This window comes from Mytilus edulis, chromosome 14, assembly GCF_963676685.1.
Source record: "Mytilus edulis chromosome 14, xbMytEdul2.2, whole genome shotgun sequence".
Lineage (NCBI taxonomy): Eukaryota > Metazoa > Mollusca > Bivalvia > Mytilida > Mytilidae > Mytilus > Mytilus edulis.
The window spans coordinates 35,910,269-36,054,447 of record NC_092357.1 but is presented as its reverse complement, the minus strand read 5'-3'; the positions used below and the strand labels follow the sequence as shown (position 1 = coordinate 36,054,447).

Here is a 144,179-nt window from a genome sequence, read left to right as displayed (position 1 = left end):
TTATGGACCTTCTATTTCTGTAAACTTACCAAATTATATCACATGAATTATCCCCTACGCAAAGCTGTCTTTATCCATTTTTTTTTATTTTAAAAGACAAGCTTGATTTATGTTATCATCAATTGGTCAACGGCGGACGGTGTAAATAATCTTTAAAAATGTAATAGCTTAACAGATAACTGTAACGATACACTATTACAAAGTCCACAAGCGAATCATGTATTACTTTTTAGGCATTTGATTTTAAATAAGACTGATGGAACAAAAATACAATTATTTTGCCGTCTAAAAAATTCATCCGAAATATATTTGTATTATCTGATGAAAGTAATTACACGTTATAGTTCTCTGGATAGTTCATAATATCACATATACACGTATATACCTTCAAATTGCTGTTGTTTTTTCTTCAAAATCACGACTGGTCATACAGTCAAAAAATTTGAAATCACTTCTAGAATACAGTCAGTTCTAGACTTATCGTACAGTAATTTATTTTGGGATCATCAAGGAAAACATATTTTTTTATGGGAAATACGAATATTCTACTTAAATACGAAAAGAATATTGAAACTGTATATATTTAACTGTAAACTGATGCAAATATTTGCAATAAAAGATTATTTGCTTTGTACTACGAGAGCAAAATTGTCCATCGATTTCACTTTTTTCTACCAAGTTGATGTGATGCACACGTATATTTTATATTCTAATGCATGTTTTTGTTACAGTTACTCATATTTATGATGCTATATATACCTTGAAGATGTTCAAAGCACTTTGTAGATATAGGTGTAAACAAATGATGAGAAAAGTTACCGTAGGCAAAACCGTCCTGTTAGCCAGTTGGAAATCATCGCTTCGAAAATCGCGACTTCCGGATAGCGTACAGAATAGTATCTACACTGTGTTAACGTTGGCACCTTTTTTCTTTCAAAAACAATGAAAAAAAAACAGTCAAGGACCTTATAAGATTTTCAAATAGGGCTTCTTTTTTAAACTATATCAAATAAAATTATAAATAGAAAAGTGGGGGCTAGTTGGCCAATAAACCACCGATTTTAACTCACTGTATAATAGTAGATTGACAAGGAATATAGTTTTGCCATCGTTTGACCACAATTACTTACAGAGAATGTTAAAGACCTGATATCACACATAATCTTGTCTTTGTTTTTATTATGAACAGTTTTAAATTGTAGTAATATCGCCTATGAAGAACACAATTCTACAGATTTTCCCTATGATATTACTAGTAGAGGAAATATCTTACAAGACAACGGAGAGCTGGAATTTAAAAAAAATAAAAACAAGAAAGATTGAATTTCTAAATAAAATAAAAGAAAGAAAGAAACAGAATGCCAGAAGTTTGTAATAAGCTAGAGACATTAGTTGGTTTTTTTTCTATCTGAAATGAAATAATAAAGAAGAACAATCAGTTTGAATGAAAAGATTAAAATTATTTGTTTCTAATGCAATATTTTTTTTTGCATTAATATAAAGAAACGTTTCTAAACTAATGTAAATTGTGATTATTTTTAAATGACGAAATGTCAGTGGAAATAAAAAGATTTGTATTGTATAAAAAGTTGTCTTGATCGAATAAAAAAATTAAATAAAGTAAAAAGTTGAAAAAAAATAGAGGATCAGACTTTTTTTTAAAGGTTTTGCTAAACTCAAACCCTTATGATATTGCCGAAACTACAGTATAACAGATACATGTATGTAGAAAATGATGAATTAAACCTGGTTTCAGCATGGAACATCATCGTCATTACCAACACATACGTCTTCATCACAAATTTATATGACTTTTCAAACTTTCCTTTTCTTTTTTTCTCTCGCTCCTCTTTTTACTCATGAAAGCTAGTATTATATTCTATAAACTGTTTTCTTTATTTGCATGTCCACTATAATATACTATTGTTGTAATTTTATAATGTACAATGGAGATGACTTCATGAGTATGATTTACTTGTGTCTAATCCATTTTGCTTAAATTCAGCATATAACATTTGTTTTGAACTAAACCTGGTTTTATAGCTAGCTAAACCTCTAACTTGTAAAAAATACTATTAAATAGACAACGATGCATGAACAAAAGAAACAGACATATTAAATGTCAAACATAGGGATAAAGCAGTCAGCAAAATTCAATTTTCTAAGTGTGTGTTTATTGCGTTAAGATTGATACATCATTATCATTTGTTATAACTATTTCGATCGACATTAAACACAAAAAAATGTATTCACGTTGTAAATATAATGAAATGTTTTTTTGCGACTGTCATACAACTGAGAAGTTTAGCTATAAAACCAGGCTTAATCCACAATTTCTACATAAGAAACGCCTGTACCAAGTCAGGAATATGGCCATTCGTTTGATATGTCTGAGCATTTGATTTGTCTTTCAATTAGGAACTTTCCGTTTTGAATTTACCTCGGCGTCCGGTAATTTTGTGATTTTACTTTTTTCTATGTTGAAAGACATTTTGTTTGGACTTATGTTACAATTAGTTTAAACAGTTCCTACACGTTTGTATTAAGTTTAGTATGTCGAAATTTTTTGTCGCATCTGGTCATGATTTCACTATGATTTAGATCATGTTGGTTTAATCAGCTCTTGAATGTTTATTTTTTGTTTGGTTGTTCAGAAATTTGTCCTGAAGAGACTTTGATTGTCGACAGGCGTATCTATTGCAGAAAAACAGGATGCATTCATGTTCTTTCATCAAATAGAAAGACTGTTCAATCAAATGAACATTGTAGTACATATGTATTTCATTTCTGCATCAACATATACTGCTTCAATTTGAAACTCATTGGTGATCATAAAAAGTAAAAATCACAAAAAAACTTAACCCCGAGGACTGAACTATATCTCCATATTTTGATATCATTCCACAAAACATATTACTGAACTAAAAGCACATTACCACTCTGCCTTTACGGACCAGCGAATGCAACATGAGGTAGAAAAGCCTTAGTTTTTTTAAAATTTCAAAGTTTTGTTAATAGTTAATTTATAATTATGAACATATCAGTTATAACTCAAGTCAACACAGAATTTTGTGTAAAAAAAGGAAACTTAATCATAGAATTTTAAGAAATAATGTGAGAGGAAGAGCTCCAGTAATATTATTTAAGATAAAAAAGAATAAATGGGTCCTTTTCTTTTTCTTGTTCCATTTTAAAAAAAGGTAAATTTACTGCACATTCATTGTAAAAATTACTTTATCTGTGTTATCATCTCCCCTTATATCTGAGTTATCTCCCTTTATGTGGCAAAGTTGAATAAAAATCAATCAAACAAAGTATTCTGTAATTTCTTTTATAAAATACAGCCATATATACACCTCGCCAAAAGTTAAGCAACACCTAAATGTTTTTGCTTTTATTTTTTGTTTTAAAATTAAACTTGATACTGCTTTCTTTCCGTATGTTTCCTTGATCTATTGGCAATCGAGATTTAAGAATTCAGGTATAAATTCAATTCCTAGGTACCTTAACAAACATGTTTTCCCAAGCTAAATACAAGTTTTTTCATTGCAAGTTTCGTGAAATGAAATGTAACTATTAACCGCAGACTAAATTGTGCCAATTTACGTGCCTGTAGACCAGTCAAAAGACCATTGCTGACTCGTAGGCATCGTCAAGCTCAACATCAGTGGACTCATGGTCACCGCAATTGGACTTCCATAAAGTGGCGTCAATTCCATTGGTCAAACGAGAGCATATTTCTCATATATCTTATTGATGAGCGCATGCGCGTCTGACGTACCCCGAATACAGCATACACGAAACAGCACATCCTTGGAACTACAGCGTTTTATGGTGAGGTTTGACATAATTATGTGGGATGCCTATTCATTCGAGTGCAAAATGGACATTTATGTTCTGGATGGGACTATGACGGGTCAAAAATATCGCGATAACATCACCTGGGATATCGTTTTGCTACATTTTGACAATCACAATCTTGGAGCAAGACCAATATTCATTGACGATAATGCTAGGCCACATTGATCACGCATTGTTTGATATTATTTACGTCAGGAGGTAATTGACACTATTCCTTGGCCCCCATGTCACCGGATATGAATCCCATGAGCATGTCTGGAATGATATTGGTCGAAAAATCAAAAACAGGTTCCAGATAGTAAGAAGCAATAGGAATTACCTGCAGCCTTAATTGAAGAACGGAAAAGAACTCCTGTTTGAACATCACGACGCTTAGTTCAAAGTATGAGACGACATATGGATAAACTTTTCCTGAATCGTGGAGGTTACACTCGCTACTGACCAAAAATTGTAATTTAAAGTATTCAAAAATTGTCACTCTCGAGTTTTAAAAAGAATTTTGTGTAAAGTGCATAGCAAATTTTTCAAAAACTCTTGTATAAGATAAAACTTTATCTTGCATTTTATTTTGCCATTTTTCAACCATTTGCCAAAATTGAAATAGTCAAAAATGTAATTATGAAAACATTCCAAACTTTTACTTTTCAATTGATATTTATAAAAACACAGATTCAGTTCATTGTATCGATAGTTCGATTAGTTATGACTTCAGTAAACAAATGATTCTGGAAAATTATCAGGTGTTGCTTAACTTTTGGCGAGGTGTATATAAAATACATTTAGTTCTATATTAATATGAAAAGACTCACACATGAAATACATACTTCTCTCGAAATTTTCATATTTCAATAAAGATGTAGACCGATTGTAATCTGCTATTTCAAAATCTAAGACGAAGAAAGACACTCTTCTACATTCAGCTCAGGCGAAAAAATGAAAGCTTGAATATTCTAATCTAGTACAAAGATATTCTAATAAAAAGGTCGAGTTACAATTCACAATCATCAAAATATCAACAACAACTGTAAGAAACCTGCCTTACTATATGATCATAAGGGTAAAAACGAAACAGATCAATGCTTTTAGAAGGACAAAGGTCATTTCGGTTGTTTTCCATTGTGTTGTTATGGCTTTTGGAGAACACGTGCATTCGAGATGTTGCATCGTTTATTGGAAAATAGATATTTAATTTTGAATGCCGCGTGATTCAGTTGTCGTCCAAATTAAATGATACCAAAACAAGGAGGGATTGAAACTCACAAGTGATAACGAAAAAGTTACGGTAAAATAAAAACGAAAAATGTCAAAAAGACAAACACCAGTTTTCAAAACACTTCCTCAAAAACTGAGTAAAGAAATTATTCTATGAGTATGATACTATGTCAACTGATCGTCTATTTGAAATAATACGAAGCGCTAGTTACATAAGTACCATACACATATTCAAATTGTTCTTTTATTCATACGATACGTATTGTTTTTGCAATACAAAAAAAAAAGACATACGTGAGTAAGATTTCCTTGGTCAATGTGTTGTTAGTGTACTGTAACTAACTTCGTCAGCCGTCGCTGAAATCAATTGATGACGAAAATGAGATAATATACAGTACACAAATTTAAAAAAAAAAACGATTTGAATATTTTTGTCAATTCTAAAATTCGTTTTGTTTAAGTAACAGCTCCCATCTGCCTGAATTACAGCAATTAATTATTTAAGAATGATTTAAGTGAAATATGGATGTATCCGTTCATGCCAAAAAACACTTAACACACATGACAAAACCAATAAAAAAACACTGAGTCTTATAAATTTATAATAAATGTTCACTATGTTCATAAAATTTCGGTGACCCCTTATTTAATATGCAATGTTATCAATTATTTCCAGGATATATAGCAGTATAATATAGCTTAAAGAAAACAGTGGTTTTATTTAACCAGAAAGAAAACAGGAACATATTTGTATACAGTTCTTTTGGAATGCTAAAAAAAGACAGAAAAGAAAATGATATCAACATCTCAAGATGTACCTTCTGTAACAATAAAAATAACAGTATAGACAAGTGATATAGAATAAAAGTATCTTTCTTATCTTTCTTATCTACCTTATATAATTTCATTATTTTGATAAATAAAAACAGCTTTTCTTTTTATTTATGAGAAAAATTATTGATATTTAGATACATTACTAAATTCATGTTTGCAAATTTAATGTATTCCTATGTAAAAAAAAATACACAGTAACATTTAAAATCGATCGCTTGTATACCTTGTCCTCACACACAAATACATGCAACATATAACGCAATTCCGTTTATGAAAAGACATTTTGAAAGAAAAATCGTCCCCTTTTTGGAAAATAAAATGTCATGCTGTTCTCTCTTATTATAAAATATAAAATTCAAAACACAGAGGTCAGCGAACAATTGCATGTACACAGTTCTAAACAACTTTGTACAACGCAACCTGTCCACCCTCATTGCATATGAATAATGTATTGGTATTCATATCAAAGTCCACAGCAGATGGTCGATTCAATCCATCTGAGCCTGTGAGTAGTGCTTTACTTTCTTTTCCATCATGTTGTATAATTGTTAGATTCTTGGAATTATAACCCACAAAGTAAACGTTGTGGTAATTGTCTAATGTTATACCGGCAGGTATTGCAATGCTGTCACTTTTAAACTGCCATATTTCTTCCCCATTCAAATGGCAACAATATACCTTTTGCGAGTTGCAAGTTGTATAAAATATCTTGTTTCTGCTCGACTTGATATAACATGTATAATCTATACCATAAGATTCTTCTTTCCATGTTCTCTTTTCTTTTCCTGATAGATCAATGAGAAATACACCGTTTCCATTTGCTACGTAAAGTTTCCCATCCTCGTGAGATACTCCCAAGCATTGTTTCTTTAAACTAACTTTTTGTTCTACGTTGCAAGTATTCCCATTCATTATTTCTAAGAATTGTGCGTTCCCGTATGTCACGACAATACGATTGAGATCTATCACGGCAATATCAAACGGCTTACTAGAGACCGTAATGTCACGTATATGTTCACCTGTCTCACTATACTCTATGAGTTTTTTTTCTTCTGTGTCATTCGCCATCAACAAATTACCATTAGGCAATATGACACAACCTGTAATGTCCAATTTATCTGTATTCTTCAATTGAAATGACTTAATTAGCTGAAGCTTTATGTCGGATATATTTCTTGATGTTGGGACGTTGATTTCAATTTGAGCTTGATCAATTTTTGGGTCCTTGAAATCAAAGTTGGTGACGGATTCCGAAACCATTATTTTACCAAAATCTTCAACGTCATTGGATAATTTTTTGATTACGCTATGAATAGATACTTTCAATTCATAATCCTTGGCACCACCGATTTCCCTCTTCATGGACTCTACCTCATGTATAATCAGTTTATTGACCTGACGCGTTCCCAGAAACACTTGTATATCAGAAGAAAATTGTTTCATATAGTCTGTTTCTTTCCTCAGTTTGGTTAGCATTTGTTCTGTTGATTTTAGCTTCTGAAGGATTTTTATATATTTTGATTTACATGTGTGAGCTGTTGATGTAAATTCGTGTAACAATTTTTCTTGTAGCTTGTCCAGGTGGCCGTTTATTTTCTTTCTTGTTTCAAGAACCATGGTTTTAACTTCAAGTTCTTGTTTTTCGATTTCCTTTGTAGCAGTTTCACGACTCTTAATGCATTGATTAACGTTTCGCAGAGTTCCCTCAATTGTCTCTTCTAGGTCAGATAACGCAGTTGATTGTCTTGAATTTTCTGAGTTGACACTAATTGGTATAACATCAGAACATGCCTTGTGTTTTGATGGGACACATACAACACAGAGGACTTCGTCATGACTTTTACAGAACCACTCCAGATTTTCTCCATGATGCTCACAGACTTGGGAGATTGAAACATTTTCAATCTTGCGGTAATCCTCTATTGTAATAACTTTATGGTTTCGGGATGTTTTGCTTTTTCTGTGAAGATTTTCACAATCTTTACATAATCCCTCTTCACAATTAGTACACCATCTTCCTGCATCCTTTGTGACGTCATCAAACATACAAGGTCCACACGATATATGGTTTCCTGAAGCCATTTGCACTTTCTAAAAAACACGAAAATGTTAATTTAATCTCTTTAAAATATCATCAATATCTTGTTTTTACCTCTCAAATAGCAGAAAGTATTTTAATCAAATTAAACAGCGAATTAGAAAATGATTGAGCTGGGAGCATTCATAAATACACTATTAAGAAAAAAAAATCCTATTTGTTTAGTCTATTATACTGTAATTTTTTGAACTGCTTTCTACAGTATCTTTTCATTACAGGTTTTCACATGAAAGTCGCATAATGTGCAAGGAAAGAAATAATGAAATCATTGCAAAGTAGATTTGTTTTAGTTGATTTTGCCACCTTATTACGTTTTCATACTGGTTATGAATGTAAAGATGAATACGCAAAAGGAGGGGTATATGATATATGATATTCCAGATTGGTTAAAATTCTTTTATGATCCTATCTTATAAGTTTGTTAAAAAAATCAAAGGAAAAGAAAAAGGTTTCGCGTCACTTAGTGCAGATAAGTTATGTATAGCGGTTAAAATTTCTCATTTTCCCCATGAAACGTCCGTAAATAGCAAAATCAAAACTTTAAAGGACGGTAGGCTAACCCATGCATTTCCTGGATGACATACACTATTCGGCACCTTGCTTTTTCATTAAAATAGAAATAACGAGATTAAATAACTCAACCAAACAAGGAAGTTGAATATATCACAAAATTCCCCAGTATTTTTTTCTTTTTACCAATAACAAAGAGTTTAAAGCATTGATAAGCTGTTGACCAGTAATAAGAAAATAAAATAGTAAAACAAGTTTTGTTAAATACACTTTACCTGTATTGTATTTAACCTATTGTTTTACGAGCTATCTCCTGTATTTGTCAAGACATATCTTGTGAACGTTGATCATTGTTTGTAGTCATATGTCAAATGACTCGTTATGAATAAGATTAAAACGCGCGATTTTTCAAACCTTTCTAAATTTTGTCGGTTCAACCAAACCTGTGCGAAAATGTTACTCTTTCACCTTCTTTTATGAAATTTATTTTTATCTGAATTATTGTATTTTTATCACGTTTGATTTTGGAAAGCAGGTGTTTGTTGTGGTTATGACGTAATCACCAATTCACGATGCATATACGCACTTTTTACAGAAAAATATCTTCTTTAGAGACCTGACAACACAAAAATGAAAGCAGCGAATTAAATTCAAACTATAAATATTTGCAAGTATCTCTTGGTTTTTTTAAAATGGAAAACTAACGATGTAGTGTACTTCATTAACAAATCTATTACAACAAAACTATTGTAAAACCTACATCATAAATATAAATTATCATCACACTAGGGTTTCAAATCCTTTCTTAAAAGGCAGCTGAGATGAATGTATCTGCACTTCTCGATTTCCATTTTGGTCATAATGCTGCGAGAGTATTAGCGTATATATACATTCTCGGCTCTCTTATCTTTTTATTTGAACTTTTCTAAATCTGCAGACGGTCGAAGTAAAAGCAATTTAAAAGATAATCGAATTTTTTCACCAATTTTTGAATCTCGCTCTTCTTGAATGGCTGGTAAAATATCCCGCAATAAATTTAAAAAAAACAGATAATTAGATATTTTTTCGATATCCCCCTAAAAAATATTAGACGCAATGACGGCGATATCAAATCGAGTTATTTAATTTTAATACTAGTATAATACTAAACGATCCTTCGGCGGCTATATAATTACTAGTTAAATAATATAAGGAGAGCTGATATTAAGCAATATCATATTATCACAAGTTGTTTCAGCTATATTCTCTGATGGTCAACACTCTCATTGTGTTTGATTCAAAAACTCGCTATTGTTGATCTTGTCTTTTGCACCTTCCAGTATGACGTCATATGTCCTTTTCTGATGTCAAACTTTAGCATCAAATACTTGTCGTACGCTTCAGAATGTAATAAATTTGACAAAAAGAAGATTACCAGGTCAAAAGTACGGGTGTTTTGTATATTATTGACGAAAATTGTCCGTTGTCATGGTTGAAATGTACATCGTTGTAACCATTGAAAGTTATCAATGACGTAACGAATAGCCAATGGAAATGCTGGCATATTTTCTTATGATGCTGGATAAGCCAATCAGATTATTTCAGGTTTTCATATCTTTTTTTCGTATCACACTCCATGTAGTGTGATACGGAAATATCTATATATGTAATAAATGGATAGCAGGCCACAACCATATAAGAAACTGATGATTATTAATTTCACCCATAGACCTTTTTAGTAACTTGAAAGATCATTCCTCCATAATCCTCCTCATCTTTTTTCCCTTTAAAGATATAACAAATAAAGGCAACAATAAATATTTATGTTTCAATCTCATAAATCGATAGAAAAGAGACACGTAAAGGGAACATACAAAACTAATGGAATCTGTGAACTCAAAAAGGAACGAGCTCGGGCGCGTCGATAGGGCAAACGCTTAAAAACAAATAATATTTATAGCTTATCAATAGTGCTGTATTGTTTCTGTTTATCGATGTTTGCCTTCAAGATTATATCTGGATAAATTATCAATTCTTCAAAGTCATAATTCCGGGCAAAACAGAAACACTTTTTATAGATCATCCGTATGTTGGCCTCTCTTAAACCATCTCTTAAACAGTTTGCAAGATTTTTGACAATATCTTGAATCACTTTACTTTTAACATGTTTAAGGTACCTATGCAGTCTATGAAAAAATACCGGAAAATTTAATAAATCCACGGTAGTAGATATTGGAATTCCGATGAGGACTAGGAGGATTCTAGACCCTAACAAATGTCCATTTGTACTGCAACATAGACAAGACTTAGTCTTAGATGCATATTGTATTTTATTAGTTGAAAGTGGCTTTGAACTTGCTGTTTGTAGCTGCGAGTATTCTCAGATCAGAACTTATTGTCTATTTGTTTTTGGGATACACAAGTACCCGGCCATGTTCACTCTGTGTTTTTGTTATATGTATTTCTATTTGTATCCTTTTGATGAGTTATGCCTTTTTCAACTGATTTTATTGTTCGTTCTTTTGTTGTACTGTTACACCACTGTCCCATGTAAGAGGGGTTAGGATCTCGCTTATATATTTAACCTCGCCTCATTCTATATGTATGTACCTGTCCCAAATCAGGAGCCTGTAATTCAGTGGTTGACGTTTGTTGGTCGGCTATTAGAACATCTTATTGCAGATTCAAGTGTAGGTGTTGTTGCTTCCTTTTCGGTAACATTTTCTGTAAGTTTTTAACATGAGCTTAGCGATATTTGAAAGAGTTTCTGTTGCTGAAGTAAAGGCTGCCGCAGATTCCCTGAAGAGTACCTCACTGTTAAGATTAGGTGTGTTACCTGGCGTATGCATATGCGTATCATTAACGACAGGAAGAGTTGACGGGTGATATAATCCTACTTCTTGATCATTCAAATTCGTATTTGTAGAGTTTTGCAACTCATTAACGGGAGACTGATTAGATGTTTCAGGAATTGTTATAGACGGAATTTTTGTTTTATTAGCCAAATACAACTGGCGAAGCATTTCTACCTTCCACGTTGCATTGACCCCGATACCTATCTCTTTTAATTTTTCCAGATATGTTTCTTTTGGCCAATTTCTACTATTATCAATGTTTTGCTTACGTGGCCTCTTTCTACCACTCATATTGTTTTAGTTGATGTACTTACGTACGATTAAAAGAAATAGATGTGTAGAAATTTATCCTCTGTATCACGTTATGAATAACTATCTCAGGTTTCGAAAGTTCACCAATAGTTCATGAAATGTGTGTATTAAACTGTTTGTAATTAAAACAACACATTAATGTTCAGATAAATCCTTATTGATAAGGAATGTCACTTAGAATCGAATTTTATATCAGCTGATATATACGAATTAGTTGATTAATTGTGTTAAATATATTAACAAAAAGAATGGCGATGCCTTCAACGTAAACAAAGAAAATTTATAAATAGTTTTCACGTGCTAAAAATAATTGAATGTAGATAATGCAATGAGGAACGGTAAGGGGCAAATCGTCTTTTGTATAAACCTGAATTATATACATAATTCTCATTTTTTAAGAATAGCCCTCGTCTTTCCTAAAGATATTGGACAGCTAAAGGTAACATAACTGATTCTTACAGGTAAATGATTGTTCAATCACTGAAATAAAGAAAAATATTATAATTACCTTCATTGTGTAAAAATACATCCAAAGAACAAATGACAATTTAAAAAACACATTATTATTTAATTCACCTCCCAATACAATAATGTTGTCACTCATCAAAACGGTTTCTTGAGGAAAAATATCACTTTCAATTTGATTTTTTACACTACCAATACTTATATCACAGCAATTTTTCTCATGTTTTTTGGGTTGTCTCTTTTATCACTAAAATTAGTCATTAAGTTGACTATGCTCGTTGTAAGTCTTGTTTTTGTTGCTTTTATGAATTTCTTTTTTCAAAAGATTTATCATCGTCCGTCTTTAGGTTATCAAAATTGACCGCTGGTGTTGCTCTTACTCTTCCGAACATCATTGTAAACTACAATTAAAATGAAAATAAGAAATAAAGTAATACAATTTGATAGATCATGCCGCAAAAACAAGGGTCATGAACAACTTAAACCTTATACTGTGTATAAAATGCGAATCTAGGCCTCCATTCATGAACTAGGGGACTATAAAAGTTTTTTTTATAATTTTAAGGTTTTGTCGTTGATTTACAAGTTGTTTTTAAGTCTGATATTATTGCTTAAATATGAATATAATGCAACACTTCGCTTCAGAACGACAATGAATATGGGAAGTAGAATGAAGGAAGACATTACCGCATTTTATCTGTCAAACGAATCTATCGTGTCCGATTCGCACTTTGTTCGCAGTGATCGTTTTGTAAAAGATCTTTTTTCAGAACATCGAGACAAAATTACGTTTTGGTATCATTTAAAAACACAAAGGACTCAATACACAAATTATCGAAAAAGAAACACGACCTTGCAGAATGAAAAAAAAAACAGAAAAAAGGGGGGGGGGTGTATTCAGGTGGTACCGTTTGAGTAAACAATAACAGTCTCTTGAAAATGCCAACAAAATAATATAACTGATTGTATGTTGTTATATCTTCCATTGGTCATATTATTAATTATATATTTGAATAAAATCGACTGCGGTGCACTCGATATGACTCAACAAGAACCTGTATTTATATGATATTCTTTTTTTTTAATCCACCTAGTAAAAAATAAAACCTGAGAAGAAACAAGAAATTTATAGGAAAGGACAACATTTTGAAATATAATATTATATAAAACTTGCCTTTATTAGCTGCTTTGACTATATTCTCTTTGTAATCCACACTGAAATAATGTATCTGAATAGATTCTGAATACACATTTGATGTTAATCAAAAGCTTGAAGCAACACAATCACTAATAATGTATTTTCTTCGTTTTTGCATTAAGAATATATATATCCTCATCACTTTATCCATTTTGCAACATGAAACGCATGTAAACTCACAGTAAAGGTATTCACGGAAACTATGAGCGGAAAATATGAGTAGTCCTTGCGTATGCAAAAATCATGACATGCATACTCTGTGTCTTATACTTCATGCAGAAATACATGTTGTTTACCTTCAGTTGTACTTTCTTTTTGTCTGTTTTGTAAGTTGTGCTACTGTTTAAAGGGGCCAACATGTAGGATTTATTTTAATGTAAAGAAAGTGTATTCACAAAACAATTATCATACTTGATGAAAATAAATCTTTGCTTGCATTTTCTTTTGTTTTACCTTTTTCTGCGTGTTAAACAATGTTTTAAGTAAGATATAAGCCTCTAACAGTACATTCTGTAAAATATTGAACAGGTCTCGGCCTGCGGCCTCAGACCAGTCCAATATTTTAAGGAATGGACTGTTATCGGCTTATATCCCTTACTGAAATTCTGTGCAACTATAAGCAACTCAGCAATGAGATTGGTACAGTTTAAAACGACTTTGTACAAATCAATCTTTCCTTTTTCAGTGCATAGAAGTAATATGTCTTTCGTCTTGACATAGTAAACAGCAGTTGCCTCAATCTGTTCATCAGATTCTGTCAGTAAGGTTTTACTTGCCTTCCCATGTTGTATTATTGTGAAGGTGTTTGAAAAACAATCAACACCGTACACGTTACTGTTATTGTCTACTGCTAGATCACAGGGATAATTGATGGATTCATCTTCATACTGCCATAGCTCATCACCGTCAAACAGTCAACAATGTACTTTGTTCTTGTTGGCATCTGATTAGAATAACCTGTATCTTCTTGTTGTAATGTTGAGGACACTGTCAGAGGCTACTTTCAATTTGTTTAGTTGTCTACCTGATAGATCCATAATTTGTATATTGTTTTGTTCCCACTTACTACGTACAGTCTTTCATCTTCGAGAGATATTTCCATGCAACTATCGTTTAAACTGATTTATCTTTCAACGTTGAAAGTGTCGTAAGGCATTATTTCTATGAAATTTTCCTTTCCGTATATCACAACAAAACGGTCAAGATCTATCATTGCAATATCAAACGGCTTACCAGAGATTTCAATATCGGGGATATGTTCACATGTATCACTATACTCTATTAATTTATTTTCTTAAGTGTAATTCGTCATCAACAAATGATCACTAGGCAATATGACGCAACCGCATGTATTAGTTTCAGATTTCCGCTTCATTTTAAATTTTTTAATGAGCTGCAGTTTAATGTCTGTTACGTTTCTTGAAATTGGGACGTTGATCCTTATCTGAGCATGGTTGAAAATTTGGGTCTCCAATATCGAACATGGCTGGGCATTCCGTAACTTGTATTTCTCCAAATTCTTCAACTTCTTTCGATAATTTCTCGATAATGCTATGATCTACTACTTTCATTTCATAATCTTTAATAGGACCGATTTTATTTTTCATTGATTAATCTCACTTTCACTCAACTTATTGAACTGACGCCTTCCCAGGAACACATGAATGTCAGATGCATTTTTTTCATATGGATTTTTTTTTTACCTAAGTATGGAAAGCATTTGGTAATATTTTGATTTATAAGTGTCAGATGTGTATGTTAGTTCGTTTAACAATTTTTCCCGTAGCTTGTCTAAGTGGCCGTTCATTCTCGTTTCGAGAACCCTAGTTTTGACAGCCAGTTCTTGTTTTTTCATTTCCTTTATGGTGATTTTTAATGCATTGCTTCACGTTGCAAAGAGTTCCCTCAATCATTTCTTCAAGCTCAAATAATGCAGCAGATTGTCGTGAATTTGCTGAACCTTCGCCTATTGGTATAACACCAGAACATGCCTTGTGTTTAGACGGGACACAGACGACACAAAGAAATTCCTCGTGAGTTTTACAAAACCATTCCAGATTTTCTCCATGATGCGTAGAGACAAAAGATATGGAAACATTTTCAATCTTGTGGTAATCCTCTACTAAAATAACACGATGGTTTCTTGATATCTTGCTTTTTCACAATCTAAACATAATCTCTCTTCACAATTAGTACACCATATTCCTGCTTCTTTTGCGACGTCATATACATAGACCACAGTTTATATTTTTTTCTGAAGATATTTTGATGTTCTTAAAGGTAAGAAAAGGTTATTGAACAACAAATCTTTTTGGACATTATTTATATCTTTGCTGATGGCTTCTTTAAAAGCCCCTCCTCCATTATCAATATGTAAATGTTAGATATGTTTTCTTGGAAACGTCTGCATCATATGCAGATGATAAATAATTGATATAGACCTACATGATAATTGATAAAGCTAAAACAAACGTCAGTAATAGCAGTGGATGTACATATCACAATCGACTTTTGTATACCAAACTTTTACTGTGCTTTTTGCTGTGGGTTATTTTATGCACATTAGTTAAATATATGAAGATCCCATTTAAACTTGTTAAATCCCGCCGCATTCTTTGCATGTTCTTTGTAAGCAATATGTAGCGTTTGATTGTCTTGTGCTCTTTTAAATCATGGATGATTTGTATGTATTAGAGTTTATCATGGCGTCTTTTTTGCAATGTATTATCATTGAGGTCGCCTTCTTACTGTGTCAACGTTGAAAATTGAATTATGGCCTCGTGTTTTTTCTTTATTCCTGGTTATTTTGTTGTCTGTCGAACATATTCCCTGTTTTCTATTCTTTAGTTTATTGTGAATCTTTCCGAACGATAGCGTATTGAAAAAAAAAATTGTACAGCTTAGAAATCTTATCTGTCTATTTTTACTTCACCTGTTGCAGAAATGTGTAAACTCCATATAACTTGAAATCGAGGGGGAAGAATTATTCAACAGCATTCTGCAATACGGTATGATTTGTAATTCATTTGCATTTCTTGCGAAAAACACAGTCGTTTTAGACTAAAGTATCCTATACTGATTGGTTATGTACGTTCCTTTAACGTTATTTTAAACTACTAATCGATATTAAAATTGCGAGGCTTAATTGATCAAAATCTTATTGAAATCTACATAATTGTGCTATTATGTTCCGAAGTCAGAATACCTCGTTAGAAGTTGTCGCGTAAGTCTTTTTTCTAGTTAGGGAAATTATATGCGTGATTTGAAACCCAAACAAAATCTCACATCTGCCTTGTACAAGAGTTCATTTTAAGTTTTACTTAATATTAACAGTTAAATCTAAGCAAGTTTTTCACCGTTACACTTTAAACTGAAAATTATTTGCACTTTATTTTATCTTTAAGAAAAATAGCCTGGAATGGAAAATATCACCTACCCGGGTTTTATGAGTTCAAAATTCGAATACCAAATAATTTTTTTTTCTTTATGAAAGGTTCACAAAAACAATGAAAATTCAATGACCATCTAAATATATAGAAAAGTGGGAATCTTCGTACGTTATGCATCAATTGTAAACAGGTTTAATCAGTAAAGACTCGTGACCTGTGAAAATGTCGAAATAATTGTTTGAAGCTCATATTGAATTTTGCTGTTTTGATACTCTGTTTGACAAAGTGCTTTTAATATACCTCCAAATAAACAAATTAAATTGAAACAGTTAAGAAGTTTTCTCGATCTAAAGTATTTTTCATATAATGATTGTCAACAATTTTAACAGTGAATGAATAAGCGTCAAAGATATCAACTCTAGTTAGTTTTGGTAAAAATCAATTGAAAAAAACACGTTTTGTCGTCACCCATGTGTTTATACTTTATAACAAATCATTTTGAATTAACAAAACAATGAAACTTCAAAGAACAAGGTAGACCATTTAAACATATTGAAAGGTGAAAATCTGTATACCTCATAATACATTGTGGAGAGGCTTTAACAAGTTCGGACTCAAGACCTGTAAAATTGTGAAAACATGTAAAAAAATATACTCATTATGTGTAGATTCTATCACATTTCCCTGTGATCATATGACGCCCGTCAAGCAAAAACCAACCTTATCGCATTTGACGTCGTTATCGGTAGTCAACTTAGATAAATTGCACGTTGAAATGGAGATATTTTTTCTAAACATAGCGTTATCCATGCAAACTGAATAGTATATTCTTATATTACATTTAAATACTTCTGTAAAATAATGCCGTATTTACGATTTAAAATTTAATTTTGTGATAAATTTCTATTAAAACTTTTCAAATGTTTGTTTTGACATACGCTGTATATTCTTATTGTCTTGAGAGGAATGATTTATAAACAATATATAATAAAATCCCACACATCACCAAGTCTCATTATGACATAGTACCACGATATGTGGTGATACACGTATTAACCTTCTACAATATATAAACAATACCAATGTTGTGTAAAAAAAAAAGCCACTTAAATATTTTCTAAAAACCACTAAAAGTTTTTTTTTCTCCGCAGCTAGATTTCTTTTATACTTTTAATACGGCAAGTTATTGTATGAAGAACCTAAGAAAAAATTTAATATAAGGCGCAACATTATGCATGCCAAATGCGGAAAATCTTGCATGGTTAATCACACGAGAGAGTTTGCTTACAAGAAATTAAGTACGACAGAGAAAAAAGTCTGTCTGAAATTTTTCGTCTTTTATTTTGACACGCTTTAAGCGTTCCTGATGAAGGTAAATCCAGAAAAGCGCTTCGGACGCAATTAATTATTTAACGTGTTGTTTTATATTTTTACATCACTGGGTCGATACCTCTGCTGGTGGACTATCAGTCCCCGAGGGTATCATCAGCTCAGTAGTCAGTGCTTCGGTACTGACATGATTAAACAAACTTTACTAAAATTGTCCGTTTATAAATTTTGAAATTATTATGAAACTAAGGTTTCAACTCCCTCAGGCAAAGTTGGCTTTAGATGAATTTGGCTACTTATTTTTGGTATTTTTAACATATCGCTCTTCAACGATTTTCGGTACTTATACATCTTCGGATTTCAAATGTTTGGCTTTGAGCGTTCCTGATGAAGGTAAATCCAGAAAAGCGCTTCGGACGCAATAAATTATTAAACGTGTTGTTTTATATTTTTAATCCGCAATATTTACTACTGTATACATAAAACAATAAACCAATTTGTTCAAATGAAAACATTCTATGAGTACATTTATTTTATCAGAAAATGTATCAAACAAGAATGTGTCCCAAGTACACGGATGCCCCAGTCGAACTATCATTTTCTATGTTCAGTGGACCGTGAAAATTAGGTAAAAACTCTAATTTGTCATTGAAATTAGAAAGATCATATCATAGGGAACATGTGTACTAAGTTTCAAGTTGATTGGACGTCAACTTCATCAAACACTACCTTGACCAAAAACTTTAACCTCAAGTGGGACGAACGAACGGTACGACCAACGAACGAACGGACCCACAGACCAGAAAACATAATGCCCTCTACTATCGTAGGTGGGGCATAAAAAATTGCAATGCATTTAAAACTATTAGTATGAAACAATTATCAGTTCATAATTATATCACTCACTTTAAAAAAGTGGGGGTATACTGTTTAACCTCTCTCCGCCCGTTCGTCCCATGAATATTTCGTCGCATATCTCTTAGGAACTACATTACAAGGATTTCTGAAATTTGGTTTCAGGGTTTATATAATTCAGTTATATCGTGCAATGCGTTTTCAGATTCATCACTCAACAACTTCCTGTTTACCGAAATATTTCGGCGGGGGTATCATCAGTTAGCAGTAACTCAATGTTTCACTTGTTTTAAATGCTTTAGAAGTTAAATCTTCTACTAAAATCGCCAAAATCGGCTTTAGAGGTCCCGGCCACTCATCTTCTAAGTGGAAAGGGGATGGAATTAACTCGGCTCATACGGCACAAAAACTATAATAAACCTACAATTCGGTTATTTGGCCAGGATGTTGTCTTTTTGACAGATTCTGCATTTCCTTTCTCAATTTTGTTCAGGACAAGTTTTATCTTAATTCTTGTTTTACATTTTCTAAAAGTAAACAAAATATAGGTGTTCTGCTTCCATTCGAAAACAATTCTTTAAATCTTTTATTCTTAAATGGTATGTGTGGTAGGCCATGAAGAAACAAAACAACAAAGAAAGGAAGAAAAATCATCAGTAATCATTATAAAATAAAAAATGCTAGAGGCTTGAGCTAATTCGAAAAATGATTAACAATTTTGAATGCATACACGAGATTGTTTAAGCTGGTTAATCATTGTTACAATGTTGTCAAATATATGTATACTATATAATGGTGACAGTTCAATTTCTTTTGTATTAATTTTTTTTGATTTTGAATACAATGAGATGCAGGATATTGTTTGACTTAAATTGAGTTGTTAACTTGATTGAAATAAATATGCAACTCTAGTACGAAAGGTTATACAACGACGAGAAGACAATTTTCAAATTGATGTTTTTGACTTAATGATCAGAAGTCACTGACTGTATCACCCGTCGTGTAAATCTCTAAATTCACGGATAGATAAGGTTACCAATCCGATAATAAACTTTCAATGGAATTTTTTAACGCCATGTAAAATCAGAAACAGAAACAAATGCAATTTTGCAATGTTCCGTTAATTTTCAAAGATGATGCTGGATATATTACAATGATCTGTACACATTAGGCAAGGACTAATGGAGGCAGCACAAGCTGAAAAAAACATATAATTAGATCACATCACATCTTCATAATTTTTGAAGAATCAACAAAGACATACTTATTCTTATGACATGTTTATACACTTTATGGAGACTCATGATAAACAGAGCGATAATTATTGTATATCAGTGATTTCTTTATAGATCTTTATACACATAAGATTAAATAGTTTTGACTTTTTTTGCTGTAAAGAGTTTATTATTGAATAATTGTCATCATGTTAGGGTAGTGCAGTCTGAATGAATGTTCAATATAAATGCAAATCATCTCTATTCCTAAAATAAAAATATATTACTCATAGACTGAAAATAAATTGACACTGCCATGGCTAAAAAAGAAAAAGACAAACAGACAAATAAAATTACACAAGACACAACAAAGAAAACTTGAGACGAAACAACACGAACCCAACCGAAAGCAAGGGTGGTCTCAGGTACTCCAGAAGGGTAAACAGATCCCACTCCACATGTGGCAGCCGTCTTGTTGCTCATGTTATAAAAAAACCGGTTAATAGTCAATTTGTGAAAAGGTAACGGGGTTGTAGTTACCACTTAATAAACTTATCCGATATCGTCTGTGAAACGGATATTCCATAACGGTCAACCAACACGTGATGGCGTCCGTAGAATTTATGAAGGGATGATTTCAACTGCACCATTTGTAATATATGAAATGAATACATAATTTCATTCAATTGTCAACAGATCCGGTTGTTACTTGGCTGGAGTTTGTGCGATTCCTTGCGAATATGTAGTATTTTGGGATGCTGAATGTTTTCGTTATTCCTCTTATCGTTTTTGCATTAAAACAACTTGCCTGTTTATTTAATAAATAATGTAACGTTCTCTTGCATGTTTTAAATATGTATCAATGTATGTCAGAACTAATCATCAGGGTGATGTTGATTACTAATGACTATATAGCACTTGGTCATTACATTTTGCAAGACATTAAGTACCACATAATTGCATTATTATATGGACATATTTAAACATATCTTTCTAAATAATCTTTTATTCAGACGTTCAAAATCTAAATAATTGAATTGAATTTGTCCTTGTTTATAAATCTACTTAAAATCCGACAACGTTGTCCATGTCAACACTCAACATTTGTTTTCTGTTTAACCACAAACTAATCACCTGCATCTGAATAGATTGGTATAATATTTTCGGAAACCATTTTGCTAAAAATGTAAACTTACTTTCTGCTCAATGAGTTAAAACAAATCATCATAAGATATCAAGCTTAAAAGTGTGTACGACAGATACGTGTTTTGTCTTGAGTGACACTCGAATGAAAACATTAAATCAGCCAAATAACTTACGAACTTTAAAAACATTAAGTAAAGGAATCATAATTATAGCGTGTTTTCTAATTACAAGTGAATCTAACCATTCAAGGGAAGATAATCCTAAATATTTTGAAAAATTCAAAGTTGTAACTGATAGAACATTTAACATTTAGAAAACTTATTAGTAAAGGTTATCTGACCATTGTTGTAATTGAATCTTTGAGTATACTTTACATTGGCATTAATATCGATGTTGTCATCAGCAAATGAAAACCTAACTAAACTTGTAGTCTTTTCAAATGGGACGTATAAAGACACACCCACGTTCATTTGTATCTATAAAGGGTTTAACTACTAACTAACCTACTGCCTGTCGACATATTTTTTTTTGGCATTGCACAAGTCATATCTTCTTTAACTATTCATGACGCTAAAATAATAAATCCCTGTGATGGAGTTTAGTTAATTTTAATATCTGATACATTATTTTTTTTTATCAATTGTTTTGGCTTTTAACTAGCTGTTAGTAACTGCAAGCACTCACAAAAAGTAATTTCTTGTTCATTTGACCTGTTGATACTATTTGTAATGCTTTTTTGTTAATGTTTACATATTCAGGGTAATATCTTGTATATATGTTGTGTACAAGTTGTAATGTTGTACAAATTTTAATTATATAAGTTAAACCTGTATCACCTGTTGCAAAAAGGTAGGTGTCAAAAACTTATAACTTGTACAAAAACCCTGTACAAATTATAATTTGTACAAACTTACATCTAATACACAACATATATACCAGCTTACATAATTGTTTGGAATAAATATAAATTTTCACTTCTTCGTACTTAGGACATCAACATTGTTTTCTGTCTCCTTTTATACTGTATATACATCACACCTCCGGCATCTGTACATGAAGAACACGAAGTTTTATCGAGCACCAGTTTTATAGTTTTATTGTTAATATTCACCCCACATGTACCAAGTTTTACAATAGTTTATTGAAATTTAAAATTGAAATTTCTTGGTGTTTCTAAACTAAAGGTTTTATCTTCATATCAATAATTCTTCCTGTCAATAGAGAAATTCTCCTAAATCATTTTGTGAAACTATGTCTATCAATAGTTAATTCTGTTTTCTAAAATGTTTCTCTTTAACTTCGTACTTTATTTGGCCTTTTTAACTTTTTTGATTTGAGCGTCACTGATGAGTGTTTTGTAGACAAACCGCGCGTCTGGGGTATATACAAATTTTAGTCCTGGTATCTATGATGAGTTTATTTTCCTATTAGGTCTGTATGTTTTATTTGAAACATCTTTGTCAATGTACCAAGTCAGAAATATGACAGTTGTTATCCATTTGTTTGATATATTTCAGCTTTGAATTTTGCCATTCGATTACGGACTGTCCCTTTTGAAGTTCCATCGGAGTTATGTATTTTTATTTTATTTTCTCCTTTGTCCCTAGTTATGTTAAGAACTGTTTGGACAGAATATAAATTTAGTTTAAAAAATGATTGGTATATCATTGTTTGCTAAACGTTCCTTACCTAAATATATACACGGCCTATACAAAATACATGTAAAGACAGCAGTATGTCCATTTCCTTAGCTGATCAAACCAGGCCACAAAGATCCTATTTGTTTGCCAATTTTTTACGTTATTTGTCATTTGTACCTTCACTGGTATATCAATAAAGGTTTGTAGTAATAACATGATAACAACCTTCAATCTATAGTTCGTTTCCCTAGTAAAGTATCCCAATCACTTGGAAAGCTGTTTATGTCATTGTAATATAACTGTTACTTAGAATTTTTGATGTTTGGTAATTATAAGTTTGAAATTCTCTTTCAAGATGATATACGAGTATAAGCAAGTCTTTCACAAAGTGTACCACGCATCATTCAATTTCAAGGATTTAATGGCAATTGAATGGTGTTTACATTGTTTTCGTGGTTACATGTTATGAAAAATAATCTATGCTATTTATTCTTAAAAGCTGAGGGTCGTTACATTTTAAAATGATTAAATTAAACATTATTTATTTTTTATATCAGTGAACACAAGGACTTACATTGGAGAATAGAAAAACTAAATATTTTCATTTGAGTAAATTTATTATCCGCTACTGCATTCTGTATTCATAAATTATATTTCAAAACAAAAATATATAACGTAATTTTGAGTACGTAGCCTCAAATGATCAACATCTTCAGTTTTTCACATGCATGTTTTTATGTTAAACTTTTCTTAAGTGCAATTGTCCTAAAAATAGATTATTAAAAAGATTTGCACCGATACGATAAAGGACCAAACGTAAATGGGAAAAACATTTACGATAAATAATTTTGTTTTAAAGAGGTACATGTCTAAATGAGATGTTAACAAAGAAAGAAAAAATACATAATTTTTTTTATATATATATATTAAGCAATGCATGTAGAGGTCACAGTGTCTTTTTCCTAAGCTAACTGTTTTTAAACCTACACGGCTGATTTCTGCTCTTTGGTCGTGCAGTTTTTTCCTTGACACATTCCTTATTTCAATTCTCAATTTTAAGAATGAGAAATCAAGCAAAATGCTAAGACAAATCCTTAGTCATCTATCAGTGTAAGCTCATAATAAAACATTTCCCATATAGAAGAACCCTTGCAAAGTTCATTAGTATATTTAAAAGCAATGCAATTTTGAACCATGTTTTAATAAATGCTTATAAATGTCCAGTCTCGTTGAAAAGTCGTTCGGGAACCTGATTTGAATATATAAGATACAAGTGGAAAATATTGAAAAATAAAATAAATATCATAATCAAACTTATTTCTGTGGAAATAACTTTGTACTTACAATAAGAAGTTGTTTTTAGGTAATATACTTTTCCAATTGTACAACCTATCTGGTCTGTGTAATAAATAGCCCAAATGAAGGCATATAAAAACAGTAGTATACCGCTGTTCGAAAATCATAAATCGATTTGGAAAGAAAACCCAAATCCGAGTTATAAACTAAAACTGAGGGAAACACATCAAATATAAGAGGAAAACTACGACACAACAGAAACACATCACTAAAATGTAACACACACAACAACGAACTATATTATGACAATGGCAATTTTCCTGACTTGGTACACGAAAAAAAAAAACAATTTAGCTTGAACCTGGTTTTGTGGCTAGTCAAACCTCCCTCATTTTATGGCAATGTAAAACATAACATTAAAATGACAAAATTTCGTAAAAATTGACGAAAGTGGGAAAATTGTTGAATAGGTTACTTACAAGTGGAAGATAGCAAAAACAGAGGTGCACTACCATATAATTTTTCCTCATCATTATTTTCTTACTCCCGTATAAACCGAAACAAGGCTAAGAAAAAGAGTTAAATTCTGGAAATGGTTTGCTTATCTAAACCATTGTCCGAATAAGAAAGTTCGAATTTTAGGTTTTAAATGAAGGTGCATTTTTCAATAATCTGTTTATATAATATGAGATTTACAAAACAATTACACACATAAAAATCTTATGTAGAACTATAAGGTACTTGTAATAATCCATGTCCATACCAACATATCCCTATAAATAGGGATGCATATGTAATATTTTCCATAAAAGATAAACATGTTCAATGACGTAAGTATTTTGAATTGAATTTTCTAGATCGCAGATGACATATGCAGTATGATGAGAAACGTTTAAACGATTTTGTACAATAAAACCTTTCCATCGTCATTACATATGAGTAATGTTTTTTTTATCCGTATCAAAGAACAGAGCATTTGGACAATTCAGTCCATCCGATTCTGTCAGTAATGTCTTGCTATCATTCCCGTTCTGTTGTAAGTTCATCGGAACTAAAACACACAACATAAACGTGATGGCAATTGTCTATTGTTACACCTTGAGGAAAGCTAATGCTGTCGCTTTTGAGCTGCCATAATTCGTCCCCATTCAAATTACAACAATGCACTTTGCCGTTGTCCCAATCTGTGTAAAATATCTTGTCTCTGCTCGCATAAATGCGAGTTACATTTTCAGATGCCGTTTTCAATGTTTTCAATTGTTTTCCAGATAAATCCAGAACTTGTATACTGTCTCCTTGTACAACATAAAGTTTCCTATCAGCGTAACATACACCCCAGTAACTTTTGTGTAAACTTATCTTCTCAACATCGGAAAAATAGTTGTTCATTATTTCTATGTACGGTGTGTCTCCGTACGTCACGACAATACGATCACGATCGATCACGTTTGTAGCGTAAGGCTGGCCAGATACTCGAATATCACGAATATGTTCACCTGTATCGCTGTACTCAATAAGATAATTTTCTTTGGTGTCATTCGCTATCAATATGTGACCATTAGGCAATGTGATACAATCTGAAACAATCAATTTATGTGAACTCGTCAATCTTCACATAATCCCTCTTCACAGTTAGTACACCATTTTCTTGCATCCTTTGTGACGTCTTCAAACATACAAGGTCCACACGATATATGGTTTCCTGAAGCCATTTGTACTTACTGAAAGAGACGAAAAATTGATTTAATTTCTATTAAATATTATCAATATCTGTATGTTTACCTCACCAGAGATATTTGAATCAAAACAAAGAGTGAATGAGAAAATAGTTGGACTAGGAGCATTCTTGATGGCAATATTTGAAAAATATATTTATTTTGTCTATTATACAGTCATGTTTTTCACTAGAGAGTGTTCCCTGAACTGGTTTCTTCAGTAATTTATCATTCTTCACAGGTTTTCACATAGCAAGGTGCACGGAAAATACAATTGCATGAAAGGTACTTTTTATGAGCAAGCTTTACATTTTCTTCGTTGAAATCATTAAAAAGTGAATTTATTTATAGTTGATTTTACTAACTTGTTACGTTTGTTATTATACTGGTTATGAATGTAAAGATGAGTACGTAAAAAAACTGTTATGTGATATTCCAGATCGGTAAAAATTCTTGCGTGATCTTATTTTATTATAAGTTTGTTAAAATAAGAAAGGAATAGAAAAAGGTTTCACGTCACTTAGGGACGATAAGTTATTTATAGCGATGATTTTTTTTCATTCCCCCATGAAACGTCAGTAAATAACAGGATTAAAACTTTAAATTACGGTAGACAAAACCAAACAAAATATCTTCTGTAGAGCCATGACAACACAACACTGAAAGCAGCGAATCAAATGCAACCCATAAATATTCGCTGCGCCCTCTTCTTATATTTTTAAATGAAAATCTAACAGTGTAGTATACTTCTATTACAACAAAACTGTAATAGAAAAACCTATATCATAAATAGAAATGATTATCAAAATGGGTTTCAAATCCATCCTCAATAGGCAGCTTAAATTAATGCATCTGTACTTCTCGATACCCATTTCGGTCAAAATGCTTCGAAATATTAGCGTATTTAAACATTCTCGACTCACCATTTTTTTTTTATTTTAACTTTTCTAAATCTAAAGGCGGTCGAACGCACACAATTTAGAGAGTGCATTAATCGTTTCCCTTAAATACAATTTAAGGATTATTTTTTTTATCTTGGTCAGGCAGCTTATTAGGTGCTACTAGTCTACCATTTTCAACAAGTAATATCAATATTGACGTAAAAGGGGACTCGATTAAATATACATGTTTTTTTTCTTTCACTGCTTACTACAAGATAAAAGTACATAAAAAAATGTTATCAACGTTTTGCAAAAATGACATGCAGTTCACCAGAAATTCATGGCTGATAATTTTTATTATCAATGCATAGTACTCGTCCTGGAAATGTTTGACATGATTTCCAACGGGTTTTTGGCAAGCGACAATCAATCAATAAACCGGTTCTAATATCAATCTGTTAATCAGACAATATTCAGTCGTTGCTCTATAAAACCAGTGCGATCATGCATATTAAAGTAAAGCAATTTAAATGACCTTCGAAGTTTTTCAAAACTGTTTGAATCGCGCTCTCCTTGATTGGCTGGTAAAATATTCCGCAAAGAATTTAAAAACCAGATAATTAGATAATCATTCGATGTCCCCCTACAGAAATACTAGACGCAACGACGGCTAATAATCATAGGTTTGATAACGAGTAAGAATGGGATATCACTTGATATCGACTCAAGTTATTAAAGTTAGATATAAGTATAATTCATGTTATTCTAAACGAGACTTCGGCGGGTATATAATTATTATTTAAATCATATAACAAGAGCTGATATCAAGCAATATCGTATTCTCACAAGTAGTTTGAACTATTTATCTTACGGTCAACACCCTCATTGTGTTTGATTAAAATTCCGCTAATCTTTGATTTAGTCTTTTGCACATTCCAGTATGACGTCACATGTACTTTCCGGTGTCAAACTTTAGCATCAATTATTGTAAGAATGTTTGTACGCTACATAATGTAATAACATTTAACAAAAAGAAGATTGCCAGGTGAAAAGTGCGATTGTTTTGTATATCATTGACAAGAATTGTCCGTTGCCATGGGTGAAATGTACATCGTTAACGTTGTAACGACTGACAGTCATCAATGAATTCACGAATAGCCAACGGAAATGCTATGATATTTTCTTATGATGCTGGATAATTATATCCAATAAGATTAACGCATTTTTGTGTATCACATTTTTGTATCAAACTTCGTGAAGTGTGTTACGAGAAATAAATATCCATGCAAGAAATGGATAACAGGCCACAACTATAAGAAAATACTGATGATTATTAATTTCATCCACAGAATGTTTGAATAACTTGAAAGTTCATTCCTCCATAATCCTCCTGATCGTTTTTTTCATTAAAGATATCACAAATAAAGGCAACAATAAATATCTATGATTCAATCTCGTAAATCGATAGAAAAGAGACACATTAAGGGGACATACAAAACTGATGGAATTTGTGAACTCAAAAAGGAGCGAGCTCGGGCGCTTGGATAGGGCAAACGCTTAAATACAAACAATATTTATAGCTTATCAATTGTGCTGTATTAGGTTTTAGTTTATCAATGTTTGCCTTCAAGATTATATATGGTTACATTATCAATTCTTGAAAGCCATAATTCCGGGCAAAAACAGAAACCCTTTTTTAGATCGTCCGTTTGTTGGCATCGCTTAAACCATCTCGTTAACAGTTTGCAAGATTTTTGACAATAATTTGCATAATTTTACCTGTAAGGTACCTATGCATAACATGATTCAATCTATGGCAAAATCACGTAAAATTAAATAACCCACGGTAGGAGGTATTGGAATTTCGATGTGGACTAGGAGAATTCGAGACCCTTACGAATGTCAATTTGTACAGCAACATAGACAAGACTTTGTCTTAGATGCATAATTTATTTTTTTGTTTGTAAGTGCCTTTGAACTAGCTGTTTTTAACTGCAATTACTCTCAGATCATAACTTATTTTCTATTGGTTGTTGGGGAACACAAGTACCCGACTACGTTGCCTTTGTGTTTTTGTTGTATGCATTTCTATTTGTATCCATCTGATGAGTTAAGCCTTTTTCAACTGATTTGTATAGTACGTTCTTTTGTTTGTGTTACACCACTGCCCCATGTTAGGTGTTGGGATACCGCTAACATGTTCAACCCCGCCTCATTTTTATGTATGTACCTGTCTCAAATGAGGAGCATGTAATTCAGTGGTTGTCGTTTGTTTATATGTTACATATTGTTTTTTCGTTCGTTTTTTGTTCATAAATTAGGCCGTTAGGTTTTTCGTTTGTATTGTTTGCATTTGTCATTTCGGGGCCTTTTATAGCTGTTTATGCAGTATGGACTTTTGTAAAGTCTTTTTGGTATGTTATAGAGAGTTGTCTCGTTGGCAAACATACTTTTTTTATATTAAGTATGAAATTCTGTGCAACTATAAGCAACTCAGCAATAAGATTGGTACAGTTTTAAACGACTTTGTACAAATCAATCTTTCCTTTTTCCTTTTTCCTTGCATATAAGTAAAATGTCTTTCGTCTTGTCATAGTAAACAGCATTTGGCCCAACCAGCTCATCAGATTCTGTCAGCAAGGTCTTACTTTTCGTTCCGTCATGTTGTATTATTGTTTGTGCAGAATAACTTGTATCTACTTGTTTTTACGTTGAGGACACTGTCAGCGGCTACTTTCAATTTGTCTTGTTGTCTTCCTGATAAATCCAGAACTTGTATTGTTTTGCATCCACTTACAACGTACAGCCTCCCATGCAACTATCGTTTAAACTGATTTTTTTTTCAACATTGGAAGAGTCGTAAATCATTACTAATACGATCAAGATCTATCATTGCAATATCAAACGGCTTACCAGAAACTTCAATGTCACGGATATATTCACTTGTATTCCTGTACTCTATTAACTTATTTTTTTGTGTAATTCGTCATCAATAAATGACCATTAGGCAATATGACGCAACCTCTTATATTTGTTTTAGATTTTCGCTTTATTTCAAACGTTTTAATGAGCTGCAGCTTAATGTTTGATATGTTTCTTGATGTTGGGACGTTGATCCTCATCTGAGCATGCTCGACTTTCTGGTCTCCATTATCGAACTGGCGGGGCATTCGGTAACTTATATTTCTTCAAACTTTTCAACTTTTTTGGATAATTTCACGAAAATACTATGATTTTCTATTTTAAGTTCATACTCATTAATAGGACCAATTTTATCTTTCATGGATTTAATTTGACTTTCGATCAACTTACACCTGTATTTCCGATGAAAATTGTTTCATAAGGAGAGTTTGATCGCTAAGTTTGGTAAGCATTTCTACTGTTGACTTTTGAAGAATATTCATATATTTTGATTTATAAGTGTCAGATGTAGATGTTAGTTCGTTTAACAATTTGTCCTGTAGCTTGTCTAAGTGGCCGTTTATTATCATTCTTGTTTCGAGAACCATAGTTTTGACAGTCAGTTCTTGTTTTTCCATTTCTTTTATGGTGGATGTACGATTTTTAATGCATTTTTTTTTTCATATGGAGTTTTAGTTACCTAAGTATGGAAAGCATTTGGTAATATTTTGATTTATAAGTGTCAGATGTGGATGTTAGTTCGTTTAACAATTTTTCCCATAGCTTGTCTAAGTGGCCGTTCATTCTCGTTTCGAGAACCCTAGTTTTGACAGCCAGTTCTTGTTTTTTCATTTCTATTATGGTGATTTTTAATGCATTGCTTCACGTTGCAAAGAGTTCCCTCAATCGTTTCTTCAAGGTCAAATAATGCAGCAGATTGTCTTGAATTTAATAAACCTTCATCTATTGGTATAACATCAGAACAAGCCTTGTGTTTTGATGGGACACAAACGACACAAAGGACTTGCTCGTTAGTCTTACAGAACCACTCCAGAATTTCCCCTTGATGCGAACAGACCAAGGAGATGTAGACATTTTCAATCTTGCGGTATTCTTCTATTTTAACCCATTTCTCTGACGTCAGTCTATTGTTCTAACAGTGGATTCTTTTTCAAGAATCCACTGGCCACCATGTTAACTTAAGATAACTTATATTTTAACTTTAAACTTTTAACTTACGACATGTGATCTTCTCAAAAACGAGTGACTATTGAAAGGTTGAACTCGCGCGTATTTTCGTCAATAAAGTCTGTAGTCTTTGCATGATACCACTAGACCACGAGTGCCGATATAAAATACTTATTGAATATCACTCTTATATCGTATATCTGTCAATGCATGTCAATAAACTGTACTTCAGTCTTTTTGTTATCTAATAAAATATATACACAGGTGATTTTTAAATCAATGAATTGTTAATATTACTTATTAGTACAATTCGTTGATAAAATAAACATCCATGTACACATTACACTTATCACTTTTAATGTACAAGGCCTTTCCCTTTTCATCATGGCAAATGCTTAATTTTGGTTTTAGTATTAAAATGATATCATACCATGTTCACTTAGTTTTTCTTTGTTTGATTATATACATCAACATCTTACTGACTCTAATTTGAATAAAGAGTGATAAGCTTTGACTATTAAACTACTTCTTTGGCGGAAAAACTAGATACAAAATCGTCAACTTTATAGTAAAAATGAAATAAAGATACCCCTTAGATTAAAAACAATATTATGGACTTTCCGAATTGATTTCTCTGAGTTCAGTATTTTTGTGATTTTACTTTTTAGTAGAGAAAAATATGGCAAAAAAAAAATCATTCAGGATACTAGGCGTGAACTTGGCACTGTTAATATCACAGTTATTTTTTACCATGCCAACGACTAGACGATCACGGCTATGAACAGCTTACATGATACTTTGCAAAATTGAATACTTTATATAAAGTACATTTGTAATAAGAGAAAGTCTGCTTGGGTTTCAGAATGAGTACCACAAATAATACTAGTTCATTAACTGATTGTCGATGGATGCCAAATGTAATAATGTTACAATAATCAAAAGATAATGAAAGAGAACCAGTTTACACAAAATTTATATATAATTTTTTAAATAAGACTAATCACTTGTATCTACCTTATCATCAACTGGTGTCTAGATAAGTGATGTTACTGTGACATTTTCACTTCAATAAGATTTAAAATGTTTAAGTCATTTTTAATGTGTGTTGTAAACTTAATCCGTTGGGAGATATTGACGACATTAACTACTCATTCAGTTGCTAAATACTATATATGTAAATATTAAAGGTTTTTAAATGTTGGTAATTTTTTTTTAGCTTTCAAAAAAAAGATTTAAAAAATTACGTATATTAATTATATGTTTTTTTGAATGAATTATAAATACTAAAATCTAATCAATATCGATTATTTGTAATGATTAAACATAGAATGAAATAATTATTTACAAATATAAAATCTGGTAATAAAAAGGGAAGATAACAACACATTTAAGTTAAATTTAACTTATATTAAGTTATATAAAAATGTGAACCGTGTGGATCTAATCATTTCCAGCTATCAGAGAATAAAAAAGACAAAATACGAATTTATTTTCATGAAATTCCGTTGATTCATTGTCAGATCATGAAACAGAAAGTCGTTTTACTAGAAATGGGTTAAGCTAGAGAATTGATAAGAATTAGTGGATTCGAAAACGATAATCAACTCGCGACTAAAGTCGCTCGTTGATTATCGTTTACGAATCCACTACTTCTTATCAATTCTCTACTACTTAATTACACGATGGTTTCTTTATATCTTGCTTTTTCTGTGAACGTTTTCACAATCTAAACATCATCCCTCTTCACAATTAGTACACCATCTTCCTGCTTCATTTGTGACGTCATCAAAGCTACATGGGCCACAGTTTATATTTTTTTCTGGAGACATTTGGATGTTCTTTAAGGTAAGAAAAAGGTTATTCCACAACAATTATTTTTGACATTATTTATATCTAGCTCGTTTAAAAGCCCTGCGCCATTATCAATATGTAAATGTTAGATATATTTTCTTGGAAACGTCTGCAACATATGCAGATGATAAATAATTGATATAGACCTACATAATTAATGATCAAGCTAAAACAAACTTCTGTAATAAAAGTGGATGTGCACATCACAATCGACTTTGTATACCAAACTTTTACTGTGCGTTTTATTGTGGGTTTGTTTTTATGCAAATTGCTTAAATATATTAAGATCCCATTTAAACATTTTAAATCCCGCATCATTTTCATTGTTCCTTGTCAGCAACCTGTAGCGTTTGATTGTCTTGCGCTCTTTTAAATTATGATTGATTTGTACGTATCATAGTTTATCATGGCGGCTATTTTGCAATGTATTATTATTGAGGTCACCTTCTTTCTGTGTTGAAAACCAAATTGTGGGATCGTGCTGTTCTTTTTGCTCCTTCTCACTTTGTTATCTGTCAAACATATTCCCCGTGTTCTATTATCTATTCTATTGTGAATATATCCGAAAGATAGCGTATTAAAAAACTTTATAGCTATAGATATTTGTACTTCACCTGCTGCTGAAACATTAAGACCACATACAATTTGACATCGAGGGAGCGGATTTATTCACCAACATTCTTTAATACGGTATGATTTGTAATGTATTTTGAATTGCTTGCGAAACATACAGTCGTTTCAGACTAAAGTATCCTACACTGATTGGTTATGTACGTTCCTTTAACGTTATTTTAACCTACTAATCGATATTGAAATAGCGAGGGTTAACTAATCAAGATATTGTTAAACCCTACTACATTGTGCTATGATGTTCCGAAGTCAGAAAACCTCGTAAGTAGTTGTCGCTTAAGAGTTTTGTCTAATTAAATACATTATTCATGTTATTTGCGTTATTAAAAAAAAATAAAAAAAATACAAATAAACACGGTTGAAGAAATCATCATATCTAGCTTGTACTAGAGTTCATTAGTTTTACATCATATAAGTAGTTAATTTAAAACAATCGTTTTAATTTTAGCAGTTTAAACGATTTGCACAATTTGCACTTATGATAGTATAATATATTTAAATTTTACCATAAATATGCCTTTTATAGACAATACCACATACCTGGATGTTTTGGGTTCAAATTCGATTAACAAATCATTCGCCTATTCTTTTTTGAAGATTTAACAAAAAATGATTAGAAGACGTGACCCTAACAGACCATGTAGCTTTATTGAAAAGTGTTATGCATCCATTCTAAACTAGTTTTGATCAGTATAGACTAATGACCTGTAAAATTGTAGAAATCATTGTTTGAAGCTCATATTGAATTTCGCTGTTTTCATAAAATGTTTTTTTATATTGCTCCAAATAAACAAATTATATTGAAACTGTTATGACCTTTTTTCGATCTAAATAATTTTTCATATGACGATTGGCAACAATTTTAACAGTGAATTAATAAACTTTAGAGATATCAAGATATTTTTGTTAAAAGTTCATCGGAAAAAACATCTAAATTATTCGTCAACCATATGTTTATACTTTATAACAAATCATTTTAGTTTTTATGTTTTCTCAATTAACCAAAAAAATTAAACTTCAATGCACAAGGTTGACCATGTATACATATTGAAAAGTTATCTAAATACTACATGTATTCCTTGTGAAAAAGGCTTAAAGAACTGCGGACTCATGACCTGTGAAATTGTATAAACTTGTTAAAACATTGTGTGTAGACCCTGTCAAATTTCACTGTGATCATATTGAAGAATCAATAAAGACATACTCATTCTTTTGACATGTTTATAACTTCATGTAATTCCAAAATAGACAACACGATAATCATTATAAATTAGTGATTTCTTTATACACATCAGATTAAATAGTTTTGACCTTTTTTGCTGTAAGAGTTTATTATTGGATGATTGACATCATGTAAGGGTAGTGCAGTCTGAATGAATCTTCAATATAAAAGTAAATCAGCTCTATGACAAAAATCTTCCTTTTAAGCTCAGCTTTCCTAAAAGGAAATGTGAGCTTTTGCCATCACTTGGCGTCCGTCGTCGTCCGTCGTCGTCGTCGTCCGTCGTCGTCGTCGTCGTAAACTATTTCAAAGATCTTCTCCTCTGAAACTACTGAACCAATTCAAACCAAACTTCATCTGATTGATTCCTAGGGTATCTAGAACAAAGTTTGTGTTTTAATTCCCATTTCATCAAAAAACATGGCCGCCATGGCTAAAAATAGAACATAGGTGTAAAATGCAGTTTTTGGCTTATATCTCAAAAACTAAAGCATTAAGAGCAAATCTGATATGGGGTAAAAATGTTCAATAGGTCAAGATCTATCATCCCTGAAATTTTCAGAAGAATCAAACTACCCATTGTTGGGTTGCTGCCACTTAATTGGAAATTTTAAGGAAATTTTGCAGTTTTTGGTCATTATCTTGAATATTATTATAGATAAAGATAAACTGTTCAGCAAAGAAAGATCTACAAATAAGTTCAATGACCAAAATTGTCAATTGACCCCTTAAGGAGTTATTGTCCTTTAATGACAATTTTACACAATTTGTTCATCATATTTGCTAACTTTAAAAAATCTTCTCTGAAACTACTGAACCAATTTCCACCAAACTTAAGCTGAATTATCATTAAGGTGTCTAGAATAAAGTTTGTGTTTTATTTTCTGTTTTGTCAAAAAATATGGTTGCCATAGCTAAAAATAGAGCATATGGGTAAAATGCAGTTTTGGGCTTATATCTCAAAAACTAAAGCTTTTATAGCAAATTTGACAGGTGTGAAAATGTTTATTATGTCAAGATCCATCAGCTGACACATAAATTAACAACTATAGGTTACTGTACAGCCTTCAACAATTAGCAAAGCATAATAACCAATTTGGCTTTTGACCCCTTAGAATATTGGCCTTTTAACTCAACTTTACACAATTAGTTCATCATGTTGTTTAACTTTTAAAATATTCTCCTCTGAAACTTATAAACCAATTTGAGCCAAACTAAGGCTAAAGGATCCATATTGTGTTTAGTATATATCTAATTTTTTTTTTAAAACATGGCTAAGGAGAACATACGTATAATATATGTTGGGCTTTAAAAATCTCAAAAACTAAAGGAGTTGAAGCAAAACAGGTAAGAGTTGAAAATATTCAGCAGATCAAGATTTATCTGTCAAGTAATTTTAAGACCCATTGTATGGGCTTGTACTGCTTTGCATTGTGCTTATAAATTTTTATTTATTATTTTTTTTTGCTTTTTTGTTTTTTTATTATCTTGATTCTGAATATAAAAAGGAGACTGCAAACTTTTATTCAAATTGATACCTTGAATTGGTTGAATCAAGGACTTATATAGGTCCCTGGTTGAATATAAAAAAACCTCAAGATATAGTTTAGAATGTACTTCCATTTTATAAAACATGACCAATTGTTTCTTTATTTCCAAATCATTTAAAAAAAAAATGTCAACTGATCAATTGTTTTTAACAGTAATTGCTTTTGTAGCAGTAAAATCTTAGCAACATTAATAACTTGATTTCCATATGTAAACACATGAACAAAATGTCATGTATGGTTATCTTTTTGCCAAACTTATAAAAGCTTATCAACCATAACAACTGTGCTTATTAGTTACACACCATTCTGTTAAAAAATGACAATACTAATTACAAATTGACTTTAACTTTTATTTTTGAAGTGCATTCTGTATCCCATTAAATTGAAATGTAAATTAAACAAGTTACAAATCAGTAAATTATATCCTTGATAGACCTAGTGTTATGGTAGTTTAGTATTTTATATTTTTGTGCATTATTAAACCCTTTTTGATTTGAGACCATACACAGTTATGTTCAATAATACATGTATACACTGCTGTGATGGTGTCAGAGTTGTTGAAGACTTGCTAGACAATACCTTATATATACATGTACATATTAGTGAAAAAATCTCTTATAAAATTGTTCCACAAAATTCAAAACCACTAAAAGGAAGTTTTAACTTGTTCATCAATATTCATATTTTCTTGAAAACCAGTCCTCTTTCAATCTTGTATCTAATATTCATTGTTTAAATAATAAATATAGACTAATGTATACAAACACACTTTATTTTTGAAATACAGAATTACAATTTGTGTTGCTAATCAGCTTAAACATTTGTTACTCAATAAATAGATACACTGCTCTAGAACGAAAAAAAATCAAAACATAACTTTTAATACTGTTGTAAATATGGTACTGTGAGTGTATACATGTTCTCCATAACTGTTTAAAAATGTTTTAATAAAAATAACAATTTACACATTTGTTACTGTTTATCAAAATTATCTTATCTTATTGCTCAGGTTTCCATGCAAGTCGAATTGGTGCCACGATATCACAGTAGCATGAATTCGAATCTCGGCAAGGGAAGAACAGAAAAATTTGCTAACACAAATTTACACATCTAACATTACATATACATTATATATATATATATACGTCTAAGAAGTGTACAAAACAACACCAAATTAAAAACAAATGATCAATAATATAAATATTTCGGATAACCGATATCCTTCATCAGTATGATGTCAAATGATCTTTCAACAGGATGTGAGTAGTTGACGTAAAAACGTAAAAGAAAATCTTGAAATTTATACAAATTAAAAAAAAACGAACATCTTGTAAAATTTTATGATTGCAGATTGCGAGGATAATTTTCAAAACTGAAAGCACTGAGCGATTAAATTACATCTTTTCATTGATACCCAACAGTATCGATGAAAAGATGTAATTTAATCGCGCAGTCCTTTCAGTTTTCAATATATAGAAGATGTGGTGTAATTGCCTTGACACACTTCTTCACAAGAGACCAATTAACACAAAAATTAACAACTATAACTTACATGTACCTCACATCCTTCAACAAAGAGCATACCACATAGCTATAAAAGGCCCCAAAAGACACATGTAAAACAATTCAAACAAGAAAATTAACAAACTATTTAATGTACAAAAAAAAAATTATAAATTATTTCATCCTTTCATTTTGCAAAAAAAAAACCAAAGAAATTGTTCCAGACCAATATTTATGATTTATAATTTAAACCTCCCACCCCCATAAAACCAAAGGATTTATTTTTGGGTGTAGGGGGTATATAAGAATTTCTCTGTCTATCTGTCCATATTTTTTGTAAGAACAACTCCTTTATGTATGTGTAATGAGACAACTCTTCACAAGAAACCAAATGACATAGAAATCAACAATTATAGGTTGCCATACGGCCTTCATCAATGAACAAAGATCAAACAGCATTTTCGGCTATATGTTGGCTTACTTTTAGAAAGTCTTCCTTTGAAACTGCTGTATCAATTTCAGCCAAACTTAGGCTTAATGAGTTTCAGAGTATCTAGTATACATTTTATATTTTATTTCCTTGTACGTCAAGAAACATCTGCTAGGGCTAAAACAGAACATAGGGAAAAAAGGCTTTTTTTTGTCTCGCCTGCGACTTTTGTCGCAAAAAGCCGAGACTTAGGGATAGTGATCCGGTGGCGGCGTTAACTCTTGACTTAAAAGCTTAGGTAGACGACTTGGATACTTCATACTTTGTATATAGATCTCTTATGTTACGACTGTCCATCTGTCATATGACCATTGGCCTTGATCTCATTTTCATGGTTCAGTGACCACTTGAAAAAAAAGTTCAAATATTTTGCAATGTTAATTTCTCACTTAGTATAAGTATAAATAGGTAATAATAAGTAACTATATTTGGTATGTGCGTACCTTGCAAGGTCCTCGTGTCTGTCAGTCAGTTTTCACATGACCTTGACCTCATTCCATGGATCAGTGAACAAAGTTAAGTTTTCAGGGTTAAGTCCATATCACAGAAACTATAAGCAATAGGTCTTCTATATTTGGTGTGTGGAATCATTGTAAGGTGTACATGTTCAACTGGCAGGTGTCATCTGACCTTGACCTAATTGTCATGGTTCAGTGGTCAAAGTTAAATTTTGGTGTTTTGGTCTATTTTGCAGATACTATTAGCATTCAGTCAATTATATTTGGTGTATGGAATGATTGTAAGGTGTACATGTCCAACTGACAGGTGTCATCTGACCTTGACCTCATTTTCATGGTTCAGTGGTCAAAATTATTTTTTTTGTTTTTTGGCCTATTTCTCAGATACTATTAGCATCCAGTCAATTATATTTGGTGTATATAATGTGTATAAGGTGTACATGTCTGTCTAGCAATAATCATCTGACCTTGACCTCATTTTATGGTTCATTGGTCAATGTTAAATCATCAATGATTTGGTCTTTTTATCAGATACTATAGCGATAGTAGAACTATATTTGGTGTAGGGAATAATTGTAAGGTGTGTTTGTCTGTTTAGTAAGTGTAAGTTGATCTTGACCTAATTTTCATGGTTCATTGGTCAAAGTTATTTTTTATGAGGTTATTTCTGAGATACTTTTAGCAATAGGTAAACTCGATTTGTTGTATGGAATGAGTGTATGAACTACATTTATGTCTGAAAGGGTTTATCTCGCCTTCATCTCAAATACAGTTAATTTAATGTAATGCTTGGGGAATACAATGTTTTTTTATACTTTCATCATAAATTATATTATGAACACGAGACAAACGAGACATTTCAGTGTGTCCACTCTTGTTTTTGCTTTTGAAGAAGATATGACAGAATCGAAGAACCATTTATATAAATTGAAAACCCAAAATAATCATTGATGGAAGATTTAAGCAAAAAATTTAAGGTGAGCGAATCAGGCTCTTTAGAGCCTCTTGTTGTATTTAGGATGTACATGTACTTAGTCGAGATTTTGGAATTTGCATCAAATGTTCGGACTGCTTGTTTTTTTTTCCATACAATACAATGTAACATTTTTTGCCATATAACACCCATTTATATTTTTATATTAAACTTAAAGGGCCACTTGCCAAAATTTAAGCAGAATTTTTCCTTTGATTTGAGACCCAAATAAGACCAATGCAAATGTTGTCAACGTATATTTGTTCCGTCTAACAGAAGTTCGAATAAAAACTTTAATATAAACATGGTCAACACATCTATTTCTGTTGGGAAAATATTCTATATTTATTCTGTTAGGAACATATACTATAATATTTATTCCTGTGGAAATAATATTCCAGAATATATTTTCCTTTTGGAACTTATGTTATGAAGGAACTTCTATTCCGTGACAATATAAGGTATAAGTCCGAGTCAGCTTTCCCCGCTATAATTAAAAAATCAAATATCTGGAAAAGGAGCTCCATAACCTATTAATATTTTAGCTTATTTTGTTCCTTAACTAATGCTCTTCTGACTTATAGTATTAGTTCTAAGTTCTTGATTTTTTTTAATTTCATAAATCCTCACCTTAGTTCATCCTTAACATGTTAAGTCAATTATCAAACAGCCGTTTAAACGTCGTCCACTATATCTTTATCAGCTTATCTCCAATCCTGGAAGTAAAATAAAATTTTTTGTTGATATTCCTACAGGAAACCAATCTTAAAACGAAAGAACTTAGTCTTTTAATTTGATGTTAAGTTATGTTACAACATTTGAATATTAAACTGTGCCAACAATTACGTTTTTTTGTTCGTAAAAGAACAAGAAAGTGCCTTAAAAATTTTTTCAAATAAATTTGTAACAAATCCCTGTTATTAAATATTTTTACACTATATAACTGCCAATACGTCTTCTGTTGCATACATAGAAGAACATGCTTAACCTGTAATACAACCAGTAACACTGTTTTTGAAGTTGAATCGAATACCTCAATTTTGGTTAGTAACTGTAGCATGTCCTGAAAAACCCTGCATCAACAGAATTCCAAGAAAAAGAATCTGACAATTCACTCGTTGTACGGTCACCATCATGATTTCCTGACTAATACAAGGTGTCGGTGTCTCAATCCACTAGCGACATGTTTTCCCCCGTCTTTAGATCTTTTTACTAGTAACTAGTATATTTGTCTAACTTTATTTCTTTAACCGTTTGTGATATATTTCCGATTGTAGCATTTGAATGAATGTGAATTCGGATGGCGTGTGACACAATCATGACAATAAAGGTTCACTCTTTCGGCGTTCAAGATATATGGCAATGAAAAAAATACGTGACAGGATTACAGTACAAATAAACGCACGAACACTTAGGACAGAGACATACATAAATTAATAACATAAAAGTACTGTGGATTCATTTATTTTCGTAGATAACAATTTCCGTGGATTGCTATAAACTTGCATATGTTTTGTAGTACTATAAGAACCATCTTTCCATAAAACCCCCATGGGCATTTTTGAAAAGTTGGCAGGTATGAATACTGTAAATTCTGAAATTATTGCGTGCATTTATTTGCGATTTTTGAAGAATGAACAAGACGAGAGATAAATTATTTATTTCGATTTCAAGAAGATGTGACTAAAGACATTTGTACCAGATATTAAAATGCGAGTTATTATTATTGCGATTCTCACCCAGTCGCATTATTCTCATTTATATAATAAAAACCACACATTAATTTCTGAATTTACAGTACATTTTTTTTTATATTTCGCCTTTTTATAAGTTATAATAAAACTTACAAGTCCCAATAAGAATAACTATGCCAATTTTATTCCTAATGGTGACCACATTTGCAAAAGTCAGTTGCCTTTCCTTCTTCCTAGTATTCTTGGACCTGAACTTGGTGATATCTGATGTTGTGGTGTCTGGGTGAGTACTGGCTAGTGGTGGAATTTCACAGTACACCCGCTTTCTTCTGTTTGCATTTCTCTCAAGGAGATGGCAAAAGTGCCGGGAACATATATCATAGACAGTGTTGCTGATATGGTTGGGGAAAATACCGCATTCAGTCAGAACTATTATTATATCATTTTCACTGCAATTACTCAAAGAAACTGTGTCATCTGAGCACTCAACCTGGCTTACTACATTACTGAACTTGCAAGTCATATTAAAATCTCTTCAATCCATCATAAAAAAATGTGTCAATGTATAATAATATCTATCAAAACTCGTCAGCTATCAATATTGTATGTCCTTCACCTACCTCCTTTTTAGGAGAACTACATCCTTGGTAAAAAGAGAAATAATCCTTGTCTAAAAAGGAAAATTCAAAGCTATCAAGTGCTAACTTTTTGTTTATTTCAACTATTTTGATATATAACAAGATGATGAAACTGACTGCAATGTGTAGTTTAGGAAAATACCTGTCAAATATGGGTTTCCCGTTTTCTAAAAATAGATTCCTATCAGCCATATTGACAGAATTTATATTTCAAATATCTTTGTTGTATCAAAAATACCCATCCCGACTTTTTGGTGAAAAAAAGAAATGCATTTCAAATAAAATTATATTAAAATTTCTGAAAAATTGTACACTGCGTTTTGAAAATATTAAATGGTGAAATTGGTGAGCATTTGGTTTATCATTGTTTATTTACACCTGTTTAGCTATAAAAACAAGCTAAAACACAATTAATTTGACCAAAATTTTGAACATGAAATTGAAATCAGATATCTTTATATGTATACATCAATGTTTGATATAAACAAAATAAAAAGTAATTCAAGTTAAAAGGCAAAAAGAGCAAAATTGGTAAAAAAGGTGATTTTTTAATAAAAATCACATGTTTTTAATAACAAGGCCGTTGTCATGGAAACAAACAAAAAATTTTGCAAAATAATGATTTTTTTTTTACTTTGTTAGGGTGGACCTTTAATGTGACCAAATATTTTTAAAATCCATGGTACACCATTTCCAGACAACTTTGATGCTTACAGAGAATAGATAAAAAACTAAACAAAACAAAACAGACCGGAACTGTCTATATAACTAAGGTTCCATTATGCCTGTCATCGATATTCATATTTTTTTAATATAACAAGTGTGCCTTTGGTTCGAATTCTCGGGTTAATGCATTACTTTGTTTTTACAAATATGACATATTGCTTTATTTAACAACAAATGTAGCGTATATAATGTGTACATTTTTTTTTGCGAAAAGAGATATTGCTCTATTGTAAATTTAATGTCCCTTTTTCAAGAAGATTCTGACTTTTCAAATTAAAAAATCTTTAAGGACCGATTTTAACATGCAGGATTCCCCCCTCTAGAGTGGCCAAAGACTTTGTTTTATACTTTAAATCATCAGGTTGATACAAATATCATAGTTTTAGAAAACATGTCATATCTTTATATTGATCAGATTGGTGTCTCTTTGACATAGTCCCCATTTCCATTCTCAATTTTATATCTTATTTTTGCCAAAAAAACCTAAAGAATTCGTAATAAAACAAAAGCTATAATTTAAATATATATTTATAATTTATAATTTAAATTTCAGTTTTCAATGACAATTATCTTTAGAATCCACTGCGATGATTTCTTATATATTTTGTTACGTATAAGTAAGAAGACCAGTGTTCGTTACTCACAGTAGGAGCGTTGTCATTTATCTAGTTACATATAAATTTATTCTTAGGTTCTCTGGAAATGTTATTTTAACCATAATTGATTGAACGTTGACAAATTATGACTGCCAGTACAACACTTGAAATAATAAGTTTATTAAAATAGATGTTTACAAATTCCCTCTTTGATTTGAATTATAATAGATATTTACTAATGTATCAAGATAAAAATTTCCGCCATTTTTCATTTCAAATATATATATATAACATCTTATACTAAACATCACGTACCTTGTTTAACAAATATTGTTAGGCACGGATTTGTGACGTTATTTTTATGCACAAACTTATGGCGTTTAGTTTTAAGACATGTGGCAATCTTATATTGTTTTTCTTTCTATACTATTAACAAAACAATTTGAATTCAATAAACAAAGTTAACCAATTAAAGATATGGAAAGGTGGTAATCGTCATACCTCATGTATCCAGAGTATATTAGCTGTAGCCATTGGGAACTCATGGCCTATGACAAAGTCGAAATAATTGTTTGGCTTATATAAAATGTCCGTTTTTATATTGCACTAGTCGAAGGATATAATCATTCTTTTTGACAAAGTAATGCACTTTTGTGGTGCTCACAATTGACAACAAAATGGAAATATGTGATTTGGTTCAACAATTTGTTTATGTTAACATTTTGTTATTAATTAACTCATCATAAATACCAGGATTGACATTTTATATTGAAGACACGCACGTTTTGTCTACAAAAGACTCACCAGTGACGCTCGAATTCAAAACTGTTAAAAAAAAGCAAAATAAAGTACGAAGAGCATATCACTTTTTTAACACCTTTTTTATAAATGTTTAGTACAATATCAGTTGTATCCGCTATCAGATAAAGTCATCATACATTATTATAAAAGAAGTTAACTGACAAAGACGCTTCCAAAAATTACGAAATCGCTGTTTTGGCGTCATTCACTAGAACCTTATAAACATATCTTCAATTCTTTTTTTTTTTTATATATATAAAACGAACAGTCAGGTAGGAAACTAAGTACAAACAATATGTCCTAAAATGAATAGTTGTCTTAAAAAAACAAATTTTAGATTAAGTAATATGATAGCAAAACGTTTATCTTCTTTATAAAACAGAAGAGAACCATGTTCAACGTAATATGACTAAAAAGTACAATTAACTAATGTGCGACAAAACCTAGATACCAATTACTGTTTTTAATGTTATAGTGCTGTGAAATAGTTTAACACACTAATATGAAATACAATGACACACAAATATCAACCATCAGTCTACATGTATACACTGAACCTGCTAATATGTCTTCGATCTATGATTTTGAATGTCCCTCTTGTATATTTTGCCCCTCTTTTCTAGTGCATGCATAGAAGTAGACACTGATACTGTTGACACAACTAACTATATAAAGTCTCGCTTTTTTATGTTCCTGAGATTCCCGCAGTTTTTTATTTCATACCTTAATTTGTCTTTTTTGCATCGATTTACGAGATTTGAACATCGTCAACTGTTCTCTTCTTATAGCTGTTCAAACCTTAGTCACAGAAAAAAGTAAAATCACAAAATTACAGAACTCCGTGGAAAATTCATAACGGAAAGACCCCAATCAAACGGCAAAATCAAAAATTAAAACACATCAAACGAATGGATAACAACTGTCATATTGGTACAGGCATTTTCGTATGTAGAAAATGGCGAATTGAACCTGGTATAGCTAGGTTAACCAATCACTTGTATGACAGTCGCATAAGTGTCCATAGTAGTTGTTAGTTCAATAGGCGTTTATAAGATTCTTGTTATTAAATTTCATTTAAAACATGTTGATCTATTGATTTCAGTTTGAATTTTTTTGTTAAAAAAAAGAAGCAAAAAATAAATCTTAATTGGTATGACTCACATGTCGAAGAGATTATGACAAAGTAACGGCAAAATAAAAACGAACAAGAGGATCTCAAGAGCCTGAATCGATTACCTGTAATTTTTTGCTTTAATTTTTCATCAATGATTATTTTTGCTTTTCAATATATATCAATGAATGGCTTTAAACTTCCATTGAAATGTTCTTTGTATCTGTCATATTTTATTCAAAATCAAAGAAATGCATTTTACCCCTATGTTCCATTTTAGCCATAGTGGCTATGTTTCTTGACATACAAGAAAATAGAATATAACATTTACACTAGATACTCTGAAACTCTGAAACTCATTCAGCCCAAGTTTGGTTGAAATTGATTCAGCAGTTTCAAAGGATAATATTTCTTAAAGTAAGCAAACTGAATGAACGAATTGTGAAAAAATGATTTTAAGCTGCAATTACTCCTAAAGGGGACAATTGACAATTTTGGTCATATAAACTTTTTTGTAGATCTTATTTTCCTAAACAATTTTACTGTTATCTGTTTATCTTATATCATTAATAATATTCAAGATAATAACCAAATTTGCAAAATTTCCTTAAAATTACAAATTAAGTGGCAGCAATCAACAGGGCTGACAGACCTTGGCCTATCAAACATTTTTACCTCTCATCAGATTAGCTCTTTATGCTTTGGTATTTGAGATATAAGCCAAAAATTGTATTTTACCCTTACGTTTTTTTATTTAGCCATGGCGGCCATGTTTTTTTACGAAACAGAAAATAAAACACAAAAATCATTTTAAATATCCCTAGAATCATTCAGCTTAAGTTTGGTTGGAATTAGTTCAGTAGTTTGAGAGAAGAAGATTTTTTTAAATTAGAAAATATGATAAACAAATTGTGTAAAATTGTCCTTAAAGGGCAATAACTTCTTTGATCATATGAACATATTTGTAGATCTTATCTTGCAGAACATTTTTGCTGTTCACAGTTTATCTTTATCATTAATAATATTCAAGATAATAACCAAAAACTGCAAAATGTCCTTAAAAGTACCAATTTAGTGGCAGCAACCCAACAATGGGTCATCAAATTCAACTGAATATTTCAGGGCTGATAGAACTTCACATAATTAATACTTTTACACCATGTCAGATGTGCTCTAAATGCTTTGGTTTTTGAGATATAAGCCAAAAACTGCATTTTACCCCTATGTTCTCGTTTTAGCCATAATGGCCATGTTTTTTGACAAAACAGTAAATAAAACACAAACTGTATTGTAGATACCCTGAGGACCATTCAGCTTAAGTTTGGTTGGTATTGGTTAAGTAGTTTCAGAGAAAAAGATGTTTAAAATAGGTTACACTAGACGGACGACGACGACGGACGACGACGGACGCAAAGGGATGGCAAGAATTTCGAAAAGACAAACAGCAGTTTTCAAAACATCTCGTCAAAAACTGAGTAATACGAAAAACCAAATAATATTAGGCTATTATTTCCTCATTTCAATTATTCTTTGATTATGATTTATATATTACTATGTCGACCGGTCGGTCAAGTCAAATTATACGAAGAGCTAAATAACCAAAACATCTTCCAAATATTGTTCTACTAATACGATACGTGATGTTTTTTGCAATGATAAAATAAAAGACATGGATGAATAAGTTTTTCTAGGTCAGTTTGTGGTTGGTGTACTGTAAACCAACTTCACAAAGAGTCGCAAAAATCAATTGATGAAGAAAACATGGAAAATGAAATGCTTTACAGAATACAAATTTATATATATAAAAAAACACCGTTTGTAGAATTTTGTCATGATATTAAAATATCTTGGATCTTCTATCTGAAATTCGTTTTGTTATAAGTTAGAACTCCAATCTGCCTGAAGTTACAGTTATCAATTATTTAGGAATGATGAAAGTGAAATACTAATGTATTAATTCATGCCGCAAAACACTACACAGAAAAAAACAATATAAAAAAAACCAACAGAATCTTTATAAATGTTCATTTGTGTTCAGAGAACTGCGGTGAAACCATTATTCATGCAGGATGTGCAATATTTTCAATTATTCCATGGAAAGCATTATAATATGGCTATAAGAACTTTTATTTGACCAGAAAGTAAACGGGAAAATATTTGTTAAAAAAAACAAAACAAAAAAAGTTCTTTTGGAATACTAAAAAAAAATATTTTAAAAATGGTATCTACATTTTAATATATACCTTTCGTAACAATTCAAATACAAAATGTAACAGCACGTACAGCCAAGCTGATAGTTAAGGATAACATAACAGCCAATTGAAAGTGACATAGAACAAAAATATCTGTCTTATCTACCTTTTTGAAAACTACATCATGTTGATAAATTAAAACTTTTTTTTTCATTTTTGTGAACAATTATTGATATCTAGATACCTTACTCAATACATGTCTATACATTAAATGATTTCCTATATAACATATCTTATAGTAATTCCAGTAAAATTGATCGCTTGTAAACAAATCTGATATACCCGGTCCTTACACTCAAAGTAATGCAAAATATAACGAAATTTTGTTTATGAAAACTCATTTTGAAAGCAAAATTGCCCCTTTTTTGGAAAATAAATTATTATACTGTTTTCTGCAAATATATAATAAGATTTCTATAACACAGAGGTCAGATCAATTGCATGTCAAAAGTTCTAAACAACTTTGTACAACGCAACATTTCCTCCTTGATTACATATGAGTAATGTTTTGGTATCCTTATCAAAGTCCACAGTGTTTGGATATTTCAATCCATCTGATTCTGTCAGTAATATCTTACTGTCTTTACCGTCCTGTTGTATTATTGTTAGATTATTTGATATAAAACCTACAACGTAAACATTATTGTAATTGTCTACTGTTACGCCGAAAGGAAATGCGATGCTTTTGGTTTGCCATAATTGTTTTCCATTGACGTGACAACAATGTACTTTGTTCGTCTTGCAATCAGTGTAAACTATCTTGTCTCTGATCGACTGGATGTAAACTATACCACTAGATACTTCTTTTAATGTTACTAGTTGTTTTCCTGATAGATCCAGTACTAATATGTCGTCTCCACTTACAACGAAAAGTTTCTCATCCTCGTAAGACACTCCCAAACAACTATTTTGGAAACAGATTTTCTTCTCAATATTGAAAGTATTGTATTTCATTATTTCTAGGTATAATGCGTCTCCGTACGTCACAACAATACGATCACGATCTATCACAGCAATATCGTGCTAGAAACTGGAATGTCACGGACATGTTCACCTGTGCCACTGTACTCTATTAAAGGATTTTGCTTGTAACTTGCCATCAATAAATGACCATTAGGCAATATGACGCAGCCTGTAATATCAATTTCATTGTCCATCTTCATTTGAAATGATTGAGTTAATTGAAGTTTTATGTCGGATATGTTTCTTGATGTTGATACGTTGATCCTATTCTGAGCTTGGTCAATTTTGGGGTCTCTAAAAGCAAACTTGATGGACCTTTCAGAAACCCTTATTTGTCCAAACTCTGCAACTTCCTTTGATAATTGTTTGACTATACTATGAACAGTTACTTTCAATTCATAATCCTTGGCAGCAGCTATTACATCCTTGATTGATTCTATCTCGTTTTCAATCTGTTTATTGACCTCACGCGTTCCAAGAAACACTTGTATGTCAGACGAAAATTGTTTCATGTGAAGTGTTTGTTCTCCTAGTTTTGTAAGCATTTCTTCTGTTGATTTTAGTTTCCGAAGGATTTTTATATATTTTGATTTACAATTGTGAGATGTTGATCTTAGTTCTAGTAACAATTTCTCCTGTAGCCTGTCTAGTTGGCCGTTTATTTTCGTTCTTGTTTCAAGAACCATGGTTTTTACAGCCTGTTCTTGCTTTTCGATTTCCTTTGTAGCAGATTCACGATTCTTGATGCATTGTTTAACCTTTCGCAGACTGCCCTCAATCGTCTCTTCTAGGTCAGATAATGCAGTTGATTGTCTTGAATTTGCTGAGTTAGCACTTATTGGTATAACATCAGAACATGCCTTGTGTTTTGACGGGACACAAACAATACAAAGGACTTCGTCGTGACTTTTACAGAACCACTCCAGGTTTTCTCCATGATGCACACAAGTTTGGGAGATTGAAACATGTTCAATCTTATGATAATCGTTTATTGAAATAACCTTATGGTTTCTTGTGGTTTTGCCTTTTCTGTGAACGTTTTCACAATCTTCACATAATCCTTCTTCACAATTTGTGCACCATTTCCCTGCATCCTTCGTAACGTCATCAAACAGACACGGACCACATAATATATGTTTTTCTAAAGCCATTCGAACTTACTGAAAGAAAAAAAAATATGATTAAGTTTCTTAAAATCATTTTCACCATCTTTGTCGTTGGTTCATTTATAAGCCTATCGCCACTTTTAGTGATATGTAAATGTTAAATATATCTTTCAAAGTAATCAGATAAATTGTATGCATTCAATACTATTGATAAAATTTAATAAATTTTAACACATTTGCTCTGCTAGTTAGGAAAATCGTGTCAATCCAATGATCAATTTACATACTATGAAAACTTCTCGAAAATTTCTAAATCCATACCTGTTTTAGTAGAGATTGAAATTTAGCAATTGAAAAAAATATAGAGCTGGCAGGGACATTGTAATCCAATCATATTTAAGAGCGAGGGAGCAAAAAAGTTTAAATTGGAGTATTCCTCAATACAATATTACAAGTATTAGAGGGTTGAGATAAAAAAAAAAACAAAAAAAAAACTAGTTTCACCACAAAACATGCAGGTCTCAGAGTTCAAGAGAGGCGAAAGATACAAAACAGATATTAAAAATCATAAATCGAAATCAATCTGACAATTTCATGGCACAAAATGAAAAATGACCAAAAGACAGTCACTATACTAAACACAACACATGCTCTCTGGAAAATTAGGCATATCCTGCTCAAACTTGGCCCCCGTCGCGTTCCCCATTAAACTACAAACCCGGGCAATAGTCTGAATTCGGTAGGTGGTCCGGGAACACAGTTATCGTCCCTTGATTTTCGTTGTCTACACATATAGTCCCTAGTGTGGAAAGTGAGTTACTTGCCTTTTTTTTAAACCCTTTTTCCAAATTTATTTTTTTATGTTTAATGCCTTAAATAGCAAGTAAGAGGAATGCAACTACACTAAAAAATTAAGGTCATCAATTTTAATGCAAAGCAGTGATTTGGGCAAGCTAAAAAAGGTTAAAAATTAGTATTTCAGAGGCTGTCAAAAGAATTCAAGACCCCCTTTACATAAATTGTCCATATCTTGAGTTAGAGCTGATGATGTTTTCTATAATTTTGATATAATTTGTCCCAAAAGTAGTAAACCACACTGTAAAAATATTATTATTGAGAAAGCGCAGAAGGGATTTTATCAATTTCCATTTATTGTCTAAAAGAAATGCACTACAAAATAACTCGGGCCAGATCATATTCGATGAAAGGTGAACGGGATTAGGGTTACGACAACTTGAACTTATCCGTCGTCATCTGAAACAGATATTCTATACTGACCAACAGCTTGTGATAGCGTCAGCCGCATATGAATATTATAAAGGAATAATTCGGGAAAAGAGGGGCATAGTTGGTTCCCATGGAAATGCCGATTGTTTGTTTGAAAGCACGTCCTCTATTTGTTACACATAGGTTGTCAATCAAGAAATCAAGCATCTTGATTATGTCAGTTTGAATCAGATTGATTTTTCACAAAGTACGACTGATTCCTCAATAAATCAAGATAATAATATTTACGTCGGTCAGTCTATTTATGAAACAAAGCCGAACAATTTTTTTCGGCTTGTCTTATATTTTGGAATACTTGTGTAAAAGATAGACAAGTCAAATGTTTAATACTACTGCAAGAGAGACTTTATTGAAAGAGATCTTTGGATATCATAAGTATCCATATTTTATTCACGCTGGTCCTAAAATAGGTAGTTACACAATAACTTGAAAACCGACTTTGATGTGTGATCCAATTAATGTTATTAATCTAGACAGAGGTTTAACTGAGCACTAAAAAGACCCACCATACAATTGTTTGGTAAGATTCATATGGTATTTAAGCATCCACTACAGTGACTGAAAATCAAGTTCTTTGTCTTTGGTTAAAATTTTAAAGGCACATTGATTGAACAGACCTATGATTTTTCAAGATTTCGTCCTTGGTCAGTTTCGTTGGAGGTATATTATGATTAATCAAGTGAATTGCAAATACCCCAATCCCTTGTCAGTATTTAATGTAATTTGACTTCCACTTTTATTAACAATGTAATAAAAGCCAACCAGATTATAAATGAATAGGGATCTCGCACAGGAGATTTATATGTCAGAAACAATGTTAGAGGTTGTCACATGAGAGTTCCAAAATGGGATAAGAAATAACCCTTGTATGACAGGTTACATTCTATGTACACGTTCTATACTTTTTCTTTGATTTAATGAGATCATTTCAAGTAGAATTCATCTTCTAAAATGATGTAGTCTGTTTTTTCACATTGTTACTTTTGTTGCATTGATTGGTATTCATTTAAATAAACGGAAAGCATGTGTACACAGAAGGAGGAAGTTATGAAGTCACCATTTCGCTCCAGAAATGATAGTTAGAATCCTTACAAAATCAGGTTACTCTTTTTTAATAAAAAAAGGACGAAAAAGTCAATAGTCACTTAGTGTCGATATATTGTTAATAGCGGTAGCGAAATTTGTTCTAGGGGACATACATGCTATGTCCTCAGCGCCTGTAAATAACAAAATCAATTACACCATACTTTTATTTCTCAAAAGTGCACGAATTACAATAATACAAAAGAAATATACGAATTCGAAAAAAAAAATTGTACAAATTTGTCTCGATTAGTTATAGTTAAACTATGATTGAAAGAAATTACGAAATCATGCGAACAACAATATATGTTGAACAAGGAAGTTGAATATACCAATAAATGCGCAGTTTCGCTATTCCTTTTCTTCTTCAAATACAAAGAATTTAAAGTAAAATGAGGTTTTTCGGAAATCAAAACAGTAACGAGGATTGTGTTTAATAAATTTAACCTGTTATACGATATGTCGTGTATCTGTCAAGACATATCTTCCTTACGTTGATCAATATAAAACAGTGTTTGTAGTCATAGGAAAAATGACTTGATATGGAATAAGATTTAAGCGCACGATATTTCAAATCGTTTAAATCGTACCAGACGAACTATGTCATATTGTAACGATTCAAATCTTATTTGAAATTTCTTTTCCTGGTAAATGTTGAATTATTTATCCCTGTTGATATGAAAAGAGGGGGTATTTTCTAGTTATGACGTAATTATTTTTATTCCGATACAGATACACTCTTTGATAATGTATTCTCTTCCGTGATAACCAGATAACATACTTGTTAAACTTAATTAAAGAAATAATTTTCCTTGATACTATCGATGCGACTTTTTTTGGAAGAAAAAATTCCACATGTTTGTTTTTTCTCTAAAAGAATTATAGGAAATACTTACAGCCACATTTAGAACTTGTTGGGAAAATAAGGTTTCAAAAGTGTCATACAAATTGGATATAAATAATTTTGGCTGTTATTTTCTAGTATTTTTTTTGTCATACATGTATTTACATTTCCTGTTGTATTGCAGTATTTATATATTCTTGTCTCTCAAATTGTAGGATTTGAGCTTTCCTACTAAAGGTAAAGGTAATCGAACCCAATAGATTTATCAAATTCTATTTTCTCTCTTTCTATCAATTAAATTTGAGTTTGTTTTTTATTATTTCGGGTTGGCTATATAAAATGAATAAGGGAGGTGTAATTTAAAAAAGATATCGAAAGAGACAAACAGTACTCCTGAACTCAAGGGGCGATATTCCGGATACATGTCGGTGCATTATAACAGTTCTTAATATGTATGAATTAATTGTCATGGAATATTAAGCAATCAACAATCAATCAATCATTCGGTGCAGTATATCAATCTGTAAAACGTGAATAATCAGTCTTAAACTCTAAAATACCAGTAAATACATAAATACATCTAAAGTCGCTGTTTCTACATATCTCCCTTTAGTTAATTTAGCCTCAAATAATTGTTTCGCAATTTGTGAATGGAAACTTGTTAAAGATTTATAAAGTGAACACCATTGACATGTTTAATTAAGATAAGAGTGGGACGGAGCAAATTGAATGTCCCCTCTTTAGAAATGACAGAAAGACTACCGGTTTCCATATCAGGTTCAACACCCAATCTCAATCTGTCACTCACTTTTATCCCCTAATGAACCGAAAAAAAAACTCAATATATATGGGATAGAAAATCTGACATTTATTGAATTTCGGAACAATGAACATAAGCAAATTGAACCAAACAATTATATTATAAGTGATTTAATAAAAATACTAGACGTAAGGAGTACAAATAAGCATCACCATATTTATGATAACAATATAATTTTGTAAACGAACCAACTAGAAAAATAGAACGCACTTAGACACAAATTAAAGGATGCAGACACGAATCTTATTTGTGGGTATTTCATGCACTCATTAGAAAAAAGTCTTGCTTTAAGTATAAAAGAGATATCCGTTACAAATTTTAGTCGGGAAATATTTTCTTAAATAACCTGAAAATTAAGTGAAGACAAATCTAAAATAAAATAAATGATATGTGGTGGTCAGAACAAATATATGTTTAAGATTGTTAGAAATGTTCAATAAATTGTTATAAGTTGTTGTATCACCCCAAAAAGCAATAGCAAAGTCCATGCTTCGGTAAGAGAAACTCCAATTATTATTCGGATAAAAAAATAAGGTGTGCATCAACATAGTACTGTTAGGATTATGAGAAAGTTTCAATAAATTTTAATAAGGGGTTTAAAACATTTGTAAAAGGATTGCAGATATGAAATGGTCAGCCAAAAATGTGCACCAAAGAGTGCAGATCCATTTCCTTCGAAAGTTAACCCAAACAATCATGCAAATGAAAAAAAAGTGAAATAATAGGTGCAAAAGTATATAATATGATTGGAAGTTTAAAATTTTTTGTCCTGCAGTTTAAATGCAGTTACCAATAGAAATGTGAGACACAAGGATAAACGAACGGACGGACTCATCCATAACAATAAACCACCCCTTTAGAAACCACGGACATCAAAATATATATCAATATAAACTTTATAAAATATATTGACAGTACTAGTTTTCATGCGAATACGCTTATGTGTCCGTGAACAAAAAAATCATCATGTTGGCAAAGAGCCTTCACTACTTTGAGTAAATCAGTCGACCATATCCATCACGTCCATTTTGAAAAAAAAAATTGATTTGGTGGGTTTTTTTTATTAAAAGAGGGTAACACAGCTAGAGGCTATGTGTGGGTCTCCTTTACATAAATATATACAGATTCACAATTAATAAAGTTTATTTTTTCTAAATTTTAACACAAGACAACAATACTTTATCTGTTTATTTGTATTTATTTTAAGAGGGCTACACAGTTAGCCATATAACTAATCTTCCCTGAGACCCTCATCATAAAAAATCATAAACAAAATGCAAAAATATACATTGCATACATTAGTATAAAAATCAAGTATGATAATAATGTTCAATACAACTTGATAAAAAAATTTGAAAAAATAAAAGTGATAACAAAATCAGTTTTCAATATTTTTTCAACAGGTTGATTTCAATAAATGATATGTTATTTTGTATTTGAAAGAATTAACATTTGTAATATTTCTTAACGATATTGGCAAATTATTCCAGAAGAATGGTCCAGAATACATAAAAGATTTTTTGAACAATTCGATTGTTGGTTTAGAGAGTATGAGGTTTCCTTGAACAGCATTTTTTAGAGCTATGGATTTCTGTCTGAAACATAATGAAACTTGTTAGTAAGATATGATGGGGCATCATTTTTGATGCACTTAAATGTCATCACAAACTTGTTATATTTTATTCTCTGTTCAACTGTCATCCAGTTTTAGTGTTTGAATAAGGGTTCGGAAGGACAGGACAGTCTGCACAAACAAGACATAAAGATGTTAAGTTCACATCCATCCAACATGTCCAACTACTAACTCATTTTAACTTATGGAACAATATGTGGGACATATTCATACAAACGAAATTCGTACAAGGAAGTTCATTATTATACAAAATTTGACAATATTACTTTCAAATTTAAATAAAACACAGTGCTTCCAGTGAGATAAATCTTTTGACAGTTATAGGATATTAATAACAGTAACAAAGAATTTGTGATACGAAGTTAAAGATTACCTGCTATGTTGTTACCACCTAATTACCAGTTATTTGTCGAGACACAGTTTTTAACCTTGTTTATTGACACACATAGTTCGTCATACATTTGTCATAGGTATGTGCAGTGACTCGACTTGAATAATATTTAAGAGCGCGATATTTTGAATCGTTTAAAAGTGTCGATTTAACACAAAGTATATTACAATATGATTTTTATTAAAAATTACGTTACCATCTTTTCAATAGACATAATCTTTTCATCATATACAATCTCTTCCGTCATTGCACAAAAGCAGATAACAAAATTATTAAAGGAGTGCATTTTTATAACAATTTATGAAAAACCCAAACTTAGCAAGTATAACGTACTATTTTAGAGAAACTTTATTAATTTGATTTGACATCAGACGTAATCATCTTTCACCTTTTGTAACTGATCTGATAACTATTAATCAGACAAAAACGAACTATTATTTGCTCTTTTTTTATCAAGTTACATGCAAGGAAATGCATAACAGAAATTGGAGAGGTATGTTAAAAGTAATAAAATCAAAAACACTTACTTGCACAATTACAAGGAGATTATTGGGTTTATCTGTATAAAACAATAATCTCTAAATTCTTAATCTAAATAGTAAAATATTAATCAATTCAGAAGAATCCAGTGTACATTATCAGCATGGTAGACTACAAAAATACACAATCAAGTAAAGCAGTACGAAGTAATACCGTTTTTTTTTTAAGTTTGAATATCGTTATGAAAAGCAATTTCCTGGTCATAACTAACTGGACTTCATATGAAAAAAATCTCTCAGGCTAAAGGTTATTCTCTTGAGTCTATCTTCAGATAGTCTTGCATGAAAATAGAGTTAAAGGTAAGTGTTGTTTTAGTTTCTATTCTATTGAGTTATTCGCACATTTATGAATTTCTGAAAGTCAACATGGTGGCTCACTTATAACTACAACATGTCAACTGTGGATTTGACGGTAAAAAGAAGCCAACGAAAATGTTTGGAGCAAGAAATATAAGCATTAAGCAATTTTTCCAGAGATTATTTAAGAAATACATAGGAAAATGAAATAGATTAGTTGGAAATGATTTGCTTCATCTTACAGGGGGTAAAATATAACAGCCACACAATGGTACATTTGTCTTTGCCTCAGTTTTATCTATCACTGTATTCTTTTTCATCATTTTCAAATTCAAAATTAAAAGTTTGTCAAGATGTGTGAAGAAGATGTCTTTTAGAATTTCTTAAAAAGATTAGTATATTATTGCTATTAAAAACATTTTCGAGTGTCTAAAAATCAATTATACATTGTGAATCAAAACCAAATAATCTTTATAGGCTTAATGATAAAAAAAATCAATTGTCATATTTCGTATTGAGAACATGTGCGATCATCTATTATACAATCAAGTAAGCCCATTGATCGTCGTCGTAAAAAATCTTGACACAGTGATCATGAAACAACAACTTTTTATTATCATAATTGTTATCTATTCAAGTTCTAAGCCAGTGGAAATAATGTGAAAGATAATTCCTACTCTTGTTTCCTTTGTAAATGATATCACCAAGGCTGGCGATAAACAAACAAGTACTGTAAAATATTTTCTCAAGATACAACAGACACATAGAATATTGGTCCTCAATTCATTTAACTTCATATTTCATTTGGCCATTTTAACTTGGCCATATGAATCGAGTCGAGTGTTTTAAATACGAAATGTGCGTCTGACGTATACAATTGTGATGCTGTTATCTATGATGGGTTTATAGTAGACCTACTTTATTTATTTCGGCAAACTAAATTTGCTAATTATGAAGATCTTCTCTGAATGTGTTTGCAAATCCAAAACACAACTTAAAACATTAAAGATTAAACAACAACAACGCAAATAATCTTAAAGGGAACCCGGCTACTCCAGAAGGTTAACCACTTTCTATTCTACTAGTTATACTCGTCATCAAGCAAATACGTTTTATTTTAAATCTGGTTTACTGTAGTTCAATGCAATCAACTTTAAAAATGAAACGATGCAGGTTGATTGCAAATAAGACAACTATAAAACTCAGACTAAATACGTGGATGCTAGTATCTATGGGTCATCGTGCGACCTTCAACAATAATCAAAATCTAAACAACAAAGTCATCTATGAAAGTTCCCATTAAAACAAAACGAAAAAAAAACCCAAGAAAACAAAAGGCCTAATTTATGATAAATTGTTAAACTAAAAGCTTAAATACCAGATAAGAACATCGAAAATCACCAGAATTACAGGTTCTGATCAGGAACAGGCACAAACACAATGCGGCTGTGTAAAACAAGTTTCCTATTAATGAAACCTCTCGCTATCCTTTGATACATTTGTAACGTCACAACATAGAAACAAACTGTAAAATCCGAAAGAAACGATATTACACAAAAATCAAAGGTTATCAAAAAAATCAAACTATTGACTTCAAAGGTTGTTCCTAAAGTTACAATGCAGGTTTTTTACAGTATGTTTCCAACTTTTTAATGTAATTTTTTAATTCCTTGTCTTTGTTTACATACTAATGAATTTTCAATGCTGAATCAACACACAATTTTATAAATTAGACACACAGTGATAAACTAGTAATAGAGACATGATAGAAAATATTGTGAACAAAGATAACAAACGAAAAAGTGTGTGCACTCTCCGATTTCATGTTGAAATAAATTTACACAGATATTGACATCATAGATATGATGCATAATAGCATGCCCAACAGCAGGGGATTCAGTCTACCAGGTTATTTTATTATTTCGGCCTCAATCACAGTTATAAAATATGAATTAAAATCCAGTACAAATCAGTATTTTAAAACTTCTGTTTGTATGTACATGATGTATGTATGTATCAAGATGTGTTCTAGGAGGAACATAGATTGTAATGAGTATTAAAAGGGCACAATAAAGAAATATTTTGTTTATGAATAATGAATTGATAATAAAAGAAATACACAAGAATCAAGAATCATTTTACCTATCCTTTTAAGGAATATCATAGAGTCATCTTTAAATTTAGTACAACCCAGAATCATCCTAAAACAGATCTTGATATCACAATTTCTACCAATGAATTTTGTTATTCTAAATTTTATTCGGATTTTGTTTAGTAGAAATCAGAATTACAAATATACTAGTAGGTATTGGAATTACAACGTGTGCTAAAAGGATTATTGATTCTACTGAATTCCAATTTGTACTGTATCATAGACAAGGCTTAGTATAGAATTTTCTGCAACTATAAGGAACTCTGCGAGAAGATTTGTACAGTTTTAAAAGACTTTGTACAAATCAACCTTTCCTTTTTGAGTGCACAGAAGTAATATGTCTTTTTCTTGTCATGGTACACAGCATTTAGCTCAACCAGTTCATCAAACTTTGCCAGTAAGGTCTTACTTTCCTTCCCGTCATGTTGTATTATTGTGAGATTATTGAAAAAATAACCAACAAGGTAAACGTTACTGTTATTGTCTACTGTAAGAGCACAGGGATACTTGATGGACTCATTTACATTCTGCCATAACTCTTCATCGTCAAAACGACAACAATGTACTATATTATTGTTGACATCTGTGTAGAATAACTTGTATTTGCTTGTTGTAATGTTGAGTACACTGTCAGATGATATTTTCAGATTTCCAGTTGTCTACCTGATAGATCCAGAACTTGTATTGTTTTGTATCCACTTACTATGTATTGTCTCCAATCTTCTTGAGACACTCAAATGCAACTATTGTATAGACTGATTTTTCTTTCAACGTTGAAAGTATTGTAATGCATTATTTCTATAAAATTGTCCTTCCCGTATGTCACAACAATACGATCAAGATCTATCTTTGCAATACCAAACGGCTTACAAGAGCCTTGAATGTCACGGATATGCTCACCTGTATCACTATACTCTATTAATTTATTTTCTTTAGTGTAATTCGTCATCAATAAATGACAATTAGGCAATATGACGCAGCCCCTAATATTTGTCTCAGTTTCCCTCTTTATTTTAAATGTTTTAATAAGTTGCAGATTTATGTCTGATATGTTCTGGAAATCGGGACGTTGATCCTTATCTGAGCATGGTCGATTTTTTGGTCTCCGATATCGAACATGGCGGGGCATACCGAAACTTGTATTTGTCCAAACTCTTCAAGTTCATTCGAAAATTTCTCGATCAAACTATGATTTTTTACTTTTAGTTCATAATCTTTAAAAAGACCGAATTCATCTTTCATGGATTTAATCTCACTTTCGATCAACGTATTGAACTGACGCGTTCCCAGAAACACTTGTATTTCAGATGAAATTTTTTTCCATGGAGTGTTTGTCCCCTTAGTTTGGTAAGCATTTCTGCTGTTGAGTTTAGTTTTTGGAAGAATTTTGATATAAAATATATATTTTGATTTACAAGTGTCAGATGTTGATGTTATTTCGTTTAGCAATTTGTCCTGTAGCTTATCTAAGTGGCCGTTTGTTATCATTCTTGTTTTAAAAACCATCGTCTTAACAGCCAGTCTTGTTTTTCCATTTCCTTTGTAGCGGATTCTCGATTTTTTATGCATTGTTACACATTGCAGAGAGTTACCTCAATCATTTCTTCAAGGTCAAATAATGCAGCAGATTGTCTTGAATTTGCTGAACTTTCACTTATTGGTATAACATCAGAACATGCCTTATGTTTTGACGGGACACAAACGATACAAAGGACGTCCTCGTTAGTTTTACAGAACCATCTCAGATTTTCTCGATGATGCTTACAGACCAAAGAGATGGAAACATTTTAAATTTTGCGGTAATCTTCTATTGAAATAACACGATGGTTTCTTGATATTTTGCTTTTTCTGTGAACGTTTTTACAATCTTCACATAATCCCTCGTCACAATTAGTACACCATCTTCCTGCATCTTTTGTGACGTAATCAAAGCTATATGGACCATACGGTAAAACAATTCTGAAGCCCTTTGAATTTCCTAAAAGGTAAGAAAAAGGTAATTTAACAACTATTCTTTTGGACATTATCAATATAAAGATGTTAGATATTTTTTTGGAAACGTCTGCATCGTCTACAGATGATAAATTATTGATATAGACCTACATTAAAATTGACTTGTATATATCGGACTTCTTTTGAACTGAGTTTTACTGTGCGTTTTGTTGTGCTTTTATGCACATTGGCTAAATATACTCAGGGGGAGTTAAGATCTCATAAAACATCTTAAATCCCGCCGCATTTTTGCGCCTGTCCAATGTCAGGAACCTGTAGCCTTTGTTTGTCTTGTGCTTTTCTAAATAATGGTTTACTTGTATGTTTTGGAGTTTAGCATGGCATCCATTTAGCTGCACTGCTATGCATTATTACTAAAGGCCGCCTTATAGCTATTTTGAAAATTTAATGGTGGCCTTGTGCTGGGTTTTTTTGGTCACTTTGTTGTCTCTTAGACATATTTCTCTATTCTATTATGAATCTTCCCGAAAGATCGCTTAATCCATTGGCATTGCAGTAGATAAATGATTTTAGCAATTGAAAAACTCAATTTTACAGCTTTGAAGTCTTGTCTGTCTATTTGTACTTCACCTGTTGTTGGAATATATAAACCCTATACAATTTGAAATCGAGGGAGGGGAACTATTTAACAAGGAGCATTTTTCAATACGGTATGATTTGTTATTTATTTTGTATTTTTTTGCGAATCATAAAGTCGTTTTAGACTTAAGTATTCTCCTGTACTGGTTGGTTATGTACGGTTTTTTTTATATACGTTATTTTAACCCACTAATCGATATTTAAAAGGGCGAGGGTTAATATCTCAAAAGCTAGTTGAACCCACTACTTTTTCTTATGCCGGTCTGAAGTCAGAAACCTCGTTAGTAGTTGTTGCATGAAAGTTTTGTCTAGTTGTAGAAGTTACATGCATGATTTGAAAAAAATACAAGACAAAAGTACAAAGAAACGCGGCTTAAGAAATCAGAACATCTACCTTGTAAATATACCTTTATATCATTTGAAGTTTTACATGATATAAACAGTTAATTTAAAACAAGCGTTTTCACTTTCGCACTTTAAACTGTAATTAATTTGCACTTACGTATAATAATATAAAATGTCTACATTTTATTATTAAGAAAATATATAGCCTCTAAAATCCTACCTGGATTTTAAATAACATTAATGTTATTCACGAAATACTGTGATTTGAGTTCAAAATTCGTATCACAAATCGTTTTGTTTTTTCTTTATAAAAACAATAAAAATTCAATGACCAGAGCAGACCATGTAGATATATTAAAAAGTCGTAGTCTTTATACTTTATGCATCCATTGTAAACTAGATTTAATCAGAAAGAAGCCCATTACCTGGCATAATCCTGGACTGGATCCATCAGTATTTTGAAGCTGTGTTTCCATTGGATATATAGATTAAGGCTCTTGATATTTCGAATCTTTATATAACACATCTTGCAGAGAAGTGTTATTAACAATGCTCAATCCACTAACAATAACAGTGCCATTCAGATATTTTTGAATTGGAAACTATTACAGGTGTATTTAGGAGGTTCAGACTTCAGGAAACCTTGTTAGAGGTTGTCACATGAGAGTGGCACAAAGGGGGTAAGAAAATGCCATTGGAAGGCAGGTTACATCCTTTGTACATGTTATATATTTTTTACTTTGTAAATTAATGGGATCAATTTTACGTAGAATTCTTCTTCTAAAACAGTAAAAAAAATATTCCACCGAGTAACGTTTTTTTTTTTTGTTAGTTACTGATATGTACTAAACTATACGGAGATAATATGTACGTAAAAGGAGGAGGATATGTCAAAAGTCACCATTTAGACACTGAAATTTCAATGATATTATAAATCCTTTTTAAATTATGTTACCTTTGTTGAAAAATCAATAGGACGAAAAGGCCACACAAGTCACTTAGTCATGTTAGTGCAGATATGTTATTAATAACGGTAGAAAATAACTCAAATTTCATACGGTGCCAATACGCATTTTTTTACAGATATAATCTCTTCCATGATAACCAAATAACAATTATTATTGGTAACTGGTGCATCTTTACTTTGATGTGTACTCGCTGATAATGTCAGTATCAGTGGACTGGTCGTGATAATAAAATTATTGGGTCAGTTCGCAATTGACATGCGCGGGTGAACCGTGTAAGGATCTACCTTCCCTTTTATGTACAAAATTGCGCGTGATTTTTTCCCCATAAACGCACGAGCTTTTTGGTGTATGAAACACTTGTCATTGTTTGAAATTTTTGGTAAAGTTTGTTAAGCCTGTTTGAAATATTGTGTGAAAATTTGAACAGAAAATGTCCGAAAAACCTGTCAATCTTATTTTCCACAAAATGCATATGGAAATAAAAAAAATAAAAAAAATGTTTCGTATAATGTTTGAAAATGACAAACACATTTAAGCTTAGTAAACACATGAGTCTTGTTGATTATCGTTAACATGTCGAAATCACATATACTGTAACTGATTCGTTCTAAAGGTTTTGCAGTGTGTGTCCCCTCCCCCTTTTCACAATTTGATCAACAGTTCGACGTCCGTGTAACAGCATTGGATACTAGATGAAATTGTCAGACATGTTTCTTTTTATTAAAATAAGTTTTCAGACTCAAGTATTTGGTATTTATTTACATTTTATAGACAGTTTCTTGATCAAAGATGAAAATACCGTTAGGTCCCATATTAAACTGAGTCGTTTTTACATTTATTTTTTTGTTTAGTGTAAATACGGGATTTCCTTATTCTTTAATTTGGTAATAAAGCTACAGATAGTGCTTTGTCCTACGTTTTCTAACTCGTCGCTTAATTTCCTGTTTACCGAATACTAACAGGAGGCACACTTCTAAATAGACATCCCGTTTAGTTTAATGTTGAATATGCGAATTTTTAAAACTTATCAAAAATAAAAACTTTATTTCTTTGTAATGTCATGATACTCATAGTATTAAACATTAAATACTTTACAATCGAATTTTTAAAAATCTGTAGCTTTATTACCAAATTAGAAAAGTAATCACTTTCAAAAATTGCCTCCAAAAAGTTACCATATTATAACTTTTCAAAATTGTCCTATCTTGATGAGTCTCAAGTTGAAACACATGATTTTTATGATCTGTTAGCAGTCGCTTCTTATTTGGGAATCCGTCTTATCGAATAAACTTATCATAGGAATAAGGATTGAAATTTTGTAAATCAAAGCTCGTTTTGTCTACGAACTGTGAGACGTTTTGACAATAAGGTGGTTGATTAATTGTTCTTCTACACATTATATAGCCTATAATCTTAACGTTACTTTCGAAATTCAGTCTAGGTAACTAGAGGGGTAACCCTTGAAGGGGTCTCTTGTTTTGCAGATGAAACCATTTGAACCCAGATCCTGAATTATGTTTTAATTCTCACTTCGTTCGTTTCAAGGAACAAGGAAGTTGAAACAAATAAAATAAACTTTCAACTATTGATTTTTTAGTTTTTCAATAACAAATAGTTTAATATATTTAAAGTTAAATTGTTTGTAGATCTGTTTTAGAAAATAAAAAGAGTAACGATGAAGTTATCGTTAAACTTTACCTGTTATGTGTTTCCTGCCATTTCGTGTATTTGTCAAGCCATCTTCTTCACGTTGACCGTTTCAACAAAGTTTGTAGTCATAGGTACAATGACTCGATGTGAATAAGAATTAAAAGCGCGATATTTCAAACTATTTAAATCGTGTCGGTTCGATAAAAAAAAAATTGGAATATTTGTTTTAGTAAATGATTGAGTCTTATCCCTGTTTATACATGTTATATAGAAATTGAAGTTTGTTTTTGTTAACGTAATCACCATGATCACCTTTTTACGATGCAGATACGGACTTTGTAGCAATATGATTTCTTCGGAATCCTTTATGAGCAGTCTTTTTAAAGTATGGAATATCTCTATAACTATCAATGCAATATTCAAAAAAAAAACTCTAGCTTTTTCTAAACAGAACATTTACAGTATTTTGAAATTATTTCATTGGAATTTATATGAAAATCTATTAGCCAAAATCAGAAGTCATTATGCAACTTAGGTTTCAAACTCTTTTTGCAGATCTATTTGGCTATCAGATTGTAGCATATGCTTTTTTCTGGTGAAGGTAAAGGTGAACGCACAAAATTTATGAAATGATATTTTCTTTTTCATGTAATGTTTTATCAAATGTTTCTATATTTCTGTTTTGACATTTTCTGACGTGGTCATTTTTCTTAATTTTTAACTCGTAAGAAGTCTAACAAAAATATTAATCTCTAAAAAAAATCAAAAAAGGCGAAGTCAATTAAAACCGACAAAATCGTATACTATAAACAAACCGAACAAGTGAAAAACAACTGCCATTTTCCTGACTTGATATAGGCATTTCCCAAAAAACAAATGGTGGTTTATACCTTGTTGTAAAGCTAGTTAAACCTCCTCCTTGCAAGACAGTTGTTCATAGGTCTATATAAAATTACTATGAAACTTAAACATGGACTGAATGTTTACATTATTTTTATCTCACAAAATCAAAGAGCGATTATTGTTATAGTCAATATTTTATGTGCGTCCTGAATATGCATAAAATGATGAGCAACCAACAATCAACCAAGAAATCGGTGCATTCTCTTATGGTTGTGGCCTGAATAGATATTTCTCGTATCACACTCCATGCAGTGTGATACGAGAAATATACTGCACGGAGTGTGATTCGAAAAGGTGATACGAAAATCTGCATTAATTTGATTGGCTTATCCAGCATCACAAGACGATATTACGACATATCCATTGGTTATTCGTTAGGTCAATGATAACTTTCAAAGGTTAAGACGACGTACATTTCGTTCATGGCAACGGCCATTGTGATTACTTCAATAATATACAAAACACTCACATATTTCACCTGACAATCTTCTTTTTGTCAAATCTTATTACATTCTGAAGCGTACAAAATGTCTGATGTTAAAGTTTGACACCTGAAAAGGACCATATGACGTCATACTGGAAAGTGCAAAAGACTAGATCAACATTTCACGGATTTTTTTATTTTACACATTGAGAGTGTTGACCATAAGAGAAATAGGTTTAACAACTTGTGAAAATTGGATATCGCTTGATATCAACTCTCGTTATTTTATTTTATTTTTTTTAAATTGGAATCTCTCTCATTAGACTATTACTCTTGAATGATTAGTTTAATCTCAATTATTGGATATAAAATATCCAATAATGTACAAACAATTTCGTGGTACTTCTTTTTTTGTCATTTATTTAATTATAATTGTAAATATTTGTCCTGTCAGAAGTGGCAATAGTTTGGGAAATATTATTTGATACAAAATACAAGGGTAATGCAATCTGACGTATAACTTAAACATGTTGATAAGTACAGGCTATGTTACATTTATAGAACAATAATTGTAAAGTAATTAAACGATTTTTTATTGATTTAGTAAAACTAAATATAGTGAAAACAACAAGAAGTCGGATTTTGAGGTCCTCTAAAAGAGTTTTTCCCAATTTGTAAATTAAAAAACTTGTCAGATTTGTAAAGTGGACGCCTCGAAAATTTTCAATAAAAAAAACAGCGAAGCTGAAGCATATCAAATTTATTTAGAAATAACAGAAGGACTACGCATTTCTGTATCAGATCAAACGCAATCTCAATCTGTAACCGAATTTTCACACTAATAAATCAAACTTAATTGGTTGGTATAACAATGGAAAGTCTGAAAATTGTCGAAAATCGGAATGATGGACAAGAGCGAAACTTATCAAACAATTAAATAAGTTATTTGATGTTCATCATCAGAATACTAGACGCAATGAGTGCAAATCAACTAATGTATAAAAACAAATTTTAGTCGTACGATTTGTTAGCCAGGAAAAATATCCCGAAATATCATTCCTACATTTGTTTAACTTATGAAAAATGTTGTCATGGCCTGTGATAAAACAATAACTACTGAGAAAATGATAGACTCAGGATAAACCATTTTACCATCAGAAACCAACTGTATCGGAGTCGACAATACTTAACCTTCTCAACGTGAATGGCTTCTCTAGATTAATCCACGGAAAACTACATAGAAAACTAGAGATTTCACATACTCACACCATCACAAAACAGGTTATGACCCTGAAGAACAAGCAGTTCCTCTTTTGAAGATGGTTTCTTTTCAGTTGCTAATGACAAGTGAATGCTTCATCCAGTAATAAGTCTCAAACCATGTAAATTTCTATCAGATTAACTTGCGTGACATCACAAATACAAGACACACCACAACATCAATGAAAATGTTTTCATATCAGCACAAAGTGTTAGAATACGGTGATCAATAGTTAAATACTAAATCGTTGAAATTATGTATATTTTCTTCGCAGTAAACTAAAATATGTTTTTCTATTTTAGTGAACTGTCGAGCATGATGTTTCGGAATCTGTACTTTGAATTACTAGTAAAAGTGTATAGTAGTAATAGCTGACCAATAGAATATTGCCATAACGATATTTTTTTTAATTTTTTTTTAACTTTTTCAAAATATGTATTTTTTTTTAAAGATATGCAGCTTTTATCAATGTGCATCTTTTTTAGTTTGACCTCACGATCAAGTGAAATCAAGGCCACACTTTACGTTTTATTTATTGTCAGAGTAACATTTTCTAATTTTTGTAAGGAATAAGATGAAAAATGAACTACTAAATATTTCAATCCATAGAAAAATAAAAGCCTTCTCCCTTACAAGATATAACAAATAAACAGTAGTTTACCGATTTTCAAATCGATTAAGAAGAGTCAAATCGAAAACACAGTATGGCAGGGCCGGCGATTAAACACATGTTTTTTTTATATATATTCATTTTAATCCACCATAAGGAAATGCCTCTACCAAGTCTCAGGAATATGACAGTTGTTGTCCATTCGATCGATGTGTTTGAGCTTTTGATTTTGCCTTTTTGATAAGGGACTTTCCGTTTTGAATTTTCCTACGAGTTTGGTATTTTTGTTATTTTAGCTTTCTAATGTATTGATTTTTCTGCTTGCAGTTTCTGTATGTCGATGTTTGTTTTCAAGACAGTATCCGAAAAGTTATATATTTATGAAATAAATGCAATAATTCAGGGCAATAAATCCAACAAAAATAGTTTTTTTGAGAATTTTAGACCATTACTTTTTGGGCAATTATGCTTTTGACAGTATTAACATGCTTTGTATTGTTTCCAAACTATTTGAAAATTATTACCACTTGGTTACATGTTATGATATTCCATTCATTTTGGTTGATGCACTAATATTTCCTCTTCAACTTTGTACTTTATTTGGTCTTAATAACGTTTTTGATACTAGCGTCACTGAATCTTTTGTGGAGGAATGCATGTCTGGCGTACTAACCTGCCGGCCTGGAATATTTTATGAGTTTATTTGATTAAGAAGTGAATTGATTCATCTGTACAATAAATGGCAATATGACATTAGAAAGTAAAATTGTTTCAAATTAGAATTTCTTTGAAAAACAAAAATGCAAGTAAAGAGTACAATCATTATGGTAATTTGAAGGCAAAAACTGAAATTAACTATATATATGTTCCAAATCCAGACTACCTACGATTTTTATTGTTATAAGTGTTGCCAAATGATTCAAACAAAAGAAGAAAAACAATTCTATCTATGCACGTTGACTTTCCATTTCATATGTTATTGTGAACTAATGACCATAATGTGTGATATTTGTATTTTTTGGAGGGCGAAGTATTCCAAATGAGTTTTACTGTGCGTATTGCTGTGTGTTTTTTTTTTCTACATTGGCTAGAGGTATAGGGGGAAGGTTGAGATCTCACAAAACATGTTTAATCCCACCGCATTTTTGCGCCTGTCCCAAGTAAGGAGCATCTGGCCTTTGTTAGTGGTGTATGTTTTTTTAATTTTAGTTCATTTAATATATGTTTTGGAGTTAGTATGACGTCCATTTTCACTAAGCCAGTACACATTTTGTTTAGGGGCTAGCTGAAGTCCGCCTCCGGGTGCGGAATTGTCTTGCTGTTTTGAAGACCCATTGGTGGCCTTCGGCTGTTTTTTACTCTTCGGTCAGGTTGTTGTCTCTTTTACACAACCCCCATTTCCATTCTCAATTTTATTCAAACTCTTAAATCTAAGACAAATTGGCCTTGGACTGTTTTATGCTCTTTGGTCGTATTGTTGTCTTTTTGACACATTTCACATTTCCATTCTCAATTTTATTTATTGCCATTGCAAGAAATCATTATACATATGATATAGCTGATACTTGACGTGTCTCTGTATTTATACATCCCGCCATTGTGTTATTGTGCTATATTTGGTGGGTTTTTTTTGGTATTCTTGTCTTTCATATTTGCTTATGTACTTTGTCTATAGAATGTCTATATGCAATTTTGTTTTTCTTAGTTGACATAGTTGTTTGTTTTTATAGTAATTAAGATTTTAACACAATGTTGACTGCTGTACCTCTATTTTTGACATTTTGACCTATTATGTATGTTTATTTTGCTCGCACATTGTTGTCAATATAATTGAATTCTATGCGACTGTCATACAAAGTGAGAGGTTTAGCTAGCTATAAAACGAGGTTTAATCCACCATTTTCTTTATAAAGAAATGTCGGTACAAAGTCAAGAATATGACAGTTGTTTTCCATATGTTTTGCATTCGGCTGAAGCGTTTGAGCTTTTTGACTTTCCGTTTTGAATTTTCCTTGGACTTCTATATTTTTTGTTATTTTACTTAATTGGGAAATAATTTAAATGTTATCTTTTAAGGTTTAAAAAAGAATTTTATAAATTGTACTTTACATTATATTATTTAAATGTTTGTAATTTAACGTGTTTGACATCGATATTTTTTTTCATGATAAAGGACGTGAACAATTTTTTAATTATTTAAAGAAAAGCATCATAATATGACCTGAAGAGAATATCGCTATTATGTTACCAGAAGGAAAAGAGAATGTAACTTTGTGTATAAAGATAAGAAGTAATTTTTGCAATCTGATTAAAATACAGATCCTGTGGCCAAGCTTTCCTGAGAAGGATCTAAAACACTCCGTTTTATTTTCTGTTTTTATGTTCTGGTAACTATTACATAAGCCTTCATTTTCTGGAAGATGTGTATTAATACGATAAAACCAGAAAATCCCGAATTGTTTTTTTAAATCAGAAAGTAAAATGGACCGTGTTCAGATCTTTGTGTGCAAAGCTTTGACACAGGATCTGTATTTTCATCAGATTGTTTTTATTGTGAAATTTTTTTTTTTTTTAAACGAATTAAAAAAAAAATGTCAACATTCTTAATTATACCTTTCGAAACAATAAGGATAATATAACAGCCGATCTGATATAATTAGAATAGCATTACAGCTAATCTGATATAAAATAAAAGTATATGTGTCATCTAACTTTTTGAAAATTACTGTAATTACATCTTTTGATAAATCATGAACATTTCGTTTTATTTGTGGAACAATTATTGACATTTAGATAAATTATTGAGTACATGTCATCATGTGCATTTAAAGTTCAGTTAATTTTTGAATGAAAAAAGCTTATACTAGTTACAGGAAAAACTTTATTTAATTTTTCGTAATCAAAATTAAGGAATGCTGTCCTTTCGCATCAAGTTGTGCAACATAATATTCAATGTTTTTAAATTGTACTTGGAAATCTACAACTTAAAAATAAAAGGTCCTTGGAGTTTGGTATTGTTGTTATTTTACTTTTTACTACAACTTGAAAATAAAAGATCATCCCTAATTATATGACATTTCATCATAAAGGCAAAATTCATCTTCTTCTTAAAGAAAACAAATGTCATTGTTTTCAGTAGGAAGTATATTTTAAAATGTTCTGGAACACAGAGTTCTCATGTGTGTGCGATGTGAGAAAATCTATACAACTTTGTTCAACAAAACCTTTCCTCTCTCGTTGCATGTCACCAATATTCTTTAAACCTTGTCATAATACACAGTTTGTGGCTGCAAAAGTCCATCCGATTTTGTCAGTAATGTCTTAATGTTTTTCCCGTCATTTGGACGATTGTTAGATTATTGGATTGAAAACCTACAACGAAAACGTTATTGTTATTATCTGCTGTTATATCTCTAGGAAATTTGATGTTGTCATTTTCTAACTGCCATAATTCGTTACCATTCAAAAGACAACAATATATATTGTCCTAATCTGAGTAAACTATCTTTTCTCTGCTTGCATAAATACGACTTACACGCATAGATGCTGTTTTTATTATTCTCATTTGTCTTCCAGATAAATCCAGGACTTGTACACTGTCTCCGTGTACAACGTAAAGTTTCCCATCCGAGTGAGATACTCTCCAGCAACTCTTTTGTAAACAGAATTTCTTTTCAACGTTGAAAGTATTGTTATTCATTATTTCTATGAATAATGCATCCCCGTACGTAACAGCAATCCGTTCAAGATCTATCACGGCTATATCGTATGGCCTGCCAGATATTGGGATGTCACGGATATATTCACCTGCATGACTGTATTCTTCTAAATGATTTTCTTCTGTGGCATTCGCCATCAGCAAATTACCATTAGGTAAAATGACGCCACCCAACATATTCAGTTTATATTTACTCTTGATTTGAAATGTTTTAATTAGCTCAAGCTCTATATTGGCTATGTTTCTTGACGTTGCGACATTGCTTTTAGTTTGAGCTTGATCGATTTTTGAATCTCTGAAATCAAGGTTGATGGCGGATTCAGAAACCATTACTTTGCCAAAGTCTTCAACTTCGTTGGATAATTTCTCGATTAAGCTATGGATAGATACTTTTAATTCATAGTCCGTGGTAGCATTAATTTCGCTTTTGATGGATTCTACCTCGCGTACGATCCGATTATTGACCTGACGCGTTCCCAGAAACACTTGCGTTTCAGAAGAGAACTTTTTCATATGTATTGTTTGTTCCCTTAGTTTTGTAAGCATTTCTTCTGTTGATTTTAGTTTCTGAAGGATTTTGATATATTTGGATGTACAAGTCTGAGATGTTGATCTTAGTTCGTGTAACAATTTTTCTTGTAGCTTGTCTAGGTGATCATTTATTTTCATTCTCATTTCAAGAATCATGGTTTTGACAGCCAGTTCTTGTTTTTCTATTTCCTTTGTAGCGGATTTACGATTCCTGATGCATTGTCTTACGTCGTTTAGAGTTCCCTCAATTGTCTTTTCCAAGTCAAATAACGCAGTTGATTGTCTTGAATTTACTGAATTAACACAAATTGGTATAACATCAGAACATACCTTGTGTTTTGACGGGACACAAACAACACAGAGGACTTCGTCGTGACTTTTACAGAACCATTCTAGGTTTTCTCCACGAAGTTCACAGACCTGAGAGATAGAAACATTTTCAATCTTGCGGTAATCTTCAATTGAAATAACCTTATGGTTTCTTGAAGTTTTACTTTTTCTATGAACGTTTTCACAATCTTCACATATTCCTTCTTCACAGTTAGTGCACCACTTTCCTGCATCCTTTGTGACATCATCAAAACAGACATGGACCACATGGGATATTTTTTCTGAGGTCATTCGAAATCCTGTAAAATAATTTAATAACTTAAATTCAGTATCAATGAATTTGTTGTTGTCCATCGACCATCCCCAATTTTCTTTTGCATTCGATTTGATTGATAATTGGTTGGTAAAGGGATCTTCTTTAAACTCTTATTTAAATACTTAAGGACATTTTGTTCACAGTGAACATTTGATTACCCACAACCCATTGATCAATTAACCAGACAAAAAAGTCATTAAAAAATCTTAATTTAGTGTTTTCATTAGAGAACACAATTTAGAAATAAAACCACCTGATAAGCTGAAAAATCTGGACTAGCATTTGTCATTTTAGTTATAGAAGAGAAATTCTAATTTGATAGTAATTAGATCAGAGCTAGGAAGAAAAAAGATGGAAGTGACAGCATTTCCCCATACAGTGGAATTAGTCATTTGTTTCTTATTTCTTTTGCTACATTCACAGTCATTTTAGAATTAAGACTGTTTCTTGAACTAGTTAATACTGTATAATTTTTCAGTTATCTAATCGATATCTGAAATTCTATCTTTTGCGTTTGCCCATTACTGGCATTCATGACATACATGTAATACACCAATTTGTTAAAGTTTTTTTAATCGATCTAAATTAAACCAGTAACCGTGCATATAACCTTTAATTCTTAAGATGGTATCGGTCTAACAGTACACATGTGATCGGTTTGTCCTGATAACCCACGAAGATAAACTCATCATAGATACCAGGATTAAATTTTGAAAATTTAAGCGTTGTTTATCATGAGAAATATTTAATCATCGAAATGATACATGAGCTTAACAAGATAATTGATGATATCCTTCTTTCACTTAAATTAGTTAAGATGTAAATACTACTGTTTGTACAGTTTTATTAAATTTTTCGCCTTTTTTAAATAAGTTGGCGTGGTTTTGTTTCGCCACGCATGAGCACAAACTAGTTTTTGTTTAGTCGTACTTGCGTATGTTAATCTCTGCGTTCACATTTATAGTTTCATCGGTTTATTTTAAATGGAATCAAATCAACTATCCTCATTTGTTGCATTATTGTACAACGTTTCAATATCGAGTAAACATTGAATTCATATCGATCTAATATAAACAGATTTAAATTTTTAATCGTAAACAAGGTATTTTTTTTCTTTCCAAGACGAATCGGCCTGCTTAAATAATATATAAAATTGAGAATGGAAATGGGAAATGTGTCAAAGAGACAATCCGACCATATAGCAGACAACCTATATAGTCTGTTTTTCAACCTTGTAACGGTTTTTTTTTCATTGTTATTGATATGGATTTTACCATATGTAGAAAATATGTGGAAAGTGGAAGTTTGTGTTGAAAAATGCATTATCTACAATTCTGTTGTTGATGAAATTTTTATAACATCAACAGAATCTGGAAGAAAAAGTCTTATAAATGCTGCAGAAAAGAGGCGTGATGATTTGTTCAGTTATTTAAATGAATTCTGCAATGAAACAACGATATTTAGATATCATAGGTCATGTTATAAAAGCTACACAAGTAAGCAGAATATAAAATCAGTATCATGTTATTCAGCTGTAAAGGAAACACCAGATATAAATTCCGTTTTATCAAATTGTTTGGTGCCTGAAAATATGACCACAATACATCAAAGTGTATTATTTGCCAAAAAAAATGTCTCATAAAACGGTGAAAACATTACATACAATTTAATCTGCTGGAAGGTTAGTCAATCTTAAAGATGCTCCTTTGAGAGTAGCGACGATGAAATGATTAATCGAATAGAGCAAGAGAATTTGCTCAACAATGCAGTGTATCACGAAGCATGTCTAACCACATACTTGGCATATAGACCAAAATCCACTCATCAATCTGCCTATGATTTGGCATTTAGGAGTTGTTGAAATTATAGACAGAAAAAAAGTCATCACTTTTGACAATGTATTAGTCTTTTTTACCTGATAAAATAAGTAAGACATACTGTAATTCCTCTAAACTTAAGGCTAAACTAGAGAGGCACTACAGGGATGCCATTTTTTTTGTATTTTTTGCTCAACAAGGACAAGGTAAATCTATCATTGCATTTGCTAGCCATATTTCCATTGGAGACGCTGTTAAGACAGCGAATAACATCAAAGCAGAATTAGAAATGCTTGAGATAAAAGCCGATTTAAGTTCATGTAGCTCCACCAAAACCAACACGCAAACCGATATGAATGTACTTTATGAAGCAGCCTCAATATTAAAACAAAAAAATGTCAAATGTTTACATATCTGGAGATTATTATCCTGTAAATAACCAAGTATCGTTGGAAATATCAGAAGCAATGTTGACAACCTGTTTGATAAGTTTTGTTACTTGGCTCCTTGACAAAAAGTCTTTTGTTACATTTTCTTCAGTATCAATGAATGTTTGCCTTATGAGAAAATGTGCTGCTCTCGCAGAGTGCCTGGTGTCAAATTGTAATAAGATAATAAATCCATTTAGTCTGATTAGGGCGTTCGGTTATGCTATGGGTCGATGTGACCCCACTTCAAGTTTTTTTGAAATCGGTTAAAAGTCGGTATTCAACCTCCTTATGACAAAACCAAGGCGTTTCGGTAATCTTGTACCCTTAACTTACAATGATATTGATAGTGCTGTAGTTGCTGCAAGGGTGTTTGTTGCTGCTTTATACGACTTGAAATACAAATTTAAGAAATATCACAACGATTTAAATTTGCTGAGACATCAGTTGGCTATTAATAAAGATAACAGTCTTATAAAGCTTCCGCCACGTGTATCCGTATTTTAGCAACACTTACTACGTACAATGTGGCAAAGCAAAGTTTTGGTGTTTGCAAATCTAGCCAACCCAAATAATGACTCCCCGTGTGCCTTTGTTGGAAAACTTCGCAAAATGACAAGTCAGGGCCAGTTTTTTTAAGGACAAATGGCATCAGACGTTCTACAAAATCTAATTTGTTCATGTAAGTGAGAAAAAAAAATATGCCAGACAGCGTCTTCACAATGAGCAGGGTCTTCCTTGCACTGATTTTTGTCAAAATGTAGATAGTTGTTACAATGTCCAGGCAGTATCAGCCGACATAGCTGATGACACAGATGAAATATCATGAAAATAGTTCTTGTTGTACTATTTGGCAACATTTTTTTTAATTTGCTATAATTTTTTCGACGTTTCATTTAGTATGGAAATAAACTCTTCATATGAACCAAAACGGTCATGTCTCAATTTTTGAATTTGTTCTACAACACGCGTGCACTAATTGAGTAATATATCACACATCAATAACTATATTATATAAAAAGGTATCTTGTTTTGAGATAGTTTTAATACATTTTAGAAAACTCAGTGACACGTCGAATCCTTGACAAATGAAACCATATTTTACATGACTGCACATTTTGTTTGATTTATTAACTATGCAGATTCAGATTCAGATTCAATAGTTTATTAAAGTCTCACCACATACATACAAGTATAAACACAATATAATATCAAGTACACAATATAAAATTTAGAATGTATGTGCCATTCTTAAAAGAACTATGAGAGACTGTTATATACAATTTTAAAACAACAGAATTAAAACATAAGTTTTGTTATTTATACAAAACATAAAAGTGCAATATCACCATGCACATCCAAGGATAAAACCTGATACATTTTGTACATGTACATAATAAAAATAACTGAAACAGTTTGATTTTTAACAGTATAAGATACTGTTTCGTCGTAATAAAATATTATTGCAGGTTTTGGCAACAGAACTACAAACATTTTCATTTTTGAACAAAAATATAAATTTTTCATCATCTGACAAAGTTAAAAACATATCATTATGTTGAATTATATCAATAAATAAAGACTGCCTTAAATCTTCATATAATGGACATGTTAACAATACATGTTTTTCATCTTCTATATTATCACAATTGAAACATAATCTTTTATCTAAATCTAATCTTTCGTAACGACCAGTTTCAATTTTTAGAGGTGCTACTCCACATCTAAATTTCGCAAATGCACTGCGATAACGAATAGGTATATTTTGCAACAAATATTGTTCAGTAGAGTATGAAAATTTAAACAATTTATAAGTTCTTAACTTATTTCCTTGACCATAAGAATCAAGCCTTGTACTCCATTCAGTTTTATAATTATCAAAAATATTAACTTCTAACTGATGAATTATATTTTTATCCAGTATATAATCATCTACATTACAAAATCTGTCCATATTGTAAAGTTTCAACATTTCTATCACTTTATAACTCCAATTTTTAATTTTATAACTACTTTTTCTAATTGACCATATAAATACTTTATAATTTATCCTGTCTTTATCCATTTTTGTACATCTTGCCCAGTGTCTAAAAATGTTTGACCACTGTTTAACATATGGAGGCTTCCAACCCATGTCACCTGAAACAGCATCATTGGGAGTATACTTTCCAACTCCCATATAAAATCTCATGGCTCGGTTCTGAACTGCTGAGATGCAGGAGAACTCACTTGTACCCCAAATAGCTGAGCCGTAATTGATGACTGACCAAACTAAAGTGTCAAACAATTTGGTGAAAATATTGTGTTGGAAGCCACCATGTGCTTTACATTTTACTATAAGAAGGCCTAATGCCCGACTTGCTGACTTTGCAACTGCCTTTGCCATAACTTTATAATCTAAAAATTCATTTAATACTAATCCTAAATATTGATAGCTAGAAACATAATCAATGACTTCACCATTTATATTAAAGACAAAATTTGATCTTAACACAGAGGGATTTCTAAAATGCATGATTTTTGATTTATTTAAATTAACTTTTAAACAATAATCATTACACCATACACCTAATACATTAATCAATTTCTGCATATCTTCTGTATTTTCAGACAATAAAACAAGATCATCTGCATATAATAAAATAGCAACCTTTTCGCCGTCAATGTCTATACCAATATTTAATGCTTTTATATCATCAATTAGGTTATTAATAAAAATATTAAACATGACTGTGGATAAAACACACCCTTGTTTCAAACCAGTATTTACACTGAACCAATCAGTAGTATTTCCGTTCACACGAACACAGCATTCTATATTTGAATAAATGGCTTGCAAAGCACACATAAACTTTGTACTTATACCTAAATCTGTTAATTTATTAAACAATAGTGACCTGTCAATTGTATCATATGCCTTCTTAAAATCTACAAAAGAGACAAAAGTTGACAATTTGCATTTTTTCCTTGTTTCAATTATTGACGTTAAAGTAGAGACATGGTCAATAGTACTCCTGCCTTTGATAAAACCATTTTGTTCATCATTTATTACCTCCCTTTCATCTAACCATTCTGTTAATCTATTATTTAAAACACTACAATAAAGTTTGTATGCACATGGTGCTAAAGTAATACCTCTGTATGACAATGGATCTCTAGGATCAGAAGTTGAACATTTTGGTATTGGATTAATTATACCTTTATTCCAAGTATTTGGAATTTTACCAGATTTAAAACATAAATTAAATAATTTTGTTAAAGTACAAATAACTAAGAAATTTTTACATAATTCAGATTGAATTAAATCTACACCTGGACTTTTATTATTCTTTTCAGATACTCTCTTCGAAAAACTTTTTAACTCTTAAAGAATTCAAGAAATGCTATTTGTCGAGGTCAAATATCAAGGTTATTCTGTTACTGTTTTTCATCAGGCTTTAACATTTGTATACCACAGACTACCTTTAAAAAGTTAAACAAAACGTTGTTCTGAAGTCATGTGCAAATATGAATTAGATTGGGTATGAACTAACGAAGTTCTACATAATACTACTCATATAATTTATTGAATAGATTATTAATTTTGAAAAGTATCAATGGTATTGTTTCTCTAGCTGAAAATAGGATTTTTTTAAGTGACAATCTTTGACCTTGATTTTCGGTATAATTGTACCAGATTTTATATTTACGACACATATTTTCAAAAAGGACAGGATTTCAGCTTACCAATGAGCTATTAAAAACTCATGAGGTATTTAAGGCGAGCGCCGATTTGAGAAAAAGCCTCTCGTTGAGGTTCTTAATGCACATATCTAACACACAACTAATTTTGGTATCAATTGAAAGAAAAACTTCTAGAGCATACGATTTGGTTGGTCGTCAAAGTTCCCTATGGTCACGTTTCTTGCAAATCTCACGAGAACACAGACATGTCGAAATATTTTGGATTATACGGTGACATTAAACATTGAATATATAGGCATTATTGTAAATATATTATTCAATTGTATCGAAAATAGTTTTGACTACATTCTTAAAAGACATCGAATCAAAAAAAATATGAAAAATTTGTTAATTCAGAGACGTCTGTCAGACCAACCCTAAAACATAGATAAATACCATATTTTTTAAGATTGTCAGTGTCAATGACTTATTAAAACTCTCAAATGTTTTGTTTTTATACATTCCATATACCTTGAAAAGATTGCGACACACATCGAGCTCAATGATGGATAGTAAATGTTTGACGACTTCTCCAAAATCTGCATTATTAAACGGTATTCCGGATCTGTATCGTGTTTATCCCAGACGATCAAAATTTTACTAAATAAATATTCGTACATGCGTTAACAAAAGACCATTTTAAGCATTACTAACGATATTGGCATGTGATATGTAAGCAGCAGACCGCATTTGTAGAATAGTATATTCATAAATATTATCATAATTACTCATCATGGATCAGTGTCCAAGTCCTGTGAAATGTGCGCCACCTCCATTGAAGCGAGATCGCAGGCTACGCTGTATAATATGTAAAAATATTACACAAGAGACTCTCAGTATGACAACTGATAGAGGTTTTACAACCATTATGAATGCTGTAAGGCAAAGACAAGATGATGTGTTTAGGTTGTTTTTGAGTGAGGTTGATACATTAGATGACATAATTATGAACAACATAAAATATCCCAAAACTTGTTACAGGACATTTGCAAGCAAACACAACCTAGCGTCTCCATCAAGTCGTTTATCTGCTGCAGGAACAGGAGTCTCAAGCAAAAACTACAAGTTCATGTTCATCTTCAAATATCCTTACTAGATCTAGGCTAAGATTTTTTGTGTTGTATCTTTTGTAAACACAAGACCTTTAAAAAAGATCGAAAACTTCATCGTGTTTCCTCGTCTATGAGTGTTCAAAGTCTTTTTGAAACAGCAACTAAATATGCTGACAATGAAATGCTTTTTTAAATTGCAGATAAAGATTTCACATCAAATGCTTTATATCACTCTGGTTGCATAACAAAATAACTTTTGCGAGAAGAAGAAATTAAAGCAGAAACCAATTAAAATAATACTGGTACCATGTACGATAAAGCATTTACCTCATTTTTTTAGTCTATAAGCGAAGAATTATTCATTAACAATAATGTTCTCCTTGTCTTATCTCCTTTCTAAATATAACTCATTTCTGCCAGAAAACGTCTAATCTAAATACACTTCTTCAAGACTTCAACTCAGATTAATAAATCACTTTCGAGAATATTTTGTGGTTGATGTAAATCACGGTCAAGGGGAGTATATAGTAGTTCTCTCACATTGCCCGAGGCAGTTAGAACTGCTATTCAATTCTCAGACGTGAGATTAAAAATGCCGTTTTTCCTATGGATACTTATCCTTCAGTTGATGCAATGTCTTTATCAAAATCTCTAGAGACCGTGCTTTCAGTTTTGACTTGCTTTATAAATTGGCTTATCGATAACTCTCACAGTAAAGTAGATATTAAAAACCATTTGTCTGGCATTCCATTTGAAAGTATAAGGAAAAGCTTAGCTTTATCTGAATGCATAGTTGCATTGCACAAAAAACTTTATTACCTCTTTACATTGGCCTTTCATTACAGTTACATCATATGCATGGTTCGAAAGCTTTGATCGAGACATTTACATTCGCATGGATTTTGTGCATCATATCATGAGGTAAAGCGATACCTTACAAGCCTTGCGTGCTCTGAATTATCTCTAGTTCAGAGCAATACATACACTCCCAGTGGAATTCGCCAATAAAAATAATTCTAATTAACTAACTAATTATCTTAGGGACTGGAGAAGGTACATACCAATCCATGAGTTAAGTATATCTATTTCACCTTTACTAGCTAACATTCTCCCTGCAGTTCATGCTTTAACTGGTTGTGATACCACTTCCGAAATATATTTGGGTTTGGCAAAAAAGACTGTATTCAAGTTGTTAAGAAAATCTCCGAGTAAGTTTACAAATCTCCACAACTTTGACAAGATTGATTTTTCCACATCGTTGTCAGCAACCAGAGAGCTTATTTCAAGCTTGTATGACCCAAAAGACAAATTTGCTTCATCACAGGGTGATCCATGGCGTTGTATTTAATATAAGATTTCGCTTATTTTTTTTGTATAATTGAACTTTATCTTATACCTGATGGGTAAAAAAAGATTTTTCAATTTTAATGCCAAAAAATAGCATTGTTGCACAAAAGGGAGATAATTTGGAGCTTCTGCAATGATATAAACATCTTAAAAGTCATCTGGGGCCAAATCGAATCAATTTTTTGGTTAATTTTTGTATCATATCATAAAATAATAACTAATAGTGCAATAAATAAAATTTGTTATGAAAAAACAAATGTTTAATTTTTTGCTGAAATTTTTGTACCCGCGAGCCTCGTTAAACAAGTTACGTGTTAAACTTGCATCATGCAAAGACACAAGTTTGTTTGCGATTGCCACCAAGCGAACCTGCATTTAAAGAAATTGTTTTGCGGTCATGTCTTCAAACGAAAATTCGGATGTCGTCACATCTCGATCACCGAAATCCTTTGTCATCTTAATAGTGATCTTTGACCTTTGACGTGGTTGGCAAGCTTAAGACAATTAAATCATAATGTATTGATAACTTTCAATTTAACATGTGACCAAAATAACATATACTTTTAACTGTGCTGTAAACATGGTAAATATGCGCTTTAAAGCAGTTTTACGATATGTTTTAATATAGTTTTATCAATATTTTCTCGGAATATAAGCATGCTAGGTGAGACATTAGAACTTAAAATACAAGTTATATATGTTGCGTCATTACCCGTAAAAATTATGATTTTCACAAAAATACGAGTTTTTTTCATTTCAAACACTTTTTTGTAAAATTTTATATCAGAAACAAAACTAAGATAGACTATAGTTTATCAAATGATATATTTCATATTATATTGCAGATGATTTTTTTTAAAACTGCATTTTTGGAACAATATCGTCAAATTATGACTAATATTTTTTTCCCCTTTTTTGTCGGATTTAGTAAAATGTGACCATTTCCCAATTTGACGACTAGGCAACTCTGAATGTACGTTAAAAGACCTTTCAAATGATATATCATATAGCCGTGTGTTAGGTAGGTGCATTAAAAAACTCCAAATCCTAATTTTGGCGCTCGCCTATTTAGGTAATTTAAATTACTAAAATTGTCCTCTCCGCCGCTCCACTATTGCGTATATGTGTCGAGATAAAGACATGTATTCCTATTGTTGATCATAGTCAAAAGATAATGTGTAGTAAAATGTTATAAATTTTTACCTTGTTGAAAGAAAATGATCGGATATTTTCTGGTATTGACAAATATTCACTATGCAGATTCACCGTCAGAAAATGTATCTTCTTTCGTGGTAACAATATAACATAATTATTAAAGAAATGATTTTCCCTTTTTATACGACAATCGATGCGACGCCTCATGATTTTGTCTAAATAAAATAGTGCACTCCATTTGGAAACAATTTCACAAGAATTATAGAAAATCTTATCAGCCAAATTTGGAAACTGTTATGAAATTAAGGTTTCCAACTCTCCGTGGATAATGGCATTTAGTAAATTTGATTATTATTTTTTGGATCTTTTTAATTTATTGTTCGAAGTAGTCCGGTTTTTATACAGTATTAGTTTTCCTATTGTAGTATTTGAGTTTTCCGAACACAAAACTATTTATAGAGAGCTATTTTCTTTTACTATGAATTACAGATAAATTTTGTTTTTATTATTTCGGTTTGTCAACTACTCACGTGTTAAATTTTTCACCCTTTTCAACCAACATTGTCACTAGTCACTGAAAAAAACCAGAACCTTCCGACTATTGGTATCTAACTGTATCATACACCCATAGGAGAAATGAATACTAGTAAGAAAGAGGTAATCAATATTTATTTGAAAGAGGCGATAAATGTCGATACATTATACTCGCCCTGAAGATGCACTTGCAACAAAATGTTTAGCAATCAACAATCAATCATTCGGTTTTTTTTTTCTGTCAATTGTTTTCAAAAACGTAAATTATCAGAGCTTTACTCTTCAATATAAGTAAATACCTGGAATCAAATTCATCTGTTTTGTTCACACATCGCTGTAAATATAACGAAATCTGACGAAACTGACGTACAAGTTAGAGGTTTAGCGCTATAAAACTAGTTTCAATCCAGCGTTTTCTACATTTGAAAATGCCTGCACCAAGTCATGCAGGAATATGACAGTTGTTGTCCATTCTTTTTTATGTGTTTTGTAATTTGATTTTGACATGTGATGGAATTTTCCTCACAGAGTTCAGTATTTTTGTGATTTTACTTTATATGTGGCGTTTAATACATACATCCCTCGAATTTAACCCAAAGGAATGTTGAAAAATAGAAACTTGTAAAAGATGTGTATGCCTCTGAAATCTGATTGGATAAGAACAAATTCAATATCTACTCATATATCCGTATCAAAATAAACATGCATTCTCAATATGCAAATCACTTTCATCTACTTACAAAAAAGAGGAAAGAAACAATGAATATAACGATAGAAAGACTGACATTTATTGCATTTTGGAATAATGGACATGACCAAAACTACATCAAACAATTAGATAAGTTATTTAACATTAATCGCTAAGAAAGAGGGGCGAAAGACAGTCAAACTTAAAGATTGAAAATAAACTGACAACACTATGGCTAAAAAATAAATAGACAAACAGACATTTAATAGTACACAAGACACAACATAGAAAACCAAAGTTTAAGACTTAGCAACATGAACCAAACCAAAACCCCTGGGATGATCTCAGGTGCTCCGGAAGGGTAAGCATATCCTGCTCTTAGTGTTGCATCGTAATGTTGCTCATGTTATTACAAAGCCGGTAAATAGTCTCATCGGTAAATCACATTTGACGTGAAAAGGGAAGTGGATTGTAATACGACAAAAGGAACATAACCGATATCATCTGTGAAACAGTTATTCCATAACACTCAACCAACTCTCTGATGGCGCCCATAACAAAGGGATAATTTCAACTTTATCATTTGGGACTCTTAGTGTAATAGCTTCCTTTTGAGCAGCAACCCTCTCTCATGGAAATCATGATAGGAAATTCAAACCCGGGAATATCGTACCAATTATGAAATATATACTCCGTAAAAATCTAGTCTAGACGCAATGAGTACATATTAGCAACAGTAGAAAAATTATAATTTGAAGGATGAAAGATCATTCTTGCACTTGTTTGCCTAAATCATTATACTGCGTGCTGGTGATAAAACACTATTACCAATGTTTTTCAACGGATTGGGCGGAGCTTATGTTTCAATTTGCATAAGGACGGCCTGTTCAAAGATGTGTGTGATAAGGATGACTGTTGTTATAATTATCATCTGTATAATATGGGACCAAAATGAATTATTTCAGATTATATCACACGTATGTACTAAAGGTATCATTATTATCATGTATATAATAATGTATTATTATGTTTAAAACGGTTCAATGTGTTTGTCATTTGAATGGGAACGAAATATAGCACTTTTAAAATGACAGCATCAACTTTGAAATTATCTCCGTGCATCCTCTACTCAAAGGCAATCAGACTATAGGCAGTTGCGGTTCTAGAAATGTTCATTAAGTGGATGAATTGACTGCTTAGCGTAAGGGGCGACCTACATGCATCGACGGTACCCTAAATAATAAACCAAAATGTTCCCCAAAAAAAGAAAGGAGCAAATTAAATTCTCTCTGAAATGAACAAAAAAGTATTTTCAAAAGTTATAGAATAACGACATATGCGTATTTTACAACTGCTGTCGTGGTAGTTATACTTTCATAACCACATATTTCAAAATGTGATAATTGTATATGTGTTAAACTCGACCTTACAGAAGAATTGTCTTTGTTTAGGGACAAGCTGAGGTCCATCTTTGGTTGCGGGATTTTCTCGCTGTTTTTGATGATTCATCGTTGGTCTTCTGATGATTTTGCTCTACGATCAGGTTGTCTCCTTGACACATAACCCATTTTCATTTTCAATTTTATATATCATGTTAAGTAACAGGGACATTTAAACTCATAGATCGAAAAAAAAATGATATTGCTAAAAAGAAAAATAAACAGAAAAATAAAAGTAAACAAGACGCAACAAAGAACACTAATCCAACAAAACACTGGGAGTGAACTCAGTTGCTCCAAAAAGGGTGAGCAGATCCTGCTCCACATGTTGCATCTGTGACGGTAAATAGTATAATACACTAGCCAACACAATCTTAGAAGCTATGATTTAATACAAATTTTCTATTGCAAAATAAAGGCAACAGTAGTATACCGCTGTTCAAAACTCATAAATCCATGGACAAAAAACAAAATCGGGATAACAAACTAAAACCGAGGGAAACGCATTAAATATAAGAGGAGAACAACGACATAACACTAAAATGTAACACACATAGACAAAATCCCACGAGAATAACAAATATAACATATATATATAACATCAAAACCAAATACATGAATTTGGGATAGACAAGTACCGTGACACGTCTTATCGCAATGTGAATTTACACTTCTCTTCTGTGGCTACACAAACGTATAAACAAGAACTTTACAAAAATTACTTAACATTGAACTTTTTAGACATTTGTAATATAACGTGTTTGGCACTAGTAGTCTTTTCTTGATGGAGCATATGAAATAAATTCGATTGATTAAAAAAAAGGAGTATAAAAATGACAGAAGCTAATATTTTACCAGTAAAATTTCTAGATATGATGCTGCTCCGTACGTCACGACAACCAATACCAGTATACAATTAGTATATAACTTTTTGCATTAAAAAAAGAGAGAATATGAACATTGTTAATTTGCAATCTTCTTCAAAATACAGATCATGTGTCAAAAATTTGCTTAGTTTCACTTTCTGTTCTGTTAACTTTAACATCTTGAAGATGTGTTTTTATCCAATAAAACCAGATGATTCCGATTGTTTTTAAATCAGAAAGTAGATCGGAGCATGTTAAGATAATTGCAAACATATCTTTGACACAAAATCTGTATTTTCATCTGATTTATTGTAACTCTTGTGGATTTTGTTTTATTATGTACATATCTTAATCTGAATTAAAAATTCAGTGTATTTCTGAATGAAAAAAGGTTATTCTAACTACAGTACAAATTAATACCGATAGTTCTTAAACAAAATATATGAAATGATGTCATTACGCATTAAGTTACGCAATATAATACGCAATGTTCTAAACTTTTACTTGAAAACCCACAGCTTAACATAAGTATCCTTAGAGTCCGGTATGTTTGTTTTTTACTACTTACTACAACTGAAAAATGGAAGAAAATACCAAGTTATATATCAATTCATTATGAAGGCAAAATTCATTCTTTTCTTAATGAAAAAAAAACGTGCATTGTCTTTTGTAGGTAATAAGTATATTATGAAATGTTCTGGCACACAGAAATCTCATGTGTTGCGATGAGAGACAATTTAAACGACGTTGAACAACAAAACCTTTCCTCCATCGTTGCATATCACCAATGTTCTATTTCCCTTGTCATAATACGCAGTTCGTGGAAAGCGAAGTCCATCCGATATTGTCAGTAATGTCTTACTGTTTTTCCCGTCATGTTGAACTGCTGTTAGATTGTCGCTATTATAGTTTACAACGAAAACATTATTGTAACAATCTGCTGTGATATCTTTTAGAAAGTTGATGCTATCATGTTCAAAATGCCATAATTCGTTCCCATTCAAATTACAACAATGCACTATGTTGCTTTTCCAATCTGAGTAAACTATCTTTTCGTTACTCAAATAAATGCGTGATACTTTATCAGATGGCGTTTTCATTGTTCTCAATTGTTTTCCAGATAAATCTAGGACTTGAATACAGTCTCCTTGTGCAACATAAAGTTTCATATCCGCATGAGATACACCCCAGCAACTCTTATGTAAACTGATCTTATTATCAACGTTGACATAATTTTTATTCATTATTTCTAGGTATGATGAAGATCCGTACGTCACGACAATACGATCACGATCTATCACGTCAATAGCGTATGGTGGACCAGATACTGGTATAGCACGGATAAGTTTACCTGTATCGCTGTACTCAATTAAAAGTTTATCATTTGTGTCATTCGCAATCATTAAATGACCATTCGGCAATATTACACAATCTGAAACATTCATTTTATGACGGTAATGTGTCTTCGTCATTTCAAAAGATTTGATTAGCTGGAGTTTGATGTCGGATATGTTTCTTGACGTGGGGATGTTGATCTCCATTTGAGCCTGGTCTATTTTTGGGTCCCTAAAATCAAGGTTGGTGGCAGATTCTGAAAGAAATACTTTACCAAAGTCTTCTACTTCGTTGGATAATTTTTCGATTAAGCTATGAAAAGATACATCTAATGCATAATCCTTGGAAACACCGAGTTCAGTCTTAATGGTTTTTATCTCGTGTAAGATCTGCTTACTGATATGTCGCGTTCCAAGAAATACTTGTATGTCAGAAGAAAATTGTTTAATATGAATTGATTGTTCCCTTAACTTAGAAAGCATTTCTTCTGTTGATTTTAGTTTTTCAAGGATGTTCTTGTATTTTGATTTACAAGTGCGAGATGTTGATCTTAGTTCGTTTAACAATTTTTCTTGTAGTTTGTCCAGGTTGACGTTTATTTTCGTTCTCGTTTCAAGAATCATGGTTTTGACGTCAAGTTCTTGTTTTTCGAATTCCTTTGAAGCAGATTCACGATTCTTGATGCATTGTTTCACGTTACGTAGAGTTCCATCAATCGTCTCTTCCAGATCAGATAATGCAGTTGATTGTCTTGAATTTGCAGAGTTGGCACTAATTGGTATAACATCAGAACATGCCTTATGTTTTGACGGGACACACGTTACACAGAGGACTTCGTCGTGACTTTTACAGAACCACTCCAGGTTTTCTCCATGATGCTCACATATCTGGGAGATTGAAACATTTTCAATCCTGCGGTAATCTTCTATTGTTATAACCTTATGTTTTCTTGACGTTTTGCTTCTTCTGTGAGCCTTTTCGCAATCGTCACATAATCCTTCTTCACAACCAGTACACCATCTCCCAGCATCCTTAATGACGTCATCAAAGCCACATGGACCACATGGTATATGTTTTCCTGAAGCCATTAGAACTTCCTGAAAACAATGGGGAAAATAATTTTATATATATAAATAATTAATATAGCTTTGTTTTTTTATTCATTTAGTGGGCCCTCCCCACTAAATCTACGTTATTAATTTAATATGAAAATAAATCTTTCAAACTTTGAACAGTGTTTGTCGAGCCTACGACTTTTGTCGCAAAAAGCTCGACATAGGGAAAAAAATCTAGCTTTATATCTGAAAATGTGGAAGACCTGGACACTTCATACTTTAAATAGAGATGCCTCATGTTACAAAGTTTCCGTCGGTCACATGTCCATTGCCATTGACTATTTTCATGGTTCAGTAACTACTTGAAAAAATTCAAGATTTTTTGTTATGTTTATTTCTCTCGAGTAATATCAATTATATTACATGTATCAGTAAACAAGGCTAACTTTTGGTAGTCAAGTCCATATCTCAGATAGTATAAGCAATATGTCTGGTATATTCAGTGTATGGAAGGACTGTAGATGTACTTACCTTGACCTCATTTTCATGGTTCAGTTGTTAAAGTTACGTTTTTGAGTTTTGGTCTGTTTTTTATACTATATGCAATACTGGTAGATTTACTATATTTTGTGTCTAGAAATATTCTTTAATGTACATGACAGTCACGCAGGTTTTGTTTTACCTTGACCTTATTTTTAGGTTCATTGCTCAGTGTTATGTTTTTCTGTTTTGGCCTGTTTTTCTTAAACTATATGCAAAAGGTCAACTATAATTTCTGTATGGAAGAATTGTAAGCTGTTTATGTCTACCTGACATGGTTCATCTGACCTTGACCTCATTGTCATGGTTTTGTGGTTAATGTTTAGTTTTTTTGTTTAAGTCTGTTTTTGTAGAAACTATCAGAAATATGTCTACTATATTTAGTGTATTGAATGATGGTAAGGTGTACATATCTGCTTTGGTTTGTATGACCTTGATTTCATTTTCTTTAATCGTGTTGAATTTATGTGGTACATGTACTTGTCGGAAAGCTTTATATTTAGGACTATTGACATAATATCAATGATAAGTTAAGAAGCCAGACATTTCAGTGTGTGCACTCTTGTGTTGGAAATGTCTGAATCCTCCGATTCTAATTATTGTTAAACATCAAATGCGACTCACTACACAAGGCTTTGTCGAGTGAATCACATTTTGCTTTAAGCAGCTGATATTGTATATTATCAATATGACGAAAATCTGAATATTAATTGGGGTGAAAACGCCTATACGTGTATTTAGAATGAAATTCAAAACAGTGTGGCTGTGGCCATTGATTGACACATTAAATTCATCCATTGACTGGGACAATTTACGTGAACGTTTGTCTGTAACGACCACTGTTCACGACGTTTAAACTGTGGGGTCACCAAAGGTTTCTTAACGCCTTTAATTATAAAATAATTCGAAAAATTAATCAGGAATAACCTTTATGTTTTGATTTATATAATTGATATAAATCAAAACATCGTGTTATTTCTGATTAATTTTTCGAATTACTTTATTAAGGTGTTGAGAACCTTTGGTGACCCCATAGTTTAAGTGGCGTTAAAAAGTACATAGTGAGCAGTGGTCGTTACATACAAACGTTCACCTAAATTGTCCCAGTCAATGGATGAATTTAATGTGTCAAGCAATGGCCACAGCCACACTGTTTTGAATTTCATTCTATTTGCATGATCGAAGTAAATGTTTTCCTTTGTTTCGCCATAAAATTGGAAGATGATATGATAAGTTTAGGTCAAAAGTTTCAACGTTTGGTCAATCATTATGACATCAGTGATAGTGCCCAGATAAAAGTTACTAAGACACATTTGACGTCACAAGGCAGAAATATGCATGTTTAAGAAGAATTGAGAAGAGACGTAGACAGTTGATACACCGACAAACGCATATATTGAATTCATCAAATAAGAACAAATTTCTGCTTTTAAGTAAGGAAATTGAGAGAGAGGGGCTGACTGACCAATCACAATCTAGTTTACTTATTGAACGTCACATATTTTAGAATATTAAAAACAATTATAATTTTACAGGTGAGGTTTCTGGTCTACAAATTTACTGAAAAAGATAGGAAAATTATCTAACTGGGAACATTTTTATTAGGTTATTATTCCAGAGTATATTTTATTTCTTTCATTAAATAGTTATTTTACAATATGCGTTTTGCCTGAACTGGTTTTACTGTTCGGGCATATTCTGGTTAACTATTCTGGCTTGAAAACGTACAAGCAAAGTTTGTGATACATCAGCTAGCTTCAGATTCTCTTAGTTTTATATATTAAGGCAACGTGTGATTTAGTGACTATAAAAATTAGCAGAACTAAAAAATTAAGTTGCGGGTGTCAAGTGACAAACCTTTTCGATTATTCATAACCACAGAGTTAGTGTGTTCGATTAACAATTTTTACTTGAAGTACCTGACCACAGACTTTTCAAGTGGACCTTAAAAATGCATAACAAAAAAAATGTTTCATTTTTAATTTGTGTTATTAGGGTTATTAGTCTTTAAAATATTATTTTTTAAACCAGACCTTGAAGACCAAGTTTGTTGAAATAACTATATTCATTCAATTAAATCTCGTCAAAAAAAAACCTATACATTGCATATTCGGTAGAATGTGAATGGGATGTAATACAGCAAGGCATCAATCTAGTGTCTAGTGGAGAATATTTCTAATTCTGGGCGTAGTTAAACCCGTTCGCTATATACCAGTCCATCTATATACAGGTGTTTTGGGATAAACTGTTCAATAAAGTGTACAATTATGGTCATTGGTCTGGTTAAAATATGTAAATACTGTATGTAAAATTGAGAATGAAAACGGGAATGTGTCAACGAGGCAACAGCCCAAACAAAGAGCAAATGTGTATTCGCAAAATAAATAATGAGACAAAATTGTAGATTTTCTCGTAAAGCAAAATTTAAAACGAAATGTGTCACATTTTGGAATTCGTGGATATGAAAATAAAACTATGATGAAATCAGTTGCAAAATATTCTCGCTACATTGAAGTTGCCTTCGGCTGTTGTTTGCTCTATGGTCGGGTGGTTGTCGCTTTGACATATTCACCATTTCCTTTCTCAATTTTATATGTCGTTATTTCTACCTTACATTCCAAATGCTTCTTTTTAGGGCGGAAACACATATAAATCCTATAGATCTTAAACTATTTTATTCTTCAATATCGTACACTCAGTTCTTTTGTATATTTGTTTGATTTGGCGTAACTGATAGGTGATTAGCAATTATATCCAAAACAACAATCAGCCTTATCACACACATCTTCCAATTAACTGTTCTTTTGAAAATTGAAACGCCCGATCAGTTAAAATAACATAAGCAATATATATCTATGTATACTACAGAAAACAAATTAAGTAGTATATGCACGTCAATTTTGTCAGGAACAGATTGTGCAGATAAAAATAGTGGTGGATACTTTTCTGGGACAAAAGGGAGGACGAACGGATGGACAGACGCATGATCGAACTGGCTTCTATTCAGTATGCATACCCACTTTCGAAAGCAGGGTGTAGCATTAATTAAAAAAAATGAAGGGGCATTAGCATTGAGATAAACAAGATAAGATATGATTGTCGTTTTGATCATTCATTGATCGAGTCACAAAGTAAAATACTAATCTGCTTTTAGCAACCAGTTTGGTTCAGTTTAGCTGGATATAGGTTACATATGTTTTCATCTGATTAAGGGAAAAGAATGTCAACATTAACAGTGATACAAGAATGTAACATTTGATGTTTTGATTCGATCAACATAATATTCCTTTACAAGTAAAGACGATAATAAAACATACTTTTCACCTCCAATCTGAAACCAAACATACCAAGACAAATCCAATTGGACGTGGTCGCGATCTGTTTGAATTGATATTTATGTTCATATCGGGTTAAATTACTATCTGCAGTCTTCGGAATTCATCTCGTTGGCCAGGACATAATTAAAAACAAATTATCGATAGATATTATCGAGTCCATGCAAAGTTAGTTGTTTATTTTACATGTTTTAGACTTTTTGCAATTTGGATAGATAACGCCCCTTTAATGTCAGCAGAGAAAACTTATCAGAAATAAAGTGACATTATATATTTGATCATGTTAAGTTTCATGTGCTTATTATCAAAACAATCACCCCAATAAACATGATAAAGGCAACATACGTTTATACTTCAGTTAATCAATACATCAAATCTTGATCTAAAAATATGCGACATTCTATACACGAACGAAATCTTTTGAACAAGGAAGTTAATTGGTTTACAAATTTTCCCAATTCAACTTTCTATTTTGAATGATACACAAAATTTTAAGAAATATAACATGTATAACTTTTTCGCAATTCATATGATAATAGCAAAAATAACAAGGAATTTGAAATACAAAGTTAAAGTTTACCTGGTTTTCTGTTACCACTTGTTTTACGTTTATTTGCCGATACACAGTGTTTAGTTTAAACCTGTTAATGGATTCACATTGATAAATATACCTTGTCATCGGTAGAGTGACTTTACATAAATAAGATTTTAAAGCGGGATATTTTGAACCATTTATAAGTGTCGGTTTAAAGGGGCACTAGCTGCCAAATTCATGTTCGCCGATATAACTCAAATTCTCATATTTTATTTATAACAATGTAAAACATTTTTCAAAACTATCAAAAGTATAAAATAAACAGTTTACAGAGCATGGGGTCGATAATATGTAGCTTCGTTTCGTCTGAAATTTAGCCAAGACGCCATCTAATAAACTATCGAGTTGACCTTTTATGACCATATAAGCGATGTAAACATAAACACAGATATAAATAGATTAAGCAACTCGTGCAATTTGATTTTTATAGCCTAGGTCCGTTAAATTTTGTATTATAGATTAAAAATGTGTGTTTATCGTCGTTTTTACCAATATAATAATGATTTTTTGTTGATCGAATCAGTCAATCAAATTATTTACCTTTGTTTCACTTTCAATGTTGACATTCTTTTCCTTTAAATAACCGTACACGGACAGTGCATGCGTAATTATATCTCTTTCTACGGGGTAAATTGGAGTTACCATGAATATAGATTTAATGAGGTCGAATTATTCACTTGCAAGTGAATAACTCTTTATAAATATTTATTAGCTTAATTTGACAAAATTGAACCATTTTAGCAAAAATAAAATTGATAAAAGCAAGTTATTATTTCACTATTTCACTTTCATTTAAGAATTGAATGCTTCTTTTTGTAACTTCATTTGGGTGTAAAAGCGTTGACCGAAGTACATTTTGTATGAAGCGAGGAAGCAATGATCATGAAAACACGAACTTTATTATATTGTTCTATTTAATTGACCTGTGCACTTTACTGTGGAACCACGTGTTATCAAGAATGAAAAGTTTTATTGAGCAATGCAATTGCTTACGGAATTACACGTGATGTGCAGTTAGCCAATCGAATAAGGTATCATAATGAAACAAACATCTAATGTAATTATTAATGATTGAACAAATAAAAATCAGTAATCTCGTAGCTATTGCCCCTTTAACACGGATTATGTAACAATGTTATTATAATGTGTTATAATTTGTATTTTCATTTGGGGAATTTCGTTCTTGTAAACTCTATTAAAAACATTACTTTACCATATGTTCAATAGACACAAGCGTTTAATCAAATGAATTATCTTCCATCACGATCAGATGAAAAAAATGATTTGTATAAAAAGTCACTATTTTTTTTAAAATCCAATCAATTTAGGAAATTTTGCAGCAAATCAACAGAAAACTCTATCAGATCTTTCAAATTAGCAAAAAAGGTATACTTATTCGATTCGACAACTTCACACGTACTCATCTTTTACGTTTTGAAAAATCATGGTAGAAAAGTAATCCCCTGCCTCTATATGAATTGAAACTGACGATATTAAAGGTTTTCTTAAATCAATCTTAAATCAATCCAAATTCTATCTTATTCATTCTTTTGTGACGTCATTTTTCTGATGATCTGTTTTACAAATTCTAATGACGTCATTTTTTCGTCATTTTTCAGTTTCAAATAGGACGTCACTTGGCGTAGAGGTTTAAACTTATTCGGATGTGTCTACTTTTGTGTTTCAAATGTCTGGTTATGTAAATGTATTTCAGTTGTTTCCTGTAATTAGTTAATACTTCAGTTTTATCATGTACATCTTTTGAATATTAATTTTATAAAATTTACTGTTTGCAAAAGTATAAATTATTCTAAATTATAGAGATTTTCTGGTAACTAACAGAAAACCCTTGCCGCTTTTGGCACAATCTTTTGGATCTTTTGGTCCTCGATGCTGTTCAACTTTGTACTCGTTTCGGCTTTCAAACTTTTGTATCTAGGCGTCACACGTAGGTCTTGTGTGGACAAAATACACTTCTGGCGTATTAAAATTTTGAACTTGTTGCCTTTTGTTGGCTGTTGTTCGTGTGATTCTTTGTCAATTGTGTTCTCCAATTTATTTATATTGTAGTCCTGTGTTGTCATTTTGATGTTATATTTCACATGGCCATAAAAGTGCGAGGTTTGGCATGCCACAAAACCAGGTTCAACCCACCATTTTTTCCTTTAAAAATGCCCTGTACCAAGTCAGGAATATGGCCATTGTTATATTATAGTTCGTTTCTGTGTGTATTACATTATAACGTTGTGTCGTTTGTTTTCTCTTATTTTTGAGTGTAAATTCACATTGCGATAAGACGTGTCACGGTACTTGTCTATCCCAAATTCATGTATTTGGTTTTGATGTTATATATATATATGTTATATTTGTTATTCTCGTGGGATTTTGTCTATGTGTGTTACATTTTAGTGTTATGTCGTTGTTCTCCTCTTATATTTAATGCGTTTCCCTCGGCTTTAGTTTGTTACCCCGATTTTGTTTTTTGTCCATGGATTTATGAGTTTTGAACAGCGGTATACTACTGTTGCCTTTATTTCTCCTATGCAACTTGCAGTACATATATATTACTTTTTTTACATATAACATAATGCCATATCGATCTGACATATGACTTTAGATTATTTATATTTACAGGATTTACTTCGTTTGAATAATCGTGGTAGAAATATTTAAAAGTTTATTCTAAACGACATTCTTCTTTCGCTTTTTTTAAAACAGTATGGTCAAATTCTCGATATGGCTATACTTATATCAGATTCAGATGCCCATAGTAATTGTTGTTACAATTTCCGCAAATATGAATCCCAAATTTAACATAACCTGTATGCTCTTCAACTTTGTAATTGTTTGGCTTTATAAATATTTTGATATGAGCGTCACTGATGAGTCTTGTGTAGACGAAACGCGCGTCTGGCGTACTAAATTATAATCCTGGTACCTTTGATAACTATTTTAAAGTTAAAATTTAAAAAAATCCTACAGAACTGTAATTTTTATACTAAAAGATAGCAAAAAAATAATTAAAGTTTTAGAGGTAGGAAAAATGGACAACATCAAAATGAAATTCCTCAAATTCCATGAATTCTCTTGGTGCATTGACGTCATTTAAAAAAATTTCGTCAGACTAATTTTAAACTCTTAAGCTGAAAATTATCTCGTTACGTATACTCTCCAACCAGGAAAGTATAACATACACATAGAATTTTGATGGAGGTGCTGTTTGATTTTCTATTCTTTTACATTATTTGTACAATGATGGATTACTTAACGTCAACATGGTGGCTCACTCCTCAGTAACGACATGTCAAATAATGAAAACAACACGTTATAAATGTCATGCGTCCGAAGCGTGTTTACTGGACAACCATCATTAGGAACGCTCAAATCCGAATTTTTGAAAATCTATATGAGAACCGAAACTGTTCAAGACCTTTGTCACCAAAAAGGCCTTTATAATAGTAAAACCCATCTATTAAAGTTCAACTATGCCTGAGGGATTTGAAATCTTAGTTTTTTTTATCAACTTTAAAATTATTAACGGACAATTTCAGAATGAGTTGCTTTAAATCGTGTCAGTTTTGAAGTACTATTTGGTTTAGGATTAAACTCATTTTTCTATTATTTAAGAGACACATATACAAGCCATAGATTTATTGGGGGTATAATATAACAGCCACTCACAAGAAACACTTATCTGCGCTTCAGTTTTATAAATTACCGTATTTTTACTATTTGAATCGAAATAATTTATGCAAGTCATAGATTTGTTAACATTTTCGCGTTCTAAACTAAAAGTTGTAAAGTAAATATTTATTTGAATTTCTGAAGAATGTAGGTCAAGGATTACTATTTTAGTACATATTTACCATATAAAGATGACTTAAGTATGTACACTAAAGAGATCTGTAAAGTTGAACTTTCTTTACTTAAAGCTACTACTTACAATGTACATTGCCCTTTCCTGGATCATGATATTTGTATTTCTAACAGGGCTAAATACTGTATAGGATAATAGAGATAAATTTTCAATTCCTATTGTCAAATGTTCGATTCATATATATCTCAAATTATTTAATTCGCTCGTATATGTAAAATCTTATTGATTCTAATGGTATAAAACATATGTATTACCAAACAATTATTACGCCACGGTTTTTTGATATCACAAACTTGTCAAAACTTTACTTACTTTTATCATTTGTGCAAGGACATCATTCGAAAACATAAATCAATGCACAAACATCTCATACTTTCAGGTTATTCACATTCCATCGATCTTTTATGGAAATAATGTATACAAAGCATAAAAATACCATCATTCACCACACAACGATTTACTCATATATAAATGGAATGGCAAAGTTGGGTCAAGCAAAAAGTCAAAATTAAAAGTCAAATGTCAAGTGTGGGATATAGACTCCTTCGAGGTTGTTACCTTTAAAAGACGACAATTTACGGCGCTAATCATAATATTACAATCTAACATATACTCGGTGATGCTCGAGGAAAAAACATTTGGATACCATGTACATGAAAGCATAAAGACAAAAAAGATAAATATTTAGACGCAAACGCACTTAGCAACAAGAGAAGAAAGATGTTTTGATGATTGCGCCAATTTGTTTACTGTATTTTTTTTGTAAATTATATTTGATTAAATCATTGCTAAGGGTGTCCATAAAGCCTAAAATTAGTTAGTGTTTTTCATTATGAGGAATATGTATCCAACTAGTCACATTCGTTAGCCAATAGCAGGATGTATACATCTGTAGTCCCATCTTGTTGGAATGAGGACCTAGTAGCTGATACCTAGTTTATGGACAGTACGGCACTCTTTGCACGTTAATATATTAGGCAACATTATTTATGATTTCCTTTCAAAAAAAAGTTATGCAAACAAAATTCAGTTAGTAGGTCAAACGGATATCTATGGTATTTGGTTGCTGGAGTAAATGTGTATAATACACTAATGTACGTAAATACATCACGCGTTGAATTTGTTATACCAATATTTTTCAATACGGAATAGTATATTGCAACTGATTTTTACCGTTTCTAACCATTTTGTGTTGTACAGCGCTATGCCATGTTATATAGAGTGTTGAGCGCGCAAAAACATGTTTAACCCCGCAAAATTTTATTTGCATGTTTAAAGTTCCTTGCTTTCATTTGTTGTCGTTAGTTCATGTCTTTCATATTTGTTTTCCGTATTGTTTAGGTTAAGGCCGTTAGTTTTTCTCGTTTGTATTGTTTCACTTTTTTATGTCTTTATAGTCGACTATACGGTATGAGTTGTTGAAGGTCGTACGATGGCCTATAAATATAGATACCTATCTCATTTCCACACTTGTGGATAGTTGTCTCATTGATAATCATACCACATATCCATATTTTTATTATATTTTTTTTAGCCAGATGCAAAAGGAGTGTACAAAAAATTCCTGTCTCCAAAAAATTAATAATGTTAAAACATGTTAAAGAAAATTGAGGACCTAAAAGGTTTTGCCAAACTCAAACCCTAACGATACTACCGAAACTAAAAAAAAAGTATGTTTTCTATCGTGATCTCTCCTTGAGATTGATACTAAACAAATTTATGATAAAACTAGGATCTATTAACGTAACGACTTTAATTTTCAAGGAGTACATTCGATACATAATTGTTATGAAAAAGAACTGCTGTAATCGATACTACACAGTATTTCCTGTCAGCACACAGACCTTATTTTGTTTTTGGAAGACATTTTGTTGTGGACTTATGTTCCAATTCGTTTAATAAGTTCATCAACTTTTGTATGAATGTTTGTATGTTTAAATATTTGGATTTCTCTTGTACAGTGTAAAAAAAAGCACAAAAATACTGAACTCCGAGGAAAATTCAAAACTAAAGTCCGTAATCAAATGGCAAAATCAAATGATAAAACACATCAAACGAAAGGACATCAACTGTCATATTCCTGACTTGGTACATGCATTTTCAAATGTAGAAAATGGTGGATTGAACCTGGTTTTATAACGCTAAACTTCTCACTTTTATGACAGTCGCATCAAATTCCGTTATTTTTACAACGATACGTGAACAAAACAGACCTAATCGGTAAAATAGTCAAAATATGGTAACAGCAGTCATCACTGTGTTACAATCTGAAGACAAACAAACATATACAAAAAGCACAAAAAACATCTATCAAATTAAAAAAAAACACATTCCTTGTTTCACGTGTTGGGCGTCAGAAAATCCAAACGTCACAAAGAAATTTGTACACTCATTGCTATTACTACCTTATCATTTTTTGAAATCAAGACATATATCTCCATTACGCTAAGCTCTGATTCTTGTCCGTATTTGACTATGATTCGGGTCCTTTTTCGTTAAATCGGGTCCTCAAAGTTATATCTTTTTTAATATTCAAAGATTTTGTCCAGGAGCATTCGTGAAGAGAAATTGTTTGTCAAAATGCATTTCTGGTGCAGAAAAATTAGTACTGTTAATGCTCTGTCAGCAGATACAAATGAGATGAATGTCTTTATTCTAATGAAAAATTCTACACTTCATTACATTTCTGTATCAAAACATGCTAATTCATGTATGAACTCTGGTGGATAGTTTTCTCATTGACATTCATACCACATATCCTTATTTTTATATTATTTCACAAAGTGTAATTTCGAACCAAAAGGTGGTACAATACCATTCTGCCTTAACGGACCAGATAATGCAACCTGTCACGCAAGAAATTCACCCAATGAGACGCCAAATGCCTTGAACACAGATACGATTTAGCTCAGTGATGAAAAGCAAAATTAGAAGCTTGAATATTCTAATCTAAGACAAAGAAATCCTAATAAAAATACGAGTTACAAAACATCATAAAAGTTTCAACCAGAACTTTCCATATGATAATTTAGTTAAAATATATAACAAATCACTGTTTTGAGGAGGACACAGCTCATTTTGGTTGTTTTCTTATCAGTAAACATGCGAAGTCGCACGGAATGTTCTCATGTAATATGATGTAAAGGTGTTACACGACTTTGTACATTGAAACTTTCCCTCCTTTATTACATATGAGTAGTGTTCTTTTATCCATATCAAAGTCCACAGCTTGTGGATAAAATAGTCCATCTGATTCTGTCAGTAGTGTCTTACTGTCTTTCCCATCTTGTTGTATGATTGTAAGATTATTGGATACAAGACCGACAACATAAACGTTACGGTCATGGTCTACTGTTACACCATAAGGGTGTGAAACGGATTCCCTTTTAACCTGCCATAACTCTTCTCCATTCAAACGACAACAATGTACTATGTTCTTTTTGTAATCTGTGTAGAATATCTTGTCTCTGCTAGTTGTAATGTTTAATACACTATCAGATGATAATTTCAATGTTTCCAATTGTTTTCCGGATAAATCCATGACTTGTATTGTAGAGTTTCCACTTTTTACATAAAGTCTGCCATCCTCGTGTGATACTCCATAGCCTTTACTTGGTAATCGAATTTCTTTTTCGGCGCGAAAAGAATGTGTATTTCTTATTTCCAAGAATTTCGCGGTGTCCCCGTACGTTACAGCAATACGATTAGGATCTATAACTGCAATGAAAAATGGCAACGCCGAGACTTGAATATCACGCATGTGTTCACCGGTATATTTATACTCTACGAGCTGATTTTGTTTCGAGTAATTCGTCATCAACAAATTACCATTCGGTAATATGACACAACCTCTAACATCTATTACATAATCGGTTTCCCTCTTCATTTGAAATGTTTTAATTAACTGAAGTTTCATGTCGGAAAGGATTCCTGATGTTGGAACTTTGGTCTCAATTTTAGTTTGATCAATTTTGTAGTCTCTGAATTCTAACTCGGTACAACTTTCCAATACCTTTATTTGCCCAAAGTCCTCAACTTTTTTTGAGAAATTTTCAATTAAACTATGAATATCAACTTTTAATTCATAATCCTTAGTAGTACCTATTTCAGTCTTCAGAGATTTGATCTCGCTAACGATCCGTTTATTGACCTGGCGCGTTCCGAGAAACACTTGTATATCAGAAGACAATTGTTTCAAGTGAAGGGTCTGTTCCATTAGTTTGGTTAGCATTTCTGTCTTTGATTCTAGCTTTTGAAGGAATTCCTTGTTTTTTGATTTACAATTGTCAGATATAGATCCTAGTTTGAGCAATAGTTTTTCCTGTAGCTTGTCAAGGTAGCTGTTTATTTTTGTTCTCGTTTCAAAAACAATGTTTTTAACCATTAGTTCTTGCTTATCAATTTCCTTAGTAGCGGATTCACGATTTTTGGTGAATTCTTGCACGTTAAGAAGTGTTCCTTGGATTTCTTTTTCAAGGTCAGATAAAGCAGTTGATTGTTTTGCATTTTTTGAGGCAGCACTTATTGATATAACACCAGAACATGACTTGTGATTTGACGTGACACAAACCATACATAGGAGTTTATCGTGATTTTGGCAGAACCACTCAAAGTTTTCTCCATGATGTTCACAAATCAGGGAAATTGAAACATTTTCGATCTTACGATAATCTTCTATTGAAATAACCTTATGGTTTCGTAATAATTTGATTTTTCTGTGAACGTTTTCGCAATCTTCACATAACCCTTCTTCGCAATTTGTACACCAACTTCCTGCGTCTATCGTGAAATCATCAAACTTACACGGTCCACAAGGTACAGGTTTGTTTAAAGCCATTTGGACTTCCTGAAATGGAACGACATTTATATGTTAAAAAAAACACAAAATCGTTCTCAAAATGTGTTCTGTAGTTCGCATTTTATAACAAGTAAACTAATACTGTGGGTTCATTATTATTCGTTGGATACCAATTTTCGTGAGTTTCGTGGGAACATGTGAGCCACGAATTCAAATGTTCAACGAATAACAAATTGTCTATTTGTTGTGTATGCAGAGATGGGCAAAAAACACGAAATCAAATACCCATAAAAACGCCAAGTTATTCTTAATCCACAAAAATGGTACCAACGAAAATATGAATCCATAGTAATCAAATATAAATCTTTCAATGTGTCCAGTACTTCAGCTAGAAATTATTGCAATAGATTCTGTTGATTTTTTCGGGGTGTTCATGTATATCACAGCAATACGATAAGAATCAATCACTGTAATAAAATATGTCAAAGCCGATACTTGAATATCAGTATACAGTGAAACTTACTTTAGAGACCACTTGTATTAAGCAAAAACCTGTGTTAAAGACCACCAATTTGAGATACCTTTTGAATTTATAGACCACCTGTCTTAAGAGACCACTTGTGTGCCCTCCCTTAAGTGGTCTCTTAAAACAAGTTTGACTGTATTTGTATCGGCAATATGACGCAACCTTTAACATCTTAACTTATAACTGTTGTTAGAAGTAAAATATAAAAACTTCCAATGGCAATGCCAGCAATGGTGTTAATGCAGCAACAAAAATGCTTCAAAAAAACTACATGTAGACAGGGAGCAAAACAAGTGCGATCCACTTCAAAACTGAACAAGACTTCTAAAATGTGTGAAGTTCGTTTTAGTCCTGATGTGGTCAGGGAAACTCGTCCATAAAGAAGCAGCAACAGGGCGAAAAGATTTCATACTTAATGAAGTAGTTATTAGCAGTGTTATTTTATAAATGTTAATGTATTTAAAAGAATATTTAGTGTTTGATGTGAGGCATTTTGTTAACATAAAAGGGTCAAATTAATCAACATTTCTTACTTAAAGGGTTTTGAACCCTTACGTTCTCAAGAAGGGTTTCAGAGGATGAATCATTATATTTTTCTTCGCAATAAACTTATCATAAATACCAGGATAGACATTTTTTGGTATTTGCGCCAGACGCGCGTTTCATCTATAAAAGACTCATCAGTGACGCTCATATAAAAAAAAAGGCAAATAAAAAATGACAAAAAAAGTTCGAAGATGAAGAGCATGCTTTGTGAGGGAGATGATACATTTAATAATAATGTAAATCCTTTTCCATGGACATTCCTTTTAATCAGAAACAGCTATTATAATCAAACATGTTACAAGAAATTAAACACAAATTAAAATGAATAACATGCATACTATTGATGTAAAAACTAAGTTGTAAGTGAACACTTATATGATAAAATCAAAATGGGCAATTGTAGTTTTAAACAACATGTAAATGACAGTTCAAACATGTTTAAAAGACAGTACATACAAATGTGTATGTATTTATGTAGACCACATATTATTTGAAGATTGGAATTATAAAAATTTATCTTTGTCGTTGTCTTTGTCACAAAACATTTTAATTGTCTTTGATTGTGTCTTGTATTGTCTGGTCATAATACAAACGTGTCAGTACAGTGAAACCTGGCAAAATCGAATCCTGCATAAACCGAAAAGCTGTATTTACTAAACATGTTATTAAGCACGTCAAAAGTAAAATCACAAAAATACTGAACTACGAGGAAAATTCAAAACGGACAGTCCCTAATCAAATAGCAAAATCAAAGGATAAAACACATCAAACGAATGTACAACAACTGTCATATTTCTGACTTGGTACAGGCATTTTCAAAGGTAGAAAATGGTGCATTGCACCTGGTTTTATAGCGCAAAACCTCTCATGTTTATAACAGTCGCATCAAATTGCGTTATTTTTACAACAATGCGTGAACAAAACAGACATAATCGGTAAAATAGTCAAAATATGGTTACAGCAGTTATCACTGTGTTGCAACCTCAAATTGTAAGCGTTGTGAACCTGATAAAACCGAACATCGGCCAAAACCAAACAAAATCTTAAGTCCGGAAGAGGTTCAGTTTAAACAAGTTTCACTGCATTATTTAAATAATGTATGCTTTATTGATTGACACATCAGTTACAAGGTCAGTTTATATATTACTAAACTATCTTTCCAACTTAGTATATTTTGGTACTTTCTGCATGAACGATAAAAAATTACTATCAAAATCTAGTCCAATTTATAATACTTAAAACTGAAAATGATTAAAGGGGCACTAGCTACGATATATATAAAAAAAATAAAGTATGATTTTTTTTAGATCAATCATTAATCAAATTGGAATAATGAAATAATAATTGGCTTTTAGGAATCAATTTCCTTTAATTTTGTTGAAATAAGCGATTAAACATAATTTTTGACTGATTCACTTGCAAGTGAAAACGTCATCATCATTCTAACCGGTATTCATGTGAACTTCAAGTTAACCCCTAGCTAGAGATTGACAACGCATGCATTGTACGTGTACTGGTTATTTAAAGAAAAAGAATGTAAACAATGAAAGTGAAACTACGGTAAATCATTTGATTACTAATTCGATGCACATAAAATCATTCTTATATGGTTAAAAACAATGAGAAACATCTATTTTTAATCTATAAAATAAAATCAAACAGACCTATAAAAATGCAATTGCACGTGTTGGTTTAATCTATTCGTATCTTTATTTTTGTTTACATCGCTTATATGGTCATCTGAGGTCAAATCGATAGTTAATTAGATGGCGTCTGGACTAAAATACACACGAAACGAACCTATATATTATCTACCCCATGCTCTGTAAACTGTTTATTTTAGACTTTTGATAGTTTGGATAAATGTTTTACATTGTTATAAACCAAATATGAGAATTTGAGTCAAATCGGTTACAATGAATTTGACAGCTAGTGCCCCTTTAATAATTTATTCATCTAGGTCTAACCAGGCCTTATATAAAAAAAAACCTGGATATACAGGTTTGTTTATACTCATAGTAAAATAAGTGGTGTGAATACGTTCATATTTGAAAAAAATGATATGATTAACCATAACGTTAAAAAAAAACATTATTCATTCAGAAACCACATTATACATATTCCTACTACAAGTTATGTGGCGGATCCAAAAGGGGCTGGTAACTCCTATTTTTTATAATCAATACTTTTGAATGGGGACAAATGGATGGAGACCCCTTTTTATCCTGGGTTTGAACCACCACCCTCCATTTTTAAATGACTGGATACGCCCATGGAAGTCATGGTGTTAAAATGGAAAGGAACTTGTTAGTGAAATAATGATTTTACTAGTAATACAATTACGATGAAATAAAGTATCTAACAAACAGAATATCTAGAGATAAACTAAACAAACTGACCTGAAATAATTGCGGAATTCCTTGAAATAAAAAAAACGTACACTATGAAACAGCAAATACAACAAATCAAGAGAGAAGGAAATATCTACGTGTCTCGAGTACGGAAATTAATCAAGAATTAACTATAAAGTTCGATAGAAATACACCACCAAAAGATATATAACCAATGAAATGTGCTTAATCAAGCATGAAAACAGTGACCATCATCATAATAGAAAACGGAAGTGAGTAATAATTATGACAAAAATAGTCAATTGTCCAAGTTTGTCAATAAAAAATACATATAGGTTAGATAATGCTTGGTCATGTTGTATGAGTACTTAAAGATCTAGGCGTAGGTTAGAGTTTTGATGTACTTAAAACTTGACCATGTATTGTCTGACCAATTTAGAACATATTGACACACTCGAGTGACCTTACACAATTAACCTCTCCCATTGTTATAACAAAATCTCATTATGAGCTCACTTTAAGTCTTTACGTTGTTATTAAAAGATTTGTAAATCATATTTAATAGTCCTTTTAAACAGATGGAATGAAAAAGTCATGAGATATTTTTGTGGGGGATGTCTTCTGCAGTAGGTTCAATTTATTACTTAATATTTAATATTTCAATATTTAATTGCTGAGTATGTTCTAAAAATTATACAATTCATAATTAATCTATCTGAATATTAACACAAATATGAATTAGGATAAAAAGTCAAATAACAAAAATATCGAACTCCGATGAAAATTCAAAACGAAAAATCCCCAATCAAATGGCAAATTAAGTCAAAAGCTCAAACACATAAAACTAATTAATAAGAACTGTCATATTCCTGACTTTGTACAAGTTGTTCTTATGCAGAAAATGGTGGACTTCACCTTATTTTATCGCAAGTCAAACCTCTCACTTGTATGACAGTCGCATAAATTTCCATTGTATTGACAATGTGTGAACAAAACAAACAGACGTCCCGGTAAAAGGTAAAAATGTCAAAAATAGGGGTACAGCAGTTAACTTTATTTTATAATCCTAATCAATATAAAAACAAACAAATGTATTAACAATGAAAAACAAAAACGTACATATACAAAGCACAACAGCAAAATTGAAAGACAAAGCACAACGATTTACCATAGCACAATAACACAGATTATGACGGGATGTATAAGAACCGAGCAACGCCAAATGGACATTATCATAAAAGACTATTTATATAAATAAATGTTTTTTGATTGAGTTAAGCCTTCCAATTGATATTTTTCGTGTGTGTTTCTATGTTGTGATGTTATACTCGTGATACTATTATCTCAGAAAAAGGGAGAAAGTTTAGTACCATTTTTTAATACCACGTTTAATCCCGCTGTAAATGTGTGCACCTGTCCCAAGTCAGGAATCTGATTTACAGTAGTTGTCGTTTGTTTATGTTATATATCATGTTTATACGTGTTTTTCGTTTCTCGTTTTTTATATAGATTATACCGTTGGTTTTCCCGTTTAAATGGTTTTCCACTAGTAATTTTGGGGTCCTTTATAGCTTGTTGGTCGTGTGAGCCAAGGCTCTGTGTTGAAGGCCGTACCTTGACCTATAATGGTTTACTTTTATAAATTGTTATTTGGATGGAGAGTTGTCTCATTGGCACTCATACCACATCTTCATATCTATATAACTATTAAAAGTATTAGTTTACACAGGCAAATAAAAGAAAACTTCAACATGTTAAATGCGTAAAGGCGTATTTTTAAAAGATGTAAAACAATACCATTACCAAGAACCTATACTTCACGGCCATTGTGTATTATTTTTGAAGTTGATACGGATACATTTATCAACAAGGTCTTGGTATCTTCCGATGAACCATAGATGTAATACCCATGGATGAACTTATACAGAAAAAAAAAGAGGAAACGTTCTTTGAAATAACCAGGAGTTCGTCAACTCTCTGCTCAGACACGTAATTGTGACGTTTTTTGAATACCGAATGTGTTGGGAAATGTAAATTTCAGTAAACATGGTAAACCAGTCTCGAGAAACCAGTCGATCGAATCGTGATTTCATCAAAATGCGACAATGAGGAAAACGAAATCTGAACACAAGGAAGATAAATACATCACAAAATTTTCCACAATTTTTTTTCTTTTCTAAAAATAAAAATCAGTGTTTTAAGCAATATTATGTATGTGATCATTCGTATAAAAATTATAAGAAAAAACAGACGTAATGAGATATTGTACAAGAAAGTTTACCTGCTAAATGTTTTCAGCTATATTTTCTACGACACATCTTTATGTTTTGTAACCATTTAAAGACACAAGTTCAGTGACCTCGATAAGCATGAAAAGAATATAAATACATAACTTATCTAAGCGCGCGATATTTCAAACCAACCGGATCAATACAAACTATGATAACAGTACCGATTCCCCATTGGAATATTTTCCTGTTTAATGCTGTAGACTTACTCCTGTGGTAGATGGCATTTACTAGCCCTGATATAAAAACGGAATTATATATTGCCTTAGATAAATTAAAAAGTAAACAAGATCATGATAAAATTACATATCGATTCCCTTTTGGAATATTTTCCTGTTCATTATTGCTGTAGAGTCAGACTTATCTCTTTGGTGATAATTTTTGTATTATTGTCCTTTATTTTTGTTAATATGCCTTTTCTACATGCCTTTTTGTGTTTCTTTCTTACATAGTACATGTATGACATGGCTCTGTACTTATACATATTTTGCTATGGTTAATGTTTGTTAATCTATTTGTTTGTTTGTTTTTAGAGTGATTAAGATGATATAACACAATTTTGACTGCTGTACCCCTATTATTGACATTTTAACCTATTGGGTCTGTTGGTTTGGTTTACATTAAAGTGTGAGGTTTGGCATGCCACAAAAGCAGGTTCAATCCAACATTTTTTTCTTTAAAAATGTCCTGTACCAAGTCAGGAATATGGCCATTGTTATATTATAGTTCGTTTCTGTGTGTGTTACATTTTAAAGTTGTGTTTCGATCCGTTGTGTCGTGTATTTTTTCTTATATTTGAGTGTGAGTTAACATTACTATAAGACGTGTCACGGGACTTTTCTATACCAAATTCATGAATTTGGTTTTGATGTTATATTTGTTATTCTCATCGGATGCTTATTCCGTTTCTGTTTGTTTTACATTTTAATGTTGTGTCGTTGTTCTTCTCTTATATTTAATGCGTTTCCCTCAGTTTAAGTTTGTTATCCCGATTTTGTTGATTTACGAGTTTTGAACAGCGGTATACTACATTGCCTTTATTTACACATCGTTGTCAAATATATCGAATTTTATGGGACTGTCATATATGTGAGAGGTTTAACAAGCTATAAAAACAGTTTTAATCCATCATTTTTCTACATAAATAAAATGCCTGTACCAAGTCAGGAATATGACAGTTAATTGTTATCCATTCGTGTTATGTGTTTAAGCTTTTGGTTTTGCCATTTCATTTGGGACTTTCCTTCTTGTTTTTTTATCGGGGTTTTTGTGGTTTTACTTTTTGGTAGACTGCATTTACTACCCCTGATTCGGCAGAGGACATTTGAGTGCATTGATAGGACATTTGAGCGGGAAAAAATAGGACATTTGAGCGCCAAATTAGAACCCATTTGAGCGCCAGAATTTTAACCCATTTTAGCGAAAATGAAAATTGTCAAAGCCCATTTTATCGAAATAATTTTAACCCTTTTTAGTAAATAAATAATATATAATAAATTAAAAAATATTTAATAGACTCAAGACAGCACAATATAAAACAAATAAAACATGTCCATTAAAATTCAGCACTAATGTAAAAAGTCTGTTCTAGCCTGGAATTGTAACCTAGAGAAGGTACGTAATGGGTCTAGATATACCCCCTGTACAATACTGTTCATAGAATTGCAATAGGACCTGCTCTCTCTCTATATCTTTTCTCGATCGTGGTGCACATTCCTCTATACTTCGTATCTTTGTATATGTTGTTGTTTGTAATGGGCTATCGAAAATACAGGTGATCGGATTAATCCGGCGCTTAAATTGGCTCTAATGTTGGCGCTCAAATGTCCCCTAGCAGTTGTAATTTTTTCGTTCAAATGTCCTGCCCCCCCCCCCCCCCCCCCCCCCCCTTTTAGAAAGATATTGTTAAACCTTATATAGATTGAAATTATCTATTATTTTTTATAAGTGAACCTGATACTTGTGACAAACACAAATGATAACAACAAAAATTAAACAGATTTGAATAGTACATTGTTGTCTTATTTATATATGTTATTTCAAGTTATCTTTTTATAACTTAACTTGACTAATATGTACAAATTGTAATTTTTTCGAAAAGTGCTAGTACTCTTTTGACTAAAATTCTGAATTTCCTTGATAACTTGTACAATTATTATTGATAAAGATTGGTTCGGAGCCTGATTTTCGGTGGTTTTCATTTGTTGATCATGTTGATGTGTGACATATTTGTTTTTCGTTCATTTTTTGTACATAAATTATGTCGTTAGTTTTCTCGTTTGAATTGCTTTACATTTGTCATTTCGGGGCCTTTTGTAGCTGACTATGCGGTCAGGACGTTGCTCATTGTTGAAAGTCGTACGGTGACCTATAGTTGTTAATGTTTGTGTCATTTGGTCTCTTGTTGAGTGTTGTCTCGTAGGCAGTTATATCACATCTTCTTATTTATAAAATATATTACTGGTAAAAAAATATATTAAAGGTTATTTTTTCTTTCATCTTGAATTATTAAATATAAAGCATTTCCTGTCCTCGTCTGCATTTAGTTTATATTTGAGGAATTTATCAGGGTCACTAGTTTTTCGGTATCAAAAAGATTTGGTAACATAGGATTAACTATAATTGTAATGTGATAAAAAAAAAGTCTGATACGTAGTATTTTGTTTATTTTAACAGTAAAGGTAAAGTGTTTTATTCAACTTCTAAGGTTTTACAAGTCACTTGCTTTGGGGTAGAATGTGCATTTTCATCTAGTCTTAGACATGATAATTTATTGACACTACTTACAAAGCAATCACATTATTTCCACACCCTCCATACACCCCCTTTTAAAATAAAAGGGTATGATGTCTCTATAATGATACTCAAAGCCAATGCTTGTGAAAGAAGTAGGTCCGGTAAGGGCCGATTTTGGCCTCAAATTTTAATTTCATCTGACGAAAGATTTTAGACACTTTTTAAAAACTTTTAAAAGTGTTTATTTCCGTTGATTCAATTAGTTTATATATCATGTATATGTGAAATATTTTAACTGATTTACTCATTAAAAACACTCCGATGTCAAAAATGAATGTGGCCGCATCCGTGTTCATCCTCAAACTTTACATATGTTATGTATTATCATCAAATACAACTTGCATTTCAATATTAAGAATGAACACAAATGCAGTCACTTTCATTTAAGACGGAAACCGTCTAAAATTTAACTAAAATGCTAGAATTGTGAAGATTTCAGTAATTTAGCATGACTTAATGATGCCAGTACCCAATATATGAACACTACGCTTTTCGAGAATTAAATACGTTAATTCGTAAAAGGCGTGCTATATATATAACTTGTATTGTCAAAAATAGCCCCATATTTTTGTATCAGAAGCATTCTACTTTCCAATAAATAACCATGCAATGGTTTACATTTTAACAATTTTGTAATACTGACATGCTTTGGGGCCAAAAAGGGGTCTTACTGAATCTCCTCCTTTACGACAATTAAAACAATCAAAGAAGGCATTATGTACAACCGAAAAGACAAAACTATAGAGACAAATAATCTGAACAACCATCGATATAGAAATGTGTATGGAAGATGATAGTTAGTTCTTAGAATGCGTGGTTTTTCAATCTTTTCACGGCATTTATTCTCGTGTATGCCACGAACAGTTTCGCGTTTTTAGCACATAGACACATTATATTTTAGTAGGACTATTGCAAAGGCAAAATGTATGTTCCCCTTGATTTCATAAACATTTATTCAAGGCTGAATTTTATGTCATTTAGCCCGGTGGACCAAGTTTGCAGAGCCTACCTTTTATACCTCTTTGTATAATTTTACAATGGACTGCAACAACAACTTTCAAATTATTACAATAGACTATATATAGGTCGCATTTCTTTCTAACCAAAATTTTGTAAACGTTGTGTCGTGTTTGTTCTTCTTTTTTAAATGCTACAAAAGTAGAAACAAATACATCGTTTAATAAGTCTTTACTTTACATTCAATAATGCATGCACATGTTGTTGGTAAACAGACTTTTTACAAACGTAGAAACAAACACTCCGTTTAATCAGGTTGAAGTAAGAAACAAATGTAGCGTTTGTACTAAACTGCAGACGCATTTTTATCGTTTTCATAGTTTGTCAAAGTTTATGTAAACTTTGGAAACGTATGTTTGAAAGAAATGATCAAAACATGTGCGCGCTTAGCCGTTTTTATCTTTTGTGTTAGAAAGAAATGCACCAATAGTATGTGAATCTGAGATTCATCAATTCAATTTCTTAAAATTTATAAAAATCATTGTAATAAATTGCTTTGCTCTTCATGGGCCCTTTAATTGGAATAAAAATATCTTATCTTATCTTATTTTTTAACGAAGTCGGGAATATAGCAGTTGTTATCATTTAGTCCGTTCCTAGTATGTTGGCGTTTGTTTTTGTGGCAGTTGAGTGTTTCTGATTTGTTCCGTTTTGTTTCCTCTTATAGATGTGTTTCCCTGGGTTTTGGCTTGTGCTCCGCGTTTGTTTAAGTTAAATCGATTTATGACTATTGAACAGCGGTATACTAGTATTGCCTTAAAATTATTTGCAGTTTTTCGGGGAGGGGGATTTCACATTGAAATTCGTTCACCTTACATCATCGCTACAGAGAAGTAACGTAATGTACGATTATATATCTTTGTTGATTGGTAATAAACTGGCTGATTGTTAAACTCTCCTCACTTGGTTAATGGAAAAATAATCAACACAGAACAAATAAAACAAATATAGGCAACTGTTGGTCACCGTACGGCATACAACAATAAACAAAACCAATATATAAAGCCACCGACATAAGACAAATGTGAAACAATGCAAACGAAAAAAAAACCAACGGGCTGTTTTAGGTAAAACCAATAAACGAAAAACAAATATGACATAAGGCAACCAACAACGACTACTTAATAACGGGCACCTGAAAAGAGACAGGTTTATAAAGAATGAAGTGGGTTAAACAAGTCATGATTGTCAGGGATCTGTCCTCTTGTCGGTTTGACCCTGCAGATGGAGCAAAATACTGCGGAAATTGTTTCTACTTCTCAAATTGGTGTTAACCTGCCTGTAAAAACTACTATTAGGGTTGTGCAACAAACTTTAAGGCGTGATATACACGGTTGTTCCATGTCATCTTATTATTCAATTAATTCAATAAAAATTATTTTAACATTTTAATACAAAATAACTTAATAAACATAATATACAATAATTTAAAGTCCACGTTATAATTCGTCATGTTTTGGTCCAGTGAATTCTTCATGGGAAATTTTCCCGTCTTTATCTTTGTCTTCTGTTTCAAATAAATCGTGAAGGACCTTCTGTTGCTGCTGAGAGGCTAAATCGACTGGTATCCCCTGCTGTACGGCTTGATGGGACAGGTACATGATTAACTGTAAAAGAAGATGATTGGCTATTAAAAATAATGAATGTCTGGTGACTGTTTTTTTAAGTTAAATGCACTGTGAAAAGCTTTAAATTTGTAATGGAAAATATATTTTTTTACGAATAAAGATAGCTTTAGATTTCATATATGAATCAAGTTCTAGTATGTAGTTGCCTTCGTAGCAGCAGATACAAATGTTTTTGGGAGCAACATGGATGTTTTACATTCTGAAATATCGTTTATCGGCTTATTTTTGGCTTTTTTTTTTATCGTTTTTTATGCTTGTTGTGTTAAGTTCATAACCTTTTGCAATTACCATAAGAGCGCTCTTTGTGGTAACATTCACTGGTTGTTGATTTGTATAAACCGCTTGTGTTTTTGTAATTAAACGGGAAAAAAACAATACATCCGCCACCTCTTTTTCACCCCTGGCTTGGCTGCAAACACTTCCACGATTACTAATTCAATGTACTTGAATGAATGAATGAATGAATTCTTTATTTGCAAAGCAGTAGTTACATGCTATAGCAACACAAACATATTTACATTGTGACACACAATAAACAACAGAGAACAATATAATAAGATATTACAATAGAAAAATTATCAACTTAGTAGATGTGATCTAATCTGCCAGGCAGATTTCAAATAATTACATAATTTTCCAACTAAAGATCTAGATTTTGTTCGATACAGATACATAATTTTTGTCACATTTGGCCACGAACAGTAATAATTTGGTAAAAACTGCAGTCGTACATGTCTATACACAGGACACACTATTCAATGTACTTGTTATTTGAACTTTTACAGCGGAATTGGGAGCATACTCCCTGTCAGTGTGTTATATTCCCTGAGCTGTCAGACAAAGTTCATATAGGTCACTGGCAGGGAAAATGAGCCTATATCCAATATAAAGTCAGAATCATAATAACGTTACACTGGGGTGTCTGGATTGCTGCAATGTGGATTGCAGCAGTTATTGATATTCTTATTTTAATTTCGTGTTCAAATGGAATATGGACTCATACACCCAGGTCGCTGTCAAGATAACCAATCGCATTGTAGGATTTGCTGGGTTTTTTTAATCCAGTATAATATTGATGTGAACATGTGTACTAAGTTTCAAGTTGATTGGACTTTAATTTCATCAAAAACTACCTTGACCAAAAACTTTAACTTGAAGCGGGACAGACGGACGGACAAACGAACGGACGGATGAACGGTACAACGAACGGACTGACGAACAGACCAGAAAACATAATGCCCCTCTACTATCATAGGCTCGGCATAAAAATAAAAACAGAATATTTTACCTCGTCTCTTGTTAAGAATTTATCGTTGTCAATATCAATCATTCTGAATACATTTGGTGGCTTGGGTCCATCGTGGACTTGTAGTAATTCTATCTCAAACATTAGATTGGCGTTTGGAGGGATCACTTCACCTGAAAAAATATACATCAATGTTTATTTAGATACGAGATAGAGAACTAAAAACATTGATATAATCTTTGATAAGTTCTATGATAATGGTATTATAGTTCAATATAAAAAAAGAAGATGTGGTATGCATGATTGTTAATGAGACAACTGTCCACAAGAGACCAAAATGACACAGACCTTTACAACTATAGGTCACCGTACGGCCTTCATCAATGAGCAAAGCCTAAACCACATAGTTCCAGATTTTGAACGTTTTTAGAATCACTGAATAGAAATAAGGAGATGTGGTATAAAACCATTTGAACTTCTTCAAGAAGTTACTTTCCCGTTGACCTCCACTAATCGGTAACACCGATTGCAGAGTTATAGTTATATTCTTTAAAAATAAACAGCATACCTGATCCTTTTTCTCCATATGCTAGATTTGATGGAATTGTTAATTTTCTTTTTTCATTGACACACATGCCGAGTAGACCCTCTTCCCATCCTTTGATGACGGCACCAAGACCTAACTGAAACTGGAATGGAACAGCTCCTACTCTCTCGCGACTGAAATGGAAGAAGTATTTCCAAATATTAAAAATTCAAATATTCAATTTCATTCTTTTTGTTATTTTAATATAGGATCATATCGAGTGTAAAAACGGTGACTGAAGCCCAATTTTATGAGGGATTCAAGTTGGAAATGTGCACACATTCAACACTTTTATAACAATAAAATTTCAAAAATGAAACATTCAATTCTTATAATTACATTTGTATTCTGTACTTATGAAAAATCCAGTTAAATCAAGCGTACCGTTTGCTTTCCAATGCATTGATCTAACGTTGTTATAGAGAGTATGATGCAGTTTATTGGGAAATAAAAGGATATTTTTGAAATGCCGCGTGATTAGGTTATTGGCTAATCAAAATAAAGATTCATATGAAACATCGGAACAATGTTGGTGTAAAAACACATGCATACGCAGGTATGTTAGACTATGAAATCAAAAAGTTTAACTAACATGTCAATTATATTCAAAGTCAAATTTTGTACATATTCATCTATTTGGAACACGTAAATGTCCATGTTTCCCTGCTCAAGGTCACAAATCATACTTCGGGCAACAATCACTCATATCAAAATGACAGGTAGTTAAAAATGATATATTTATGTTAGATACACACATCAAAGAATTATAGTTATTGTAATACTATTTGTGACAGAGCTACAATATCACATACTTTAAGTGCAAATATTTTTTGTTGACGAATGATTTTATATTGAACATTGTTTGTTAAATGTATTTCATGGTGCATTTGGTTTTCCATATGTACTTTTCAATCGAAAATTTCATCATTATAATGGAGGACAGCATTTACATGTATTTGAGAAAAACGAAAATGACATATCAAATTAAGGGGCATGCAACCATGTGCTATTCTGGGGGAGGTGGACAAGATAATGTTTTGTGGATTGACTATTCACTTTCATCTGTTGCTATGTATGCTTATTTCTTACCGCGGGAAAACATATTTTCACCTAAGGACACAACTATATTCTCGGCCCCTCTGTGTTGCAGAATATTTATTGTTATCCTGGTGGTGGCAAAGTTATACATTTCCAGGTTTGAAGTGGCTAGAACATTCATTTTTAAAACCATACACCACCCCCTACGCCGTTTTTCCCCACAACCCCAAAAATCAAATGTTCGGGCCCCTTTACTAATTATTTTCACATTCTTTAAATCGCATATGAGTGCATGTGTTTATAAAATTTGGTATGAATACAAATAGTCAGGTGAATGCCTCCTCATCTCCGTTTACATATAGTATTTGCGTCTAGGCTAGGACGCAAATGGCGCAAAAGCAAAGGACCATATTCCTTGAAATTCTATTTTAGGCATATGTATTACTCGAAGCAGTTATAGCAATTGATTAAACAAATGTAAAAAAATAGATTTCGTCCCTATTTTCAATTTACTGTAACTTCTTTGGGTGTTTTTTACGTGTTGTTAGGTTGCTTGCACAGTTATGTAATACCTACATCTTAATTTATTCCGTTTATCATAGGTGGTAAGCACATGGGTTGTTCCGAATGCTTATCTGTTATTATTAGTTTCATTTGTGCTTGAATCATATTTCGGCAAGAAAACACAGGAGAAAAGTAAACCAGTTAACAATAGAACAATTTTAAATGCAATACGATTCAGGACTGTTCCTAATATTTTGTAAATTACTGGTATCTTTATGTTCATGGTATTTGAAAACAAATAAGGCAAAAGAAAGATATGACAAAAAAGGCCAATAGAAAAAATGTACGTACCTTGAGTCGAATTTTGTTCCATTTTCAAAGAAACCTTCATAATGCAAAACAACCATATCATGTTTCTGAACTTTTCTTGCGCAGTCTGGCGGTGGCGCCTGGATAACATCTATAACTAATCCCGATTCTCCAGATTGTGCATAAATTGTACTTATAACTGCCAACCCTAAACAAATTATTACTTCGGACCTCATTATGACCAGTCTATAGTATTGTTCGTCTCGGCTTAGTGTCCCGATTCAAAAGTTTAACATTTGTCAGCGTGCATCCAATTTTAATACAAATTTTCAAAACCGCCCAGGAAGTTCCTTATCTTAACCCACGTGGCATCTTTATAAGTTTCCACGTTGATAAGTATAGGTACTTAAACGGAAGTTGTTAAGATTCTATTGACAAGATAGATAGATATAAATGACTAGAAGATATTCTTACCTGAAGAGTTGAACAAGATAAGGTTTTCACACGATAGCATGTAATATTGTAAATATTTATCACCTTAGGGGCTGATTTTGAAAATTATACAATAGAGAAAATGACATTTATTAATTTTCAAATTTTCAAAAAAAGTTGAAATACTGCTTTTGAGAAACTTAGATGAATAATGATGAAAGTCCTATTATTTTATATTTACATTCCGCCTTGGTAACTAAGCTTCGCTAATGTAAAATAGAGATGTTGATAAGAATACCGATTTAAAAAAAACTTAAATAATAAAAAGTTTTATTTTTTTACGTTATATTTCAAAAAGAAACTTTAATTAAATTTCAGAATATAGAAATTAATGAATGTTTCTATGTGATAAAAATAATGAGAAAAAAAAGTGCAATTTCTACTCCACAAAATATTTAAACCATAAGAAATTTGTTATGTAAAGCTTTTTCATTTAGAAAAATATAGATGTTGCATAATCAGTATAACATGAGGGTTCCCTAGTTGCACCTATTTTGGCACTGTTTTCGCCTAAGATTATTCAAGTTTCCCTTTTGTGTTTGTGGGTGTATCCTTAATAAATGTCTTTCCACTTCGGTAGGAGAGACCTTATATTTATATTGTTTTTCTATTTTTCTATATAGCTACACAAGCTAAAATTTGATTCCATACCAAAAGTACTATATAGTAATCTATAAACGTCTAAAAAAATAATCAAACGTGAAGCAAATCAGACAAGATAATTAACGGTGTGATTTAGGGAGCTACCATTTGATTTTTATGGGGGGGGGGGGGGGGGGGGAGCTAGGATGAAAAATTGTGTCCTGCCTTTTTCTAAATTTGTAATCTCTGTCCTGCCTTTTTATTTTTTACTCTATTCGGTCCTACCTTTTTTTTTCTTAGCTTATCCTGACTTTTTTACAACAATTGTCATCCTGCCTTTTTTTTTTTACTCAAAATCCTGTCCTGCCTTTTTTTCAAATTTCATCATAGCCCCCCATTAAAATCAAATGGTAGCTCCCTTACGACAACAAGAAAAGCATGTTTGTGATCGAAAGCTTAAACACTTCGCCAACATGGGAAAGTAGTGCAACAGCTGTACGACATTAGAAACAAAAGTGCAAAAACACTGTTTGAAGTGGTTTCACTGTAAAATGTTCGACACGAAGCAAAAAAGGCAATTTACAAAAAGTCAAAAAAAAAAAAGAAATATGTTTGTATACTGGTATAATAATTACCAAATTTCAAATGCGTCACATTTGTAAAAAAAGACCAAGAAAGTACAGTTATGTTAGAGTTTATATTAGAAAAAAAGTATAGGACACGGGATTAGACGAGACATGCGTTCTGTAGAACAATAAACAATACTAAAGACAAAATTCTAAATTTTAATCGAATGAATTTTACAGCAAACTCTCTCTGCAATTACTCTTTGATTCAAGAGTCGTTGGTGCTGAGTGGCATCCCATAAACTACTAGTATATATTTACTTTGTTGATTCCTATCTTCTGAGTTAAAATAGTTATTGTTTGAGACATGGAGATTTGGAAACATTGGCTGTGGGACATAAAATGAATCAAACGGGATTTTGCTCGCAAGTCCGGTACAATTCAACATAAATTACAATCAATTGTCATCGAACGATTAATATAATATAATGGTGAGCTAGGAGGTCAAAATAAGCCTAAATATTACAATTAAACTAGAAGTCTCAATTTGGCTAGATGTTACAATTCATCTATAGCTTGAGGTCACAGTTGTGCTAGAGGACACAAATTAGACATAAGGTCAAAGTTGCGCTAGAGGACACAAATTAGACATAAGGTCATAGTTACTGTCTACAACCAAAAACAAAAACGAGATCTTAATATGAAAAAAAACACATGCCTGCTTAAATTTGAAAGGTTGAATGGCAAATATTCTCCATATACCATACAATGCAGTTCGAATCATTCCATTCTTTATTGAAATTCATAGCAGAAACGTAGGTTTCTATCAACCTAGCAACGTATGTATGTATGAATGCAACATTGTATCGTATTTCATGATAAATAAATCTAATATTGGAATGCCCAAAGATTCAAGTTGTTAAGATTTTGTAAATTTCGAGGATAAAAAGAAATATAACAAGAAGGACTTTCTCAAACAAGAAAAGTTCTATCCCGGTGATGTAAAGCTACAAATATTGTATTTTAGATACATGGTCGTACAAATGAATCCCTGTCAGTTACGGAAATGTCATTCGATGCAAAAAAAAGTTTTGCTGACGCTATCTGACAAAATAAATATATATATACTTTTTTTAAATCATTTTTCCGTGATAGTATATATTTAGTTGGTTTTTTTTTTATTTATTCCGAACGCGATTTTCAACTATGATGCCACTTATTCCTCTAGTAATTTTAAAACTACATAGCAACTTGAAAAATAATTTTTTTTTAATTTGATATGAATTTCAAGGTTCTGACTTGTAACATTTTTTTAGTCTATTACTGGCCAATGGTACATAATAATGAAAGCTCGGTCTGGCGAAAGTTTAATATACTTCCTTGACCTTTAATTGCTCTTATTTTAAATATCAATACATCTGCATTACAAGTTTGACTAGTATTGTGCTTATATCTTATATCATGTATTAACTTATGAGGATGTGGATTGGGACCCTTCTTTATTTAATTGAATTAAATTTTAAGCCTTTTTCCCTGTTTTTTAATATTTTTGCCCACTTTAAATATATATATGCTCTAATCCTTACAGTTTAGCAACCCACTAATCTTTCTTCTTTCCATTTTTCTCCATTTTTGTCAAATTTTTCTCCCATATTTCTGTATTCTGTAAAGCCCCATCCACACCCTTCTTTACTGATTTCTATTACCCTTGTTCATTGCTATCTTGGATTCTGAGTAACTATCGAAACAATGCTTCATGTTCTTAACGATTTCCGATAAAAATTGGGTTATGAAAAATAATGATAAAACGGTAAAGTTATATAAATAACAGTTCTAAATTAAAAGACATTCGTCATCCTCATGATGAATTGTTTAAAAAAAATATTAAATGATGACATGTATGACAAATTGCTGTATATGTTTGTTTGTGTATATGTTGCATAGTGTATAGTTTGTATGATGGCTAAGAAAGCTAACATTGGATTGTTTTACTGGGTGGTAGGTTGAAAAGAGAGGGTCATATATAAACAAGGTTAAAAGTGCAACGAAATATGGAAATAAATAGTTATTCTAATTATTCCAATGTTCAGCGAAAAATAAAGAATTTCAGCTGAGTTAGTAAAGTAGTCCCAGATTTCAGTCAAGAACGAAATATAAAAGTATAGCAATATAAGTAATCCAGCAAAAACACTGGAACAATCAACAACTCTTTTTGCTGAACATTCTAACGCGACTAAAAAATCCTTACACCGTCAATCTAGATTAAAATTATTGATTACTATATAGTAATGGCTGCTTACTGCATGTAAATTGGCAAATATTACTGCCGTACACTAATGCATAATCAGGACATATTCCAACTACGCACAATCTCCGCCGCAACGACTAGACGAGGAAAGCTCTACCCACGTTGTATAACTAATCACAGCATTCATAACTAAGCAAAATAATTACATAAAAATTCTTTACTCTGATTTCATATCAAGAACAAATTGTACAGAAGCCTTTTAGGGCCATGCTTATTGACTTTTTACAATTTGACTTGATATAACAGATTATTAATTTGATATAGCAAATTATTTATTTGATATAACAGATTAACAATTTGATATAACAGACTATGATTAATTAATATAACAATTTATTATTTTGATATAACAAAACTAGAGGCTCTAAAGAGCCTGTGTCGCTCACCTTGGTCTATGTGCATATTAAACAAAGGACACAAATGGATTCATGACAAAATTGTATTTTGGTGATGGTGATGTGTTTGAAGTTCTTACTTTACTGAACGATTTTGCTTCTTACAAATATATCTATAATGAACTTTGCCCATTAGTAACAGAGAACTATATTTGGTAAAAATTTACATATATTTACCAAATTAATGAAAATTGTTAAAAATTGACTATAAAGGGCAATAACTCCTTAAGGGGTCAATTGACCATTTAGGTCATGTTGACTTATTTGTAGATCTTACTTTGCTGAACATTATTGCTGTTTACAGTTTATCGCTATCTATAATAGTATTCAAGATAACCAAAAACGGCAAAATTTCTTTAAAAATTACCAATTGGAGGGCAGCAACCCAACAACCAGTTGTCCAATTCATCTGAAAAATTCAGGGCAGATAGATATTGACTTGATTAACAATTTAACTCCTTGTCAGATTTGCTCTAGATGCTTTGAATTCATAGTTATAAGCCAAAAACTGCATTTTACCCCTATGTTCTATTTTTAGCCGTGGCGGCCATCTTGGTTGAATGGCCAGGTCATCGGACACATTTTTCAAACTAGATACCCCAAAGATGATTGTGGCCTAGTAGTTTCAGTGGAGATTTTGTAAAAGATTACTTAGATTTATGAAAAATGGTTAAAGATTGACTATAAAGGGCAATAACTCCTAAAGGGGTCAACTGACCATTTTGGTCATGTTGACTTATTTGTAGATCTTACTTTGCTGAACATTATTGCTGTTTACAATTTATCTCTATCTATAATAATATTCAAGATAATAACCAAAAACAGCAAAATTTCCTCAAAATTACCAATTCAGGGGCAGCAACCCAACAACCGATTGACCAATTCATCTGAAAATTTCAGGGCAGATAGATCTTGACCTGATAAACATTTTTATCCCATGTCAGATTTCCTCAAAATGCTTTGGTTTTTGAGTTATAAGCCAAAAACTGCATTTTACCCCTATGTTCTATTTTTAGCGGTGGCGGCCATCTTGGTTGGTTGACCAGGTCACGCCACACATTTTTTAAACTAGATACCCCAAAGATGATTGTGGCCAAGTTTGGATTAATTTGGCCCAGTAGTTTCAGAGGAGAAGATTTTTGTAAAAGATTAATTTAATTTATGAAAAATGGTTAAAATTGACTATAAAGGGCAATAACTCCTAAACAGGTCAACTGACCATTTTGGTCATGTTGACTTATTTGTAGATCCTACTTTGCTGAACATTATTGCTGTTTACAGTTTATCTCTATCTATAATAATATTCAAGATAATAACCAAAAACAGCAAAATTTCCTCAAAATTACCAATTCATGGGCAGCAACCCAACAACCGATTGACTGATTCATCTGAAAATTTCAGGGCAGATAGATCTTGACCTGATAAACATTTTTATCCCATCAGATTTCCTCAAAATGCTTTGGTTTTTGAGTTATAAGCCAAAAACTGCATTTTACCCCTTTGTTCTATTTTTAGCCGTGGCGGCCATCTTGGTTGGTAAACCAGGTCACGCCACACATTTTTTAAACTAGATACCCCAAAGATGATTGTGGCCAAGTTTGGATTAATTTGGCCCAGTAGTTTCAGAGGAGAAGATTTTTGTAAAAGATTACTTTAATTAACGAAAAATGGTTAAAAATTGACTATAAAGGGCAATAACTCCTAAACGGGTCAACTGACCATTTTGGTCATGTTGACTTATTTGTAGATCTTACTTTGCTGAACATTATTGCTGTTTACAGTTTATCTCTATCTATAATAATATTCAAGATAATAACCAAAAACAGCAAAATTTCCTCAAAATTACCAATTCAGGGGCAGCAACCCAACAACCGATTGACCGATTCATCTGAAAATTTCAGGGCAGATAGATCTTGACCTGATAAACATTTTTACCCCTGTCAGATTTGCTCTAAATGCTTTGGTTTTTGAGTTATAAGCAAAAAATTGCATTTTACCCCTATGTTCTATTTTTAGCCGTGGCGGCCATCTTGGTTGGTTGACCGGGTCACGCCACACATTTTTTAAACTAGATACCCCAATGATGATTGTGGCCAAGTTTGGTTTGATTTGGCCCAGTAGTTTCAGAGGAGAAGATTTTTGTAAAAGATTAATTTAATTTATGAAAAATGGTTAAAATTGACTATAAAGGGCAATAACTCCTAAACAGGTCAACTGACCATTTTGGTCATGTTGACTTATTTGTAGATCCTACTTTGCTGAACATTATTGCTGTTTACAGTTTATCTCTATCTATAATAATATTCAAGATAATAACCAAAAACAGCAAAATTTCCTCAAAATTACCAATTCATGGGCAGCAACCCAACAACCGATTGACTGATTCATCTGAAAATTTCAGGGCAGATAGATCTTGACCTGATAAACATTTTTATCTCATCAGATTTCCTCAAAATGCTTTGGTTTTTGAGTTATAAGCCAAAAACTGCATTTTACCCCTTTGTTCTATTTTTAGCCGTGGCGGCCATCTTGGTTGGTAAACCAGGTCACGCTACACATTTTTTAAACTAGATACCCCAAAGATGATTGTGGCCAAGTTTGGATTAATTTGGCCCAGTAGTTTCAGAGGAGAAGATTTTTGTAAAAGATTACTTTAATTAACGAAAAATGGTTAAAAATTGACTATAAAGGGCAATAACTCCTAAACGGGTCAACTGACCATTTTGGTCATGTTGACTTATTTGTAGATCTTACTTTGCTGAACATTATTGCTGTTTACAGTTTATCTCTATCTATAATAATATTCAAGATAATAACCAAAAACAGCAAAATTTCCTCAAAATTACCAATTCAGGGGCAGCAACCCAACAACCGATTGACCGATTCATCTGAAAATTTCAGGGCAGATAGATCTTGACCTGATAAACATTTTTACCCCTGTCAGATTTGCTCTAAATGCTTTGGTTTTTGAGTTATAAGCAAAAAATTGCATTTTACCCCTATGTTCTATTTTTAGCCGTGGCGGCCATCTTGATTGGTTGACCGGGTCACGCCACACATTTTTTAAACTAGATACCCCAATGATGATTGTGGCCAAGTTTGGTTTGATTTGGCCCAGTAGTTTCAGAGGAGAAGATTTTTGTAAAAGTTAACGACGACGGACGACGACGGACGACGGACGATGACGGACGACGACGGACGACGGACGCCAAGTGATGAGAAAAGCTCACTTGGCCCTTCGGGCCAGGTGAGCTAAAAGGAAATCTGATATGTCAAATTACTTATGGATGGGTTGGGGTTTTCACCCTTCTCTGTTTGACATAAAGGATGTATAAGTGAAACCCTAAAACTGTTTAGAGATAAAGACCTAAATGTGTTTTGCATTGATCATGATCTGAAATCCTTAACCTATAATACAACGTTATTAAGCTGCCCAGTTTATACAGTATAATGTGTTCAAGAGAAATTAGAATTTCTCAATCATTCAAAATCTAGAGCATGTTTCTTTATTAAATCCAATCAAAAATACAAATTGAAACAAATTTATTTAAGACAAATGCAATAACGAATTGACAGCCTGATGTTTGATAAATCCTTTCATGTTCTTATTGAAACTAATAAAGCAACATGCCAGGAGTCGATTTCACAAAAAAAACTTAGATTTATTGTAAGTATACTGATTTGTTCATGACTTAAGGCCAATCTTAGTCGTAAGTTTTTTTTGTGAAATCGACTCTAGGCTTTTTGTCGAGCCTGGAGCCTCCGACTTTTGTCGAAAAAGCGAAACATAGCGATCCTACATTCCGTCGGCGTCGGCCACAAATATTCACTATGTGGTTAAAGTTTTTGAAATTTTAATAACTTTCTTAAACTAATTTTTTTTTTTTACCAAACTTGGACAGAAGCTGGTTTATGATCATTTTAAGATAGTATCCAGAAGTAAATTTTGTAAAAAAAAAAATCCTGTTTTTCCATATTTTATTTATAAATGGACTTAGTTTTTCTGCCAGGAAACAGTATATTCACTCTGTGGTTAAAGTTTTTGAAATTTTAGTAACTTTCTTAAACCATCCTGGATTTGTACCAAACTTAAACAAAAGCTTGTTTATGATGAAAAGCTAGTATCTAGAAAGAAATTTCGTTTAAAAAATTTACCTGTTTTTTCGTATTTTACTTATAAATGGACTTAGTTTTTTTCTGCCAGTTTACATTACATACAGTCAGACTGTCTGCAGTTAAAGTTTTTAAAACATTTATTAGATTAATAGATCTAGACTATCCTTGTTTTTTTTACCAAACTTGGACAGAAGCTTCTTACAATCAAAAGATTATATTGAGATGAATATTTTTATTATTTCTTTTCATCGTTTTTGTTGGGCCTGCGATTAACAGCATTAGAAGGCGAGACATTAGGTTCCGCGGAACCCTTACACATTTTTTAAGAAGGTGAAGCATTTTTCTCCCTTGCATGTTCCTATGATCCTAAAACACCAATAACTGAATAGAACTTTTCATTTCCTTTTGAATTAAAAATATGCAATTTAAATTGATCAAACATTGCCCATAAGGCCCCTTTTCTCCCTAACATTTGTTCGTTCTATAACTCAAGGTCCCAAATACGAAATTGAGGAATTAGTCCCCAAAACTGTCTCGAATAAAGGGAAAGAGGATGATACTATTGGTATAGAAATTCACAATTTGTTGTATCAAATTGATAATTTGTTATATTGTTAATTTGTTATATCAAATTGGATAATTTGTCAAAGTTAAATCAAATTAATATAGTTTCAAGTGTTATATCAAATTGATAATCTGTTTTATCAATAAATTAAGCTGTCATATGATCCCGTACAGATTTTGTCTGTCATTAACTGGATAAAAGGTTCAAATGTTGACATTGTTAATCAAAAACAAAACTGAGGTATTTACCTGAATGTTTGGTAAAAAGGGGGGTCATTTAAAAAAAATATATAATAAGAATGTTTAATAGCTATTTTTCTCTATTATTTATGGATATTTAGTATAGTCCGATGATTTATTTTATTTATAAAACTATTGTTTATTTGTAAATAAACTTTCTTGTCATATTTTTTTTCTTATTTTCGCCAATATTTTTCGCTTCTTGCCCATGGTGACGCTTCTTGTTGCTACATTTCTTTTTGTTGTAATTAGCGAGACCATGTGCGTAGTAATACATAGTTGATGTATTTTCAGCCTTAGAAGTAAATGCTGTCTAAATATCAACAACTGTTTGTAATGTGATCACTGAAAATTAAAATTAAAATAAAATGTATTTCAAAAATTAAAATTTCAAAAGAAACTGGATGTGAACTATTTCTTTAAATAACCGGAAACAGAAGTTGACGCTTTATTTTGAGCAAATAGGCTTCGCAGAATTTTCAAAGCATGAAGTATCCAAAGACGAAATACATCTTCTTTAAACCTTTTGGGGTTAAATGTATGAAAACCGAATAACGAAATATTTCTTAAATGTTGTTCATCATGTTTAAAATTAGTGATACTTGTTGAAGATTCCATTGCAAGCGTAAATAAACAGGTCCAAGCATGAAAAATATTTTTCAACCCAGTGCTGAGTGCATTAGTTTTCACATGTAAACATGATTACAGTATACCATGTCATTTGTCGATCCCTAGTGTTATAAGTCCATAGTATTTTTCTTTGTACTACTTCTTTATTACTGCCAATGTCAATGACATATTATTAACACACACACTTGACAAACATAACAAAACCATTTTAGCTGATGAACCCAGATAATTTTTATTCCTCAGGCCTGTTGGTACAAATTATCTCAATGTGCAGATTTTGCTCAACATATTTTCCTCTCTGTGCTTTAAAATGGTATGCTCTGGTAAACTAAGATAGGGAGACACTTATTTTTATTTTTTTTTGTCAAATGATAGAATTAGTTGCATTATTCAAAATGTATGGAGTACTGTTGTTAAATTCCATTGATGTTGCAGTGCTCTAGCTACTAAGTTCGAACAGGGCGCAGCACCCCCCCCCCCCTTTTTATTGACACCCGTGCCTTTATTCTGCCGTCCTTAAGGCGCTATGCTGTTTTAATCTGCAATTTCTGCCTTTGAAATACTGGTAAATTCGTAATTCTTTCATCAACGGGAAGTTCAGCTACCTGTGCAAACTGTCAAATTAGGTAACCCATTAAGTGCATGGCTTCTGACAGCTTTGGTGTCAAAGACATTGTTAATTAACACCCAATTACCTTAGCTTTAGCCTTTAGGTCATACATAATTTTTGTATATCAACAAAATGAGTTACTTCCCCTTATTTATCACCTTTTCACATTAATTTAATGCAAATGCATATCAGAATATCAATTTAATTTTTCTTAACTTGAATACACTTCAAAAATAATTATTTTGAAAATTATATTTTGCATCTTTACTTCCATTAACTGATCTATCAAGTGCAATGAAGTATAAAAAAATCACAATATCTGCTTACATACATTTACTTGGTAAGATTGGTATTGTAACAGCAACAATATAATATGAAGGAAACAGCTTCCTAAAAGGATTTCAGCATCATGACCATAGATGAGGGGGGATAGGAGGGGTCTTGATCCCGAAATCCCGGACTTGAAAAAACGAAATCCCGAGGTCCCGAATTTCAATAAAGCAAATCCCGACATCCCAAAATCCGAAAAAAATGATTCCCTGAACCCTGAAAGGGTCAATCCCGAAATCCCGAGCTTAAAAACACCCGATCCCGGAGTGCCGATAAATGTCCTATCCCCCTCATAGATTTATGAAGTCAACCATATAAAATAGTGCCAAAAGTGTTGAAATATATTACTCCATTTGAACTGAAACTTGAATTTACAAGAATGCATATTAATAAAAGTTATGTGCTAATTAATTATGTAATATGAGGCTTGAATAATTGCTGTTTTTTTTTGGGACATTAATTAACAGGGATGATTCCACTATATAGTTTAGGGCCGCTTAGCGGCCCTTAAATCGGCTAGCGGCCCCAAAAAATTGTACATGAAAATGAATTCCCAATATAAAAAAAAATATCAATAAAATAAAAGTCGATATTTCTGGAAAAGTTTCTGTCACTGATTAAGGCAACTATAACTTTTCAAAGTTTGTTGTCAAAACATTTTAAAATCCGGATAAGAATGCTGTTGACGACCCCATTTTATTAACAACGATTTAATTATGTCAAAATGTGGCAAATAATTTTATCAGCCGAATTCAATTGATTAATATCTTATAGGAGTATTCGATCTTGTAAAAGCAGATCGCCCAGCAGGTTGATAAAAATGTGTGTCAAAGCAGACCTCGACAGAGAGAAAATTCAAATTTTGATATAACATTGATGGATAAAGTTTAATGGGCACCTATCTCGTAAAAGCAGATCGCCCAGCAGAGCCGGTTATATAATATGATGAACACTTGTTTTGCAAAAGAAATTATTTCCTCAAAAGACAAAAGTTTGAGCGTTTTTTTGAAAATAATATTGATGATAGACCATTCATGAAATACGATGTCATCATTATGGAACTATTTCAAAAGTTTTGAAGATGATTCAAATAATTTTAAAGAACACTGGTTCAATGCTTTAAATATCTTATCAATTAAGTACATGTATATGAACTTTTGTAATTGCTTTTCTGAAGTCGACAATTGACCAGTTCAATTTAAAATCCATTTGAATCAAGGTTAATTTATAGAGATGACATGCTGTTGAAAAAAAATACCTGACGAATGATTATTTTTAGTGGTTTATGTTAGTTGAAATATATATTTTTGTAATAGGCCTAGGTAGCTATCATGTTCAATGATATTCATGCAATAACAGTAGCCCATCCAGAATTATTCAAAATGGTACAACTTACATGAACATCAGTTTACAAGTTAATCTTAATAATATACATTTTCCGTTTTTACAGGAAAATAATGTTATTTCGTCTTAGATTTTATGCTTAAAAAATTCCCAATTAGAATAAAAATTCCCAATTTGATGTTCAAGGGACCCATTTGAAAACACCTGGAATCATCCCTGATTAACACGTAAAATTGCCCTTTTTTCAATGACATTTATGCGATAAATTGCCCTTTTTCTGACTGGCACCCTGGCCTTTTCAAATCCTGGCTAGAACACTGTGTTGCCAGTGGGATTCAAACCTTCAATCTCTGGATCTTAAAGCCCCGCTCTGGTCTAACCAATTAAACATTGTAAACCAAAAAAGATTTACCCTATCTCAATCAGTAACTCCATTAAACTCAGTTAGATTACCTAAGACCATGGAAGTATTGTATTGACAGAAACTTCAACAAGCAGACTTCGAAAGTTTATAGTGCGATTCTGCTAATTAACTCGACATGTTGTATGGATGTATGCATGTGTCCAATCAAATTTTTGGAACATCTTGAATGATCGTATTTACCTGACACACCGAAATAAGCCAATATGTACTTTCAAATTGTCAAGGAAATGACATTTACCATGTTTACTGACCATGTCAAGTCAGTTTTTCACGCTTTTGCTGTGTTAAAACAAATAAAAATAAAGCAATTATTATCTGATTTTACAGCTAACTTTGACAAATATTTTACTGAATTGTTTACCGAAAGAAGTTTCCATGTTCATTTACATTGCTAGGCAGTCAAGGATATAACTATATAGGGTTATTACAGAAAAATAACTTGTACATTGGTTATTGTGGACTAAAAAATTAAAGAACTGTGATAACATATATATATGTTACATGTTTCAAAGGGACAATTTACATCATTAGTTTTGTTAAAATGTATTCAAGTTCTATCGATATTGCTATTGTCTTTATGTACATGATGTATACTTAACTATAGAAAGATATAACAGTTCATAGTTTGCCAATTTTGCATAGTACACCTATGTTATAACAGAAAAAATATGCCTGTAATAACTAAAGGGTGTTATCACAGCTTCTCGATATCACTCAAAAAAATTTACTCAGACATACATCATATAGCACTTAAGTTCAATGTATTTTAACTTTTTGTCAGAAAATAATGACCAGAGCATGTAATGAGGTTCTGCGCAAGCTTCCCAGTAATTCCCAAGTGTCTGACATAACAAGTTGCATTCCTTTAATAACTGAGTCTGACTGGTAGGTAGATAAGACCTTCTATATAAGATCACTTGATAAGATCAGTTGATGTAAGTTATTCAGGCGAAGGAGTTATCAAGTACTACTGTGTACAACTCCAAGTCTAATATGAAAACCCTCCTTGCATGTCATGGTCATTCTATGACCTGGCCTGTTCAAACTTTTCCATGCAGTAGACATTCAACAATGTTCTTGTGTTTGTTTTAATTTGTTGCTTTTGAACAATAAAATACTGACTGTAAACCAACTTATTTTTGCAAGCGATTTATCATGTTTATTTTCGTGACTTTTGCGAGTAGAAAAATAACGCGAATATAAATCGTTGCGAAAAGGTAAAACTTGGATCTTTCCATCTTAAACTACATCATATACATTCGAAAATTGCGAAACTAAATAGCTGCGAAGTGGACTAGGAAGGATAAAACACGAAATAAAGTATCCGCGAAAATAAGTTGGTTTACAGTATTTAAAATATAGAATAGAAATACAACATGAAGTTTTGAGTAGGTCAGAGTCAATATTTCTAAATCGTTTTTATGCAACGTTTAATTTTCATTGCAGTTTAAATTTGTTGAACAGTATTATTAAGACAAGAAGTCATGAACATGATTAACAAAAAGAAGGATTCACAATCCAATCCAGTTAAATCTAAGGTATTTATTACTGGTTATTCATATATGCAGGTGATATCAAGATAGTATGATGTTATGTGGATGATTTGATTTCCACTGTGATTACCAGTCTACCTTAGAATCAGACAGCGGTGAGAACATGACAAATAAAAACCTGCTGAAAATATAGAAAGGTGCATGAATATAACATTCATTCCTTTTCCTGTTCTGGTATTTTAAGATATATATATTTGGTTGAAATGTACTTGAAATTAGCAATTAAGGGGGAATAACTGTCATTTACCATTATTCTAACCATTCTAACCAAAAGTTAGAAATTTCTCAAATTACCAGACACACAGAAACGAAAGATCTACCATGCCTAACTCAGGGTGATTGTTACTTCAAAATATGATGGTATGGTCAGTGTTGTTTTTTTTCTGCCATATTTTGAAATTATTTTACAAAGAATGAAACTTAACAAGCTTGTTTACACCTTAAAAATATTTACGTAAGAAAAATTCACTTTATATTTAAAAAAAAATCTTACCAATTGAAATAAAGGTTACAGGAAATTGATGTAAGCAACTTCAGGTCACTGCAGGTTACAGCCTTCTAACATAGTAAACTTTGAAAGGATTACAAAACAAGAAACAATGTATGAAAAAAACAACAATTTTAACAGTTAGTATTACTTATAAGCTATTAATTAATTGACAAGACAACCGTTGAACTACAAGGACAAAAAAACAGTTTACGTGAACTCATAGTTTTGGAAAGTAGTGAACAGAACAACATTAGAGCAAACTGTAGAAATCAGCTGGAAAGAACTTGACCTATCTGGTCCATACAAAAAGCACAGAAAAGCAACTTTAAAAATAAAAGACATACATATATTTTTAGTTACTGCTCAAACTTAATTTGAACTTGACAGGTTCCAATTAAAAATAATATTTGACATAATATTTTCTAATTAAAGGCAACCAAGCAGAAGACAGTTGCAGTGAAATCAAGAATAAAAGGAGCACCAGTAAAAAGGTATATTACGGATTACAAATGTGTCGAGGTTTGTGATTGGATAACAACACAGAGATGTCAGTATATATTCAGGAAACTGCCGGGGTATATACGACGTTTTTATCCCCAATTGGAACCTCAAAAACGTCATCATAACACCGGTTACTATGTGACGTAGTCAAAAGCTATCAGACTGTCAGAGGCTCACAGAGGGAAAATAATGACGTGCTTCAGTCAATAATACATTTTTGATACAAAATCACGCATTTTACAATTTTAATACTTAAATTTAATGTTAAAAGTGTTATTATAAATTATTACATACACGATAAAATTATGTTCACAGCAAATTAGAAAATCCTTCACGTATGCCGAACATAACAGGTTGGGTTTTTCAATATATATGTGTTGTCAACAAATACATGCACTGGATAATAACATTAAGTCAGGGTTAATCCGTAATATATGTGTAATTCAGGTCTCAGAAAGGGTATATACTGTGACATTCCCGGCTTAGGGCTTATATCCCCTTCGCCTTCGGCTCAGGGGATATAAACTCTAAGCCGGGAATGTCACAGTATATACCCTGTCTGAGACCTGAATAACATATAATATTTAGAGTTACAGGGATAAAGGTCTAAAAAAAGTTGTTACACATAAATGTTTGGTGTAGCTATCAGTATAAAAAACAATTACTAAAAATATAATAAGATGTGATATGATTGCCAATAAGACATTTATTCATCTAAGTTCAAATGAAGTAGATAAAAGCAATTTCAGGCAACTCTATGGTCTTCAACAATGAGAAAAACCGTTACCATATAGTTGGCTATTAAAGGGGCACTAGCTGTCAAATTCATGGTCACCGATTTGACTCAAATTCTCATATTTGATTTATAACAATGTAAAACATTCATCCAAACTATCAAAAGTCTAAAATAAACAGTATACAGAGCATGGTGTAGATAATATATAGGTTCGTTTCGTGTGTATGTTAGCCCAGACGCCATCTAATTAACTATTGATTTGACCTCAGATGACCATATAAACGATGTAAACATAAATAACGATATGAATAGATTTAACCAACACATGCAATTGGATTTTTATAGGTCTGTTTGATTTTATCTTATAGATTATTTATGTTTATCATTGTTTTAACCGTATAAGAATGATTTTATATAGATCGAATCAGTAATCAAATGATTTACCGTAGTTTCACTTTCATTGTTGACATTCTTGTTCTTTAAATAACCTGTTCACGTATAATGCATGCGTTGTCAATCTCTAGCTAGGGGTTAAAATGAAGTTCACATGAATACGGATTTAATGAGGTCAACTAATTCACTTGCAAGTGAATGAGTAATTATCAATGTTTCTTCGCTTAATTTGACAAAATTGAACCATTTTGGTTGCTAAAAGCGAATTATTATTTCACTTTTTCACTTTCATTATTGATTGAACAAAAAAAATCTTACTTTAGATTTTTTTATATATCTCGTAGCTAATGCCCCTTTAAAGCCTTGAAATGAAAAATATAATACAATTCAATAAAGAAATTTAACGGCCTAATTTATAACAAAACAATTTACTAAAACAAATATGACTGACATTGACCAACTATATCCCCTGAGTCAGGGGCCCAACAAACATGCATGGCACATGTATGTTATGGCAAAAAGTAAGAAATTAGAAGGCATCTTAGGATGAGCCAAAGCATTTACCACAGTGTTGACAAAACATAAAAAAAGACTAGCATCAGATCTCTAAATTAGAGCAGCTGAAAGCTGAGAGGTAAGGTATACTAAAAGAAGGAAGCCGTAATTGTTTCATAACTGACTGAAGAAATAAGAAAATAAATGGAAGCTCAAATGTACTTTTATCATGTTTATTGTTTGTAACTAGATTAACATGAATAAGGAGTTAAACTAATTGTCATACAAATTTGAAAAATGTATAAAATTGTACAGTATTCTGGTGAAATCAATTGCTCAGAGCATCCAGTCTGCATCTTAAAACTATTTCTTTTTTTTCCAGATGAATTTAAATACAAATAGGTGTTAAGTAATCCAAAAATATATTTTGAACATATTTAACTATCACGATATATATTAAACCTTGTACAATGTTTTGAACTACCTGTATGATCGTAAATCTCTTTGAAGGCCAAAATCTGCTGTGAAAGAAAAGACAAAAGTTAAGCCAGCACCTATTGTGTCAGCTGGATATTCGTTATACTCTGCGACATCAGACAATTCAGTTAATGGAGATTTTGATACGTGTAGTGAACTACTGGCCAGACTGAAAGAAAGGAGAAAAGGTACTAGTTTGTATGTGATATATGCTATAAAAAAGAAGATATGGTATAATTGCCAATGAGACAACTGTCCACTAGAGACCAAAATGACACAGACATTAACAACTATAGGTCACCGTATGGCCTTCAACAATGAGCAAAGCCCATATCGTATAGTCAGCTATAAAAGGCCCTGATAAGACAATGTAAAACAATTCAAACTGTTTATTAAAATGAAAATTTACACTACTTTGTCAAACTTGGATCATCTCTGAAACATATTAAAACATATTATTGGCAAATTAGAAAAAGATAGCAAAATTAGATTCAGCTCAATTTTTTGTAAAGAACTGTATGTGAAAAAAAAAGTTTCATAAGATTAGTTGATTTTCAGTATTGTTAAGTTTGTTCACTTGAAATCGAGTTGGAGAAAACGGTTTAACATCAATGTTTATTATTTTCTAAAAAAAAAATACCAGAAAAAAGGCCACAAAGAACAATTTTGTATTGTTTGTTATTAACTGGTAAATGATAACCATATTTTTGAAACTGCAAAACGATTGCTGGTGAAGGGCAGAATGAAAATAGTAAAAAAAAATTGTGTTTGTTCATATTAACTTCAGAGTGGAGCCAATTAAATTTCACTGTTTATGAACTTGAGTTTAAAATGTGTCAGTACACGCATATACATATGCAAATATTATATTTTCAGTGACAGGAAGTCATGTCCAACGTTTTATAGATAAATTAGCCTCTTCTGATGACAGCCAACAAACAGATCCCTCCTCTCATTCTAATAATAGACTTACTATTGTATTACCTTCTGCCTATGATCAGGGTCTGTTTGATTTGTCTTACTTGTTTGGGTCTGTTTGAGTTGTATTCAGAAGCCTTTTTTCACTGGCATACATTGCTTGTTTTGTGCTGTATTGCTTTTTGCACATGGTTTAATTCGTTTTGCTATTTTACATTTTGTTTGAAATTGTTGCACAGTGGCTAGACTATTAGATTGAATAAGGAATTTATTGAATTTAATTTATGAAATTTTTGTCATTGATAATTGAATATTTTCAGATTTATTTATAACTTCATTGACTTCTATTGTTCTACATAGAATATGATATGCAAGCATATAGTGTAAATTCATAAAAATTTCCAATGTTTTTATTATTGCTGAAAATGTTAACAAGATAGGTGTCACATAAATGAAAACGAGCAATTTAATTCTCTTGTGGAGAGTTGTCTCATTTGCAATCATACCACATCTTCTTTTTTTAAATTTAAAGTTTGACAGCATTATATGTATGCTGCACATCCTAAATAACAATAATCCACATGTGTTTCATCTGCCCAACAAGTCTGCCAAATAAACGCAATGATAAAGATGCTCAATAATTTCTGAATTAACATAAACTGAAAAATGATTTTTAAAAGATGTCTAAAATGCAGATACAGTATGTGATGGCTTTATGATATGGCTATCATATTTCATAAGGTTCCCAAATTCTCTATGTTTTATCAAGCTGAATGCTAGAGCATGGCAGTCAAAAGAATTATTTTAATATTACATGTTATTTGGTTCTTTTTTCAACGGATATATTGATTTTTTCATGTTTATGGTATACCAAGAAAATGTATGCCACTATAAAATTGAGAATGGAAATGGGGAATGTGTCAAAGAGACAACAACCCGACCAAATAAAAAACAACAGCAGAGGGTCACCAATCACTATGAATGATTGTTGTATGAATATATGTACACTGGTCACTGGATTATATCTGCTGTAAACATACAAGTTAAAAGTAACGGTTTATACTTCTTTACAGTTATTTCTCAAGAATTGGACGTTCTCTGTTCAGCAATTGGTAATCCAGATCATTATAACTAACAATAACTATCCTGTATATCTGTGTAAAATTAAATTGTGTGATCACTATCCATCTTAAATAATCTTTCTATCACATGTACTGCTACTTCCACAAATCACAACTGTATGAATGTATACACTACACACATAAGATTGTTTGTTATTGAAGTTTTGCACTTCTGATTTTTTACCTTTGTGAATGACTTTTAATACTTTTGTATACTGGAGACATTTAGGGGCCCAACCTTCCCATAATAGAAAAGATAAACTTAGGCACTGGATATTTTGTACTAAAATTAAGGGGCTCAGCAGTGGTGGATCCAGGAGGGAGGGTTCCTGGGGTTGGAACCCCCTTTATTTTGGACGATCAATTCATTTGAATGGGGACATATAGGTGGACGCCCCTCCTTTTTCTCCTGGATAAGGAACCCTCCCTTTTAAAAATGACTGGATCAACCCCTGCTCAGCCAAACTTAATTGATCCAGCCTGGCATAAGCCCTTTTTCCCAGTTCATTTAAAAAATGTTTAAGTAGCATTTTATTACTTTATTGATGCAATGGGAAATTCATTTGATTGTCATTAACAATCACAAATGTTCTCAATGATCTGTAGAATATATTATTTTAAATTGACCATGCATATGAGTTATGACATCAGAATTGAACATAATGTTATTAATTAATTAGTTTGTTCATGCTATGATAATTTACGGTTTGGTGACTGAATGAGTGTTCTTTGTTTTCTGAGTATCAAGCCAAGGCATAGCAGGTATACTTAAGGAAACAATATTTTATAGTCATTTAATGTCTTAATAAAAATAATCTTTTTTCCTGCAGCACTTAACAATAATAAATAGAAGATGTAGTATGATTGCCAATAAGACAATCTCCACCAGAGACCAATTGATGTAAAAGTTATCAACTATTATATTCAGTATTCGCTTGAACATGTTGATTATTTAGTAATGAATTTATGTTTTAATACTGTTAACTTATTTGTAATACATATTTTTTTGTAATTTTAGAATCTGTTCAGTCTGATACCAATGCCCCTTTCAATCTGAGATTATCCTCTTCTACCCCTGATCCAGAAAAAGCAACATTCCTGGCAGAACAAGGCAACATTTTCCAGACTGTTCCAGAAAGAGATAGCTCTGGTCCAATATTAACCAAGGAAACAGCTACGAATAGACAAAATTTTCCCTTAATTACTCATGGTCAACAGGGATTCAGTTTGCCTACAAGTGCAACAAGTATAAACATACCATTTGGTAGCTATGGTCAATATACTGCTGTTGGTCACCAAGGGAACACAGCAGAAGTGGTAAATACATCAAGTTCAGGATTTATACCTACATCAAATACTTACACGAATGTTGATATTCAGAACTGGGCAAGACGTGATAGTGATATACAAACTTACCAGGCATATATACCAAGAGAATCAACAGGATTTTCTGTAAATGCTAAAAACCCAAAAGACAACAATGATTCGAAAGGAAACTCATCTGGCAGTTCTGGTGCCAAAGAAATTTCACACTTAATCTCTAGACAACAAAGTATCAATTCAAGTGGAACTGATTATGTTGTGTTGCCATGGCCTCAAGGGGGAACAGCTGGTAATGCCGTACCTCCTGGCACCCCTGTTTTCCAGTTACAAAATGGACTGTTCCAAATCAGACCTGCTAATGTGCAGAACCAAGGTCAAACAACATCTGCACATGAACAGTTAGGAATAGGACAAGTAAAAAGGAAAACACCAAGCCCAGTTCAAAATGATTTAGGAGGCAGCTATTTAGCAACTGATGCTTTCCAGATTCCAGAAAGGGACAATGGACCATCAGTTCCTCAAGGAGTTAGAAAGGTCTCGTCAGTTGGATTGACACAGGAAACTTTGTCCTCCATTACAGGCACAAATTCACCCCATCATACAATTACACCACTCAGTCAGCGGACAACTTCTGTTACCATAACACCCAGAACAGAATCTTCCGTTAACGCTGAAAGTGTTCATAATACATCAAGCAATAAAAATTCTGATGGAAACCAGTCAAAAGAGAATCCAGACGAGAAAAAGGATGTTCCAAATAGTTCAGTAGGCATTAAACAGAATTTCGATGTAAACAATAAACAAGATTCAAATATGGTTGGCAATTTTTTCCAAGGACAGAGTACAAGTTCAAGTTCTGACAAAGTGAGAAACATAAGTGACCACAAACAGAATATTAGTAACCAGGGTAACAGGAATCTAGTAGGTCAAAACATAAGTGGACATAGTTCTCAGGGTCAAGGGCAAATGTTTCTTCTTCAGACTTCTCAAGGAGGTGTAATGGGTAATAACTCTTCATTCCAGCTTATTCCAGTATCAGTCTTGCCAAATTCAAATTTGCATAGTGTAAACAATGCCTCAGTTGCAACAACAACTTGCCAACCAGAAGTAAATGCAAATAAACAGCAGGAAGCTGTTGAAATACCAGGAGAAACAACTCATGCCAATATTGCAAATCCATGGAGTAAAGTTAAAATGGATGCTGGTTTGAAAAAGTTGAGATACCTATTGGGAGAGTTAAAGGAATGTGGAAAGATTGGCAGTAAGTTTTAATGAAATTTTTTTAGACCGATATAAGTTCTGCTTTGAATATGAAATAAAGAAGAAGGTGGGGTATTATGAGACAATTTTCCACCAGAGACCAAATGATGTAAAAAATAATTATAAAGAACTAGAGGTCACAATATGGCCTTTAACAACGAACAAAATCCATCCTCTGATGTCATACAACAATAAGTTCAAGGTTCTCTGTCTGATAAATTGCAAAATTTCACCAGAAATTTGATTTGTTTGAAATTATTATGTAACATCTACAGTCATGACAGTACACTTTAGTTTCAATTGTTAAGTGAAGCAATGATGAATAATGTTATAAGTAAATCACTCTGAAAAATCTCTCTGTATGTTTATATGTAATAAAAGTTACTTCCCCATTAATCATGTGACTCTGTGTAAAGTGATTTCAAATGACTTTGATGCAATAAGATGAATTTAGATAAATATAATTTTTTTCAGAGGATGTTGAAGTATCAAGACTAGTTAAGGAAGTTGAGAAAACCATAGAAACCATTCCAACACTCAGTAGTAAATTCAATTTAATGGCAGAAATTGATCTGTGTTTACAACCACTCAGAAATGAAAATTGTCAGTTAAGGAGGTAAGCTTCATGTCTTGTTGGAAGATTTTTTCAATCAGGAGGACAAAACTTCTACACGGAAATAAAAATCTCAAGTTTTATTGTTAAATTAGGTTTGTTTTAAAACTATGTTGCTGCCGTAAAACTTCTCCTATTCCAGGTTGCTAGTATAATTTCTTGTTAGCTTATTACCTAAACAAGAATATTAAATTAGAGAGTGAAAGCTTACATTTTCTGACTCTTGGATATTAAAATTTTTAATTTTAAAGGTAGATACATATTTTTCAAAACAAGTCAAATTAAGAATTGAAAAGTATATCATTTTATGTAATATTAAGATAGCTCTTTTCGAGATTAAACTGTTTTTAAATAAACAATAAATTAAAGAACATGGTCCACTGTTGATTATCAGTTGACCAAAAGATTTTTACAAAACAGTTACTTTTTTTCTAACATGTCTAATGTTTCCTGTTGTGATGCTAACAATTATGTTTTTTTAATTCATTTTCAGACAACTGAGACTTGTTAACCAAAAAGTTAAAGAAAAAGAAGTTGTGAAAGAAAAAGCTGCCTTAGATTTTGATGGTAAATTAGGAGAAATGATAAACTAGAAAATAGTTCTGAACTTATAATAGTTCAAAAAAATGACAAAGTTATAGGGGAAATGGAAATTCAATTGTATCTTTTGATACACATTAGATTTTTAAAAATACATCTTTGTATGCCCCTGTTGTAGCGGAGGGGGCATTAAGTTTACCCTTCCATCTGTACAATCATACATACGTCGATACATCCCAAAGTTGTTTTCTGTTCTCTTAAATCAAATTGCCTCAAACCAAATGTTATAAAACTTATACACAATGCTAATTACAACTAAACACAGATCAAGTTTGAATTTTAGTGGCGTCATTTTAATCTTTCTAGAGTTGTGCTCCTTTACAAATGAAAAAAATGCTATATTTGTTTCCGTTCTCCAACTTAAGTTTACCGCAACCTAATGTCATGAAACTTATAAACAGTGCTTATTACCACAAACACAGTTTGAATTTGGGTAGGGTCACATGTGTTGTTCTAAAGTTATGCCCCTTTACAAGTGAAACAATAGCTGCATTTTTCATTTCCAACTTAAGTTTGCCTCAACCAAATTTTATGAAACTTTTACACAAAACTCGGATCAAGTTCAAATTTGGGTACCGTCACTTTTACTGTTCTTCAGTTATGTCCCTTTATAACTTTACATGATATGCAAGCGGTCACATCATTTGTGTCCCATAGACACATTTCCATTTATTTAAGATCAGTTCAGTCATTGGAAAAATGAGGAAAGTAGCAATTTTACTCTCCGTATTTACGGTAATACAGGAATATTTTGCTTAAAGATATTCTATTATTCGTTGTAAATCTTTTTGATTTTCTTCTCAAATTAGAAAGTAATTTAGTTAAATCTTTGAAGGGATTTGAATTTCAGAATAATGTCATTTCATTTGAAAGTGAGGTTGAGGACCCATGGGCACCTTAGACAGTTTTCTTCTCTTTGTCTCGATGATACATTCCCTGTTTCTATTCTCTATTCTATAAGTATCTTTATTTTGTAGGAATGGGGTTATGTGAGGTTGCTCTATTAAAGTTTGCCTATTTTGCTATACACTCGTCACATACCTATCATATTTGAAACATTTTTAAAACTACTTTCCAATAAATTTTGGAGGATTTCACTAATGAAGTTCTTACTATGAGAGGTTCTTTCTCTTTCAGTGATACACCTTCAAGCCAGTAATGCAGCTTTACAAAAACAGGTCAAAGATGAGAAGGAGACCAAAGTAAAGCTAGCCCTGGAACTTAAGGATTTACACTCACAGATAATGAGAATGAAGATAGAAAGAAATAAACTTCTGGCTGCTCTCAGTGAAAAGGTAAAGATGTATATAAACATTATAACTTTAAGCAGGGGGTAAAGATTTATTTTCAATTTAAATTTCAATTGCTACAAGCACATTATTCATGGTTCATATTTATGGACAAGCCTTGCCTGGTAAACTGTTTGCTACCATCCAATCTCCAATTGTAGGTAGCTATTCTTCACTACATTTTATGTATAAAAACAAATAAGATTTGGTGAACATAGTTTTTAGACCTAATGAAGGTCACTTATGGATAACCCATTACGGTAAAGTAAAAAAGCGTGCTTTTTGTATCTAGAATTTTTTAATGAATGTATATTTTAAAAGCATACTTGTAGTTGTTTGAATTCTGGACATTCTAGTAGAAAATGAGATTCATCGTTGATTCAATGTTAAGAACAAATATAATATGTAGTGTCTTGAACCTTGTTTGTTTTTAGGAAACAGATGAGTTAAAGGTTAAACAGGAATGTTTATCAGATACCCAGCGGTTCCGACATGAGATTGAAGAGTTACAACGCCAGACAGATGGTATCCAGATGAAACATGAGAGTCTGGAACAGGAAAATCATATTCTACAAATCACAGTCCAACAGAGAGATACAGAAATCTGCAAAATGCAGGAAGTCGTCAAGTAAGATGTGGCCATTTTATTTTCTAACAGTATTGAATCGTTTAATCGGTCTCTTGGATATGTTTGTAGCATGTTTGCCTTGTATGCTGAAGATGAAGGTTTTTATCTGATCTTCAGCCCTGTCAAATTTGCCAGCTCACAAATCCTTAATAATTATACAAATATGACGAAGTACATACAAAAATTTGTTGACCATTTATATGTTGTAATTTTGTGGATAATGAATTTTATGGTTTTATGATTTGCACCTAAGGGCTATTCAAGAAAAAAATGTATGGGGGGGGGGGGGGGGTGGAAGGCAGTTTTTGTCAGCACCCGCCACCCAGACAATTGTAATTGAGAATTATAGTGTGAAAAGTTGCTCTGATACCCATCACCCATGTATTATTAATACAATGTTCCTTCCAACCCCCCAACCCCCCCCATACATTTTTTTCTGGAATAGCCCTAAGATGAAACTTTAATATTTTTAAAATGATTCATTTCACCCATGAATTCTGCACAGGAATAGTTATTAATCAACAATTATTGAAAAGTCTGTAGTTCTTGTTGCATGTTTGTAAATTGTATATCTGAAAGACCAATTATCTTTGTTTTAAAAACAGTGAAGTGAAAGATTGTGTGGCCTCACTGATCCAAGAGTTGGAAGAGAGTAAAGTAGGAGATAAAAGCTTTGTATCTAACAACAGCTTTAGTTTACAGAAATTAATAAAAGTCCTTGGTGAAGATAGTGTTGCAAGGTAGGTGAAGATAGTGTTGCAAGGTAGTTAATTACAGATTATTTACTCATCAAAACATAAATGTGTCGTTAAAGCTGATATATTAGAACATATTTTGGCCACCTATTTAAATGGCGAAAATCAACATCACACTTGACCAACATATAAAAAAGAAGATGTGGTATGATTGCAAATGACTCAACTCTCAAAAAAGAGACCAAATGAAAAAGAAATTAACAGCTATAGGTCACAGTATGGCCTTCAATGATGAGCAAAGCACATACAGCATAGTCGGCTATAAAAGGCCCAGAAATCACAAATGTAAAACATTGACTCTTTAAGCTATCTATCATGATTTCTATGCACTTGTATGATGTCATTCTTCAAAGGAGAAAATACATGTTTTGCCGCATTGTGCCCTGTAAATTCACTAAAAATAAAAAAAATATACCATTTATTTATTGATAAATTTTTTGTAGATTTAAATAGAAAAAAGGGTCTTAGATATTGTATTGATGACATATATTGTGAGATTTTTCATATTTTTGATCAAAACAGACTTACTGTCTTACCATTTTGACTAAACTAGCAGATATACATCACTCTAATACTCAGAATTACTTTTGCCAGTGGTTAAGATAATGCAAGCTGCATATGATGTCCTATGCACATATAGCATGTATAGTCGTATTTTATAAAATTTTATGTTTTATTGCCGAAAAAAAAAGTACATATGAAAATTGTATATTCTTTATAATTATAATCTTAATGTTTTTATTTTTTTCAGCTTTACACAAAGTAAACACCCTTCAAATCGCCAACAGTACAATAATACTCATCAGAGCCTGTATTTAGTCACAAAGGAACCACCGAAACCAACTCCAAGACTAACCAAGCAGGCATTGGCAACTCATGACAAAAAACAACCTCATGGTGGCAGCCGTGGTAAAATTTTTACCTATGACACTCATCATAATGAAGACTTCAAAACTAGCAATTCAGACACTGAAGTTGAATTAAATGTTGTTAATCATGGGCATGGAAGAACACAATCTCCTGGAAGGAGAAGACATAGTTTATCACCTCCAAGTAAAAGAGTTCCATTAAGGGAGAGAAATATAAATAGTGGAAAGCATAAATCACCTGAACCAAAAAAGCAGACTTCAGCAAAGCAATCTCCGCTAAAAAATGAGAATGTAGGAAAAAACAGAAGAAATTTGAATCGTTCTTTGTCTCCAGCTTATACAAGAAATCCTAAGGTTGCTTTTGATTTCTCTAAAACTTCATATAGACATGATAGTGATGATTTTCAAGAGGAAAATTATTTAGCGTCAAATGTTCAACAAAGCTGTAATCAATCTGAAGCTTCTCGCTATAGTGTTACAGACTATTTTAGAAAGTATCCTCAGAGTCAACCAAACAGCAGTGATACTTATAGAAAACGTCTTCATCAGAGGTCATACAGCCAACCAAATCATTATGAACATTCCAATAATAAATGGACTTCAGCACCAGTTGCATCACTGCCAAGAGAATTTACTTCTCCGGTTCGAACAAGTAGTAGAAATAATCCGTCTACCTTTTCTCCGCAGGACAATTTGTATCACGGAACTGCGCTAGATAACTCATTAAGTGCTATTACTGACGATAATATATCTAGTGTGTCAGAAAGAACGTCTACCTCGACAGCTACAACTGTTAACGATACATCTTTTAGAAGGGGCATTGCTGCTCTTGATGCAAATATTCTCAAATTGCAGCTAGCATTGCAAAAAACTAAGAGCATGCTATCATGATTTTGGTTTTGTGAATCAATATTTAACATGTTTAATTAAGTTATTTATTATGAGATTTTTGGTAATATTTAGGCTTAAATTAAAATATTGTTTGTTTGCCCTTTACCGACCGACCCTATCAATTCGTTCCGCCTGAAAATCTTTTATTTGTATTTACCAGCAAGATTTTATTTTATTTTATTTTTTCTTTCCTACCAAAAATCTTATATTTGTATTTCCCGCTCAAAACTTTTTTATCGGAATCCTTGGGTTTTATCTTTACGTATAAGGTCCAGTCCATTTGGTATCACCTGAGCGTTTGACATTAAAACACTTGCATTTGAAGTTTCAAAGCATTTGTTTGAATTCGATGTTGAACGCTTTCTGAAATCATGATATGAAGTACGTTACTCTGTACCTTTAAACTTTAAAAAGAGCAGGGTTCATTTATAAAAAAGTTCGTTTGATACAAAAGTATTAACGTGTGTACAAACTAACGGACGTTGTATTCTATGTAGGGATGGCCTTTTGTGATCCGCATATCAGAATGATTATAGTTAACGATGCCGCTATAATTTATTTATATCTGACATGAACCAAAAGTGACAAAACCCTGTAATGTGGAGAATATCTGGCAGTAAAATCGCCAAGTTTTCCATACAGATCATTTAAAAATGTGATGCAAAATACGTGACAATTGAGTTTTAGGTCTTATAGCATTTTTATTGGAAACAAAGGCACACACGAAATTTGTAACACTCTAGGGACTTTTTCTACTAGTAATATATGTCTGCCCGGACATTATCTTACCAGTACAAAGTTATCTCTTATATATTTTTTTTCAAAACTAATAGTCCCAGCGGAAAACTTATTTGCAAAAACAAAACGGACAAAAAAAATGACATTATGCAGATTTTGTATCTATAAAATAAAATATTTTACCTACCTGCCTACCCATGACAAATAATATACCGAGCCAAGTTATTTTTTTGGGGAAAAAAATAAAATATTTTACCTACCTACCTACCCTGTTTCAAAACATAGGGTCGGAAAAGGGCAAACAAACAATATTTTAATTTAGGCCTTATATATATAATTATGTGGAATATTTATATAGTTTTGAAAATAGATA

The 144,179-nt window shown here is 31.9% G+C and overlaps 6 protein-coding genes across 7 annotated transcripts; 1 reads left to right on the top strand and 5 right to left on the bottom strand.

The window, feature by feature from the left end:
• Window positions 1-6,303: 6,303 nt before the first annotated feature.
• Window positions 6,304-7,989, bottom strand: LOC139504158 (E3 ubiquitin-protein ligase TRIM22-like). Its single transcript, XM_071294220.1, has one exon. It carries the CDS (start codon window positions 7,987-7,989, stop codon window positions 6,304-6,306), a length of 1,686 nt encoding a protein of 561 aa, XP_071150321.1.
• Window positions 7,990-47,370: 39,381 nt separating this feature from the next.
• On the bottom strand, window positions 47,371-55,552 carry LOC139503072 (E3 ubiquitin-protein ligase TRIM45-like). The gene is made up of 2 exons (XM_071292744.1): window positions 55,483-55,552; window positions 47,371-49,496 (listed from the first exon to the last, which is right to left on the bottom strand). The coding sequence occupies exon 2, from the start codon at window positions 49,485-49,487 to the stop codon at window positions 48,381-48,383; it is 1,107 nt and encodes a 368-aa protein (XP_071148845.1). The 5' UTR covers window positions 49,488-49,496; window positions 55,483-55,552; the 3' UTR covers window positions 47,371-48,380.
• Window positions 55,553-85,759: 30,207 nt separating this feature from the next.
• Window positions 85,760-92,124, bottom strand: LOC139503512 (uncharacterized). The gene is made up of 2 exons (XM_071293303.1): window positions 92,031-92,124; window positions 85,760-87,617 (listed from the first exon to the last, which is right to left on the bottom strand). Exon 2 carries the CDS (start codon window positions 87,606-87,608, stop codon window positions 85,923-85,925), a length of 1,686 nt encoding a protein of 561 aa, XP_071149404.1. The 5' UTR covers window positions 87,609-87,617; window positions 92,031-92,124; the 3' UTR covers window positions 85,760-85,922.
• A 6,725-nt stretch (window positions 92,125-98,849) lies between these two features.
• LOC139502508 (E3 ubiquitin-protein ligase TRIM22-like) lies at window positions 98,850-106,517 on the bottom strand. The gene is made up of 2 exons (XM_071291996.1): window positions 106,425-106,517; window positions 98,850-100,768 (listed from the first exon to the last, which is right to left on the bottom strand). The coding sequence occupies exon 2, from the start codon at window positions 100,757-100,759 to the stop codon at window positions 99,071-99,073; it is 1,689 nt and encodes a 562-aa protein (XP_071148097.1). The 5' UTR covers window positions 100,760-100,768; window positions 106,425-106,517; the 3' UTR covers window positions 98,850-99,070.
• A 5,102-nt stretch (window positions 106,518-111,619) lies between these two features.
• On the bottom strand, window positions 111,620-115,938 carry LOC139502407 (FK506-binding protein-like). Its single transcript, XM_071291854.1, has 4 exons — window positions 115,598-115,938; window positions 113,687-113,838; window positions 113,161-113,291; window positions 111,620-111,851 (listed from the first exon to the last, which is right to left on the bottom strand). Exons 1-4 carry the CDS (start codon window positions 115,789-115,791, stop codon window positions 111,684-111,686), a joined length of 645 nt encoding a protein of 214 aa, XP_071147955.1. The 5' UTR covers window positions 115,792-115,938; the 3' UTR covers window positions 111,620-111,683.
• A 9,312-nt stretch (window positions 115,939-125,250) lies between these two features.
• LOC139503704 (putative leucine-rich repeat-containing protein DDB_G0290503) lies at window positions 125,251-143,133 on the top strand. 2 transcript variants are annotated; one of them, XM_071293553.1, is made up of 12 exons: window positions 125,251-125,356; window positions 129,603-129,694; window positions 130,632-130,690; window positions 132,835-132,989; window positions 133,678-133,803; window positions 135,859-137,424; window positions 137,898-138,039; window positions 138,530-138,603; window positions 139,774-139,931; window positions 140,360-140,553; window positions 141,159-141,293; window positions 142,060-143,133. In XM_071293553.1, the coding sequence occupies exons 2-12, from the start codon at window positions 129,641-129,643 to the stop codon at window positions 143,066-143,068; spliced, it is 3,672 nt and encodes a 1,223-aa protein (XP_071149654.1). In that variant the 5' UTR covers window positions 125,251-125,356; window positions 129,603-129,640; the 3' UTR covers window positions 143,069-143,133. The 2 variants fall into 2 exon arrangements, with proteins under 2 accessions (XP_071149654.1, XP_071149655.1); XM_071293554.1 differs by lacking the exon at window positions 133,678-133,803.
• Window positions 143,134-144,179: the final 1,046 nt, after the last annotated feature.

Excerpts from the sequence above, each read along its gene's own strand:
- LOC139502407 (XM_071291854.1), bottom strand. The coding sequence starts at position 115,791 with ATGAGGTCCGAAGTAATAATTTGTTTAGGGTTGGCAGTTATAAGTACA. Across the intron at positions 113,839-115,597 it reads GGAACAAAATTCGACTCAAG|TCGCGAGAGAGTAGGAGCTG; the intron begins GTACGTACATTT and ends CTTCCATTTCAG. Across the intron at positions 113,292-113,686 it reads ATATGGAGAAAAAGGATCAG|GTGAAGTGATCCCTCCAAAC; the intron begins GTATGCTGTTTA and ends ATATTTTTTCAG.
- LOC139503512 (XM_071293303.1), bottom strand. The coding sequence starts at position 87,608 with ATGGCTTCAGGAAAACATATACCATGTGGTCCATGTGGCTTTGATGAC.
- LOC139502508 (XM_071291996.1), bottom strand. The coding sequence starts at position 100,759 with ATGGCTTTAAACAAACCTGTACCTTGTGGACCGTGTAAGTTTGATGAT.
- LOC139504158 (XM_071294220.1), bottom strand. The coding sequence starts at position 7,989 with ATGGCTTCAGGAAACCATATATCGTGTGGACCTTGTATGTTTGATGAC.
- LOC139503704 (XM_071293553.1), top strand. The coding sequence starts at position 129,641 with ATGAACATGATTAACAAAAAGAAGGATTCACAATCCAATCCAGTTAAA. Across the intron at positions 130,691-132,834 it reads AAAGGAGCACCAGTAAAAAG|GCCAAAATCTGCTGTGAAAG; the intron begins GTATATTACGGA and ends ATCTCTTTGAAG. Across the intron at positions 139,932-140,359 it reads TGGCTGCTCTCAGTGAAAAG|GAAACAGATGAGTTAAAGGT; the intron begins GTAAAGATGTAT and ends GTTTGTTTTTAG.
- LOC139503072 (XM_071292744.1), bottom strand. The coding sequence starts at position 49,487 with ATGGCTTTAGAAAAACATATATTATGTGGTCCGTGTCTGTTTGATGAC.